The following is a 144,179-nucleotide window of genomic DNA, read 5'->3' on the forward strand; positions in this document are numbered from 1 at the left end:
AGCTCACCGCTGACTTAAGCAGCGCTGGTATTGAAGTGAGATTTGGAGCAAAATTTTGCTCTATGCTCACTTTTTGTCTTATAAGGCCAGGTTTCTGAAAACTCGTAATACCAGCGCTGCATGTAAGTGAACGGTGAGAATAACATGCAAGTTAATACCTCACCCCTGTTACCGCAAAACTCGTAATCTAGCTGTAAGTGTGCTATTACAGTTTCCCATTGAAAGTATAGGGTGTGTTTTATATGTATAGGGTTTCATTAAAAAGGCTTTGATTAAACATTTTAACTAGCAGTTTGTAATATCCAGTTGATTTGTTTTCGCAAAGCCGAGTGCAAAATATCGTATTATGCATTATCAATTGCACTCAACTTGTAATCTAGATCTGTGTATTTAACCTTTACAAAAGTGTTAAACACGTAAGCAAAGCCTCATTTAGAAACTGCAAGCTGCTGATGAGCCAATCAGGAGTTGAGGTTGCACATACTCACCAATGAAAGGCTTAGGAGCTGTATGGTTTGTTGCCATTGTTTTTCAATGACCAAACTCCCCCACCACTTCCCTTATATAGAGTAGACAATCAAGATTTGTAACTGAAGTAGACAAGCCTTTCCACTGTCATTTTGTACAAAAAAAACTATCATTGTTTTGCAGAATCACCTCTGCTGAGGCCAGTTTGAAACAGATATGTGACAGGGTTAGGCTTGTGAACTTCCAGTTCTCAGAGCTGAAAAAAAAACATAGGCCTAGATTTGGAGTTTTGTCGGTAACGACCCGCGTAGCTAACGCCGGCTTTTTTCTGGCCGCACCATAAAAATAACTCTGGTATTGAGAGTCCACATAAAGGCTGCGTTAGGCTCCAAAAAAGGAGCGTACAGCATTTTTAACGCAGCTTCAACTCTCGATACCAGAGTTGCTTACGCAAGCGGCCAGCCTCAAAAACGTGCTCGTGCACGATTCCCCCATAGAAAACAATGGGGCTGTTTGAGCTGAAAAAAAACCTAACACCTGCAAAAAAGCCGCGTTCAGCTCCTAACGCAGCCCCATTGTTTGCTATGCGGAAACACTTCCTACGTCTGCACCTAACACCCTAACATGTACCCCGAGTCTAAACACCCCTAACCTTACACTTATTAACCCTTAATCTGCCGCCCCCGCTATCGCTGACCCCTGCATATTATTATTAACCCCTAATCTGCCGCTCCGTAAACCGCCGCTACTTACATTATCCCTATGTACCCCTAATCTGCTGCCTTAACATCGCCGACCCCTATATTATATTTATTAACCCCTAATCTGCCCCCCACAACGTCGCCAATCAGAATATTCCTACCTTAATTCCGATTGGCTGATAGAATCCTATCAGCCAATCGGAATTCGAGGGACGCCATCTTGGATGACGTCCCTTAAAGGAACCGTCATTCGGCTAGTAGGCGTCGGGAGAAGAGGATGTTCCGCGTCGGATGTAAGATGATGGCTCCCGAAGAAAGAAGATTGAAGATGCCGTTGATAGAAGACTTCATCCGGATCATGGACCTCTTCAGCTCCCGCTTGGATGAAGACTTCATCCGGATCATGGACCTCTTCAGCTCCCGCTTGGATGAAGACTTCAGCCGGATCATGGACCTCTTCAGCCCCTCGCTTGGGCTTGGATCAGGACATCGGAGGAGCTCTTCAGGACGGATCGGTGAACCTGGTATGGTGAAGATAAGGTAGGAAGATCTTCAGGGGCTTAGTGTTAGGTTTATTTAAAGGGGGTTTGGGTTAGATTAGGGGTATGTGGGTGGTGGGTTGTAATGTTGGGGGGCTTGGGTATTGTATGTTTTTTTTTACAGGCAAAAGAGCTGAATTCTTTGGGGCATGCCCCGCAAAGGGCCCTGTTCAGGGCTGGTAAGGTAAAAGAGCTTTGAACTTTAGTAATTTAGAATAGGGTAAGGCATTTTTTTATTTTGGGGGGCTTTGTTATTTTATTAGGGGGCTTAGAGTAGGTGTAATTAGTTTAAAATTGTTGTAATATTTTTCTTATGTTTGTAAATATTTTTTTATTTTTTGTAACTTAGTTCTTTTTTATTTTTTGTACTTTAGCTAGTTTATTTAATTGTATTTATTTGTAGGAATTGTATTTAATGAATTTATTGATAGTGTAGTGTTAGGTTAATTGTAGGTAATTGTAGGTAGTTTATTTAATTAATTAATTTATTGATAGTGTAGTGTTAGGTTTAATTGTAACTTAGGTTAGGATTTATTTTACAGGTAAGTTTGTAATTATTTTAACTATTTTAGCTATTAAATAGTTCTTAACTATTTAATAGCTATTGTACCTGGTTAAAATAAATACAAAGTTACCTGTAAAATAAATATAAATCCTAAAATAGCTATAATATAATTATAATTTATATTGTAGCTATATTAGGATTTATTTTACAGGTAAGTATTTAGCTTTAAATAGGAATAATTTATTTAATAAGAGTTAATTAATTTCGTTAGATTTAAATTATATTTAATTTAGGGGGGTGTTAGTGTTAGGGTTAGACTTAGCTTTAGGGGTTAATACATTTATTAGAATAGCGGTGAGCTCCGGTCAGCAGATTAGGGGTTAATAAGTGTAGGCAGGTGGAGGCGACGTTGTGGGGGGTAGATTAGGGGTTAATACGTGTAGGCAGGTGGAGGCGACGTTGTGGGGGGCAGATTAGTGGTTAATAAATATAATATAGGGGTCAGCGGTGTTAGGGGCAGCAGATTAGGGGTACATAAGGATAACGTAGGTGGCGGCGCTTTGCGGTCGGCAGATTAGGGGTTAATAAGTGTAGGTAGGTGGAGGCGACGTTGTGGGGGGCAGGTTAGGGGTTAATAAATATAATACAGGGGTCGGCGGTGTTAGGGGCAGCAGATTAGGGGTACATAAGTATAACGTAGGTGGCGGTCGGCAGATTAAGGGTTAAAAAAATTTAATCGAGTTGCGGCGATGTGGGGGGACCTCGGTTTAGGGGTACATAGGTAGTTTATGGGTGTTAGTGTACTTTAGAGCACAGTAGTTAAGAGCTTTATAAACCGGCGTTAGCCCAGAAAGCTCTTAACTACTGACTTTTTTCCTGCGGCTGGAGTTTTGTCGTTAGATTTCTAACGCTCACTTCAGACACGACTCTAAATACCGGAGTTAGAAAGATCCCATTGAAAAGATAGGATACGCAATTTACGTAAGGGGATCTGCGGTATGGAAAAGTCACGGCTGAAAAGTGACCGTTAGACCCTATTTTGAGTGACTCCAAATACCGGAGTTAGCCTAAAACCAGCGTTAGGAGCCTCTAACGCTGGTTTTCACGGCTAACGCCAAACTCCAAATCTAGGCCATAATTTGCAGAGTCAATTATTGGTAAAAGGCACAAACTTAATAATAAAAGTAAACTGAAAAGATTTTACTACATATAATTTAAACGTGTTTCATGTTCCCTTAAATATGTACTCTAGTAGACTATGCTTTTCCACTCAGATGTGAATTCATCATAGTAAAGATACAACTCCAGTCATCATATGGCTACGTCACGTAAAGCTTATACAGATTCTTAAATAAGAACTCAAGTACTTATGTCATCCTACTTGACAAGCGCCAGCAAAACTAACAGATGTTCACAGATGATCATAACATGTGCTTGTCTGCTTAAAGGACCAGCAAATACAGTAGATTTGCAGAATTAACAAATGCATGCTAAAAAGGCAATGCATTAGTACTTAATCTGAACTTCAAATGAGTAGTAGATTTTTTTTTCTGACAAATTTCAGTTATGTCTATTTCTACTCCTCCTGTATCATGTGACAGCTATTAGCCAATCACAAATGCATATCCAATACTGTGAAATGTTGCAGATACTCGGTAGGAGATAGTGACTCAAAAAAGTGTAAATATAAAAATATGAAAAAAATGGAGAGCACCACTGATACTATATACAAAAATTGTATCTTAATACATCAATGCCTACTGGCAGTATAGTGATATCTACTATCAATACAGTACAAAGGAACTGTTCATAATGTTATGATGTTACACAATAATAAAAACAAGTGCATGCAAAATAAAAATATATATTGATAAAAATGAGTAAACAGCAAGTCGCAACCTACTGGCCTGGCCAGACTACTCAAACAATATACTCATTACGCGTTTCTGGGTCACGCCCCTTCATCAGGTGTAGAGTGAGTATGGTGCGACTAGCTGTTAAATACTCAAAAGACAACCCATTTCCTGTTTGTTGAACCAATAGATTGTCTCCGGATATACTATCTAGCGGTGTGTACAAAAATGAATCTGTCATTAAAACAATGTATAACTATATTAACCCTTTGAGTGCTAATGACGGCTCTGAGCCATCACAGAGCTTCCCACTCATGTGCTAATGATGGCTCAGAGCCGTCACTAGCACTCTCCCACCTTGAGGGAGATCTGGGAGCTCCCACCTGCTCCTACCCCGGCGATCGTGCCTGTAGAGTGACAGGCATCGCCGGGGCTTCCCGTTTTGCATGGTGACGTCACCGTGCAACTTTTTTTATACTTAACAATGTTAAGTATAGGAGCAGGGAGCGTGCTGCTTAGAAGCCTGTATCTCATCTAAGCAGCTACAGACCCCCAAGACCCACCATTGGAAAGGTAATCGCCTAACCTTTCCAACAGTGTAAGTCTTGGGGGTCTGAAAAAAATAAAAAAAAAAGTTTAAAAAATTGTTAAAAAAAAAAAACATTAAAAAATCTTTGCACCCAGGTGGGAAAGTGCTTAGCACTCAAAGGGTTAAAAACACAAAGTATATAGAAAATATATAGAAAATCACTGCAAATGAATGATTTCAGTATACTTGACACTGTATATTAAATCTGAAAAGATATATATACAACAAGATTGGTACAGTTACTAACAAATAATGAATTAAAAAAAACAAAAATTAATTCATTACACACATTATTATTATTATTATTATACTATATTTATAAAGCACCAACAGATTCCGCAGCGCTGCCCATGGGTACAAGGATAACAGTACAATGGAGAAACAATACAATAAAAGACAAAATTTTACAGACAAATACAGGGGGAATTGAGGGGCCTATTCCCATGGGAACTTACAATCTAGATGAGTAGGAGGATGGGAAACAGGAGGTGGGGACTGCAAAGGTGAGAATCATATTAATGAGGTGATAGATGAGGGCGACTGTTAGTTAAGTGAAGTTAGTTTGTTAATAAGTCGGGGCGATAAGCTTCCCTGAATAGAAAGTTCTTTAAGGAACGTTTGAAGGAGGAGAGGTTAGGGGCAAGTCTGACAGCTTGAGGAAGTGCGTTCCAGAGGGTTGGTGCTGCACGAGAGAAGTCCTGTAGTCTAGCATGAGAGGAGGTGATGGTAGAGGATGCAAGATGCAGGTCATTGTTAGATCTTAGGGGGCGGGCAGGGGTATATTTGTTGATGAGTGAGGACAGGTAGGGTGGGGCAGCATTGGTGAGGGCTTTGTAGGTCAGGGTGAGAATTTTGAATTTAACTCTGCTGTGAATGGGGAGCCAGTGAAGGGACTCACAGAGAGGTGCAGCAGAAACAGAGCGTCGAGAGAGGTGGATTAGCCTGGCAGATGCATTTAGTATGGATTGGAGGGGAGAGAGGCGGGAGAGAGGGAGGCCAGTTAGTAAGTTGTTACAGTAGTCAAGTCGGGAAATTACCAGGGAGTGGATTAACTGTTTGGTAGTTTCAGCACTCAGAAACTTACACATTTTGGGTAGGTGGTTGCGGCAGGATGAAGAGAGCAATTGGATGTGGGGAATGAAGGACAGATTTGAGTCAAGCGTAACTCCGAAGCAGCGGACTTGGGGTGATGGCGAGATAGTGGTGCCGCCAACAGTGATGGAAAAATTAGAAACTGGAGTAGAGTTAGAGGGGGGAATTAGAAGTTGTTCGGTCTTGGACATGTTTATTTTTAGGTGGTGAGAGGCCATCCAGAAGGAAATGCCAGATAAGCAGTCGCTGATGTGAGAATTGACAGAAGGAGAGAGTGCAGGGGTTGAAAGGTAAATCTGGGTATCATCAGCATAGAGGTGATAGCTGAAGCCATAGCTGTTGATAAGTTTACCCAGTGAAGAAGTGTAAATAGAGAAGAGTAGAGGACCCAAGACAGAGCCTTGAGGTACTCCAACAGACAGAGGCAATAGAGAGGAGGAGTCACCAGCAAAAGAGACGGAGAAAGATCTGTTAGATAAGAGTGAATCCAGGAGAGGGTAGTGTCACAGAGCCAAAGAGAGCTGAGAGTCCGTAGGAGAAGGGGATGTCAACAGTGTCAAGGCAGCAGAGAGGTCAAGTAAGATGAGTATAGAGTAGTAGCTTTTTTTTTAGCAGAAAGGAGATCGTTAGTAACCTTGGTGAGGGCAGTCTCAGTTGAGTGTTGGGGACGGAAGCCAGATTGCAGGGGGACAAGCAATGAGTTGGAGGACAGGAATTGGGTTAGGTGATCGAAAACTAGTTTTTCATGGAATTTTGAAGCTAGCGGGAGCAGTGATATGGGGCAGTAGTTTGCAGGAGAGTTTGGGTCAAGAGAGGGTTTTTTTAAGGATGGGGGTGACCTTTGCATGTTTGAAGGAGGCAGGGAATGAGCCGGTAGAAAGGGATAGGTTGAATATGTGAGTAAGAGCCGGAGTGAGGGTGGGAGACAGAGGAGGAATTAGATGTAATGGAATAGGGTTAAGTGGGCAGGTACTGAGGTGTGAGGAAAACAAAAGGGAAGCCACTTCACTCTTCGTGGTTGGGAGGAGGGTGCAGAGAGTGGCAGAGGGGGTGACTGGGTGCAAAGTTGGGAGATTGCAGGTTTGTGTTGGGATGTTTCTTTGGATGGCAAGTGTTTTATTGAAAAAGTAGTCAGCAAGGTTGTGAGCACTGAATGCAGGTGAGGGGGTGGTGCAGGTGGGTAAAGGAGAGAGTTGAAAATGGAGAAGAGTCTTTTAGGGTTTGAAGAGTGAGTGGATATAAAAGAAGAGAAGTAGGTTTGCTTAGGTAAGCAAAGGGCAGAGGTGTAAGAGTAAAGAATGAACTTATAGTGCATGAAATCAGGCTCAGAGTGGAATTTCCTCCAAGCATGTTCAGCAGTGCGGGAGCATTTTTGTAGGTGGCGTGTTTGTTGGGAGTGCCAGTGCTGGAGCTGAAGACATGGGGCTTTGCGAAGTTGGGGTGGAGCGAGAGTGTCAAGTGCGGTGGAGAGAGTATTGTTATAGTGGGCTATAGCAAGGTCAGGACAGGGCATCGTGGAATTTGGGGGAGGCGTATTTGAATAAGATTAGAGAGTTGAGGAGGGTCCACAGTGGGCAGATTTCTACTGGTGTGGGGGCGAGGGGGGGAAGTGGGTTTAGGATCTATATTAGGATTAAAGGTGAGCAGATAGTGGTCTGAGATGGGAAATGGGCGACAGGCAACATGAGAGAGAGAGCGAGCAGAGATAGGAGAATACCAGATCAATCGAGTGTCCATCGCGGTGGGTAGGGAATAGGGTGGATTGTGAGAGGCCGAAGGAGTTAGTGAGTGAGAGAAGTTTAGAGGCAACAGGGGCAGATGGGTTGTCAATAGGGATGTTGAGGTCCCCCAGAATTAGAGTAGGTCTATTTGTAGAGAGAAAGTGAGGAAGCCAGGCAGCAAAGTTGTCAAAGAATTGGGAGGTTGGTCCAGGGGGGCGATAGATTACTGCTACTCTGAGAGAGAGGGGGAGAACAGGCGAATGCAGTGGACTGCAAAGGAAGAAAAGGAGAGAGATGGAAATGAAGATAGGTACTGATAGGAGCAGGAGGTGGAGAGTAAGATGCCAACACTGCCACCATGTCTCTAACCTGTCCTAGGTGTGTGGCTAAAGTAAAGACCACCATGAGTGAGAACAGCAATGGAAGCAGTGTCAGAGGAAGATAGCCAGGTTTCAGAAATTGCTAAAAGGTTGAAAGCGTTGGAAACAAACAGGTCATGAACAGTTGTAAGTTTGTTACAGACAGAGTGAGCATTCCAGAGGGCACAAGAAAAGAGAGGGGATAAGTGCTGTTGTTACCTATAACAAAAAATCAGATAGATTACAAGTTTTGAGCGCTATAGAGAAATTAATGACTGCCACAAAAGTGGCGTTAATTCACCTCCCTATAGTGCTGCTATTACAAGTTTTTAAAAAGCAGGCTTGTGCGGGCGATATGGTGGCATTGAGCAGTAAAACCCACCACCCACCCAACCAAACCCTTCAAATAAAACTCCAACTAAACCTAAGCTAACCATTGCCCTGAAAAGGGCATTTGGATGGGCATTGCCCTTAAAGGGGCATTTAGCTCTTTTACAGTGCCCAAAACCTAAGCTAAAAATAAAACCCACCCAATAAACCCTTAAAAAAAAACACTAAACCCCCTACCATCCACTTACAGTTTTCGAAGATCGGACATCCATCCTCATCCAAGCGGGCAGAAGTCCTCATCGAAACCAGCAGAAGTCTACTCTTCATCCAAGCGGGCAGAAATCCTCATCGAAGCCGGCAGAGGTCTTCATCCAAGCGGGCAGAAGTCCTCATCGAAGCCAGCAGAAGTCTTCATCCAAGCGGGCAGAAGTCTTCATCCAGACGGCATCTTCTATCTTCATCCATCCGACGCGGAGCGGGTCCATCTTCAAGACATCCGGCGCGAAGCATCTTCTTCCTATCGTCTCTGGAAAATGAAGTTCCCTTTAAGTGACGTCATCCAAGATGGCGTCCCTTACATTCTGATTGGCTGATAGAATTAATAGGAATTAAAGGGGAAACAATCCTATTACACCCTATCCAGATTAACATGCTACATATAACAAATATTTTTTTATCAAGGGTGTATGCTGCAGTGTACTTGTGACACTTTAGCAGTGCTATGAATGATTTGTTACGTTGAGTCATTGTTTATAAAGTTAGGTTTGGATTATACTATGTACTAGACAGAATGTAACAATAGATGTGTGTAATGAATTAATTTTTGTTTTTTTGAGTCATTATTTGTTAGTAACTGTACCAATCTTGTTGTATATATATATTTTTAGATTTAATATACAGTGGCAAGTATACTGAAATCATTCATTGGCAGTGATTTTCTATATATTTTCTATATACTTTGTGTTTTTAATATAGTTATACAATGTTTAATAACAGATTCATTTTTGTACACACCGCTAGATAGTATATTGGTTTAATCATATTAAAAATGCAATTTTTCTCGGAACTTCTATATAGAGATCTTAGTATTATCGCCTGAACTATTCCTTTGATGCTCTTTTCCAAGATGGCGATTTTAGAGTAACTTGTCAGTAAATATCCAGAGACAATCTATTGGTTGAACAAACAGGAAATGGGTTGTCTTTTGAGTATTTAACAGCCAGTCGCACCCTACTCACTCTACACCTGATGAAGGGGCATGATCCAGAAACGCGTGGTGAGTATATTGTTCGAGTAGTCTGGCCAGGCCAGTAGGTTGCGACTTGCTGTTTACTCATTTTTATCGATATATATTTTTATTTTGTATGCACTTGTTTTTATTATTGTGTAACATCATAACATTATGAACAGTTCCTTTGTACTGTATTGATAGTAGATTTCACTATACTGCCAATAGGCATTGATGTATTAAGATACAATTATAATTTACTGCCCCTTTAACAGCTGGTGTCCCTATTAAAGGGGCTATAAACTATGAAATCTCTGGGGAGAGCAACTGACTCTTTAGCGCTGTTGCAATCATCTGATAATTTTAAACAACTTTCTAATTTACTTTCATTAACAAAATGTGCACGTTATTTTTATATTTACTAAATAACAAATGGTAACAGTGCTGCAAATAATTGTGCAAAACAACCTTGTAGTGTTGATACTAATGTTTATTTCAAATAAATAAAACACAGTATACAAAGTATGCAAACATAGTTGCAACCTCTATACAGAGTGAACAATCACTGCTTTAGTAGCAATTTAAACACTTGAGAATGTATTACAAGTGAATTCTGAAAAATAGTTTGGGACCAAGGAACACCCTGGAGAGTAAGCAAAATAAGATCCACATCTAGAATATAATTTTTTTGCACTTTACTCACTTTCACTAGGAACAATCTTTGTATATTTTAATTACTGTTTACTGACCTTGAAAGCACTACATTGCAAATAGATTGCATACAAAAATAAATGTATTAAAAGTATTAAAAACTGTCATATTGTTTACAGAATTTGTATTGTTTTGCTTTCCAGGGATACACTTATAGAAAAGACTTGAGTATGTTTATCATATCTCCTTTGTTCTGATCAAATAGAAATAAATGAGCTACTGTGCTGATCTAACAATTGTGGGGTAGCGCGTAGGAGGATTAAAGGGACAGTCTACAATAGAATTTTTATTATTTTAAAAGATAATCACTTTATTACCCATTCCCCAGTTTTGCAAAACCAACAGTTATATTAATATACTTTTTATCTCTGTGATTACCTTGTATCTATGCATCTTCTGACCTCTGATCACATGACTGTGACTATTTATTGTCTATTGACTTGCATTTAGCATTGTGTTGTGCTAACTTTAAATAACTCCCTGGGCTTGAAAACAATGTTATCTATATAGCCCACATGAACTAACAGTCTCCTGTTGTGAAAAGCAAATAAAAAAGCATGTGATAAGAGGCTGTCTGTAGTGGCTTAGAAACAGGCAGACATTTAGAGGTTTACATGTTATAAAGTATATTAATATAATGTTGTTGGTTGTGCAAAGCTGGGGGATGGGTAGTAAAGGTGTTATCAATCTTTTTAAACAATAACAATTTTTGTGTAGACTGTCCCTTTAAGGTTCTAAAATCTTCTGGATGCTCTCCAGCCTCTGAGCTTGTTGAAAAAGTAAAATTTTCGGAGTTAAACTACAAGAAAGGCAGGCAAAGTACTGAACGTATAGCGCAAAGCTTTTTTTTACCACACATAAACATGTAATGGGGAATTACAGTTCAGGTTTAATGTGTCTTTAATTTTCTAAGATAACAATAACATTACATTGTCCATCATCACTACAGTTTGCTAAATCACTTTGCTTATTATTGTTTTTTAGGTAATTCTGGAAGCTAAGAGGTTAAAGGGAATAAAACAGTCTGTTTAATTTTTGTAATAAAAAAGTACTAAGCAGCAGGTTATACTTAATAGATAATTGCAATGTGTATTATTTAAATTATTTAAAACTTAAAGGGACATGAAACCCAAACATTTTCTTTCATGATTCAGTTAGAGAATACAATTTTAAACAACTTTCTAATTTACTTCTATTATCAAATTTGCTTCATTCTCTTGGCATCGTTTGTTGAATGAACAACAATGCACTACTGGTTTCTAACTGAACACATGAGTGAGCCAATGACAATCAGTATATTTCTGCAGCCACCAATCAGCAGCTAGAACCTAGGTTCTTTGCTGCTCCTGAGCTTTCCTAGATAAACCTTTCAGCAAAAGATAACAAAAGAAGGAAGCAAATTAAATAATATAAGTATATTGGAATGTTGTTTAAAATTGTATTCTCTATCTAATCTGAATCATGAAAGAAAGATTTTGGGTTTCGTGTCCCTTTAAAGGGTCATGATACCCAAATGTTGAAACACTTGAAAGTGATGCAGCATAGCTGTAAAAAGCTGACTAGAAAATATCACCTGAACATCTCTATGTAAAAAAGAAAGATATTTTACCTCAAAATGTCCTAAATATTCAAACCCCATTGCAAAGGACTTTAAGCAGCAAATCAGTATGTCTGTCCCGGGACAGCCAAGGGAGTCAGCTTCGTGCACACTCATCTTATTTCCCTATTCAGTTTAAGGAAGTTTACTACGAAATCTCATGAGAGTTAAGTGAAATCTCATGAGATCACAGTAAAAGAGTTCATGACCTCAGCACTGCTGATGCTGATTGGCTGATGTTCATTTCTTCATTATTTTTTACCTGCAGCTAAGCAGCAGCTGAAGTATAACTTTTTACACAGAACTTACTCTGCTGAGCTGAGGAAATTGTGAGGTCAAATATCTTCCTTTTTTACATAGAGATGCTCAGGTGATATTTTCTTGTCATCTTTTTACAGTTATACTGCATCAGCTTCAAGTGATTTAGCATATGAGTATTATGTCCCTTTAAGTTCTATAATGGCAGCTCCCTTATTTCCCTACAGAGAGTGGCTACACTGAGAATTTCTAAGTGCTCATTTTGCAAGAAAACAAATCAGTTGTTATCTATTCTTTAACACAATCTTTTTTTTTTTTTTTTTAAATAAAGGTGCACTGTATCCCTTAAAACACCTTTTTTGCTTTTGTGTATAAAGTGTCCTTTGTGTGACTCCCTAGAGTAACCAAAAAGCTACATCTCTAACCTATTTTTTTTTTTATAATGCTGCAAATTGCCTACACCTGCTATTTCATTAGCAGTGTTTGCAGGTTACAGAATTTGCTTTTTGTCTTCTCTATAGAATGCTGGACATGCACAATTTTACTCAAAATCAAAAGGTGTTTAATCTACTTTGAATATGTAACTTAATTATATTCCTTGTTCCTTTTTTTCCTGGTCTTATTTAATTAAATATCACGGAACTCCCAATATATATTGCATTCATATCATGCTAATGTAACTTTTTTATTTATTTTCTGTATTACATTATGATTTATAAAGACATTATTTTTAGCAGTTATTAGAGCAATTATTTTCTTTCAAAATAAACAATGTGTTGTAATCCATTATAATATCTTGTCAAATGTGGATGGTTACCTAGAAAAAATTTTTATGATGTGTAGCATTTAAATATCCATGTATGCATCATTTATGTTCCATTTAAAAATGTTTCCATATAAAAAAAAGGGCCTGATCACATATGTGGCGTTGCTCGCAAAAGCCTTTGTCACCAATTACTTAGAATCTAGCGTTCATATATATGGCGCCGCATACAAGTGCGGCTCCTATATTTTACCTGTCACCCACTGTTTTCACTCCCATAAACTAACATAGAACCTGTGACATAAGTCAGTATCATATATTCAGCGGAAGGACAAACGCGGCGCAAAAGGAGATATTTTACTCCATTTTCACACCACCACACATAGGCAGATGCAGCAAGCCTTGTGCTGAGTATATAAGCACAGTAATTCCCTAGAAGCCCTAACAAACGCCTAAACACCTATGTACCTCTCAACCGCCATCCCCCCACTGCAGATTATATTAACTTATGATTAGGTTTCACATAGATATCTATACTTTGGAGACATTCAAGAATATATTTTTATATTTTTATTGGTTTTACTGTGTTACATTTTTTAACTTTATGGATTAAATAACCATTATATTTTTTATATATTGTGTCCTCCTTACCTTTAATCCTAGCTTTTATTTTTGTGCTGTCTCATTTCTGTTTTGTGTATCTTATCTAGTTTAACTTGAGGGGTTTTGCCGAGCAACAGCTGGATTGGTTATTTCTTAAGGCTCTCCTATCTCTTTTTCATACCCTCAATTAACTACAATTACATAAAATGAAAAAAGACTATCTCCCTAAAAATTTTATAAAAAAATTACCAAAATAAAAAAAACCTCACTTCCCATTAAAATAAAAAACCTAACATTACAGTAAAATAAAAAACCTAACATTACAGTAAAAAAAAAACAACAACAACTTTGATCCCCAAACACATACGTACATCTTTTAATATCTAAAATTACGTTGTTCTCTCTGCCCTACGCTTCTGGGATAAAGTTTGATCGCTTTCCCAAATTGCCCCCCACCCTTTACCAAGTCAATCATAAGTGGGCTTACTTAAAGCCCTCAGGGACTCACACCTGCAGTCGTGGCTCACTCATGGCATCACCAATGTAGGAGACCTCTTCCCATCAGGCCAGCTTATCTCACTCTCGGACTTCAAGTCCACCTATAACCCCCCCCCCCCCAACTACTTCAATTTGAGTTCTGGAGACTTAGGAGCCTTCTCCAATCCTGGGGATTTACTGCCCTTCCCCTGCGAGCCCCCACTAGTTGGGAAAAACGATGTGACACGGCAAGCAGGATTCCCAGAGCATTGTCCGTCTCATACCAATCTACTACAAATCTGCTCATGTGGTCTCTTGGGAGAGAACCCTAGGGTTCCAAGCTACTCAGGAGGAGTGGTCGGAAGCCACCCTAATAACCAAGCAAGCTCTTCACTGTATCACCTTGTTAGAACTACACCTTAAAGATTGCACGCAGTGGCACTTAACCCCCCTGAGGCTCTTCAAAATTTCTCCCTTAAACTCCCCTCTCTGCTGGAGGGGCTGCGGCATGGTAGCGTCGCCTGCCCATGTGTGGTGGGAGTGCTCGATGTTACAACCCCTTTGGGAACTACTTTCCCGTAAATGTTTTGACCTGGACCCTAATCTGTGGACTAGGCCGCAAACTGTATTGTTCCATCTATCCATTGGGTCTCCTCTCACCCCTAGAAGCCTGAATAGTATTTACTTGTTGATGGCAGTTAAACTATCTCTTACTCGCCTTAGGAAACAAACCGCGCTCCCTACTTGGAGCGACATCACTAAGATTATGAGCTATCTTGAAGTGATGGAATGTCCCATCTTTACCTCCAACAATAAGATGTATCTCCACTGCCAGGCTTGGGAGGCTTGGGAAAAAATTAAATAGTACCTAGCCTCATGAGATCTCCTGGCCTCCTCTCCTTCTCTGCTTCTCCTGGGTCTTCTTCTTCCCCTTTCCTTTTGTCCTTCCCCCCCTCCCCCTTTCCCTTCTTTCTTTTTTTTCTTTTTTTTCCCCTCCTTCCTTCCCCTTTCCCCCCTGTCCCCCTTTCCCCCCCCCCAGCACCTTCAATTACTAGTCTGGCACAACCCTCTGACACCATGTATATTGGACAGTTTCCAAAACCTCGTTACAATCATACTGTTTAAGTGTATCTATTAACCCGTGTTTTTTTATTTAGGTCCTCCTATTGACATTCTCTAGCGCTCTACTTGTAAATGAATGTCCTGATATGTTGTTCACCATTGGATAGATTGTGCCTTATATATTACTAGTTACTTTCTGTCAACATATACCAATGCCATTACTATTTAAATGTCTGTATTTGTTTGTATTTCATCAACTATTGATACCCTGGACCATTTATGTTGTAAGCTTGAGAATTGCTAATAAAAATTACTTTTTTAAAAAAAAAAAATCTAAGATTACATGAAAATAAAAAAAAATCTAATATTACAAAAAATAAAAAATCTAACTTTACAAAAAATAAACGAAATTATACAAAATATTTTTTTAAACCTAATATAATACCCCTATAAAAACAAAAAAGCCACCTCAAAATAAAAACACTCCCTAATCTAAGAATAAACTACCAATAGCCCTTAAAAGGGCCTCTTGTAGGGCATTGCCCTTAAATTTAACATCTCTTTTACTTTAAAATTAACCAATTACCCCTAACAGTAAAAGATCCCCACCCACCAACCCCCCAAAATAAAAAAGACCTAACTAACTAAGGGCATTTTTATGGGCATTGCCCTTAAAAGGGACAATTAGATCTTTTAGTGCCCATAAAAAAAAAGCCCTAATCTTCTTTCTTCATCCTGGTGGTGTGGAGTGGAGGCGGTGCAGAGCAGAGCAGGATCGGCGGCGTGGCTGACATCCTCTTCATGCGATCGTCTGCCGCAGACTGAAGATTGAATGCAAGGTACCCATTTTATATTGGGGTACCTTGCATTCATATTGGCTGAAAATTTCAAATCAGCCAACAGGATCAGAGCTGCTTAGATCCTATTGGCTGATTTGAGGGCTTTTGGTAGTTTATTCTTAGATTAGGTCGTGTTTTTATTTTGGGGTGGCTTTTTTGTTTTTATAGGGGTATTATATTAGGTTTATTTATTTATTTTTGGATAATTTTGTTTATTTTTTTCTGTAATATTAGATTTTTTTATTTTTGTAATCTTAGTTTTTTTTATTTAATCTTAGTTTTTCTTTATTTTGAAAAATGTTGGTAATTGTTTATTATTTTTAAATGTAGATAGTCTTTTTTTATTTTATGTAATTGTAGTTAATTGGGGTTAACTTAAGGGGTGTTATGTTAGGGGCTTAGTGATACTTTGTGTTGTTGGGGGTTGGCTGTTTAGGGGTTTATAGGATAATTAGGTAGTTTGTGTTGGTGGGGTGTTGGCGAAGTCAGGGTTAATACAGCAATTAGATACTTTGCGTTGTGGGGGGTTGGCGGTTTAGGGGTTATTAGGTTAATTAGGTAGTTTGTGTTTTGGGGGTTGGCGGATTAGGGGTTAATAGTGTAATTAGATTCTTTGCGTTGTGGGGGGTTGGCGGATTATGGGTCAATAGTGTAATTAGATACTTTGAGTTGTGGGGGGTTGGTGGATTAGGGGTTAATAGTATAATTAGATACTTTGCAATGTGGGGGGTTGGTGGATTATGTAAATTGCGATGTGGGGGGTTGGCGATTTAGGAGTTAACACCTTTATTAGTAGATTCCTAGCTGGGGGGTGATGGATATAGGGATTTTGATGTGTCGGTTTAATTTTTGGGAGGTGGGTAAGATTTTTATGTGTGTTTTAAACTTTTTTAGTTTTTTACTTTGGCGCCAACAGTTCATGAACTGCCGTAAATCACTGGTGACTCCAAAAATGTGTATTTCCACACATTTCTGAACCTTGCCAGTTTATCCGACTTACAGACGGGCAGTATGTGATCTTCCGATCTTCAAGCGCCATATATGTGATTCACCCGATGTGTTTGGTGAATTAACGGGCGCGTAGGTTTCAGCAGTTATGCTGTAACCTAAGCCGTATTTATGTAATCTCGTCCAAAATGTCTTGATTTTTTGCAAGTAAATTTTTTTTAAATTTTCGCCTGCCCATGTGTGGTGGGAGTGCTCGATGTTACAACCCCTTTGGGAACTACTTTCCCGTAAATGTTTTGACCTGGACCCTAATCTGTGGACTAGGCCACAAACTGTATTGTTCCATCTATCCATTGGGTCTCCTCTCACCCCTAGAAGCCTGAATAGTATTTACTTGTTGATGGCAGTTAAACTATCTCTTACTCGCCTTTGGAAACAAACCGCGCTCCCTACTTGGAGCGACATCACTAAGATTATGAGCTATCTTGAAGTGATGGAATGTCCCATCTTTACCTCCAACAAAAAGATGTATCTCCACTGCCAGGCTTGGGAGGTTTGGGAAAAAATTAAATAATACCTAGCCTCATGAGATCTCCTGGCCTCCTCTTCTTCTCTGCTTCTCCTGGGTCTTCTTCCCCTTTCCTTTTGTCCTTCCCCCCCTCCCCCTTTCCCTTTTTCTTTCTTTTTTCCCCTCCTTCCTTCCCCTTTCCCCCCTGTCCCCCGAATCCCCCGCCCCCCAGCACCTTCAATTACTAGTCTGGCACAACCCTCTGACACTATGTATATTGGACAATTTCCAAAACCTCGATACAAGCATACTGTTTAAGTGTATCTATTAACCCGTGTTTTTTTATTTAGGTCCTCCTATTGACATTCTCTAGAGCTGTACTTGTAAATGAATGTCCTGATATGTTGTTCACCATTGGATAGATTGTGCCTTATATATTACTAGTTACTTTCTGTCAACATATACCAATGCCATTACTATTTAAATGTCTGTATTTGTTTGTATTTCATCAACTATTGATACCCTGGACCATTTATGTTGTAAGCTTGAGAATTGCTAATAAAAATTACTTTTTAAAAAAAAAAAATCTAAGATTACATGAAAATAAAAAAAAATCTAATATTACAAAAAATAAAAAATCTAAGATTACAAAAAATAAACGAAATTATACAAAATATTTTTTTAAACCTAATATAATACCCCTATAAAAACAAAAAAGCCACCTCAAAATAAAAACACTCCCTAATCTAAGAATAAACTACCAATAGCCCTTAAAAGGGCCTCTTGTAGGGCATTGCCCTTAAATTTAACATCTCTTTTACTTTAAAATTAACCAATTACCCCTAACAGTAAAAGATCCCCACCCACCAACCCCCCAAAATAAAAAAGACCTAACTAACTAAGGGCATTTTTATGGGCATTGCCCTTAAAAGGGACAATTAGATCTTTTAGTGCCCATAAAAAAAAAGCCCTAATCTTCTTTCTTCATCCTGGTGGTGTGGAGTGGAGGCGGTGCAGAGCAGAGCAGGATCGGCGGCGTGGCTGACATCCTCTTCATGCGATCGTCTGCCGCAGACTGAAGATTGAATGCAAGGTACCCATTTTATATTGGGGTACCTTGCATTCATATTGGCTGAAAATTTCAAATCAGCCAACAGGATCAGAGCTGCTTAGATCCTATTGGCTGATTTGAGGGCTTTTGGTAGTTTATTCTTAGATTAGGTCGTGTTTTTATTTTGGGGTGGCTTTTTTGTTTTTATAGGGGTATTATATTAGGTTTATTTATTTATTTTTGGATAATTTTGTTTATTTTTTTCTGTAATATTAGATTTTTTTATTTTTGTAATCTTAGTTTTTTTTATTTAATCTTAGTTTTTCTTTATTTTGAAAAATGTTGGTAATTGTTTATTATTTTTAAATGTAGATAGTCTTTTTTTATTTTATGTAATTGTAGTTAATTGGGGTTAACTTAAGGGGTGTTATGTTAGGGGCTTAGTGATACTTTGTGTTGTTGGGGGTTGGCTGTTTAGGGGTTTATAGGATAATTAGGTAGTTTGTGTTGGTGGGGTGTTGGCGAAGTCAGGGTTAATACAGCAATTAGATACTTTGCGTTGTGGGGGGTTGGCGGTTTAGGGGTTATTAGGTTAATTAGGTAGTTTGTGTTTTGGGGGTTGGCGGATTAGGGGTTAATAGTGTAATTAGATTCTTTGCGTTGTGGGGGGTTGGCGGATTATGGGTCAATAGTGTAATTAGATACTTTGAGTTGTGGGGGGTTGGTGGATTAGGGGTTAATAGTATAATTAGATACTTTGCAATGTGGGGGGTTGGTGGATTATGTAAATTGCGATGTGGGGGGTTGGCGATTTAGGAGTTAACACCTTTATTAGTAGATTCCTAGCTGGGGGGTGATGGATATAGGGATTTTGATGTGTCGGTTTAATTTTTGGGAGGTGGGTAAGATTTTTATGTGTGTTTTAAACTTTTTTAGTTTTTTACTTTGGCGCCAACAGTTCATGAACTGCCGTAAATCACTGGTGACTCCAAAAATGTGTATTTCCACACATTTCTGAACCTTGCCAGTTTATCCGACTTACAGACGGGCAGTATGTGATCTTCCGATCTTCAAGCGCCATATATGTGATTCACCCGATGTGTTTGGTGAATTAACGGGCGCGTAGGTTTCAGCAGTTATGCTGTAACCTAAGCCGTATATATGTAATCTCGTCCAAAATGTCTTGATTTTTTGCAAGTAAATTTTTTTAAAATTTTCGCCTGCCCATGTGTGGTGGGAGTGCTCGATGTTACAACCCCTTTGGGAACTACTTTTCCGTAAATGTTCTGACCTGGACCCTAATCTGTGGACTAGGCCACAAACTGTATTGTTCCATCTATCCATTGGGTCTCCTCTCACCCCTAGAAGCCTGAATAGTATTTACTTGTTGATGGCAGTTAAACTATCTCTTACTCGCCTTTGGAAACAAACCGCGCTCCCTACTTGGAGCGACATCACTAAGATTATGAGCTATCTTGAAGTGATGGAATGTCCCATCTTTACCTCCAACAAAAAGATGTATCTCCACTGCCAGGCTTGGGAGGTTTGGGAAAAAATTAAATAATACCTAGCCTCATGAGATCTCCTGGCCTCCTCTTCTTCTCTGCTTCTCCTGGGTCTTCTTCCCCTTTCCTTTTGTCCTTCCCCCCCTCCCCCTTTCCCTTTTTCTTTCTTTTTTCCCCTCCTTCCTTCCCCTTTCCCCCCTGTCCCCCGAATCCCCCGCCCCCCAGCACCTTCAATTACTAGTCTGGCACAACCCTCTGACACTATGTATATTGGACAATTTCCAAAACCTCGATACAAGCATACTGTTTAAGTGTATCTATTAACCCGTGTTTTTTTATTTAGGTCCTCCTATTGACATTCTCTAGAGCTGTACTTGTAAATGAATGTCCTGATATGTTGTTCACCATTGGATAGATTGTGCCTTATATATTACTAGTTACTTTCTGTCAACATATACCAATGCCATTACTATTTAAATGTCTGTATTTGTTTGTATTTCATCAACTATTGATACCCTGGACCATTTATGTTGTAACCTTGAGAATTGCTAATAAAAATTACTTTTAAAAAAACAAAAAACTAAGATTACATGAAAATAAAAAAAAATCTAATATTACAAAAAATAAACGAAATTAAACAAAATATTATTTTTAAACCTGTCAGTATATTTATAAGAATCCTAGCAGTACTTTCCAAGCAATATGAGAGTATAGGGCAGGGTTATAACTTGATATATTTAACAATCTTTCTTTAAACTAAACCCACAATCAAATATGCATATACTAATACAATAAAATGAATATAAATATCTGAATTCTTTATTATTAGTAAATAACTATGAACACATTGATATATATATATATATATATATATATATATATATATAATCTGTAAGAATTAAAATATGAGTCAATATTATATGCATTTAAACAAAACTATTCAAATATGCTATACAGAGTTCATACAACTTTACCTTATTCACAGTAAAAAAAATTACCCAGTTAATACAATGAGATTCCAAGATCTTTAACAGCTAAACACCCAAACAATACAATTCTAATAATGCTTATTTAAACAGTAGGACAGTCTGTATACTCTAATTTAAACACTAGAAGTTATATATATTATTTATGTAAAAACCCAATTCTGAGTTATAACTATATATTTGCACAGATAAACAACTTAAAATTTAGGATTAGCTTAACCATACACAGGCTGAATATAAGCTAAAATACAAACTGCTCTTTAAATCTATTAAATACAATTGACTATGTTCTCACCAGTACCCTTTTGTTTCAAGTTTTGAAAATTAGAACAATTATACTTCACCAATTTTGAATCAATTCGTAGCGGTCTTTAGGTCATCTCGGTCTTTAGGTCATTTAGGACTCGACCGAGGAGATTGAATTTCGCCAGTTTAGAAGTGGCGAACAGCTTAGGGAAGCAGCGGTCTTGTGACCGCTGCTTGATGAATCTCTTGTGAGAACTTGCTGCCGTAGGGCTGCCGTAGGGGCTTGATAAATCTAGCCCTTAGTATAAGTTCACTTAGTACATTAGATACTTTTAAACAATATTTTCTAAAGAATAAAACACATGTGCAATTCACAAGTTTAATGGAAAAATATATCATAAACACAAAACCGAGATCCCCAGCCATGCCAGTAAAAAAGGACAGAAAAAAACGTTAATAAAATGTTGTCAGAAATATCTGCTGAGAATTTAGTAGAACTACCTAGTACTCCAAGTAAGATAATAGAAACACAAACAATGTTTAATCAGCTTGCAGAACTAATTTTACTGAAATTTGAGCTGGTACAAAGGGAACTAGCAGGTCTTACTGCAGAGATAAGACAATTCTCCAATAGGTTAACAGAAGCCGAAGCCTGTATATCTGACCTAGAAGACCTGAGTAATAATCAAGAAACACAGAATAAAATATACACTGATACCATTAAGTCATTACAAGCAAAGATTCAGGACATAGAGAACAGATCCCGACGCAATAATGTTAGGGTGGTGGGCCTACCAGAGAATAGTCAATATAACGATTTAATTGAATTTGCATCCCTAACACTTCCCAATCTATTAGGTATACAGACATCTGAGGGCAAAATACTAGTAGAAAGGGCACACAGAGTGGGCAATAGCAAAGAAGCACTAGATGGAAGTAAGCTCCCTAGAATGATTATGATAAAATATCTCAACTTTTTAGACAAGGTCAACATTATGCGTCACTATCGTAAAATAAACTCCTTCATGATAGAGGAATGGTGAATACTGTTATTTCAGGACTTTTCGTCAGAAACCTCTGCCAAAAGAAAAGAAATGTCCCCATATTGTACAAAGCTGATTTTGGCAGGAGTCAAGGCCAATTTGAGATACCCAGCCAAAATAATAATAGAAGAAGGTGAGGGCCGAACTATCTTGAATACTGTAGCAGAAGCAAAAGCATTTTGTATAAACTTGGATAATAAGACTTAAAAATGTACATAGCTATGTAATTTAACCCTTAATGCATTGAGAATGATTAATAGGGTTGTTGGTAGAGATTTTAGATTTTTTTCCCCCTCCCCCTGCCCCCTGTCCCCTCAGGTGGTTCTCTTGTGGGGTTTAGGCAACAATCAATCAGTATGTGGATATGTGTATGTGTATATATGTGTATATATATATATGCATGTGTATGTATACACATTGACACATATAGATAGGTATGTATATGTCCGTAAATCTATATATAGGTATAGTTATAAATGGCTAAAAGATATGATAACAGTATGAAAATAGTTTCATGGAATGTAGGGGGAATTACCTACCCAATTAAATGGAAACATATATTTAAAAACCTGAGGACACACAATCCAGACATATTTTTCCTACAAGAATTACATTTGAAACCTCCTGAAATTTTGAAGCTAAGAGTAAACTGGATAGAGGAAATAGTAGCTGTGTTCTGGTAAGAGGGCGAGCTTTGGAAAAGAGCGAACCATGTCACTTCCTGTGATGTTACATCAGCTGTTTCAAAACTTTTGGACCTAATGGGCATGCGTGCCAGCATCATCACATACCTGGTTGCATACGTCACTGGTAAAATATTTAGAGCTGTGAAATTCCGGAACCCTTTCTAGAGCGCATGCGTGGGATTTTGTATCATAAATGGTGTGCTCATGGAAAGCTGTTTATTAGGCTCCTCGGCAATATTCAGAACTCCGCCCCCACTGCAACTATTCCCATTACTACTACTACTCTAAAGCTGAGTCTCTGTGCTCGTACATGACAAACAGCTGTTCTCTTTGTTAATCAACCAATAGATTTACTGCTGCAACAAATGTTTGCTCCCTTCAATGTCATTGTGTTTCATGCACGAGCACGGAGACTCAGCTTTAAAGTAGTAGTAGTAATGGGAGTAGTTGCAGTGGGGGGCGGAGTTCTGAATTTTGCAGAGGAGCCAAATAAACAGCTTTCCATAAGCCCACCATTTATGATACAAAATCCCACGCATGCGCTCTAGAAAGGGTTCCAGAATTTCACAGCTCTAAATATTTTACCAGTGACGTATGCGACCAGGTATGTGATGACGCTGGCATGCATGCGCATTAGGTCCAAAATTTGTATAACAGCTGATGTAACGTCACAGGAAATTACATGGTTCACTCTTTTCCAAAGTTCGCCCTCTTACCAGAACAGCTGCACCAGGGGAAAATAGGAAATGCGGAGAAGCTATTATTTTTAATAAAAAGCTTGCGTATAGTATAGTGGCAAAGGAATAAGATCCGTCAGGAGGCTATGTGATTATTCAGGTTGAAATTGAAAAAAAATGTTTTAAACATTTTGTAATATATATGGTCCAAATAAGCTAAACATAGAATTTTGGCAGCATCTTAGGAACAAATTAGCCCAATATGTAGAATGGAACCTAATAGTGGCGGGAGATTTTAACCTCACGATGTATCCTGAAATGGATAGATTCTTACAAAAATTATCCTCTAGATATTTAAAAGAAGCTAAACTGTTAAGAGACTTTTGCAAGGTGTTAAGATTAAAAGATGCTTGGCGCCTTCATCACCCAGACATACGTAGCTATTCATGTGAGTCTAAAGCATATAAAAATTTCTCGAGGATTGACATGTTTTTCATAACAGATAAATTATTGGCGCTTGATATTGAAACACATATAGCAGATATTATCTTATCAGACCACGCTATAATTAGTTTAACAATCAAACATAAGGCGGATATAACCAAAAATCTAAACTCCTTTCGCTTCCCTAGCTATATGAAAAACAATACAAAATTTTGCAATTGGTTAGTAGATAGATGGCGTGTATACTCTAATTTTAATAGTGAATATAAACAAAAGCCAGATATCTTTTGGGAGGCTGGGAAGGCTATATTAAGAGGAGAAATTAAAGCATACATGATTAAAATAAAAAAGAAGGTAAACCACAGGGATATACAACTAGCAAATCAGCTTAAAAATCTGTATAGAAGATACCTACTAAATCCAAATCCAGCTTCATGGAATGAATATCAAGACTAAAAATGAAAGGGAACTTTTTTCTTAAAAGAAAATGGGCCGATGAAGATCTGAGGGTCAGATTTCAATTCCAGGGATTCCAAGGAATAGCGGCTAAACATTTAGCAAATCTAATGAATTTCAGAAAAAGGAAAAAAAATATCTTTAGGATAAAAGAAGGGAATAACATATATAATAAAGCTCCGGAAATCCGTGAAGCTTTTTACAGATACTATCAAAAATTATATGATAAGGTTCCAATAAACGAAACAGAGAAAAATAAATTCTGGCAAAATATAAAACTACCTAAGATATCACAACAAGATTTAAAACAAGTTAATCAAGCTATTTCATTAGAAGAAATTATAAAAGCCATAGATAAAACGAAAGTGGGTAAAGCAGCCGGGCCTGACGGATTTAAAGCAGAATTTTACAAGATAGGTAAAATTGACATTGCAAGATCATTAGAAAGATTATATAATAGGTACTTTGTAGAACATACAATGCAGTCAAATTATTTTACAGACTCAATAATATCCTTTATTCATAAAAAAGGCAAGGATCAAGAAGACATGGGGTCATATAGACCCATATCTTTGCTAAATGTAGACTACAAAATACTCATGTCTATTAAGGCAGATTTAATAAAGTATTGGGCACACTGATAGATGAGGACCAGACTGGATTTATGACTGGAAGAAATTTGGTTAAGAATATGCGGAAGGTTCTCCTCACATTAGACTATTATCATGGTGTGGTAGAGAGAGATAGAAAGCATAAAAACGATTACGCACTGATAACTATTGACGTGGAGAAAGCATTTGATTCCATCATTTGGGATCATATAAATACAGCATTGTTAAACTTTGGTTTCTCCGGAAATATCCTAGGACTGATTAATTTAATATATATATAAACCTAGGTCCCAGCTGCTGGTAAATGAAGAAATATCCCAATACATATTATTACAAAGAGGCACACGGCAGGGATGCCCTTTTTCTCCCCTTTTGTTTAATATTGTGCTAGAACCGATCGTGGTATACCTAAGGAAAGAAATGGAGGGGATTAATATGGGTGGGAAAAAGATAGTTACATCATTATATGCGGATGTTTCATGTTATTTCTTAGTGACACAAGTAGTAGTATACCGAAAGTTCTAAAAATGATTGCCTGTTACAGTAAATTTTCAGGATATAAAATAAATCCAATACAATCAGAGTTCCTATGGATATATAAGACGTCTTATAGTTGCATTGATCACCCATTTCAAGAGAGGATGTACATAAACTATTTAGGCATAAAGCATGGAAGAAACCCAAATGAATGGTATAAGCTCAATTATGTTGAAATATTAAAAAATCTAGATAAGGAATTTAACAAATGGAATATGTATTTTCTATCTCTCTCTGCCAGGGTCATGATTATTAAGATGATCATTTCCCCCTGTATCTTATTCCTTTTACAAAATCTACCCATCTTCATTCCAAATCAAGACATCTGTAGATATAATAGGTTCTGTGCACAATTTATATGGGATAAAAAGAAACCCTGTTTAGCGATTAATAGATTAACCCAATTACGAGAATATGGGGGATTTTTCTTACCAAATATCAGATATGATAATTGGGTAACTATGGTTAAATTTGCCGTGGATTGGTTGACAGAAGGCCAATATACTACCTACAATGAAAATGAATCAAATTTAACTACACCTTTTAATGTAAAAGCATTACTTCACTATCCATATCGGCAACTACCTAGTAATATTAGTAACATGACTACATTTGCAAATATTATTCTGGCCTGGCAGAGATACTGTAAAGCAGTAGGGGTAGATTATAAAAGCTCTTGCTTTTTGCCTATAAGAGGGATACCTGACTTTACTCCCGAATTATATAATCCAATATTTAGCGATTGGAATAGGAGAGGCTTAAATACCCTTGCACAATTAATTAACGAAGACAAGTCGGCCATTTAGACATTTGAAAAACTGGCCATAGAATACCAACTCCCTTCAAAAGCTTTTTTTGCAGATCTACAAAGTAGGAGTTATAGCACGAAAATAGCACAAATAAAAGGATGGGATTGGGGCATGAAGGATATAGAAGCTGGGATAAATATGTATAGAATAGGGAAGGGCTCTATCGCATTCTGGTACAAATTATTATTAACCAAAGAAGGCCGAGAATATGTGAACAAGCTGAAAATTGGACTTGATAAATATTTTCAGAATTTAACTCCTCAAAATGTATTGAAAAGCCTTATGGAGAAGGCTACAATAATAATTAGTTGTAGAGAGTCACAATTGAAAGTGATCAATAAATATTACTATACTCCAGACAGAGTAAATAAATGGAGACAGAATAGCCAAGAAGGTAGATGTTATAAATGTAATGAGACCAAGGCAGACATTATGCACTGTTTGTGGGACTGTCCAAAAATAGTACAGTATTGGAGTAAGGTAAACTTTTGGTTAAAAAATATAACCAAACGTAGCTTTGATCTCACTCTATTCTACATATTCTTTTTCTTTTCCAATCCCACCTGGGATGGAGATCAACAGTTAATTAATATGGCCATCTTGGCAGCACGCAATCTGATATTCAGACAATGGAAATCCACTAAGGCCCCAAGTATTGCAGAGTTTGTTGAGAGAATGAAATTACAAATGACATTAGAGATGCAAGATAACAAACTATTGCAGGAAAAATATCTTAGATTATATTTTCATAAATGGTTAAAATTTATTTTAACTTGGCCCCTTACAACCCAGATCCAATTTATAGCCCCCCTACAGAAGTTGGCAGCATTCTCGCTTCTCTTATTAGGTGATGAATACCCGCAACAGTGGAGGGAGAATGAGCGAGTTAATGGAGGACCACCATAAATAATTATTGTGGTAATATTCAAGAGACCTGCGGGGAGTGAGCAGTCAGGGGAGTGGGGTTTCGTTCTGTTTTCTCTTTTTTGTTGTTGTTGCTGTTGTCTCCAATAAAATGCATTTTAGAGTTGGAGGTATTATGTTATAATTTTGGCTTATAAAGGTTGTTACTCAGGAAATGTAAAATATATATAATAGAACAAGATATTGTTCTGATTATAGTGTTATACACAGAAATTTGTTATCTTTATTTACCTTTTTTGGTATGACTTTTCTGGGGGGGTTTTCTGAATACGGAGATGTGTCTCCATGAATACGACAGAATGAATCGGAGCTGCGCCTCCACAATTTTGCTGTTTATGTTTTGCTTTGATTTTTTCTTTTTATGTGTATGGATTGAAAATTTGAAAAAAATAATAATAAAAAAAAGACTACTTGGGTAATGCCAGCCTCTTAAACTGGGGTGTGGGATGCCTGGTGTCTATGGCTTAGTAATAAAGTCATGAAAAATGATATGCCATCATTTTCCATCATGTAGTTGGCACACTGTATGTTCCAGTGGTGTTTGTCAGTTTGCCAAGGTCAAATATCTCCAAGCCAACAAGAAAAATAGACCAGATAATGTAACTTGAGCAGTTTCCAACTACCCCCTGGGTTGGGTCATGTGACCTGGACTAGGTATAAAGTAGTGTTTGATTGTAACACAAGGGAGAATTCCACTTAAACGGACATTGTACACTAGATTTTTCTTTGCATACATTTTTTATAGATGATCAATCTATATAGCCCATCAGGGAGTGTTTTTGTAAAAATGTATAGTTTTGCTTATTTCTGCTCCTTTTGTTTTCCCAGCCCCTTTCAGTGGGTGTCCCATACTAACTTCATAAACAGTGCTAAACTGGGAGCTTCTAAAATAAGTTTTTAAAAGGTTTTATACTGGACTTTTATATCAGTATCTGTGCATATTATTCTTTATAGCAGAGTCTATTACATGCAGTTTTATGAAATTTGGTGTATACTGTCCCTTTAACAGCAAGAAGGAACACCAGAAGGATTTGGGAATTCCCACAGTCACAATTTTACTTTGTTTAGTTTAGGGTTTCTCTGTATTTAATGCTTTTAATTTTATAATTATTGTTTGCAACTGTGTGTCTCTATTGTCTAATGTTTAATTAACTTTTTTTTTATAAACAATCTAATTTCATGTATTTCTTTTTCATTGCTTATGCACTGTGAACCTTTTTTTCAGATTAAAATATAAAGTTAACCAGATCTGTCTTTATGCTGTAGAAAATAAATTTGAGTTTGGAAATAATGTTACCAAAGTGATATGTTTTATAGATTAGTTTTCTTTACATTTTACCTGCAACTGTAGGTTTAGGGGTAGCCGGGGCCAGACTGGGGATAAAAATCAACCCTGGAAAAATATGAAGACCAGCCCTAGTTTCTGTTGAGTTAGTAGAAGGCACATGTCCCATTTTGCTCAAAGGGTATCACTGGGATTCTGCTTCCCCCTTTTTTCAGAATTAAATTATATTAGTTTGTATTTTAAAAAGTGCCAGATTGTTGTTATATTGTCACCCTACAACCCAATTACATTAATTAATTACCCCTTTAAATTGTAGCTTTCCAGCCCCAGCTGCTGCAGCCCACTGGGAAACCTCCTGCTAGCTTGGTAGGCCATACCAGCCTTGGGGGTAGCCCAAAAAGCCAGAATAATATGTTTTTGTGTGGTGGCAGCGAATGTTATGTCTGGGGAAGGGTAGGTAGGATGTTATGGATTAAAGGGACAGTATACATCAATTTTCATTTAACTGCATGTAATAGATACTACTATAACGAATAATATGCACAGATACTGATATAAAAATCCAGTATAAAACCTTTAAAAAAGTTACTTAGAAGCTCCCAGTTTAGCACTGTTTAAAAGGTTATTGGAACACCCACTGCAAGAAAAAAAATCCCCCCTCCCCCTTCCTTTGCATATGAAAAAAGACCCTTTACACAAACAGAAGCAAGCTGGAGTAGGTATACCTCGGTATTTTCCTAAAACTTTGGGGCTTGGTTAAGACTGAAAATCAGAGCAATGTTATTTAAGAATAAGCAAAACTATCCATTTAAAAAAAAAACTGTATGGGCTATAAATATGGATCATCTACCAAACATTTATGCAAAGAAAAATCTAGTGTATAATGTCCCTTTAATGTTTGTTGGCTCTAATGCCCTGGCACATATTTGAAATAAGGCAGATGGAGACCCTGCATCTTTAATGCCCTCACTGTCCCTGTTGTCACAGCTTAGAAAGTGGCTCTGTGTGAGTGTCAAACTCTTAGCAGAAGTGGCTAGTTGTGAACAATGATTTTTGAGATCGTGTAGAATGGATGTTGGGGTTAATATGGGTCGGACTCGTAAACCCTGGTAATAAATTGGGATACAGAAGCTGGAAACCCTGTGATGTTAACCCCTTTCATGCCATTGCCTGCACTCTCCCCACTGTCACAAGTAGTCCTGTGTGTGGCAAATTGGAGGTAGAGGTTGGCGTTTAGCCCTGTCTGGAGTAAATATACTGTCATGTTTAATTAACCCTGTGTTGTATACTAGTAGTACTGGTTATAGTGATAAGGGTTAGGGGAAAAGTGTGTCTATATTATTTAGATTTCACAGTGCTTTTATTTTCCAGCTTTGAAGACTTTTACATCTGTAACATAATCATTTATATCAAGGATACATTCAGAATCATGTTAAAAAGAATCCCATTTAAAGAATCTAATGTGTATTGTGTGTGTATATTATTTAGATTTCACAGTGCTTTTATTTTCCAGCTTTGAAGACTTTTACAACTGTAACATAATTATTTATATCAAGGATAAACCAGTGAGGTGTATCTGCATATTTTATTCAACAAAAGGATGCTAGTTTTTTCTTCATTGCCAAACAAAATGAATGCTCATGAAGATTTTATACATTTATCAAGACAAATTATACAATGTTGTGATTGTGGGAAGGGCATAGCCTGACCAAGTCCTTTCCCACACTTGAGTCGCTGGCATTGAAGAGGTTAAGAACATCCCTGCACGCTTCATTTGTAGGATACCACACACAATCTGCATCAGTCTGCATTTATTCCGCAATAACAATAGAGATCTGGCAGCTGGTACTCATACCCTGGGGTGTACAGTGGGGGGTGTCGGGCAGCCAGGAGGCGATTTCAGTTACGACGTCCTCCCTTCCCCACACACAGCAACTGGCCAGGGAACAGTGAAATGCTGCTCGCTGCCCGCTACAGAGGCAGAGGGGAGGGTGAATCCCTATAGGGTGGGTGTGTGGTTTGTCCTCCCTTACTGCCACTCCTATCCCCCCCAACGCACACTCTTGTACACAAAACACACAATAGACCAACACAAAGAGGACACAAGCTTCAGAGCTCCTCCTCTCCTACATGGGATGCAGATTTGTTGGGTGGCGTTCGTAATCATGGTCCTATAATCCTCCAGGCCTTTTTTTTTTTTTTTTTTTTTTGTAAAGATGGATCATACACTGGGTTGAGGAGCTCACATTTTGTGAGGATTTATCCTCCGGATTGAGACATCTGTGTATAAGCTCGGGGCATAGCTGGTCACTATGGGCAAATGCACGGGGAAATGCACCTTGGTTGGAATCTGTTGTCTGCAACTGGTGAGTACAAATCCCCATTATAAGAATGGATGGGCAGTCATAGTGATAGTAATATCTTCATTGTTGTGATTTTCAAATCACTTGTGAGTTTTAGCCTAGATTTAGACTGTATCCATGAACCGTATACTTCCTATGACATTAGTAGTCCTTTGTACTGGATCACAACCACTGTGTATAAGAGGAAGCTTTATTTCAGGGGCTATCAATCTGCAAATACAACACACACACACTATATATATATATATATATATATATATATATATATATATATATATATATATATATATATATATATATAGTATATATAGTATATATTGTTTAAAAGCACTATCAGTAAAAGGTATTTTATATATAATGTGTGGGTGTATTTATATATATATATATATATATATATATATATATATATAGAATGTAAGTCTGTAAAAAGCAAGAAAAAAAGTCTTAATGTGTTCAAAAGTTTTATTATAGATTTCTACACAATTATATGTGTGTATAATAGTTTTAATATCTTCTGCTTTTAATGTACTATTTAATGATTGAAGTGTTCCTGAATGAACTTGCTTTTGTGTGTGTTTAGGGAAAAAAGGGAAGTTTCTATGAAAGATGAGATGTTTGTACATATTCATATTCACAGTTCCAGAGATTAATTTAGTATTCATTGTATTTAATTTATTCAGATATAAGACTCAAGAGACTAAATAAAATAAAAAATTAAAGATAGATGTATTTAAATTAGCCAGCTATAATTGGGTGCCTTATACATGGATATTAACAGAACAGTATAATTGCAGACACAGTAAAAAACCTCATAGTACATTTAAGGAAAGAGTTTATTAATGCAAATCATATTAAACAAAGTCTTGACAAGTTTATATGAAATTTAGAAGCCAGACAGAATATTGAGAGGTCAAACACACTATTTTTAGGAGACAATGAATACATTTATACATAATCATATATAGGAGCAGATTTATCACCGTGCAAACAGACAAGGTGCACATGTAGTGAACACAATTGTGTGCCGACATTGCAAATTGTGAGGTGCTCTTGATCCCCATATTTATTGCTCGTGCAATGCTGCTCTCCCCTGTACTTGCGCAAGCAATTGTGTTAGAGCAGGGCTTGTCAATCACCCTGGGCAGATCAGTCCTAGGTGATTTTCATCTGCCAGCTCTAAGTTGGCAGTGAGGGTTTAGGAAGCAGAGGTGTAAACCACTGTTTCATAAATATCAGTTGCAGGCTCATATGAGTGCGCCTTCAACTATTAAGGGCTTTCGTCTCTTGATAAATCTCCCCCATAGTATAACCGAAAAATGGAAACACATAAGTACAGTTTTAGGAGGTGTGTGGCTCCTGAGATTTTTTGAGCCTTGCTTTTAAGGCATATGGTCAAGTTTTATTTTGTTTTTATTTATTTATTTGGTAGAACAGTATAAGAATAAATGCCCGATAATTCACTCGTATATTAAAGGGACACTCAAGTCAAAATTAACTTTTATGATTTAGAAAGAGCATGCAGTTTTAAAGGGACAGTCTATTCCAAAATTGTTATTGTTTAAAATGATAGATAAACCCTTTATTACACATTCTCCAGTTACCTTGTATCTAAGCCTCTTTTGACAGCCCCCTGATCACATGGCTATTTATTTATTATCTATTCACTTGCATTTTAGCTAATTAGTGCAGTGTCAGCCACAACTCCACGAGAGAGAGCACAATGTTATCTATATGGCTCACATTGATAGCAGTCTCTTGTGAAAAGTTAGTAAAGCATGTGATAAGAGGCTGTTTGTAGTGGCTTAGAAACAGGCAGACATTTAGAGGTTTAAATGTTTTAAAGTATATTAAAGGGAATGTAAATTTTGATGCTAAAGTGCCCTTTTTTAAAAATTTGATTAAAAACAGGGGCACTTTAATTCATCAAAATTTACATTTCTCTCGTGTTGTGAAAAAAACTTACCCTTTAAACTTGACAGCAGCTCCAGCTTCCTCCGGTCGTCGCAAGCCATTTCTGATGTCAGAAATGATGGATAGGTCATCCTCCAATCACGGCTTCCCCCTCAGGGGAATCAGTGTCTGACTCAATGCCGTGATTGGAGGAAGCCAGATTCCTAATTTTAGACCCAGGAAGAGGCTTTGCGACGGGTGGAGGAAGCTGGAGCTGCTGTCAAGATTAAAAGGTAAGTTTTTTTTACAGCACGAGTGAAATGTAAATTTTGATGAATTAAAGTGCCCCTGTTTTTAATCGAATTTTTAAAAACCGGGCACTTAAAGGAACAGTATACACTCATTTTCATATAACTGCATGTAATAGACACTACTATAAAGAATAAGATGCACAGATACTTATATAAAAATCCAGTATAAAACTGTTTAAAAACGTACTTAGAAGCTGTTAGTTTGGCTCTGTTGAAAAGGTAGCTGGAAAGCCCACTGCAAGTGGCAAATAAGACACTCCCCCCTCCCCCTTCTTTTGCATATGAAAAGACCCTTTACACAAACAGGAGCAAGCTGGAGAAGGTAGCTGACAGTATTCACATAAAACTTTGGGGCTTGGTTAGGAGTCTGAAAATCAGAGCAATGTTATTTAAAAATAAGCAAAACTATACATTTATTTTTAAAAAAAAACTTTATGGGCTATATAAATAGATCATCTACAAAACATTTATGCAAAGAAAAAATGAGTGTATAATGTCCCTTTAAGCATCAAAATTTACATTCACTTAAAGGGACAGTATACTGTAAAATAGTTTTTCCCTTAATGTGTTTACAATTGCTTATTTTACCAACTGCAGAGTAAAAAATGTATGAAAATTAGCTTTTTAAGGCTTATTTGTGTATATTAAAGCTCTGATTTTGTGTTTTGAAGTCACAACCTAATAAAATAGGTTGAGCTTGTAGGTATAATCAGATCTCATTACTGTATCACATTGTGCACATATACCTGCTTCTTTATCTTATATCTGTCCTTAAAACAATCACCAGTACTTTGAGAGAACAATGAAAATTCAACATTGTATTACCTTATCTCTGTTATATCCGACTGGGAGTGTAATTTCTTCTGCTGGCTGTGTTTACAAAGCTTATCTATAGCTGGTACGCGCGGCCACAAACTTTCAGAATAGGTGGGGATACCACATGCTAAATCAACAATTTCAAATGTCAATATAAGGGTAAAGGAGCTACTTGTAAATAATTTAATACACTCCAGCAGGTAAAGTGGATCATTGGGAACAAATTAAAGGGGAGAAAATATGGGACAGTCTACACAAAAAAGTGTTATTGTTTAAAAAGATAGATAATGCCTTTACTACCCATTCCCCAGCTTTGCACAACCAACATTGTTATATTAATATACTTTATAACATTTAAACCTCAAAAATTTCTGCCTTTTTCAAAGGCTCTATTGACAGCCTCTTAATCACATGCTTTTGTATTTGCTTTTCACAACAGGAGACTGCTAGTTCATGTTGGCCATATAGATAACAATTTGTTCATGCCGGGGAGTTATTTAAGAGTTAGCACAACACAATGCTAAATGTAACTCAATAGATTTTAAATAGTCACAGTCATGTGATCAGGGGCCTGTCAGAAGATGCTTAGATACAAGTTAATAACAGAGGTAAAATTATATTAATATAACTGTGTTAGTTGTGCAAAACTGGGGAATGGGTAATAAAGGGATTATCTATCTTTTAAAACAATAAAAATTCTATTGTATAACTGTCCCTTTAATATAACAATGTTGGTTGGGCAAAATTGGGGAATGGATAGAAAAGGCGTTATCTATCTTTTTAAACAATAACAATTTTGGTGTTGACTGTCTCTTTAAAGGGACAATCTACACCAGAATTTTTATTGTTTTAAAAGATAGATAATCCCTTTATTACCCATTTCCCAGTTTTGCATAACCAACACAGTTATAATAATATACTTTTAACCTCTGTGATTATCTTGTATCTAAGCCTCTGCAAACTGCCCCGTTTTTCAGTTCTTTTGACAGACTTGCAGTCTAGCCAATCAGTGCCTGCTCACAGATAACTTCTCGTGCACGAGCACAGTGTTATCTATATGAAATATGTGAACTAACACCCTCTAGTGGTGAAAAACTGTTAAAATGCAATCTGAAAGAGGTGGGTTTTAAGGTCTAAGAAATTAGCATATGAACCTCCTAGGTTAAGCTTTCAACTAAGAATACCAAGAGAACAAAGCAAAATTGGTGATAAAAGTAAATTGGAAAATTGTTTAAAATTACATGCTCTATCTGAATCATGAAAGTTTATTTTGGCCTAGACTGTCCCTTTAAGACACTTTCCAACATACTTCCATTATTAAATTTTGCACAGTCTTTTTATAAAAACACTTTCTAGTGAACAAGATACTACTGAGCATGTGCACAAGCTCACAGGGTATACGTATACTAGTCTGTGATTGGCTGATGTCTGTCACATGATACAGGGAAATGAGAAAAAAATTCTACTGCTTATTTGAAATTCAGATTGGGTGTGAAATCATTGTGTTTTTATTATGCACTTATTTTGCAATTCTACTGCATTGAGTGGTGTTTGATTTACATACATAGTAGAAATAGTGTGTTAATCTGTGCCGGAGTCCATAAATATCCATTATTCATTTCCTGGGGGGAAGTACTAGTAAGCAAAAAGGGAACCTTTAATGGCTAGAAATATTACTGACCATTCCTAGCAACATGCTGGTCATTTATAGTCTATAGATACGCATCCTATCCATATAATGCAGTTTGTACATTGCCAGTGTATTGATACAAAAGATAAATATATAGAGCTGTGTGTTCATTTTCTAAATATAGATTTTCATCATGAATCTACACAACACAAAACGAATATACAAATTTATACATACAGTAGAATGCAATAAAAAACAGCAACTGAATATGCTAAAAATATTGTTAAGAATAAAAGGACATTAAAGGGACATGACACCCAACATTTTTCTTTCATGATTCAAACAGAGATTGTGATTTTAATCAACTTTCAGTTTACTTCTATTATCTAATTTGCTTTATTCTCTTGGTATCCTTCATTGTAAAGCATACCTAGGTAGGTTCAGGAGCAGCAGTGCATTGCTGGTAGCGAGCTGGTGACTGCACATATATGCCTCTTGTAGTTGGTTCTCCAATTGTGTTCAGCTAGCTCCCAGTAGTGCACTGTTGCTCCTTCAACAAACAATACCAAGAGAATGAAGCAAATTTGATAATAGAAGCAAATTGGAAAGTTGTTTAAAATCACCCTGTCTATCTGAATTATGAAAGAAACATTTTGGGGTTTGTGTCCCTTTAAAGTGATGTCAAATAAGGCAATATTTACTAAGTTATTTTAAAGGGACACTGAACCCAATTTTTTTCTTTCGTGATTCAGATAGAGCATGCAATTTTAAGCAACTTTCTAATTTACTCCTATTATCAAATTTTCTTCATTCTCTTGGTATCTTTATTTGATAAAGCAGGAATGTAAGTTTAGATGCCGGCCCATTTTTGGTGAACAACCTGGGTTGTTCTTGCTGATTGGTGGATAAATTCATCCACCAATAAAAAAGTGCTGTCCACAGTCTGAACCAAAAAAAAGCTTAGATGCCTTCTTTTTCAAATAAAGATAGCAAGAGAATGAATAAAATATGATAAAAGGAGTAAATTAGAAAGTTGCTTAAAACTGCATGCTCTATCTGAATCACAAAAGAAAAAATTGGGTTCAGTGTCCCTTTATTATACTTTCCCTCCTGAAACCATTGACTTGCTCTGTGTGCATTTGTGAGCTCATGCAAATGTGTATGTATTTTACAGGGTGCATGTGGCTTTTCATCATTATGTCTGTGTTTCCTATTAGTTAACTAAATCTTTTACAACTGTGCACCTTGTTTGTTTTGTTTTTTCTCTTTCAAACTTGGCATTTGGTTACTCGTAACTGGTTGTGATTTTGTGTGTGAATGCATTTTAACAGTTTTCCACCACTAGATGGTGTTAGTTCATGTGTTTCATATAGATAACACTGTGCTCATGCACGTGAAGTTATCTGGGAGCAGGCACTGATTGGCTAAACTGCAAGTCTGTCAAAAGAACTGAAATAAAGGGGCAGTTTGCAGAGGCTTAGATACAAGATAATCACAGAGGTTAAAAGTATATTAAAGGACCAGTTAACACATTAGATTTGCATAATCAACAAATGCAAGATAACAAGACAATGCAATAGCACTTAGTCTGAACTTCAAATGAGTAGTAGATTTTTTTATAACAAATTTCAAAGTTATGTATATTTCTTGCACATGCTCAGTAGGATCTGGTGACTCAAAAATTGTAAATATAAAAGACTGTGCACATTTTTTTTAATGGAAGTAAATTGGAAAGTTGTTTAAAATTACATGCTGTATCTGAATCATGAAAATTGAATTTAACCTGAATGTCCCTTTAATATAACTGTGTTGGTTATGCAAAACTGGGGAATGGGTAATAAAGGGATTATCTATCTTTTAAAACAATGAAAATTCTGGTGTAGACTGTCCCTTTAAAGTGGGTATGGAAGTCAAAATTTAACTTTCACAATTGCAATAACTTATGGGCCAGATTACACGTGGAGTGCGAAATATCACTTTTGTGAATTCTCAGCAGCCCTAAGACAGCAATTAGGTTAAACAAATTCAGTGTTAAACTTTTTACTGACCACCCAGCTAATAAATCTAATGTGTATAAGTAAACTAACATTAAAAGTATCTAGCAAAGAATTCTAGTTTTGCCCTAGACCGGCTTAGCACATTTGCATTATACAGTGTGAATTATTTTAGCCTAGAACCTAATAGAAATCTTTTATACATCCATTATATCCCAAGTGATTACTGTAGCGTGCACCAGGCTAATGCTCACGTGATATTAGCCATTGACTTATATACCAGTACAAAAAAAAAAAAAAATTTTTAGCTTCATTTTAAATCTGGCCCAAAGTGTTTAAACACTTAAAGGGACACTCAATCAAAATTAAACTTTCATTATTTAGATAGAGCATGCAATTTTAAACAACTTTACAATTTACTTCCATTAACAAAATGTGCACAGTCTTTTTATATTTAAACTTTTTGAGTCACCAGCTCCTACTGAGCATGTGCAAGAATAAGTGTGTATGCATTTGTGAATGGCTGATTGCTGTCACATGGTACGTGTATGCATTTGTGATTGGCTGATGGCTGTCACATGGTACAGGGGGAGTGGAAAAAGAAATAACTTTTAAAATTGTCAGAAAAAAAATCTACTACTCATTTGAAGTTCAGACTAAGTGCTATTGCATTGTCTTGTTATCTTGCATTTGTTGATTATGGAAATCTACAGTGTTGACTGGTCCTTTAAGCAAGCCACTACAATCTGAAACATAATATGCCGGCCAGTTTTGATCTAAACTTGAACAATAATGTCCTGTCTCTATCTACAAAATTATATCTGTCAAATTATTAAAAAAAATAAGATTTCCATGTAATTTATATACAAAGCGATTTATAAAAACTGTGTTTCATACAGGTCCCTTTATAATTTAATAGCCAATCAGACTAAAGTATGTTGTCTCATTTATGATACCATAAATATAACTGTAATTGAATACTGCTCTGTAAAATGTTTAGTAGAAACTATGCAATGATATATATGCATAGGAAAAAGCCGCTTTTTTAAAATCATTCAGAGTATCTATATACACTGATTATGATCTATCTGCAGCATATAATGGTGCTGAGTGTCTGCAGTAATTGAGGGGAATCTCATGTTCCCATCCCATGCAATACTAAAATTCCCAAGCTCCCTTGGCTTTTGACCTTTCATCTCTGTTTCCCAAGCCCCCCTATCTGTCATGTCTTGACCCTGGATATGAACACAAACCTCTTGTTTAAACATTCCTGCACTTAAAGAGACAGCTGCTTGTATACATGGTTTATGGCTATTAAACACAAGTAACTGTTGTAAGTGTGGTTTATATATATATATATATATATATATATATATATATATATATATATATATATACTGTATATATACACACATACCCCCAGACTAGTAAATATTTCAGAGGACAAGTAAAAAATTGGGCTTTTTGCTATATTTACAGTAATCCTGCATATGCTAGTAACTTTCTGTTTCCTGGGACTAGCACTATTTTGTCACTCATTAATAAAGGAATATTTTTCAAACCCGTGTATAAATTAGTGTGTGTGTATCTTGAAAACTTCTTACAGCCAGGCACATAAATGTAGACATAAATATTAACCACTCCTTCTGTGAGCCTTATACAGAGCAGTGATAATCCTTTGTAGGTATCAGTAATTAACCCTTTCTAGCCAAATAATGATTAACCCCTCCATTGCATATGTATATGTGTGTGTTCTCCACAGAGAATGTTGCCAGCCAGGTGGCACTATGAAGTAGCCGGGTGTGGGCAGTAAAATATTTTGCAATATTATAGCATTTTTTTTAATTTGTAAATTCTTCTTAAACTATCCAAAGCACAGATTAATTGCAAAATGTAATATTCATAATATTCTGTGCAACAAATATAAAAAACGTTTAATAGCCTTTCCGAGCTGCAGCAGAGCGGCCGCCATGAGTATGCTCAGGCTTCAGAAGAGGCTCGACTCCAGCGTTCTGCGCTGTGGCAAGAAAAAAGTATGGTTGGATCCAAATGAAACAAATGAGATCGCTAATGCCAACTCACGTCAGTAGATCCACAAGTTGGTTAAAGATGGTCTGATCATCTGTAAACCAGTGACTGTCCATTCCCGTGCACGCTGCCGCAAGAACACCCTTGCACTTAGAAAGGGCAGACATATGGGCATCGGCAAGAGAATGGGTACAGCAAACGCCCGTATGCCACAAGCTGAAGGCAGACAAAGCTCGCAAGAAGTTGTTGACTGACCAAGCCGAAGCTCGTAGATCCAAGACCAAGGAAGCGATAAAGCGCTGTGAAGAGAGGCTACAAGCCAAGAGAGAGGAAATGATCAAAACTCTTTCAAAGGAAGAGGAGTCTAGCAAGAAATAAACCCCACCATCCAATTGTGTGTGTAAATATAATGCTGGTCAGTTTTCTCAATAAAACTTCCTCATCCTCAACCCATCAAATAAAAAAAAGTTTAATATTGGCTAATTTAAGGTTAACATTGGCCCACCAGCTGGGTGGTGTGCCCATTAGGTCCTGGGGAGAGCATGTATGTAAGTGTGTACATATGTGTATATATGTGTGTGTGTGTGTGTGTATATATATATATATATATATATATATATATATACTGTATATATATATATGTTTGATGTTTAAATATCTCACGCTTTTCAAGTATTGTGTTTAACCACAACAATCCCCATTTATGGATTGGGAGCAGCAAAAAAAGCATTTCTAGACAGCTGTTTCGAGTTTATTAGCTCACATCATCAGAAGAAAGGTTTAATTTGCTGCTTGGAAAAAGCAATATAGATATACCTATATATGCTTGCAAATAGCGTGACATATTGTATATCTAATTTGCATATCTCACCCAGGGTTCCTTGGTGCACATTGGTAACAATGTATACAAAGTAATTCTGGGGATAAGCAAGTGGGATACTTGCATATATTTGCTAATTTTCTATACAATAATTCTATGGCTCTTACTTTATGAAATGGATGATTTTAATTTTGTGCTTTTATCTACATCATAACTCAAATAAGTATTGCTTTTTCTCTGGAAATAAGCTTTAACAATCTGCAAAATAACCATAGCTTCTGCTCATGAGAGTTAAAATTCTTGAAACAGCTGTCCAGAGGTGTTTTTTATTGCACCCACCCCATAAAGGGGAATGTTTTGCATCCAGTGAGAAATGTAGGTGGTGCTTTCAGTTGAAAGTCTTAGTCAAATCAAGCTTTTTTCTGCATTTAAGAATGTACAGTGAAAATAATGTTAAATAAGGCACATAAAGGGTTAATTATTCCTGCTCAGTTCTTTTGCACAGTTCATTTGATTAAAGAAAGTCTGTTTTCTACTTAGTTACACTCAGAAAGGCAGAGAGTGAGAAACACTGTAGTTTCTAAAAAATTAATAATATACTGAATTAGTTCTCAGCTGAAAAACAGATTTGATGTAGGGTGCACGGGTTTAGCAGCTGGTGCAGTAGCAAGAGAAAATCATTTGGTCATTCACATGACTCTCCCTAGCTAACTGTGATTATCCATGTTAAAGTGGACATAAAGTTTCAAATGATTAAATACCTCTTTGTTGGTGTTTGTTAATAGCTCTATTTATGGGTTTTTTTCTTCACATCACACAACTATGTATTTACTTATCTGAATGTAAAGACACATTTGAGATCCTACCCTGTCAAAGGGATGTGGTTGGAAGGGCCAGCGTAAATGAGTTCAGTATTAAAATTATCTTTCATTGATTAGATAAAGCATCAGCAATTTAGACTGCTTTTCAATTGACTTCTGTTATTAAATGTGCTTTGTTCTTTTGGTATCCTTTGTTGAAGAGTACATTTTGTTAGGCTCATAGGGGCTCAAGAGTGTGCACATGTCTTAAAGGGACACTAAACCCAAAAATTTTCTTTCATGATTCTGATAGAGCATGCAATTTTAAGAAACTTTCTAATTTACTCCTACTATCAAATTTTCTTTGTTCTCTTGCTATCTTTATTTAAAAAACAGGAATTTAAAGCTTAGGAGCCAGCCCATTTTAGGTTCAGCACCCTGGATAGCGATTGCTTATTGGTGACTACATTTAGCAAACCAATAAGCAAGCATAACCCAGGTTCTGAAACAAAAATGGGCCAGCTCTTAAGCTTTACATTCCTTCTTTTTAAATAATGATAGCAAGAGAAGGAAGACAAATTGAAAATAGGAGTAAATTAGAGCATGAACTTTTAAGCAACTTTCTATCTGAATTATTAAAGAAAAAAATTGGGTTTAGTGTCCCTTTTAAAGGGACACTAAACCCAATTTTCTCTTTCATGATTCAGATAGAGAATCTAATTTTAAGCAACTTTCTAATTTACTCCTATTATCAATTTTTCTTCGTTCTCTTGCTATCTTTATTTAAATAGCAGAAATGTAATGCATAGGAGTCGGCCCATTTTTGGTTGAGAACCTAGGTTATGCTTGCTTATTGGTGGTTAAATGTAAGCCTCCAATAGGCAAGTGCTATCCATGGTGCTTAACCTAAAATGGACTGGCTACTAAGATTTACATTCCTGCTTTTAAAATAAAGATAGCAAGAGATCAAAGAAAAATTGATAATAGGAGTAAATTAGAAAGTTGCTTAAAATTCCATGCTCTATCTGAATCATGAAAGAAACAAATTGGGTTCAGTGTCCCTTTAAGCATTCTATGACAGAAGCGTTTTGCAACATTCTTTGTAGTAGAGGTACACATTGTTGCAAACATTGCTGTCATACAGCTGCTAAATCTAGATTTACTCTTCAACAAAGGTTGTGAAAAGAAAACAAAGCAAATATAATAACAGAAGTAAATTATAAAGTTGTTTAAATTTACATATTCTATCTAAACCATGACTTTACTGTTCTTTGAAAAAATAAGTTTTAGAAGTTTTGTTGAAAGCCTATTTATCAGCATTTTTATTTTATTTTAAACCATAACAAATGAAGTCCTTTTAATACAATTATAAAACATATATTCATGTGCTGGCTATTTGGCACAATAAATAGACAGAATTGATCTCCCTCTCATAGGATGCAAAGTTGTGTAAACCAGGGCAGGTTCAATCTAAGGCAGCAGGAAGATGAAACAAAACTGTTGCCTGCCCTACTTCTCCTCCATGCCCAGCGCTTCATTTTCATGGCATCATTTTGTCACTGTTCCTACATTACATGCCCACCTCTCACTACTCGCCCTGGGCAAGAAGAAATTAAACCAGGGCGAGTAGGGAAAGATAGTGAGTGAATGTTGAATCACCCTGGTTTTTTTATTTTTCTTGCCCAGGGAGAGTGGAAGTTTTGAGCCATGCATACACACACACATATATATATGTATTTTTTAAATATATATATATATATATATATATATATATATATATATATATATATTTAAATATATATATATATATATATATATATATATATATATATTTAGTTTAGCACCTGGGTAGTGCTTGATGATTAGTGGCTAAATGAAAATGTTTAAACAGTGATGGTCAACTGGTGGCCCTATTCTGCTTGCAGCCTTTTACACTAGTTTTTGCTGCCCTCTGGAAAACACTGAACTAAGAATGTGTGTTAGTTTTTGTGACCACAGTAAAAGTGGAACAAAAATGTGTGCTTTGGAGAATTCTGGTCGGAGGGCAAGCAAGGTGGCAACAACTCAAAAGAGCCCTCTAGAGGGGAGAACAGGAGACAGATGATACCCTGGTCCCATGCCACTGAACATTTTTAGGAGATATAATATAACTTGTGTATTTAAACGTATGTACAGCCTATAAGGCTTCTAAAATATGTGTTAGGAAGTTGGTCTTCACTTGTTTAAAATATGGCAACTATGGGGAATCTGTTGGATTCTTTTCATGATAATGCAACCAAGCTGTTGGCAAGAGACATTCCAACAATACATACTTGATCTTGAATTATAATAGTCAGGTAATATGAAGATGGAGAGTAAAGAATAATATATAAACACTTGAATATGTTTTGTTAAAGCCATGTTTCTGTTGATAGTAGAATATTTGTGCCAGGCTTAAGGCATACTGAGAATACATATCATTTTTTTGTTGATAGACAGTAGCATAAGAAAGAATACATCAGAAAAGACATAAACAAATGCTATTAAAGGCCATATTAGTTTATGAGTTTGCCAATAGAAAAGCACTGAGCCAAGGAATTGGTGTTGTGGGAGCCAGAGAGTTTACACTGCATTATATTGCAAACTCAGTATTTAATACATTATAATGGTATATTCATTTATATTTCTTTGATATTCAGATTTTCTTACAGCTATGAAAACATGCACATGTAGAATATATTTCTCAATTCCCAGTGACATCTAAATGGCTCATAAAGTTTAATTGATCACTTCCAGTCTTAAAGTTGGAGCTACCGTTTCAAAAATTGCATTTGCTATTTTTGCAAAAAATGTAATAAAAATATATTTGTGAAGCCCTAGAGAGACAGCCAATCAATGACTATCAACCAAGCCATTAAAATTCATGGGAGCTGCTTCAGGCTGCTCATCGCCATGGTGAGATAGACGGAAGCATTATTGCGCATGCATTATTACATGCACTATAACGCTTTAGTCTTTTTCAGTTTGAATATAAAAATGTGATAGAGTGGGGATCTGACAGAAACATTGACTAAATGTACATTTATAATAAAAACCGGAATAGACAGGAGAAGCATATGTATAAAAATGTCACTAGACAAGATGTGTTTCATGAAAGGGACAGTAACACTAAATAAATGTTTGATATAATGTGGTATTCAACGCAGAGATTACAATTAGAAAAAATAGCCAATTTTTTCATTTAAACTTCTATAGGCTATTTAAATATTGAAGAAAATCATTTAAAGTTTAAGTCTCAGTAAAGTAATGGAAGCCACCATATTGAAACCTAGGTTTCTTTGACTTTAAAAGTCTGTTATTTCCTTTGCTGAGCCAAGTTAGACAAATTATTAAATTCATCACTAGAGTGTTCAACCGTGTTTAATGTCTCCTTAAATTATGCAACACTACAATGTATCTATAGATGTCCCACATCCCGTACTTGGAAGTACTATTACCTTCATTATGCAAATGGGTATTGTTTCACAAAACTTAGTTTACTACTATAAGCTAAGTTTGTAACATACACGTGTTAATAGCTGCTTTATATTCTGTAGAAGACTCCAAAAGAGTGAGAGGTTTATGCAGAGCAGGTTCTATATTTCCTAATAGTTGTATTACTCTTCAAAACTAAATTCTATTGAACTTTATCAAGGGCTGTCGGATGTCAAACATATCACTTTTAATACAAAAAAAGAAAGATTTAGAGAAGTTTTAAATTGTGTTTGCACAAAACTAATTTTCAACATGTGTACTAAGATAAAATACATGTTTGTAACTATATATCCAATTTGTATATTCATGTTGGGTGAAAGTAAAGAGAAACTCATAAACCTCTATGTATACTAATGAAGGAAGATACAATGGAGATAAACTGGAAATTTAATTAAAAAAAAGTCTAAGAATATTGAAACAATCACTAATTCTTAACATGGGCCCCATGGGTGTTGAGATAAAGAGTTTCAAAGCAGAATGTAGGAGGTTAAAGGGTGGAGTCTGGGTATTAAAGGGACATGATACCCAACATTTTTGTTTTTATTATATTTCATTATTTAAATAGAGCATGTGATTTTAAACTTTCCAATTTGCTTCATTTTCTTAGTATTTTATTTTGGAGGCTCAGCTATGCACTGCTGGGAGCTATCTGAAGACATCTGGTGAACCAATGAAAAGATGCATTTTTGTGCAGCCACCAATCAGCAGCTAGCTCCCAGTAATGCATTGCTGCTCCTAAACATAGCTAGATATGCTTTTCAACTAAGGATATCAAGAGAGTATATTATTATTTAGATAATAGAAGCAAAATGTAAAGTTGTTTAAAATCACATGTTCTGTCTGAATCATGAAAGAAAAATATGGGGTTTCACGTCCCTTTAAGTGGGTAGAGTTAATTATGCAAATGCAGAGGGGGCCAGTTCAAAGCTCTGCTGATAACCCCTTTTTCGCTAGAAATTATGACTATAGTAAAGTGGAGAGGAATAAGAGAAGGGCTTTAGGATTGCAACCAAAACCAAATCAAATGGGCTGTGCTTGCACAAAGAGCAGACCTTTTTATCTTATCAGTGTCTATACACACACATATACTTCATTGTCTGAATGTATACACAAAACCAAATACTAGAGAGAACAATTAAAAATGAACATTTTTGTACCTATATCTCCCACTGGGAGGGTGAGTTGTACTAATGTATTTTGTTTACATAGCTTTTTTTGTATTCATTACTACAATATTTACTTTTTTAGTGTAAGTGACAGTTTCAATAGCTAAATGCATAAAAAATATACATGTATAGAAAATAAAGTTTTGTGGCAGTGTCATACACTCCAGCAGGTAAAACTGATCATTGGGAACACATTAGGGTAGAAACTATTACAGTATACTGTCCCTTTAAACTGAGAGAGGTTCAATCGCTATTGTAGAGTTTAGAAAATTACACTGACATACAATATCATATAAATGTAGTTACCAATTAAATGGCCTAATTATAAGTAATTAATGCAAAAAAATAGATAAGAAAGAAAGATGATAGATAGATAGATAGATAGATAGAATAATATTGAGGAACAGGCCTCTGTTTTTTTCCAGAGTTTTTGTACAAAGATATATGTAAAATTAAATAAATAATAACCAAAAGTAAACATTTTAGTTGCTATGACTCTTGCATTCTAGGATTTGCAAACCTAGGTTTGGATCTCATGCTGTAAACTTAATAACTGATGGTAACAACAAAAATCACCCTTTAAAGGAATATTAAACACTGAATAAATACAAGATAGAATAATGCGTTCAAAGAAAAGATTAGTCTGAGAGTAACATGAAGATATATTTTTTAAAGTTTTATTAGCTGTTTAAATAGTGACAAAATAAGTGTAAAATTTTAGTGTCTATAAAACAATGGGAGCTGCCATGTTGTAATTTAGGTTACCTTTTCTGCTATGGCCAATTAGGAACAGTTATAAATAGGTCACTAGAGTGTGCAGCCAATGGCTGTGTGGAATATAACAGTGTTCTACACTGGAACTGAAAAGCTCACAATTTCAGAATGGAATTACAGAAAACGGGGACAAAAATAATGAAAGTATATTGCAGAGGTTCTTTTTAATGTATTCAATTTATCATTTGTATTACAATTTCAAAGTGTTTAATGTCCCTTTAATGAATATTTGTGTTAAGATTACAACTGACAATATGGTCTGGGCTAGGGTTGTCACCTCGGCCATGTTTTCCTGGACACTTATGAGTTACACATGCTGCAGGGTGTGCAGAGAGGAATATGAATAGTACTGTTTAGTGTCACTATTTGTGTGCTGCTCAGAGTTGGCAACCCTAGTCTGGGCCCTAGTGTATGGTTAGTATTTTTATAGAGGGTACTATCTATCTGTCTGTCTGTCCGTATATCTATCTATTTATCTGTCTATCTATACACACACACATACACACGGATATATAAGAACACCACGCTGTAAATGTTTTTGTTATTATTTATTTAAGTGAAGTCAATTTACATTCAGGATAGCAAGAAGGACATGTATTTTTAAATATACATACAGTATAAAAATATCATTTAACAGGTTAAGAAAGAGAACTTCCTATGGACCTTAGGGGCAAAGACTGGTCTCTGGCTCCTGAGCTGTTCGATAATCCAATTAAAACAAAAATTGCTGCGGTTAAAAGCTTTTTAATTACCCCCTGTCTGATTCTAAAGCATTTACTGACCATTTCACTGCCAGGATACTTGGTCAGACACATTTGCATTTATTTGTTATTAGTGTGGAAATTCTTAGAAGTGCAGTGGGTTTTAATTAAGATGTGTACATTTAAATATATAGACATGCTCTCTGGTAGATTCACATTCTGTGTTGTATTAGTAGAACAAGCTGTGCAGTGGGACAGTATAGTAGGTTACATTATGTCACATTTGATGGGCGTATATTACATTTCATTATATTACAGTTGATGGATATATATCTCAAGGGGGAAGGGAATGACAGAAAGTTACCATTCCAGTCTATTTCTAATTTCAGGGTTTAATGTGGTTCTTGATCTCTGGGTCAACTAAGGGTAGGAAGGTGCACAATATGTTTGTTAAGCCCCGTATACTTGACAGAATGGTCCCACTGGATTATTTTATAGCTGAGGCACACTACTTTGATACTGGGAAAGGTTTATTAATATTTATAATAAATAAACATGGATTATATTACTCAGAAATAATGTAGAAAAATAGAAACCAATTGCTTGTGAATATCAGCTATGTTTGACTGCTGTTTCTTGCAGGTCTTTCCTATGTGGTTATCCTCTTTGCAGGGATTAAGGGGACATTAACTTGAGAGTTTTATATAAAATATTTTGTTATGTATAAAAACAACATTGCAGTATACTTTCATTATCTATGTTGCCCCCTTTTCATGTATTATCTCTGAAAATTGTGACTTTTCTAATTCTCTCAGCTGGGAAAGCACAGTGCAGCCTTCTCAAGGATATCCCTTCTACATAGCTTTCCCTTATTGGCTTTAACAGGTAACAACTGTAAAGCAATTCAATTTGTACTAACAGAATGACAGTGGCTAGTCTTGTCTGCAGCCTCAAGACCAGATTGGCTCTTTCAGATAGGACAAATGGTAGGTACAGTTTGGCTATTGAAAAACAATTGCAGCAAACATGATTTAAATGTTTAAATGTTCACACTTGGCTGATATGTTATTCTATATCAACACAACAGAAATGTCTTGTTATTACAAGTTGTTTTACAAAAGGTAGGGTCAGCAATGCCAACATTACATTCTCCAACAAATTAGAGCATGCAAATTTTGCATTATAATGTTAGAAGCCATTGCTCCAGGGGTGGTCCACCTGGCCTTGCAATTAGTAGCGAAGTTACTAAATGAGTGGGGTTCCACTTGTATCAAATCCAGCCCCTCTGTTTAACCTTTGCAAAAAGGGCTCTCAAATTAAGGGAAGTGTATGAATTTGCCTTTACAATATGGGGTCAGGGTTTCTGGTTACTGTACAGAAAAACCTGCCACTATATTTGTACCGGAGGGGTTGCAATGAGGTCGTGTTACGCCCCTCCACGGCTCCCTACCTCTGGATTTATCAAGCCGTGTCGTGAACACTGGTAAATATGGCTAAATATGTTAAAGTAGATGTTTTTTCCTGGAGTGATTGTATATTGGAGTCATCCCTTGAACAGTATTTATATTAAGTACATAATCATCATATGCAGGTGTTTGACAAAATAATAATAATAATAAATACACCAGTTGAAAACTAAATTTAAATTTGAAGAAAATAAATAATGATTACAATTGAAGCTGCAAAAGCAAGTCATGTTAGGTAGATTACACGTTAGCAGCAGGTGTCCGCTTTAAAATAAGTATGGAGTTTTGTTGTTGTGAATTGTCAAAGAAACATTAAAGGGACAGTAAAGTCCAAATTAAACTTTCATGATTCAGATAGGGCATGCAATTTTAAACAACTTTCCAATTTACTTTTATAATCAAGTTTGCTTTTTTCTCTTGGTATTTTGTGTTAAAGGCTAAAACTAGGTAGGCTCATAGGCTAATTTCTAAGACTGTGCAGTCAACCTCTTATCTCACCATCTGGCTGTGAATAGCTAATAACATGTACTGCTAGTTTGTGTGTGCCATATAGGTAGCATTGTGCTCACTTCAGTGGAGTTATTTAAGAGGCAGCACTAATTGCCTGAAATGCAAATCTATCAAAATATCCGAGATAAGGAGGCAGTCAGCAGAAGCTTAGATACAAGATAATCAATCATAGCGGTGAAAAAACGGGTAATGGTAAATCAATGGATTATCTATCTTTTTAAACAATAACATTTCTGGTGTTGACTGTCCCTTTAACCAACTCACAGACTTCCAAAGAGGCAAATCAGTCAGTGCTCTAATTGTTGATGCATCCGCCACTAAACCTGCAAAGTGGTTTAATGTGTCAAGGAGAACAGTCTTAATAATAATGTTATGCATATCGCCAAACAAGGACATATGGCACCAGCAAAGAGGAGCACTGGTCACCAGTGGAAGCTCACGCACAGGGATAGACTATCAGTCACATAAAATGACAGCTAAAAAATGAAATGACCACAAATGAAATCTGTACATTTGTGTCCCAGTCTCAAGAAAAAAAAAATTGGTTTTGTAAACCTCACACAGCTGTGATGGCTCCATACAGAAACCACTTATATGCAAGACCATTGCACAGAAACACATACCCTCATGTAAGGAGCACACAAGCTGTACTTCTGAGCAACAGAAAAAGTAATACAATATTATGTCATCTTTCATCCAGGCAGGTTTATGTCTGGAAAAATCCAGAGGATTCTTCAACCCTCTATGTCTGTTGCTAAATGTTAAACATAATGGGGAATCCATAATGGATTGAGCTGCTATGTCGTGGGAGTCATTAAGTCAGATGATTGCATTGCGTGATCATAAAGCAGCCATGCAATATTAGTTTATTTTTACAGGACCAGGTCCATATTATGGTGCAGATTCTATTCTCTCATGATGATCAGATACTCCAGGATGATAATATCCCATACACGCGGCTAAACAGGTCAAGAATGGTTTCATGAACACCAGAATGAAGTCAAATGTCTCCATGACCTGACCTCCACAATCACAAGATCTGTTGGACCTTTATGGGAAGTTCTGGAGCACTGCAGTGTGAAGTAGATCTTTTCATTTAAAATAAACAACAAACACACAGCGCCCACCGATTCAAGGTAGCTTTAAAACAATTTATTAGTGCGCATAAAGTTAATAATTTACACTTACAAGATTGTAGTGTTAATAACGCCTTTCATATAAGTGTCAGCAAATGTCCGTTATCCACCAGAAGCTGATTCAAACTTGAAATCCCGTCTTAGATCTCTGTTTGTGAAATTTACCGCCTCAGCTGCTCTCTCACAGCAGCGTTCGTTGTTACCAAATGTCAGCGGCTTGTGAAGTCTTTCATTACAGCTGGTGTTCGGCAATTTAAAAACTGTCACTGTTTTGTCCTCTCATAAACCCAACGCGTTTCCTTTGCAACGAGCAAACTTCTTCAGGGGTATTGTTCTTTTTTACTTCACAGACTTTTTTCATGCATTTTTGGTAACTAACTATTTTATGGTTTTTATTGCTATAATTATTTGAATGGTTTTATGAGGGATGATTTAAAGTTTTTTAAGATTATTAAGTGCCACTGTGTTTCGACTAATTTATTACAGTGGTAAATCATTAATTCATAGTAAGTATTCCCACGAAAGTTTTTACAATAATTTTTTCAAAATTGTTTTTATTTACTGAATACCGGATTTTTTACTTGCATACAGGGAGCGCTGAGATTTATTATTTTGATAACATAGATCTTTTCATTTATCTGGATCATTTTCTCCTTGACGAATGGTGCAATATTTCACTAAATTTAGTTCAGGGCTTGTATGATAATATTCCAAATAGGACTGAATCTGTTCTTAAACGAATATGAAACCCAAAGCATGCAATTTAAAAAACAGAAACATATTTCAATTTACTTTTATTATCAGATTTGTTTCGTTCATATGATATTCTTTGTTGAAGAGATATGTAGGTAGGTATCTGGAACACGTCTAAAGAAAGAGTATGGTAGTCAGCGCCAAATATGCAGGCACACAAGCTCACTAAAAGATAATGATCACCTAACAGGATCGTACTATGAGAAGAGCAAAGAAGGGGGGGGGGTATAGGAGCACGGCACAACGGAGGCTTAAGTGTGCTGAGGAGAAAGTACTAAACAGATAAGGCCAATACAAGTATATACCCAATAAAACCAATGAAGCAGGTGTACATATAGTGTAGATACAGAGTGCCAATGAGCTACAGTGTGTTATCAGGATTGTGAAATTAAGAGCGGCACTACAGCGGGGGCTTAGATGTACTATGCAGTACAGGAATGTGCATGGAATGGCCATACACATGTAACCAATAGAAGAGTGTACATAAAATACAAATTTAATCCAAATAAAAACCTTTTAAAAGCAATGTACATTACAAGTGATATATAAAGAATATATATATCTGGAGAAAAAGGACAATGAAATATGATCTGAGCTCAGATATACATAATAGACCCAAGGGGGGGAATGTCCCAGAGAGAGAACAAATAGTCCCAAACAAATGGGAGCAAATATTCCCAAAAAAGTGTCCATTGATGTGCCAATCTAGAAGACCCCATTGGGTCTATTATGTATATCTGAGCTCAGATCATATTTTATTGTCCTTTCTCTCTCTCTCTCTCTATCTCTCTCTCTCTCTCTCTCTCAATATTTGCATAGGAAATTAGCACATCAAGGCAAGATTCCCCGCTTGCTTTTTCCTAGAAATACTTAATATACAATGTTAACAATGCACAAGAGAATTCTGGGTAAGATATGCAAATTAGATATGCAAATTCTCAGTTTTTTGCTTCAAAATATTGTTTTAACACAGCGATCCTTTTAACAGGATTATTGCAGCAAACCAGAACTCACTCACTAGACAGCCTGTTTCATTCTTTTTGGAACTCATCAGTAGGAGATAGATTTCTGGTTACCCAGAATTCTCTTGTGCATTGGTAACATTGTATATTAAGTATTTCTGGGAAAAAGCAAGCGGGGAATCTTGCCTAGATGTGCTAATTTTCTATGCAAATATTTAAATTGATTTAATTTTAAAACATGGAAGATTTTAATTTCAGTTTTTTATCTCCCCCATAATTTTAATGAATTTTGGTTTAACTATGAAAATAGCTTTACCAATGCAGCAACCAGAAATCTATTTCCTACTGATGAGTTCCAAAAAGAACGAAACAGGCTGTCTAGTGAGTGATTTCTGGTTTGCTGCAATAATCCTGTTAAAAGGATCGCTGTGTTAAAACAGTATTTTGAAGCAAAAAAACTGAGAATTTGCATATCTAATTTGCATATCTTACCCAGAATTCTCTTGTGCATTGGTAACATTGTATATTAAGTATTTCTGGGAAAAAGCAAGCGGGGAATCTTGCCTAGATGTGCTAATTTCCTATGCAAATATTTACATTGATTTAATTTTGAGACATGGATGATTTTAATTTCAGTTTTTTATCTCCCCCCATAATTTTTAATGAATTTTGGTTTAACCATGAAAATAGCTTTACCAATGCAGCAACCAGAAATCTATTTCCTACTGATGAGTTCCAAAAAGAACGAAACAGGCTGTCTAGTGAGTGATTTCTGGTTTGCTGCAATAATCCTGTTAAAAGGATCGCTGTGTTAAAACAGTATTTTGAAGCAAAAAACCTGAGAATTTGCATATCTAATTTGCATATCTTACCCAGAATTCTCTTGTGCATTGGTAACATTGTATATGAAGTATTTCTGGGAAAAAGCAAGCGGGGAATCTTGCCTAGATGTGCTAATTTCCTATGCAAATATTTACATTGATTTAATTTTGAGACATGGATGATTTTAATTTCAGTTTTTTATCTCCCCCCATAATTTTAATGAATTATATATATATATATATATATATATATATATATATATATATATATATATATATATATATATTCTTTATATATCACTTGTAATGAACATTGCTTTTTAAAGGTTTTTATTTGGATTACATTTGTATTTTATGTACACTCTTCTATTGGTTACATTTGTATGGCCATTCCATGCACATTCCATGCACATTCCTGCACTGGTAACATTTGTATAGTCCATCTAAGCCCCCCGCTGTAGTGCCACTCTTATTTTCATGATCTTGATAACACACTGTAGCTTGTTGGCACTCTGTATCTACACTATGAGGCCCATTTATGAAGCTCCGTATGGAGCTTGTGGGCTCATGTTTCTGGCGAGTCTTCAGACTCGCCAGAAACAGCAGTTAGGAAGCAGCGGTCTGCAGGGGCCAGCGTTGCACTAACAGCTCTTGTGAGCTGCTGGTGCAATGCTGAATACAGAGAGCCTATTGCTCTCCGCATTCAGCGATGTCTGTCAGACCTGATCCGCACTGTCGGATCAGGTCCGACAGACATTTGATAGTTCCCAAAAAAGTGTCCATTGATGTGCCAATCTAGAAGACCCCATTGGGTCTATTATGTATATCTGAGCTCAGATCATATTTTATTGTCCTTTCTCTCTCTCTCTCTCTATCTCTCTCTCTCTCTCTCTCAATATTTGCATAGGAAATTAGCACATCAAGGCAAGATTCCCCGCTTGCTTTTTCCTAGAAATACTTAATATACAATGTTAACAATGCACAAGAGAATTCTGGGTAAGATATGCAAATTAGATATGCAAATTCTCAGTTTTTTGCTTCAAAATATTGTTTTAACACAGCGATCCTTTTAACAGGATTATTGCAGCAAACCAGAACTCACTCACTAGACAGCCTGTTTCATTCTTTTTGGAACTCATCAGTAGGAGATAGATTTCTGGTTACCCAGAATTCTCTTGTGCATTGGTAACATTGTATATTAAGTATTTCTGGGAAAAAGCAAGCGGGGAATCTTGCCTAGATGTGCTAATTTTCTATGCAAATATTTAAATTGATTTAATTTTAAAACATGGAAGATTTTAATTTCAGTTTTTTATCTCCCCCATAATTTTAATGAATTTTGGTTTAACTATGAAAATAGCTTTACCAATGCAGCAACCAGAAATCTATTTCCTACTGATGAGTTCCAAAAAGAACGAAACAGGCTGTCTAGTGAGTGATTTCTGGTTTGCTGCAATAATCCTGTTAAAAGGATCGCTGTGTTAAAACAGTATTTTGAAGCAAAAAAACTGAGAATTTGCATATCTAATTTGCATATCTTACCCAGAATTCTCTTGTGCATTGGTAACATTGTATATTAAGTATTTCTGGGAAAAAGCAAGCGGGGAATCTTGCCTAGATGTGCTAATTTCCTATGCAAATATTTACATTGATTTAATTTTGAGACATGGATGATTTTAATTTCAGTTTTTTATCTCCCCCCATAATTTTTAATGAATTTTGGTTTAACCATGAAAATAGCTTTACCAATGCAGCAACCAGAAATCTATTTCCTACTGATGAGTTCCAAAAAGAACGAAACAGGCTGTCTAGTGAGTGATTTCTGGTTTGCTGCAATAATCCTGTTAAAAGGATCGCTGTGTTAAAACAGTATTTTGAAGCAAAAAACCTGAGAATTTGCATATCTAATTTGCATATCTTACCCAGAATTCTCTTGTGCATTGGTAACATTGTATATGAAGTATTTCTGGGAAAAAGCAAGCGGGGAATCTTGCCTAGATGTGCTAATTTCCTATGCAAATATTTACATTGATTTAATTTTGAGACATGGAGGATTTTAATTTCAGTTTTTTATCTCCCCCCATAATTTTAATGAATTATATATATATATATATATATATATATATATATATATATATATATATATATATATATATATATATATATTCTTTATATATCACTTGTAATGAACATTGCTTTTTAAAGGTTTTTATTTGGATTACATTTGTATTTTATGTACACTCTTCTATTGGTTACATTTGTATGGCCATTCCATGCACATTCCATGCACATTCCTGCACTGGTAACATTTGTATAGTCCATCTAAGCCCCCCGCTGTAGTGCCACTCTTATTTTCATGATCTTGATAACACACTGTAGCTTGTTGGCACTCTGTATCTACACTATGAGGCCCATTTATGAAGCTCCGTATGGAGCTTGTGGGCTCATGTTTCTGGCGAGTCTTCAGACTCGCCAGAAACAGCAGTTAGGAAGCAGCGGTCTGCAGGGGCCAGCGTTGCACTAACAGCTCTTGTGAGCTGCTGGTGCAATGCTGAATACAGAGAGCCTATTGCTCTCCGCATTCAGCGATGTCTGTCAGACCTGATCCGCACTGTCGGATCAGGTCCGACAGACATTTGATAGTTCGGCCTCAATATGTACACCTGGTTTTATAGGGTATATACTTGTATTGGCCTTATCTGTTTAGTACTTTCTCCTCAGCACACTTTAGCCTCCGTTGTGCCGCACTCCTATACCCCCCTTCTTTGCTCAGGTATCTGGAACACTAAATGGCAGGAAATAGTGTTGCCATCTAGTGATCTTGCATATGGACAACATTCCTGCAAAACCGCTGTCATATAGTGCTCCAGACACGCTCCTGAGCTTACGTCCGTGCTTTTCAGCAAAACACACAAAAAGAACAGACAATTTGATAATAGAAGTAAATTAGAAAGTTGTTTAAAATTGCATGCTCTATATGAAACACAAAATAATAATTTTGGGTTTCATGTCCCTTTAAGGCAAAGGCTGGTCCTATTTTGTGTTAGGTCCAGAATGTTAATATATTGTTAGATATCTATTGTCTGGCAAAGCCTTTAATACCACAGTTAATGTTTTTACTCAGACAAGAAAAAGAAGGGAAATTCCTGTTTTTTTAATGGAAATTTGAAACTAGTGTAACATTCTTTACAGGAACTGTGCCATAAACGTACTGTAATAGTATCAATGGCAACATGGTTGGTTCTAATGAGAATACAAGATCAATGTTATTTCTGGAAGAGGCATAACCTGTGCACACATAGATTCATTTAAAATGCAGTGTCAGAGAGTAAGAATATTAGTGGTTAGTACATGGATCCTATATGTATAGCATTATGGGGTTATTTTCTACATATTATACATACATTGTTGTATGTGTAACACAAATATATTGAAGCTGTAACATTTTTTGTTTACCACAGTTATTACTAATACATCAATAAAACCCTTTCAGACCCACAATGGCAATCCTATTAATATTTTATGACCATGATATGGCGTTTCATGTGATCTGTGTCTGCTACTACTGAAGCATTACTGCCATTATGGGACAGACCCTTTAACATTGGTTTTATTTTATGACAGGCAGCAGCATTGCAGAGGCAAATCTTTGACTTCCTTGGCTATCAATGGGCTCCCATATTAGCCAACTTCCTGCATATCATGGCAGTCATCCTGGGAATATTTGGAACTCTGCATTATAGATCAAGGTACCTTATAATGGTGAGTAACTAGCATATGGCATGAATGATTGATTTGTTTGTCCATATATTGCGTATTATTTGTGTATAATTTCTTTACTAAGAATGGTAACGTATAAAATTAATTAGTGGCAGTTATGGATGTAGAATGCAAAATAATAATAAAAAAATATATTGGCTAGATGGCCATGTTACTGGTATCAACAGATTGTTTGCACATTTTTGAGAGCAAATGCACACCTCAGGAGCAGCTATGCACTACTGGGAGCTATCTGTGATTGATGGCTACACACATATGCTTCTTGTTATTGGCTCACAAGATATGTTCAGCTAGTTCCCAGAAGTGCATTGCTACTCTGGAATTGAGTTGACTTATACCCATTTGCAGGGAATAAACATAAATATATGCAAGCAGTAGTGCAATAATAATAAAAGAGCATTTTCTTTTTTACTATTTTATGTCCCTTTAATATAGACCAGGGGCATATACCTTTTGAATCTCATGTGCTCACATCCCTATAACCCACACATGGCCTCTGTCTGTTTGTACAGGTGTGGTTTTGTATTCAGTTTTGGTAAATATGAATTGCAGGAACTAAAGCAGGTGTCCTCACACAAAATCTGAAAACCCTCACATATAAAAAGATAATAAGAAAAAAGAAAAGGTGATATCCCAAGTATAACAAAAAAAAAAAACTTTATTAAAATCTCATATTTAAATTCATTTTTTTTTTTTATAACAGCCGGAACTTATTAAACACCACATAAATAACCTGTTCTAACTGATTAATTGTCATGTTGAATTAATTAAAAACACTACTACATATTAACCATTTAGTGGACTCTGGACTGTAATTCTCCACTCTTAGGCCTAGATTTGGAGTTTGGCGGTAGCCGTGAAAACCAGCGTTAGAGGCTCCTAACGCTGGTTTTAGGCTACCTCCGGTATTTGGAGTCACTCAAAATAGGGTCTAACGCTCACTTTTCAGCCGCGACTTTTCCATACCGCAGATCCCCTTACGTAAATTGCGTATCCTATCTTTTCAATGGGATTTTTCTAACTCCGGAATTTAGAATCGTGTCTGAAGTGAGCGTTAGACATCTAACGACAAAACTCCAGCCGCAGGAAAAAAGTCAGTAGTTAAGAGCTTTCTGGGCTAACGCCGGTTTATAAAGCTCTTAACTACTGTGCTCTAAAGTACACTAACACCCATAAACTACCTATGTACCCCTAAACCGAGGTCCCCCCACATCGCCGCCACTCGATTAAATTTTTTTAACCCCTAATCTGCCGACCGCCACCTACGTTATACTTATGTACCCCTAATCTGCTGCCCCTAACACCGCCGACCCCTATATTATATTTATTAACCCCTAATCTGCTACCCACAACGTGCCAGCCAGCTACCTACAATAATTAACCCCTAATCTGCCGACCGCAAAGCGCCGCCACCTACGTTATCCTTATGTACCCCTAATCTGCTGCCCCTAATACCGCCGACCCCTATATTATATTTATTAACCCCTAATCTGCCCCCCTCAACGTCGCCTCCACCTGCCTACACTTATTAACCCCTAATCTGCCGAGCGGACCGCACCGCTACTATAATAAAGTTATTAACCCCTAATCCGCCTCACTAACCCTATAATAAATAGTATTAACCCCTAATCTGCCCTCCCTAACATCGCCAACACCTAACTTCAATTATTAACCCCTAATCTGCCGACCGGATCTCACCGCTATTCTAATAAATGTATTAACCCCTAAAGCTAAGTCTATCGGAACAGCCAATAGAATGCGAGCTCAATCTGATTGGCTGATTGGATCAGCCAATCGGATTGAACTTGATTCTGATTGGCTGATTCCATCAGCCAATCAGAATATTCCTACCTTAATTCCGATTGGCTGATAGAATCCTATCAGCCAATCGGAATTCGAGGGACGCCATCTTGGATGACGTCCCTTAAAGGAACCGTCATTCTTCAGTTGGACGTCGCCGGAAGAAGATGGGTCCGCGGTGGAGGTCTTCAGGATGGAGCCGGTCGTCATCGGATGAAGATAGAAGATGCCGCTTGGATCAAGATGGTTGCCGGTCCGGATCGCCTCTTCTTCCCGGATAGGATGAAGACTTTGGACCCTCTTCTGGACTTCTTCAGTGGATGTCTAGCCCCCGCTTGGGTTGGATGAAGATATCGGAGCCAGGACGGATCGGTGATACCCGGTGAGGTAAAGACAAGGTAGGATGATCTTCAGGGGCTTAGTGTTAGGTTTATTTAAGGGGGGTTTGGGTTAGATTAGGGGTATGTGGGTGGTGGGTTGTAATGTTGGGGGGGGGTATTGTATGTTTTTTTTTACAGGCAAAAGAGCTGAACTTCTTGGGGCATGCCCCGCAAAGGGCCCTGTTCAGGGCTGGTAAGGTAAAAGAACTTTGAACTTTAGTAATTTAGAATAGGGTAGGGCATTTTTTATTTTGGGGGTCTTTGTTATTTTATTAGGGGGCTTAGAGTAGGTGTAATTAGTTTAAAATTGTTGTAATATTTTTCTTATGTTTGTAAATATTTTTTTATTTTTTGTACTTTAGTTAGTTTATTTCATTGTAGTTATTTGTAGGAATTGTATTTAATTTATTTATTGATAGTGTAGTGTTAGGTTTAATTGTAGGTAATTGTAGGTATTTTATTTAATTAATTTAATGATAGTATAGTGTTAGGTTTAATTGTAACTTAGGTTAGGATTTATTTTACAGGTAATTTTGTAATTATTTTAACTATTTTAGCTATTAAATAGTTCTTAACTATTTAATAGCTATTGTACCTGGTTAAAATAATTACAAAGTTGCCTGTCAAATAAATATTAATCCTAAAATAGCTATAATATAATTATAATTTATATTGTAGCTATATTAGGATTTATTTTACAGGTAAGTATTTAGCTTTAAATAGGAATAATTTATTTAATAAGAGATAATTAATTTCGTTAGATGTAAATTATATTTAACTTAGGGGGGTGTTAGTGTTAGGGTTAGACTTAGCTTTAGGGGTTAATACATTTATTAGAATAGCGGTGAGCTCCAGTCGGCAGATTAGTGGTTAATAATTGAAGTTAGGTGTCGGCGATGTTAGGGAGGGCAGATTAGGGGTTAATACTATTTATTATAGGGTTAGTGAGGCGGATTAGGGGTTAATAACTTTATTATAGTAGCGCTCAGGTCCGCTCGGCAGATTAGGGGTTAATAAGTGTAGGCAGGTGGAGGCGACGTTGTGGGGGGCAGATTAGGGGTTAATAAATATAATATAGGGGTCGGCGATGTTAGGGCAGCAGATTAGGGGTACATAGGGATAATGTAAGTAGCGGCGGTTTACGGAGCGGCAGATTAGGGGTTAATAATAATATGCAGGGGTCAGCGATAGCGGGGGCGGCAGATTAGGGGTTAATAAGTGTAAGGTTAGGGGTGTTTAGACTCGGGGTACATGTTAGAGTGTTAGGTGCAGACGTAGGAAGTGTTTCCGCATAGCAAACAATGGGGCTGCGTTAGGAGCTGAACGCGGCTTTTTTGCAGGTGTTAGGTTTTTTTTCAGCTCAAACAGCCCCATTGTTTTCTATGGGAGAATCGTGCACGAGCACGTTTTTGAGGCTGGCCGCTTGCGTAAGCAACTCTGGTATCGAGAGTTGAAGCTGCGTTAAATATGTTCTACGATCCTTTTTTGGAGCCTAACGCAGCCTTTATGTGGACTCTCAATACCAGAGTTATTTTTATGGTGCGGCCAGAAAAAAGCCGGCGTTAGCTACGCGGGTCTTTACCGACAAAACTCCAAATCTAGGCCTTAATGTGTTCCCAATAAATAGGCTGACCATATTGCCGCTTTAAGAAGGAACACATATGAAAAATACATATGTGAGGGTTCTTATACAAAACCATTTCTGAAAACAGCCCTGACATATGTATTTTTCATATGTGTCCCTTTTTAAAGCGGCAATATGGTCAGCCTACCAATAAATGTTTATACCAGCTGCATAATATTAAATGTATTGGAAATGGCTTCTTAGGTTTATTCTTGCCATTTCAATATCTGGTCTTGCTTATTAAAGAGATACATGATTCAGGCAGAGCATACAATTTTAAAAAAGTTAACAATTTATTTCTATCATCAAATTTGCTTTGTTCTCATGTTATTCTTTGTTGAAGAGATACATAGATAGGTAGTGCACACATGTCAGGAAATAGTGCTGCTATCGAGTGCTCTTGCAAATGGATAACATTCTTGCAAAACTGCTGCCATAAAGGGGTAGATTTCTCAAAGCCATTCTTCTGTAATTCCATCCAAAATAGCGTCTACGGACTGATCGTCATATTCATCAAAGCACTCTGCGCCTATAATTGCGCAAATCTGAAAGAAACTTCTTCCCACTCCGCTTGCATTCGCCTAGACGCAAGGGCGCGTTCCCGAGTGCAACAATATACATTAGTAATAGGCATAACTTAACAGCCCGACCTACAAATACGCCCAGTTTCTTATTTATCATTGCTTTGCGCCGATAAGGAACTGAAATTTCGGCTTTAATTGCGTGTTGTATATTTCGCCATACAGACTGAGGCGAACACCATTATAATACATGCTTTTTCATCTTATGATGCAGTACTTTTTTTCTTTTAACTAATGTTTCAAAGGCTCAGCGCCATGAAGAGACTGTTATTGCCAGAAATTAGCGCTTCCACAGGCGCATATGGGTACCAACAGTTATATTATATATATATCGATATATTGATATATTTATTTTTGCGATCTTAAATTATCAACATATGGCAAAAACAGCACAGAAACATTATATAATATAAATATAAGATAAATAGTTACCTAAAAAAACGCTTTTTTAATAATCAAAACATGGCTGCGTAAATATTTATAGGGATGTACTGTGATAAATGGGGAGTAAATGCTTTTTCCGACAGGTGAAATTTATCATTATTACGCTCCAGCTCGCCTGCGCAAAGTTACGTCTATTTTTTTGATAAATTTAGGCGCACATGTGCGCTTCTCTGGAGGCGAGCTGCGGCGCAGTTATAGGCGAAGCACATACATAGTTCGCCTAGCCTTTGATAAATCTAACCCATAGTACTGCAGACACGTGCACAATCCTAAGCTTTTGTCCCTACTTTTCAATGAAAGATACCAAGAGAACAAAGAAAATTTGATAATAGAAATAAATTAGAAAGTTGTTTTAAAAAGTTTGCAATTAAAATGAATGTAGGCCGTAATAGGGTAATGTTTGTTGGTTTGAGTGCTGATAAATTCAGAATTGAAATGAAATATCTTACACTTTCACATCTGTAAAAACCCTTCCTTTTATTAAGCCAATTGCAGTTAACATTAAAGGGATATTAAACCCCCAAAAAATATTTTGTGATTCAGATAGAGGATACAATCAAACAACTTTCCAATTTTCTTCTTTTATCTAATTTGCTTCATTCTTCAGATATCCTTTGTTGAAGGAATAGCAATGCACATGGGAGAGCCAATCAAACAAGGCATCTATGTGCAGCAACCAATCCGCAGCTACTGAGCCTTTCTAGCAAAGGATATCAAGAGTATGAAGCATATTAGATACGGTAATAGAAGTAAATTAGAAAGTTGTTTAAAATGGCATGATCTATATAAATCATGAAAGAAAAAATATGGGTTTCATGTCACTTTAAGAAAGAGTGAAAAAAATTGCTTAATGTTCTACCCTTTTTAGATACAAAATTGTGTTATTTTGATATAATTGGTACCAATTTATTATCAGACTAAAGCATTGAGAACAACCTTACACATTTTATTAAATTCCAAACGTGCTTTTTCTTTCACCAAAGTAGAAATATTCCCAAGTCCTCACCATATCTGGATCTCCCTAAAAAGTATTAAATGGCCGCAACTCATAGGGTATTTATATATACAAAAGTAATATTAATCCCACTCATGAGTGCATCTCCTTCATTCCCTTACACTTTTATCTTGATATTCCACTTCTATATTTCATAAATGCAACCTCTCCACAGCCTATTTTAAACCAGGATTTTAACCCCTATTTTAAATTGCGGATGACAACATGTGGTTGTCATCGTTATAATGCTTTTAGTGGAGATGGCAACTATGTGTTGTAATCCTTGGGGGTTGCTTTGGAAGCTCACCGTGCCCGCTCCTTGCGCTTACGTTGGGCACTACAAGGTGGCAGAGGGTATTGCCAGGCTGCTTTACATAGCTTAGAGTGAATGTAAAGTAGTGCCCGATTTTTGAAAATACTATTAAAAACAGGGGCACCTTCATTGATGATAATTTACATTGCACGATATTTGTAGAAATACTTACCTCTGCGTCTTGAAAGCCGAATCGCTGATGAGGTTGCTTCCCTCGCAAGCCTCTTCCTACGTCAGAAATGAGGATTCCGATTTTCCTCAAATCACAGCGTTGCTTTAGGCAATGCTTCCCCCAGGGGGGAAGCCGTGATTGGAGGATCCTGGAATCATCATTGCTGACGTAGGAAGAGGCTTGCAACGGCTGGCAAAGCGTTGGACTGGCTTTCAAGACGGTAAGTATTTCTACAAATATGGTGCAATGTAAAGTTTCATCAATAAAAGTGCCCTTGTTTTTAATAGTATTTTTAAAAACCGGGCACTACTTGATGAAACTTTACATTCACTTTAAGTGAGCTGGATGGTAAGGCAACTATTAAAACCCCTTGTTCTCAGCTCCCTTAAAAGTAAAGTATACCGAATCGCTATGTGTGTCATGAAAATACTTTTAATAAATAACGTAACTTTCATTCATAATTTGTTTTAAAACGTCTTATAAATCATCCTTTTGTACCTTTCAAGCTGCTAAACTTGTTCCCTGTTCCTCCGCCTGCATTCATTTTTTTTTTGATGTGCGGTGACGAATACCTCTAGAAAGAATTAATTGGTCCCCCAGTGGCGTCTCTAAACAGTCTATCTATGCCCCCGGGTTGAACTGCGCATGCGGCAAAAAGAAAATGCTGTCTGATCAAACAAAGTTATAAGCAGAGAGCGTGCTATTGAGCATGCGCAAAAAAATAGTCTTCACGAGAGCGAGCACAGCTCCATACGTATACAGCGGGTGGAACCGCTCTTACGTATTAGACTACAGAAGCAGGAAGTTAGCAGGGGGCGGAGGAACATGACAAATGGTAGAAAAAATAAAAGATAAATATTTTTCAAATGGAAACGATTATAAAGAAAAGTAAATAAGTGACTATATCATTTTAGATTAGGTGAATGCATAGCAGCATTCATGTTTATTAAAATTTACTTTCACTTTAAGCCCTAGAAACCCCCAAGACCTACCGTTTGCAAACTAAAGAACAAAATAACAAAATAAACAGTTTAAAACACCCTTTGCCATCAAAAAGACCTAGATGACCCCTTATTCTAAAGCTCATGAGTGTGAATGAATGTGCATTTATTTGAGTAGAGGCTCATTAGAGCCCCGACGTGCATTTCATAGTTATATAAGAATACCCAAAGGCCCTAATTTATGAGGATTGCCCCTTCTTCTTTTGACTATAGAAAAAACACACACTCTGTTGTTAATAACCTTGTTTATCAAAATGTTAATACATTTTTATTTTATCAGGGGGCACTTTAGGCACTTACAACGTGCCATCTAAAAGGCCTAGATACTCACAAGACCCCTTGATTTAAAGCCCAGAAGCCCCTCTTAAAAGTAAAACTCCTCTTTTTATGAATGCAATCTACGACCTTTGGGGTTGTCTCCCTAAGGATGATTGCAGGAAACCAGACGTGGACCCATAGCCCAGTGTACCTAGAGGGATGTAGCTGCACCTTCGTTCCCTGGTTTGAGCACTTCTCCCTTTTTGTGAAAGCCCCTATATAAGTTTTAGCGTGGCCACTGTGTGCACATCAAAGTTATAAATCTGTACACAAAGTAACCTTTTTCTTTTGACTATAGAGTTTAGAAAAACATACACATACTACTGTTTACCAGCTTGTTTATTAAACTTTCAATACAAATATACATTTTTTCCCCCTTACATTCTGTTGTAGAGTTTTCACATGTGATGACATATACATAAAATAACAATATATTTTTGGGTCTTTCGAGAAAAAAAACAACTAAAATGTAATTGGTGGGTTTGTCACTGAAAAAATGTCCTACAGTAGACTTAAATGTAAGCAGCATCTAAAAACTGCAAAACAGCTCAGCACAGGGTTGGAAATGGCTCAGCAGTTACAGGGCGTCTAACTGCAGACCCATGGGCATAAATGATACACCCATTAGATCACTAATTTAAAAGAAGAGAATCTCTTCTTTTAAATAATTAGATGCCTTAATACCTAGGGTGACCATATTGCCGCTTTAAAAAGGGACACATGAAAAATACATATGCCAGGGTTCTTATACAAAACATTTCTTTTAACAGCCCTGAAAACAGCCCTGACATATGTATTTTTCATATGTGTTTCTTGTTATTATTATTATTATCAGGTATTTATAGAGCGCTAACAGGTTCCACAGCACTATGAACATATATAAAAACAATTACAGGGATCAAATGGGTAGAGGGTCCTGCCGAGAGTTGCACTGTTGTAGTCGGCTCTTATAAAGGTGGACTGCAAACAGCTGGGCTCATAGGCGGACATGCTATGGTTTAAGGGGATAGCAGTGGAGATAGGAAAGTTAATATAGGTTGTATGCGTCTCTGAATAGTAGAGTCTTCAGGGAGCACTTGAAGCTTTTAAAAGTAGGGAAGAGTCTTGTGGAGCGAGGCAGAGAGTTCCATAAGATGGGAGCCAGTCTGGAGAAATCTTGTAAATGGGAATGTGAGGAGGTAACGAGAGGAGGAGAGTAGGAGATCATGAGCGGAGCGAAGGGGTCGGGAGGGAGAGTATCTGGAGACAAGGTCTGAGATGTATGGGGGAGCAATGCAATTGAGGGCTTTATAAGTCAGAGTGAGAATTTTGTGTTTAATCCTGGAGGCAAGAAGAAGCCAGTGAAGGGATTGGCAGAGAGGTGCGGCAGATGAAGAGCGATGTGTAAGGAAGATGAGCCTGGCAGAGGCATTCAATATGGATTTTATAGGAGCTAGGCGGCAGCTAGGGAGACCAGAGGATGGAGTTGCAGTAGTCGAGGCAGGAAAGGATGAGAGAGTGAATTAAAATCTTAGTTGTGTCTTGTTTAAGGAAATGTCTGATTTTAGCGATGTTTTTAAGGTGGAAGCGGCAGGATTTAGCCAAGGACTAAATGTGAGGAGTGAAATAAAGATCTGAGTCAAGTGTGACCCCAAGACATCGGGCATGTGAGGTTGGGGTAATGATGTTGTTAAAGCGGCAATATGGTCACCCTACTAATACCTCATGTTCTTTACCCCTAATACACTAGGTTCAGAATAGCAAAAAAGAGGCGGTCACTAAAATGTTTTGTTAGCACCATACACACATTAAAAGCCACATTTCAAAGAGAATAGACCGTACTATGGTTGAGAAAAATTGGTGAATGGAAAAAGAAGTAAAAAATTAACTGACATAATTTAAATACTGTACAATGTATTTTTTAAAAACCTTTCAATTTATTGTACCTTTTTCTCTCTGTATCCTTTGTTGTAACTTATTTATTTTCCATTAGAGCATACTGAGGTAGGCTGTATACATATAGGGCTCAAGATGTGTAAACAGAAGTCAATTTGAAAGCTGTTTAAAATGATACACTCTGTTTAAATCAAGAAAGTTCAATGGGACATGAAACGCAATTTTTTTTCTTTCATGCACAATTTTAATATAGTTTACAATTTACTCCTATTATTTGAATGACGTAATCTGTGTATTCTTTGTTGAAGAGCATACCTAGGTAGTCTTAGGAATGTGCATTTGTCTGCAGTTTTGCAACAATGCTTTTAACAATGTTATACATTGTGGAAATACTGGTGACATCTAGTGCTTGAAAGTGGAAAGCATTTTTGCAATATAGTATCCTGTATACTAATTTGATATGTTTTGTTACAATTATATATATTAATTCTCTGAGATAAGCAACCTTTGTACCTGATTTTTTTTCTCAATAAAAAACATTGTTGCAAAACCACTGCTTTATAGTTCTCCAGGCACATGCACACACCTGAGACTACCTATCTCAGAGAATTAATATATATAATTGTAACAAAACATATCATATTAGTATACAGGATACTATATATATATTAATTCTCTGAGATAAGCAACCTTTGTACCTGATTTTTTTTCTCAATAAAAAACATTGTTGCAAAACCACTGCCTTATAGTTCTCCAGGCACATGCACACACCTGAGACTACCTATCTGCTTTTCAAAAGAGGATAATTAAAATTAAAGGGATATGAAACCCATACATTTTCTTTTGTGATTCAGACAGAGCATACAATTTAAAAAAACTTTCCAATTTATTTCTATTATGAAATGTTTTAATACCCGTGATATTCTTTGTTGAAGAGATACATAGGTATGTCTCTGGACCCCTAGATGACAAGAAATAGTACTGCCATCTAGTGCTCTTGCAAATGGAAACCATTCTTGCAAAACTGCTGCCATATAGTGCTCTTAGGCAGGCACCTGAGCTTTTATCCCTGCTTTTCAACAAAAGGTACCAAGAGAACAAAGAACATTTGATAATAGAAGTAAGTTAGAAAGTTGTTTAAAATCCATCTGAATCATGAAAGGAAAATTTGGGGTTTCATGACCCTTTTTAAGTAAATTTGATAAATTTGATATTAAAAGTAAATTGGAAAGTTTTTTTTATTTTAAATTGCACACTCTGTCCGATACAAACCTTATATCCCTTTAAAATATGTATAGTTACTTTATGTTTTACATTGGCATTGTGCAAGATACTAAAATCTATGTAATATAAAGGGATCACAGACTGATAAAGTCAACAGCCTTACAGAGCCTGCATGTAAATGCCTTAAATCACCTACAGCAAACTTGTCACGGATATCCACATATCAGTAAAAATGCCATATCACCCCAAGAGAGTCCTGTAAGGCCGTACATTTCTCCTGCAGGGAATATACATTTTAGATGTAAATCTTATTCCAAGTTGTCAAGGGTTGTCCAGTATCCTGTGGTGCCTCCGACTCTGACAACGCACAGGGACACTGCTTAAAGGGACAGGTTTGTGAAACGTTAAGCTAGGAGAGATGGTATCACAATCCACATTATATTTTTAATTTTACCTAGAAAATTGCAATGAAAAGTAAATATATCAGCAAATATTTATTATTTCACCATTCACTATTTCAGTGTTGAGGAAATTGTAGCAATTTTATTGTACGCATTTAAAGGGACATAAAACCTAACGTTATTATTTTTTTTGATGATTCAGATAGAGCATACCATTTTAAAAGAAATTTCAGGTTTACTTCTATTATTAAATTTGCTTTATTCTCTTGGTATCCTTTGTTTAAAAGCATACCTAGGAAGGCTTAGGAGCAGAAATGTGCTGAAAACATTGATAAGTCAACGACAAGGAACATATGTGTGAAGCCGCTCTGTGCCTTCCTAGGTATGTTCTTCAAGAAAGGACAACAAGAGGACAAAGTCAATTTGATAATAGAAGTAAATTAAACTTTGTTGAAAATTGCATGCTCTTTCTGAATCATGAAGGGTTCATTTGATTTGATTTTCCCTAATAATATAGCAGTGTTTAATTATATCTTATAATTAATGTTATATCGATATTGCTAATTCATTCTCACCTTGATTTGGGTGCAGTATTCCATATGGCTGGCGGTATGGGTGGCCTGGAATGCATTTATCATCTGTTTCTATCTGGAAGTAGGACATCTATCACAGGTAAGGACTTATCTCTCACCAATCCCACAGAACCATTAAACCAGTACCATCATTTGCTTTCTATTATATATATATATATATATATATACACATATATATATATACATACATATATATAATACATATATATATAGTGCCTTTTTCTTGTTGCATGTCTTGCAAGCTTTTATATTCATAAGATACATGAACCGTAGCTGAGATATTGTTTTTATACATTTTAAACATAAATCTGTATTATATAAATTAAAAGCAAAAAGGAGATCATATTATGAGAGTGTTGCTTTAAAAAGAAGTACTGATGAAAACACAAGGGTTAGATCTTAATCAAGTTGCTAAAATGGAGCTGCTATGAAATAACCTATTGACAACATCATTTTCAAATGCTTGAACTGCTATTATTTATTAACAGAATGGTAATAAAAGCAGTCTGCTGGGTCTTCAAACTTCTCAAACATCATTAACATGGTCCTTTGGTCCTTTTTTTTTTTTTTTTTTTTCAAGTTCCTCACCATGGTCTGGTTGTTCTAAGTATTTCTCTCTATTTATAGAATTGTAAACAATCCTGATTGGTTAATAATGGTAAACAATCAGGATTGGGAATAAATGGGCTGTCAGAACTGAACCTGCCAATTTTACTGATTGGTCCAGGTCAGTATGAATTATGTACAGTATATGAGTTAGATGAGCAGCAGTTTGGGTTAAACTGCATCTAATTAACCCTTTGCAGATAATAATTTCTATTGTATCTTCTGCATTAAATTTTATGCATCTACTTAAATGACAGCTTGAGCAATCAAGAACATGCTTTTAGGACTAGCAAAAAGAGAGAGGCACCACAGTGGCAGCAAGGTGGCACCTAATGGCAAAAGTCAAACTGCTGCAGTGGAAATGAATAGCCATCTTTATTTATTTGTGAGTGGCTTTAGCGTGATGGCTTGTGACGTGCTGTTGCTAGTGACAGGGACCAGCCATTTTATTGAGGAACGATTCATACAGATTTTTAGAAAACATTTTTTTTTTATATGTAGAATCCAGATTTTTTTTAGTTAGTAACATACTATTAGCTTTTGCTCCCTGACTATCTGATTTGGTCAAGTCCTACCCTTATTTGTTTGCTCAATAATAGTTATTTAAAGTGATTGTAAATCCTAGCATTTGTCAAATGCTAGGAGTTACAATTGGAACAAATAAAGGAGACTTTTATTCATGAAGTATAAAATACTTCATGCTGAAAGCTCCTTTGTTTGTGGGAAGCGTTCGCGCACTGAGCTGCTCAGGCAGCCCATGGCAGAATGCTATTTTGCTGAGAGGCGACGTTTCCACCTTTTAGCCAATAGCCGTGTGGGCTATCCTGCTTGGCGCCCGTTGGAACGCACGGCTATTTGCTAAGAGATGGAAACGTCACCTCACAGCAAATAGCGTTCTGCAGTGGGTGGCCTTAGTAGCTCAGTGCACTGAACGCTTCCAACAAATAAAGGAGCTTTCAGCATGAAGTATTTTATACTTCATGAATGAAAGTCCCCTTTATTTATTCCAATTGTAAATCCTAGCTTTTCACAACGCTAGGATTTACAATCACTTTAAAGAGACATTAAACAGTTTGAGTAAGTAAACTAAAACAATAAATTATGTACATATGAAAAACGCAGCAATATACTTTCATTATTTATTTTGTCCCCTTTTTCTGTAATTCTATTCTGAAACTATGAGCTTTTCAATTCCTGTTAGAAATGGAAGTGCAGAACACTGTTATATTCCACTCAGGCATTGGCTGCACACTCTAGTGACCTATTTATAACTGTCCCTAATTGTCCACAGCAGAGAAGGTAACCTAAGTTACAACATGGCAGCTCCCATTGTTTTATAGATACTAAAACTTTACACTTATTTTGCCAGTATTTAAACAGCTAATACAACTTTAAAATACATCTACATGTTATTTACAGACTAATCTTTTATTTGAATGCATCATTCTATCTAGTATTTATTTAGTTTTTAATGTCACTTTAAAGCTGTAAATTATATCTTTATACATATTTCCCAGGTTGTGTAGATATCACTTGCAAAATATAGGGTACTAAAAGGATGATAGTTTCACTTTCAGGACAATGCTTCAATATTCGTAGTCTGAGTTATATATTACTATATTAACTGGTCTTAATTTTCCTTATCTGCCTCATAGTACTGCTTGATATACGGCTATTAGGATACATACACTTCATTGTATTTTAGTTTCTACTTCTTGTCTTATAAGCCATCTCCAAATAACAAATATTTATTGTCCTTGGCACATTCACAGCACAGGGACCTAATTATGAACTTTAATACATCATTGCATCGCTCCTGGTGGATGGAAAATGGACCAGGCTGTCTAGTAACACCAGTGCGTGGTCCACCACTGTCACTAGCTGATCACCACGTGGTAACAGTTACTGGATGCCTCCTGGACTATCCATACATAGAAGCACTGAGCAGCGCCTTGCAGATCTTTTTGGCAGTGAGTATGAAAGATGAACTTAAAATTCTCCAAAACATAGAAATAATTGTTAGAGGGAAAAAAGAAGAAGTATGACATGACTATTTGACGCTACAATGTACAGTAAAATGATATAGAAACCAAAAATGACTGAGAGATGGTGCACAAATATTGTTAAGGAATCTACTTTGTATAGTTTTGAAAAACATATATCCAGATGGACATCAATATTTGTACAGCTTTTAGTTATGTTAGTGTTGGTGTATACTCAGTTTAAATTGTCAAAATCTGACTTTTTTTTATTATGATCACGCCTAGTGCATGCACAGATAGATTGGAAAGAAACTTTTTTTTTGAGAAGACATGTTGGGTCTTGCTTAGTAAGCGTTTAAACAAATACTTTGCGGTTGATAATTAAACAATAAAACATGTACAACATGTTTGCTCCTCTATACGACAGATGGAGGCGGCTGCATTCCATGATTTTGGGGAAATTCTCCAATTTCGATAGAAACAACGGTAAATCGGAAGCATGTTTCGGTCCCCACACACAATTTGTTTTTCTTTATTGAGGATTAACACACAATACATATTGAACAGATTAAAATGTGATTCAAAGATATAGGGGTAGATTTATGAAATCGCGGGCGGACATGATTCGCTGTAGATTGGCCGCTAGCAGGGGTGTCAATCATCCTGATCGTATCTGATTGGAATGATTGCAGTCTGCCACCTCAGAGGTGGTGGACTGGTTAAGGAGCCGCAGAATGAGCAGCATACAATGCTCAAAAAAATCAGCCCCATACAGTCATTAGGATACATACTGCTAGATTTGGAGTTTTGTCGGTAACGACCCGAAAAACTAACGCCGGCTTTTTTCTGGCCGCACCATAAAAATAACTCTGGTATTGAGAGTCCACATAAAGGCTGCGTTAGGCTCCAAAAAAGGAGCGTAGAGCATTTTTAACGCAGCTTCAACTCTCAATACCAGAGTTGCTTACGGACGCGGCCAGCCTAAAAAACGTGCTCATGCACGATTCCCCCATAGGAAACAATGGGGCTGTTTGAGCTGAAAAAAACCTAACACCTGCAAAAAAGCCGCGTTCAGCTCTTAACGCAGCCCCATTGTTTGCTATGCGGAAACACCTCCTACGTCTGCACCTAACACCCTAACATGTACCCCGAGTCTAAACACCCCTAACCTTACACTTATTAACCCCTAATCTGCCGCCCCCGCTATCGCTTACACCTGCATTTTAATTTTAACCCCTAATCTGCCGCTCCGTAAACCGCCGCTACTTACATTATCCCTATGTACCCCTAATCTGCTGCCCCTAACACCGCCGACCCCTATATTATATTTATTAACCCCTAATCTGCCCCCCACAACGTCGCAGCCAGCTACCTACAATAATTAACCCCTAATCTGCCGACCGCAAAGCGCCGCCACCTACGTTATCCTTATGTACCCCTAATCTGCTGCCCCTAACACCGCCGACCCCTGTATTATATTTATTAACCCCTAATCTGCCCCCCACAACGTCGCCTCCACCTGCCTACACTTATTAACCCCTAATCTACCGACCGGAGCTCACCGCTATTCTAATAAATGTATTAACCCCTAAAGCTAAGTCTAGCCCTAACACTAACACCCCCCTAAGTTAAATATAATTTACATCTAACGAAATTAATTAACTCTTATTAAATAAATTATTCCTATTTAAAGATAAATACTTACATGTAAAATAAACCCTAATATAGCTACAATATAAATTATAATTATATTGTAGCTATTTTAGGATTAATATTTATTTTACAGGCAACTTTGTAATTATTTTAACCAGGTACAATAGCTATTAAATAGTTAATAACTACGCAACCTACATTATAGCTATGTACCCCTAATCTGCTGCCCCTAACATCGCCGACCCATATATTATATTTATTAACCCCTAATCTGCCGCCCCCAACGTCGCCGCTACCTACCTACACTTATTAACCCCTAATCTGCGCCACTATAATAAATGTATTAACCCCTAAACCACCTCACTCCCGCCTCAAAAACCCTATAATAAATAGTATTAACCCCTAATCTGCCCTCCCTAACATCGCCAACACCTAACTTCAAGTATTAACCCCTAATCTGCCGACCGGACCTCGCAGCTACTCTAATAAACGTATTAACCCCTAAAGCTAAGTCTAACCCTAACACCCCCCTAAATTAAATATAATTTAAATCTAACAAAATAAATCTTATTAAATAAATTAATCCTATTTAAAGCTAAATACTTACCTGTAAAATAAACCCTAATGTAGCTACAATATAATTATTTGTTATATTGTAGCTATATTAGGGTTTATTTTACAGGTAAGTATTTAGCTTTAAATAGGATTAATTTATTTAATAAGATTTATTTTATTTCGTTAGATTTAAATTATATTTAATTTAGGGGGTGTTAGGGTTAGGGTTAGACTTAGCTTTAGGGGTTAATACATTTATTATAGTGGCGGTGAGGTCCGGTCGGCAGATTAGGGGTTAATAAGTGTAGGTAGGTAGCGGCGACATTGGGGGGGGGGCAGATTAGGGGTTAAAAAATATTATGTAGGTGTCGGCGATGTTAGGGGCAGCAGATTAGGGGTACATAGGGATAATGTAGGTTGCGGCGGTGTGCGGTCAGCAGATTAGGGGGTTAAAAAATTTAATTATAGTGGCGGCGATGTGGGCGGACCTCGGTTTAGGGGTGCATAGGTAGTTTATGGGTGTTAGTGTACTTTAGAGCACAGTAGTTAAGAGCTTTATGAACCGGCGTTAGCCCATAAAGCTCTTAACTCCTGACTTTTTTCTGCGGCTGGAGTCTTGTCGTTAGAGTTCTAACGCTCACTTCAGCCAAGACTCTAAATACCAGCGTTAGAAAGATCCCATTGAAAAGATAGGATACGCAATTGACGTAAGGGGATCTGCGGTATGTAAAAGTCGCGGCTGGAAAGTGAGCGTTAGACCCTTTCCTGACTGACTCTAAATACCAGCGGGCGGCCAAAATCAGCGTTAGGACCCCTTAACGCTGGTTTGGACGGCTAACGCAAAACTGTAAATCTAGGTGTATAGTATTTAGTATTGTCTAATCATTATAATAAACAGTTATAAGTATAAGAGAATCCTCTAATTGTTTTAAGGAATTGGATCACGCTGCTCCAGCCGCAAGCAGCGCTTCCTCAAACTTAATTTTTGGTAAAGTGGATGACTATCAAAGTATTAAGCAGCAAATATTCACTGTCACTACCATACAGTATTACTAATACCATCCACAAATAGAATTGTCTTAAAGTGAAGGTCAATTTTCAGTTATTGACTACCGCAATGCATTAAGCAATATTGCATTAATGTAGTCCCTACTTTTTTTTTCTATTTATAAGTTTTGTTTCCGAAAATCAATACAGTTAAATCACGACTCTTCCCCCACACTACTTCCTTGTTCTCCTGTTGTGACATAGCGAGCGGTCCTGCCCGCTCTCTACGTCGGTCCCAAGCGCATTTACAATCGTGTGAATAAAACTGCGCATGCGTATTGTTATTCAAACCGCGCATGAGTATTTACATTTTTAACATTGTAATATAGCGTATACATTTATCCAGTATTATACAAAGAATAGGAAAATTTAGTTGGGTGTTAAAATATTTTAACAAATTAGTGTACATAATAACTTTAATTGGATAATTAAAGATTGTTTGCAGATTTAGTACTTACTTGTAATGCAAGCCGTGTAGTTGTTTTGTATCAAAGTTTTGGACGAGGATGAAGACTACGCATGCGCTTCTCATGAGCAAACATGAGAAATAAATAGGGCTATTCCGGGTTTAACGCATGCGCATAACAATCGTGTGACGTTGCCAGAAAGGGGCTGAACGCCCCAGGGGGGAACGGCCATTGGTGTATTGAAAAGACCTAGCTGTCAATCACTTTGGGAAAATGGCAGGCGGAGGAAAGAAGTGTACTGGAGCCCGTTTATAAGGTAAGAAACAGTTAGTTATATTTAGAAAAATTGATGAATGAAAGTTGCGCTCATTTTTATTAAGTTATCCAACGGCGTGAGCAAGTCAGCTAAACTTGACCTTCTCTTTTAAAATGGAAGTTATGAGCAAATCTTATACAAATGTGCAAATATCTAAACAACTTTTCATGCCATAATCATACTGTAACATGCTCAAAAGCCTTTGAAAATGTTAATTAAAAATACTGTCTCTATTGTGAGCAAAAAAACAGTTTGATACATGGAGCCACAAACTTGTAATGCCCCCAACATCAGGTATAATAACAGTCATAAGGGATTGTATGGTGTAAAGCAATTGAACAGAGAAAGTTTTTAACCTTCAGTACATATTCTAGCTACTTAAAGGGACATAAAACAAGTTGAGATAGAGACAAAATATAATAATATGTACATTAAATACTTTACCTGCAAATTTATACTGCAGTGCCTCGCCATTAACCCTTTCTTTTAAAGGGAGACAACCCAATTTTTTTCTTTCGTGATTCAGATAGAGCATGCAATTTTAAGCAACTTTCTAATTTACTCCTATTATCAATTTTTCATCATTATCTTGCTATCTTTATTTGAAAAAGAAGGCATCTAAGCTATTTTCTTTCATGTAATTGGCAAGAGTCCATGAGCTAGTGACGTATGGGATATACAATCCTACCAGGAGGGGAAAAGTTTCCCAAACCTCAAAATGCCTATAAATACACTTTTCACCACACCCACAATTCAGTTTTACAAACTTTGCCTCCTATGGAGGTGGTGAAGTAAGTTTGTGCTAAGATTTCTACGTTGATATGCGCTTCTCAGCATTGTTGAAGCCCGATTCCTCTCAGAGTACAGCGAATATCAGAGGGACGTGAAGGGAGTATCACTTATTGATTACGATGATTTCCCTAACGGGTGTCTATTTCATAGGTTTTCTGTTATCGGTCGTAGAGATTCATCTCCTACCTCCCTTTTCAGATCGACGATATACTCTCAATTTACCATTACCTCTACTGATAACTGTTTCAGTACTGGTTTGGCTATCTGCTATATGTGGATGGGTGTCTTTTGGTAAGTATGTTTTATATTACTTAAGACACCTCAGCTATGGTTTGGTACTTTATATTAAGTTCTAAATATATGTATTATACTTATATTTGCCATGAGTCAGGTTCATGTATTTCCTTCTGCAGACTGTCAGTTTCATATTTGGGGAAAATAAACATTTTTTAAGAAAATTTTTTCTTACCTGGGGTATTAGTGACGTGAGTATGTCATTTCCGGTTATTATTGGAGCCAAAAAAAGTTTTCAGTTACATTGTGCGTCATACTTGGAGCCAAACTTTTTCATTATTTTAATACCCCATTGATGTTTGCCTCTTGCCTTTTTCTCTATCAGAGGGCTATGCTATTTGCATTTTTTCCCATTCCTGAAACTGTCATATAAGGAAATTGATAATTTTGCTTTATATGTTGTTTTTTCTTTTACATTTTGCAAGATGTCTCAATCTGATCCTGCCTCAGAAGTTTCTGCTGGAACATTGCTGCCTGACATCGGTTCTACCAAAGCTAAGTGCAATTGTTGTAAGATTGTGGAAATTATTTCGCCGAATGTCATTTGTAATAGTTGTCATGATAAACTTTTACATGCTGATAGTGTGTCCATCAGTAATAGTACATTGCCAGTTGCAGTTCCTTCAACTTCTAATGTACATGATATACCTATGAACTTTAAAGAATTTGTTTCTGATTCTATCCAGAAGGCTTTGTCTGCATTTCCACCTTCTAAGAAATGTAAAAGGTCTTTTAAAACTTCTCATTCAGTTGATGAAATTTCAAATAACCAACAACATAATAATTTATCCTCTTCTGATGAGGATCTATCTGATACAGAAGATCCTTCCTCAGACATTGACACTGACAAATCTACTTATTTATTTAAAATAGAGTATGGCCTCTAGTTATGAAGGTCTGTCGGACCTGATCCGACAGTGCGGATCAGGTCCGACCGACCTCGCTGAATACGGCGAGCAATATGCTCGCCATATTCAGCATTGCACCAGCAGCTCACAAGAGCTGCTGGTGCAACGGCGCCCCCTGCTGACTCGAGGCCGCCAGCAGGGGGGTGTCAATCAACCCGATCGTACTTTGTGACTGCTGCTTCATAACCGCTGTTTCATAACTGCCTGCAGGCTCGCCAGAAACACGGGGCATCAAGCTCCATTCGGAGCTTGATACATATGCCCCTATATGCGTTCTTTATTAAAAGAAGTGTTAATTACTTTGGATATTGAAGTAACCAGTCCTCTTGACGTTAAGTCTAATAAACGTTTAAATGCTGTTTTTAAACATCCTGTGGTTTCTCCAGGGGTTTTTCCTATTCCTGAGATGATTTTTAAGAAATGGAATAAGCCAGGTACTTCTTTTATTCCTTCTTCAAGGTTTAAAAAATTGTATCCTTTACCAGCAAATTCTATAGAGTTTTGGGCCACTATTCCTATGGAAGATAGTACTTCCTTTAAAGATCCTTTAGATAGGAAGCTTGAATCTTATCTAAGGAAAGCCCTTTTATATTCAGGTCATCTTCTCAGACCTGCAATTTCTTTGGCTGATGTTGCGGCTGCATCAACTTTCTGGTTGGAGAATTTAGCGCAACAAGAATTGGATTCTGACATATCTAGCATTATTCGCTTACTGCAATATGCTAATCATTTTATTTGTGATGCCATTTTTTATATTATCAAAATTTATGTTAGATCCATGTCTTTAGCTATATTAGCTAGAAGAGCTTTGTGGCTTAAATCTTGGAATACTGATATGACAACTAAATCTAGATTACTATCGCTTTCTTTCCAAGGTAATAATTTATTTGGTTCTCAGTTGGATTCTATTATTTCAACTGTTACTGGGGGAAAGGGAGTTTTTCTGCCTCAGGATAAAAAACCTAAGGGTAAATCTAAAGCTTCTAACCGTTTTCGTTCCTTTCGTCAAAATAAGGAACAAAAACTCAATCCTTCTCCCAAGGAATCTGTTTCCAATTGGAAGCCTTCCTCAAATTGGAATAAATCCAAGCCATTTAAGAAACCAAAGTCAGCCCCTAAGTCCGCATGAAGGTGCGGCCATCATTCCAGCTCAGCTGGTAGGGGGCAGATTAAGGTTTTTCAAGGATATTTGGATAAATTCTGTCCAAAATCAATGGATTCAGAGCATTATCTCTCAAGGGTATCGAATAGGATTCAGAGTAAGACCTCCTGTGAGAAGATTTTTTCTCTCACGTATCCCAGCAAATCCAGTAAAAGTTCAGGCTTTCCTGAAGTGTGTTTCATACCTGGAGTCTTCAGGGGTAATCATGCCAGTTCCTTTTCAGGAAAAAGGTTTGGGGTTTTATTCAAATCTATTCATTGTCCCAAAGAAGGAAAATTTATTCAGACCAGTTCTGGATCTGAAAATTTTGAATCATTATGTAAGAGTACCAACTTTCAAGATGGTGACTATAAGAACTATTCTGCCTTTTGTTCAGCGAGGACATTATATGTCCACAATAGACTTGCAGGATGCATACATTCATATTCTGGTTCATCCAGAACATTATCAGTTCCTGAAATTCTCTTTTCTAGACAAGCATTACCAATTTGTTGCTCTTCCATTTGGCCTAGCAACAGCTCCAATAATCTTTTCAAATGTTCTAGGTGCCCTACTCTCTGTAATCAGAAAACAGGGTATTGCGGTGTTTCCTTATTTGGACAATATCTTGGTACTAGCTCAGTCTTTACGTTCTGCAGAATCTCACACGAATCAACTAGTGTTTCTTCGTAACCATGGTTGGAGGATCAATTTACCAAAAAGTTTCTTGATTCCTCAGACAAGGGTCACCTTTTTAGGCTTCCAGATAGATTCAGTGTCCATGGCTCTGTCTCTAACAGACAAGAGACGTTTAAAATTGGTTGCAGCCTGCCGGCACCTTCAGTCTCAGTCATCCCCTTCAGTGGCTATTTGCATGGAAGTTTTAGGTCTCATGACTGCAGCATCGGATGCGGTCCCCTTTGCTCATTTTCACATGAAACCTCTACAGCTTTGTATGCTGAACCAATGGTGCAGGGATTATACAAAGATATCACAATTAATATCCTTAAATCCCAATGTACGACACTCTCTGACGTGGTGGATAGATCACCATTGTTTAGTTCAAGGGGCTTCTTTTGTTCGGCCAACCTGGACTGTGATCACAACAGATGCGAGTCTTTCAGGTTGGGGGAGCTGTTTGGCGATCTCTGACAGCACAAGGGGTATGGAAATCTCAAGAGACGAGATTACCAATCAATATTTTAGAACTCCGTGCAATTCTCAGAGCTCTTCAGTTTTGTCCTCTGTTAAAGAGAGAACCGTTCATTTGTTTTCAGACAGAGAATATCACAACAGTGGCATATGTCAATCATCAGGGTGGGACTCACAGTCCCCAAGCTATGAAAGAAGTATCTCGGATACTTGCTTGGGCGGAATCCAGCTCCTGTCTAATCTCTGCGGTGCATATCCCAGGTGTAGACAATTGGGAGGCGGATTATCTCAGCCGTCAGACTTTACATCCAAGGGAGTGGTCTCTCCATCCAGATGTGTTTTCTCAGAATGTTCAGATGTGGGGTCTTCCAGAGATAGATCTCATGGCCTCTCATCTAAACAAGAAACTTCCCAGATACCTGTCCAGGTCCAGGAATGTTCAGGCGGAAGCAGTGGATGTGCTGATACTTCCTTGGTGTTATCATCCTGCTTACATTTTCCCGCCTCTAGTTCTCCTTCCAAGAGTGATCTCCAAAATCATCATGAAACAATTGTTTGTGTTGATGTTGTCTCCAGCATGGCCACACAGGTTTTGGTATGCGGATCTGGTTTGGATGTCCAGTTGCCAGCCTTGGCCACTTCAGTTAAGGCCGGACTTACTGTCTCAAGGTCCGTTTTTCCATCAGGATCTCAAATCATTAAATTTGAAGGTATGGAAATTGAACGCTTAGTACTAAGTCATAGAGGTTTCTCTGACTCAGTGATTAATACTATGTTACAAGCTCGTAAATCTGTCTCTAGAAGATTTATTATAGAGTTTGGAAGACTTACATTTCATGGTGTTCTTCTCATAAATTCTCTTGGCATTCTTTTAGAATTCCTAGAATTTTACAGTTTCTTCAGGATGGTTTGCATAAGGGTTTGTCTGCAAGTTCCTTGAAGGGACAAATCTCTGCTCTTTCGGTTTTATTTCACAGAAAGATTGCTATACTTCCTGATATTCACTGTTTTGTACAGGCTTTAGTTTGTATTAAGCCTGTCATTAAATCAATTTCTCCTCCTTGGAGTCTTAATTTGGTTTTGAAGGCTTTACAGGCTCCTCCATTTGAGCCTATGCATTCTTTGGACATTAAACTACTTTCTTGGAAAGTGTTGTTCCTTTTGGCTATCTCTTCTGCTAGAAGAGTTTCTGAGCTATCTGCTCTTTCTTGTGAGTCTCCTTTTCTGATTTTTCATCAGGATAAGGCAGTTTTGAGGACTTCTTTTCAATTTTTACCTAAGGTTGTGAATTCTAACATTAGTAGAGAAATTGTTGTCCCTTCCTTGTGTCCTAATCCTAAGAATTCTTTGGAAAGATCCTTACATTCTTTGGATGTGGTAAGAGCTTTGAAATATTATGTGGAAGCTACTAAAGATTTCAGGCAGATTCCCTGTCTATTTGTTTGATTTTCTGGTCTTAGGAAAGGTCAGAAGGCTTCTGCGATTTCTTTGGCTTTTGGTTGAAACTTTTGATTCATCAAGCTTATTTGGAGTCGTGTCAGTCCCCGCCTCAGAGAATGAAGCTTCAGTTGATAAGATTTGCAAAGCGGCAACTTGGTCCTCTTTGCATACATTTACTAAATTCTACCGTTTTTATGTATTTGCTTCTTCAGAAGCAGTTTTTGGTAGAAAAGTTCTTCAGGCAGCTTTTTCAGTTTGATTCTTCTGCTTTTGATTTAAGTTTTTTTCTTTCATTTATGAGAATAAACTTATTTTTTTGGGTTGTGGATTAATTTTTTCAGCGGAAAATGGTTGATTATATTTTTATCCCTCCCTCTCTAGTGACTCTTGCGTTGAGTTCCACATCTTGGGTATTGCTATCCCATACGTCAATAGCTCATGGACTCTTGCCAATTACATGAAAGAAAACATAATTTATGTAAGAACTTACCTGATAAATTCATTTCTTTCATATTGGCAAGAGTCCATGAGGCCCACCCTTTTATGGTGGTTATGTTTTTTTGTATAAAGCACAATTATTTCTAAATTTCTTTTGTTGATGCTTTCTACTCCTTTCTTTATCACCCCACTGCTTGGCTATTCGTTAAACTGAATTGTGGGTCACATGATTAAGGGGCATGTAGCCCCGATACGTCGTGGCTGTTTGACTTTGCAACTATTTAAATAAAGAAGTAATATTGGCATATTTGGAGAGCCTCCATCCTTCATTCATTTTGTGGATCATTTAAACAACATGCGGTGGAAAGCAGTATTATATCCCACAACGTTTTTAATTCAATGTACATTGTGCAGATAACAACAGCAAAAACGTAGCAGAAAGGCACTTATCATCATCTGCATTTGTATTCCTTAGATGAGCATAGCTGACAGCCACACTGACAGTCATGCTGCGATGTTGCTCTCTTGCTAGACCGCTTTCCAATATCAAAGGGAAATATTACTCATATGCTAAATCACTTTAAATTGATGCAGTATAACTGTAAAAAGAGGACAGGAAAATATCACCTGAGCATCTCTATGTAAAAAAAGGAAGATATTTTACCTCACATTCTCCTCAGCTCAGCAAAGTTCTGTGTAAAAAGTTATTCTTCAGCTGCTGTCCAGCTGAGCTGCAGGTAAAAAAAAAGAAGAAGAAATGAACAGCAGCCAATCAGCATCAGCAGTGCTGAGGTTATGAACTCTTACTGTGATCTCATGAGATTTCACTTAACTCTCATGAGATTTCATTGTAAACTTCCTTAAACTGAATAGGGAAATAATTTGCTGCTTAAATTCCTTTGCAATGTGGTTTGAATACTTAGGACATTTTGAGGTAAAAAAACTTTCTTTTTTACATAGAGATGTTCAGGTGATATTTTCTAGTCAGCTTTTTACAGCTATGCTGCATCACTTGCAAGTGTTTCAACATTTGGGTATCATGGCCCTTTAAGGTCACAGCTTTCTCAGACATCATAGGTACTCTAGCATTTAGTCTTTAGGAGCAATAGACAGAGCATTCTGAGCAGGAGGGACAGGAACAAACTGAGATCTTGCAACTGTGTGATTGATCCCTCTCAGCAAAGACGACTCCTCTGGAGCATTGGGTACAAGTACAGTAGGTTAGACAGCAAGGTAGAGACCGGAGCAAACAGAATGCAGTTTCTGAGATAATGCTTCATGATGAGTGTTCAAAAGTCCACAGATTTCAGATAACAGTGACTCCATATAACCTGGCATATTGTACATCTGCCAGAGAGATTTAGAAGTATATGTAGGGCAGGGAATACAGTGACAAGGAAGAAAGTACTGCTTTTCTCGGTGGTTCCAGGAGCATTACCGCTGAGGGGGGTTAGAGAAAGACCATCTCCACCTTCCACTCAGGCCTTAATAGTTTCGCAACACTGGGGCTGGACTGAAAAAAAAGGGCTGTCCCAATTCTTCAATGCTAGTGTTATTAGCCACTAAAATGTAAGCTAGATGCTTTAAAAATCCAAAGATATTTGATGAATAGGAGTTATTGGAGTTATTTATTTGATGAATAGGAGAATATTGGAACAGCCAATAGAATGCGAGCTCAATCTGATTGGCTGATTGGATCAGCCAATCGGATTGAACTTGATTCTGATTGGCTGATTCCATCAGCCAATCAGAATATTCCTACCTTAATTCCGATTGGCTGATAGAATCCTATCAGCCAATCGGAATTCGAGGGACGCCATCTTGGATGACGTCATTTAAAGGAACCGTCATTCGTCGTTCAGTCGTCGGCCAGGATGGATGTTCCGCGTCGGAGGTCTTCAGGATGCTGCCGCTTCGCTCCGGATGAATGCCGCTTGGATGAAGACTTCAATCGGATGGAAGACCTCTTCTGCCCCGCTTGGATGAAGACTTCAGCTGGATCATGGACCTCTTCAGCCCCCCGCTTGGGCTTGGATCAGGACATCGGAGGAGCTCTTCTGGACGGATCGGTGTGATACCCGGTGAGGTGAAGACAAGGTAGGATGATCTTCAGGGGCTTAGTGTTAGGTTTATTTAAGGGGGGTTTGGGTTAGATTAGGGGTATGTGGGTGGTGGGTTGTAATGTTGGGGGGGTATTGTATGTTTTTTTTTACAGGCAAAAGAGCTGAATTTCTTGGGGCATGCCCCGCCAAGGGCCCTGTTCAGGGCTGGTAAGGTAAAAGAGCTTTGAACTTTAGTAATTTAGAATAGGGTAGGGCATTTTTTTATTTTGGGGGGCTTTGTTATTTTATTAGGGGGCTTAGAGTAGGTGTAATTAGTTTAAAATTGTTGTAATATTTTTCTTATGTTTGTAAATATTTTTTTATTTTTTGTAACTTAGTTCTTTTTTATTTTTTGTACTTTAGCTAGTTTATTTAATTGTATTTATTTGTAGGAATTGTATTTAATTAATTAATTTATTGATAGTGTAGTGTTAGGTTAATTGTAGGTAATTGTAGGTAGTTTATTTAATTAATTTATTGATAGTGTAGTGTTAGGTTTAATTGTAACTTAGGTTAGGATTTATTTTACAGGTAATTTTGTAATTATTTTAACTATTTTAGCTATTAAATAGTTCTTAACTATTTAATAGCTATTGTACCTGGTTAAAATAAATACAAAGTTACCTGTAAAATAAATATAAATCCTAAAATAGCTATAATATAATTATAATTTATATTGTAGCTATATTAGGATTTATTTTACAGGTAAGTATTTAGCTTTAAATAGGAATAATTTATTTAATAAGAGTTAATTAATTTCGTTAGTTTAAAATTATATTTAACTTAGGGGGGTGTTAGTGTTAGGGTTAGACTTAGCTTTAGGGGTTAATACATTTATTAGAATAGCGGTGAGCTCCAGTCGGCAGATTAGGGGTTAATGTTTGAAGTTAGGTGTCGGCGATGTTAGGGAGGGCAGATTATGGGTTAATACTATTTATTATAGGGTTAGTGAGGCGGATTAGGGGTTAATAACTTTATAATAATAGCGGTGCGGTCCGGTCGGCAGATTAGGGGTTAATAAGTGTAGGCAGGTGGGGGCGACGTTGTGGGGGGCAGATTAGGGGTTAATAAATATAATATAGGGGTCGGCGATGTTAGGGCAGCAGATTAGGGGTACATAGGGATAATGTAAGTAGCGGCGGTTTACGGAGCGGCAGATTAGGGGTTAATAATAATATGCAGGGATCAGCGATAGCGGGGGCGGCAGAATAGGGGTTAATAAGTGTAAGGTTAGGGGTGTTTAGACTCGGGGTACATGTTAGAGTGTTAGGTGCAGACCTAGGAAGTGTTTCCGCATAGCAAACAATGGGGCTGCGTTAGGAGCTGAACACAGCTTTTTTGCAGGTGTTAGGTTTTTTTTCAGCTCAAACAGCCCCATTGTTTTCTATGGGAGAATCGTGCACGAGCACGTTTTCTTTCATGTAATTAGCAAGAGTCCATGAGCTAGTGACGTATGGGATATACATTCCTACCAGGAGGGGCAAAGTTTCCCAAACCTTAAAATGCCTATAAATACACCCCTCACCACACCCACAATTCAGTTATACAAACTTTGCCTCCGATGGAGGTGGTGAAGTAAGTTTGTGCTAGATTCTACGTTGATATGCGCTCCGCAGCAAGTTGGAGCCCGGTTTTCCTCTCAGCGTGCAGTGAATGTCAGAGGGATGTGAGGAGAGTATTGCCTATTTGAATGCAGTGATCTCCTTCTACGGGGTCTATTTCATAGGTTCTCTGTTATCGGTCGTAGAGATTCATCTCTTACCTCCCTTTTCAGATCGACGATATACTCTTATATATACCATTACCTCTGCTGATTCTCGTTTCAGTACTGGTTTGGCTTTCTACAATCATGTAGATGAGTGTCCTTGGGTAAGTAAATCTTATTTTCTGTGACACTCTAAGCTATGGTTGGGCACTTTGTTTATAAAGTTCTAAATATATGTATTCAAACATTTATTTGCCTTGACTCAGAATGTTCAACATTCCTTATTTTTCAGACAGTCAGTTTCATATTTGGGATAAATGCATTTGTTTCTATCATTTTTTCTTACCTTGAAAAATTTGACTTTTTCCCTGTGGGCTGTTAGGCTCGCGGGGGCAGAAAATGCTTCATTTTATTGCGTCATTCTTGGCGCAGACTTTTTTGGCGCAAAATTTTTTTTCTGTTTCCGGCGTCATACGTGTCGCCGGAAGTTGCGTCATTTTTTGACGTTTTTTTGCGTCAAAAATGTCGGCGTTCCAGATGTGGCGTCATTTTTGGCGCCAAAAGCATTTAGGCGCCAAATAATGTGGGCGTCTTTTTTGGCGCTAAAAAATATGGGCTTCTTTTTTGTCTCCACATTATTTAAGTCTCATTATTTATTGCTTCTGGTTGCTAGAAGCTTGTTCACTGGCATTTTTTTCCCATTCCTGAAACTGTCATTTAAGGAATTTGATCAATTTTGCTTTATATGTTGTTTTTTTCTTTTACATATTGCAAGATGTTCCACGTTGCAACTGAGTCAGAAGATACTTCAGGAAAATCACTGCCCAGTGCTGGAGCTACCAAGCTAAGTGTATCTGCTATAAACTTTTGGTATCTGTTTCTCCAGCTGTTGTTTGTATTGCATGTCATGTCAAACTTATTAATGCAGATAAAATTTCCTTTAGTACTGTTACATTACCTGTTGCTGTTCCGTCAACATCTAATTTTCAGAGTGTTCCTGATAACATAAGAGATTTTATTTTTTAAATCCATTAAGAAGGCTATGTCTGTTATTTCTCCTTCTAGTATACATAAAAGTCTTTTAAAACTTCTCTTTTTTCAGATGAATTTTTAAATGAACATCATCATTCTGATACTGATAATGGTTCTTCTGGTTCAGAGGTTTCTGTCTCAGAGGTTGATGCTGATAAATCTTTGTATTTGTTCAAGATGGAATTTATTCGTTCTTTACTTAAAGAAGTATTATTTGCATTAGAAATAGAGGATTCTGGTCCTCTTGATACTAAATGTAAACGTTTAAATAAGGTTTTTAAATCTCCTGTAGTTATTCCAGAAGTGTTTTATCTCCCTGATGCTATTTCTGAAGTAATTTCCAGGGAATGGAATAATTTGGGTAATTTATTTACTCCTTCTAGACGTTTAAGCAATTATATCCTGTGCCATCTGACAGATTAGAGTTTTTTGGGACAAAAATCCCTAAGGTTATGGGTCTGTCTCTACTCCTGCTAATGTACTACTATTCCTACAGCAGATAGTACTTCATTTAAGGATCCTTTAGATAGGAAAATTGAATCCTTTCTAAGAAAAGCTTACTTATGTTCAGGTAATCTTCTTAGACCTGCTATATTTTTAGCGGATGTTGCTGCAGTTTCAACTTTTTGGTTAGAAGCTTTAGCGCAACAAGTAACAGATCATAATTTTATAGCATTATTATTATTCTATAACATGCTAATAATTGTATTGGTGATACCATCTTTTGATATCATTAGAGTTGATGTCAGGTATATGTCTCTAGCTATTTTAGCTAGAAAAGCTTTATGGATTAAACTTGGAATGCTGATATGTCTTCTAAGTCAACTTTGCTTTCCCTTTCTTTCCAGGGTAAATAATCATTTTCGTTCCTTTCCTCACAACAAGGAACAAAAGCCTGATCCTTCATCCTCAGGAGCGGTATCAGTTTGGAAACTATTTCCAGTTTGGAATATATCCAAGCCTTATAGAAACCTATAGCCAGCTCCTAAGTACCTATGAAGGTGCGGCCCTTATTCCAGCTCAGCTGGTATGGGGCAGATTACGTTTTTTTCAAAGAAATTTGGATCAATTCCGTTCTCAATCTCTGGTTTCAGAACATTGTTTCAGAAAGGTACAGAATTGGCTTCAAGTTAAGGCCTCCTGCTAAGAGATTTTTTTCTTTCCCGTGTCCCAGTTAACACAGCAAAGGCTCAGCATTTCTGAAATGTGTTTCAGATCTAGAGTTGGCTGGAGTATTTATGCCAGTTCCAGTTCTGGAACAGGGGCTGGGGTTTTATTTTATCTCTTCATTGTACCAAAGAAGGTCAATTCCTTCAGACCAGTTCCGGATCTATCATTATTGAATCGTTATGTTAGGATACCAACATTCAAGATGGTTACTGTAGGACTATCCTGCCTTTTGTTTAGCAAGGGCATTATATGTCTACAATAGATTTACAGGATGTGTATCTGCATATTCCGATTCATCCAGATCACTTTTAGTGTCTGAGATTCTCTTTTTAGACAAGCATTACCAGTTTTGTGGCTCTACCGTTTGGCCTAGCCTCAGTTCCAAGAATTTTTTTCAAAGGTTCTCGGTGCCCTTCTTTCTGTAATCAGAGAACAGGGTTTTGGTATTTCCTTATTTGGTTGATATCTTGGTACTTGCTCAGTCTTCTCATTTTCGAAGAATCTCATACGAATCGACTTGTGTTGTTTCTTCAAGTTCATGGTTGGAGGATCAATTTACCAATCAGTTCATTGATTCCTCAGACAAGGGTAACCTTTTTAGGTTTCTAGATAGATTCAGTGTCTATGACTCTGTCCTTGTCAGACAAGAGAAGTTTAACATTGATATCAGCTTGTCAAAACCTTCAGTCACAATCATTCCCTTTGGTAGCCTTATGCATGGAAATGTTGGGTCTTAGGACTGCCGCATCAGATGCGGTCTCCTTTGCTCGTTTTCACATGCGACCTCTTCAGCTCTGTATGCTGAACCAATGGTGCAGGGATTACTCAAAGATATCTCAATTAATATCTTTAAACCGATTTTACGACACTCTCTGACATGGTGGACAGATCACCATCGTTTAGTTCAGGGGGCTTCTTTGTTCTTCCGACCTGGACTATAATCTCAACAGATGCAAGTCTTACAGGTTGGGGAGCTGTGTGGGGGTATCTGACGGCACAAGGGGTTTGGGAATCTCAGGAGGTGAGATTTCCGATCAATATTTTGGAACTCCGTGCAATTTTCAGAGCTCTTCAGTCTTGGCCTCTTCTGAAGAGAGAGTTGTTCATTTGTTTTCAGATAGACAATGTCACAACTGTGGCATACATCAATCATCAAGGAGGGACTCACAGTCCTCTGGCTATGAAAGAAGTATCTCGAATTTTGGTTTGGGCGGAATCCAGCTCCTGTCTAATCTCTGCGGTTCATATCCCAGGTATGGACAATTGGAAAGCAGATTATCTCAGTCGCCAAACGTTGCAACCGGGCGAATGGTCTCTTCACCCAGAGGTATTTCTTCAGATTGTTCAAATGTGGGAACTTCCAGAAATAGATCTGATGGCTTCTCATCTAAACAAGAAACTTCCCAGGTATCTGTCCAGATCCCGGGATCCTCAGGCGGAGGCAGTGGATGCATTATCACTTCCTTGGAAGTATCATCCTGCCTATATCTTTCCGCCTCTAGTTCTTCTTCCAAGAGTAATCTCCAAGATTCTGAAGGAATGCTCGTTGTTCTGCTGGTAGCTCCGGCATGGCCTCACAGGTTTTGGTATGCGGATCTTGTCCGGATGGCCTCTTGCCAACCGTGGACTCTTCCGTTAAGACCAGACCTTCTGTCTCAAGGTCCTTTTTTCCATCAGGATCTGAAATCCTTAAATTTAAAGGTATGGAGATTGAACGCTTGATTCTTGGTCAAAGAGGTTTCTCTGACTCTGTGATTAATACTATGTTACAGGCTCGTAAATCTGTATCCAGAGAGATATATTATAGAGTCTGGAAGACTTATATTTCTTGGTGTCTTTCTCATCATTTTTCTTGGCATTCTTTTAGAATACCGAGAATATTACAGTTTCTTCAGGATGGTTTAGATAAGGGTTTGTCCGCAAGTTCCTTGAAAGGACAAATCTCTGCTCTTTCTGTTCTTTTTCACAGAAAGATTGCTATTCTTCCTGATATTCATTGTTTTGTACAAGCTTTGGTTCGTATAAAGCCTGTTATTAAGTCAATTTCTCCTCCTTGGAGTTTGAATTTGGTTCTGGGGGCTCTTCAAGCTCCTCCATTTGAACCTATGCATTCATTGGACATTAAATTACTTTCTTGGAAAGTTTTGTTCCTTTTGGCCATCTCTTCTGCCAGAAGAGTTTCTGAATTATCTGCTCTTTCTTGTGAGTCTCCTTTTCTGATTTTTAATCAGGATAAGGCGGTGTTGCGAACTTCTTTTCAATTTTTACCTAAGTTGTGAATTCCAACAACATTAGTAGAGACATTGTGGTTCCTTCATTATGTCCTAATCCTAAGAATTCTAAGGAGAAATCGTTGCATTCTTTGGATGTTGTTAGAGCTTTGAAATATTATGTTGAAGCTACTAAGTCTTTCCGAAAGACTTTTAGTTTATTTGTTATCTTTTCCGGTTCTAGAAAGGCCAGAAAACTTCTGCCATTTCTTTGGCATCTTGGTTGAAATATTTAATTCATCTTGCCTATGTTGAGTCGGGTAAAACTCCGCCTCAGAGGATTACAGCTCATTCTACTAGGTCAGTTTCTACTTCCTGGGCGTTTAGGAATGAAGCTTCGGTTGATCAGATTTGCAAAGCGGCAACTTGGTCCTCTTTGCATACTTTTACCAAATTCTACCATTTTGATGTATTTTCTTCTTCTGAAGCAGTTTTTGGTAGAAAAGTACTTCAGGCAGCGGTTTCAGTTTGAATCTTCTGCTTATGTTTTTCATTAAACTTTATTTTGGGTGTGGATTTTTTTCAGCAGGAATTGGCTGTCTTTATTTTATCCCTCCCTCTCTAGTGACTCTTGTGTGGAAAGATCCACATCTTGGGTAGTCATTATCCCATACGTCACTAGCTCATGGACTCTTGCTAATTACATGAAAGAAAACATAATTTATGTAAGAACTTACCTGATAAATTCATTTCTTTCATATTAGCAAGAGTCCATGAGGCCCGCCCTTTTTTGTGGTGGTTATGATTTTTTTGTATAAAGCACAATTATTCCAATTCCTTATTTTATATGCTTTCGCACTTTTTTCTTATCACCCCACTTCTTGGCTATTCGTTAAACTGAATTGTGGGTGTGGTGAGGGGTGTATTTATAGGCATTTTAAGGTTTGGGAAACTTTGCCCCTCCTGGTAGGAATGTATATCCCATACGTCACTAGCTCATGGACTCTTGCTAATATGAAAGAAATGAATTTATCAGGTAAGTTCTTACATAAATTATGTTTTTGAGGCTGGCCGCTTGCGTAAGCAACTCTGGTATCGAGAGTTGAAGCTGCGTTAAATATGCTCTACGCTCCTTTTTTGGAGCCTAACTCAGCCTTTATGTGGACTCTCAATACCAGAGTTATTTTTATGGTGCGGCCAGAAAAAAGCCGGCATTAGCAACGCGGGTCTTTGCCAACAAAACTCCAAATCTAGGCCTTAGTGACTTACATTTATGTATCAGTTCCTCTGGTAAACCAAATGTGTCTCACTGTATTGTATATTACTGGTTAAAAAAATCACTCAAAATTAAAAATTAAAAAAGTAGATAAACTATATATCCATAAACATTTACAAAATAAGTGAATGTCACATTATGATATGGAATTGGATGATTGTGCATCAGTCAACAATTTTGACACTTTTAGAAATATTTTTCTACTGTCAATCCCTCTTCCTTCTTCCGCCTTTCTAAACTTTATATTTGCCTTCCCATTTCCTTAAAGGGACAGTAAATACATTGAGATTTTAATATAAATTGCTTTGTTGCACATAATAAAATTGCTTTGTAGTAAGAGTTATGCTTTCTGTAAATTACATTTCTAATCGTCATTCAACTAGAATTAACAACTTTTAAGGTCCAAAATTGGCCGATGCAATTCAAATTTTATTTCTCCCAGTGAGCTGGCACTCCAGATGTTTCAGAACTACATTACCCATAATTCTTAGGCACTATGCAGTCCAGTCAAGCATTATGGGAAATATAGTTCTGAAACATCTAGAGTGCCAAGGTTCTCCATCACTGTTCTATCACTGTTCTATACTAAGACACCAAAAACGTTTTGTAATTACAAGGGGGCGTAATTATCAATGTGTAGATGGACATGATCCGCTGTAGCGATCATGTCCGCCGCACATTGATAAATGCCGACAGCATACGCTGTCGCCATTTATCATTGCACAAGCATTTCACAAGAAATGCTTGTGAAATGCCGCCCCCTGCAGATTTGTGGCTGCTAGCATGAGGTGTCAATCAACCCGATCGTATCCGATTGTGCTGATTGCTGTCCGCCGCCTCAGAGGTAGCGGATGAGTTAAGGAGCAGCGGTCTTAAGAACGCTGCTTCTTAACTCCTGTTTCAGGCGAGCCTGAAGGCTCACGCAGAAACAGATGCATTCAATTGATTGCTTGGTAAATCGGCCACAAGGTGTTTACTTATGTTCTGACTTTCCCCATTGACTTACATTCTCTTTTACTAATTTTTTCTTGTTCCCCTTCCTCAGCTCTTTGGTTTTGTCTATGCCTGCTACGTCAGTAAAGTTTTCATGGATGAGGAGGACAGCTGTAAGTACTTATCATGTGTTACTGTAAAAAAATCCAGTTATACCAGAGATGATTAGGCTATATTGAGATGGGATCTACTTTTTACTCATTGTGATATTCTTGTGCATGTGCCTGACTTAACGGGACACTGTTCTCAAAAATGTTTTGTCTTCAATATAAAAAAGCAACATTTAAATATGTAAGTATTTTCTATGGAAAAAAATGAGGTAAAAGCTGTTTAAATATAAACTAATATACCAGTATTAGCTGTGCACTTCCTAATACTACTCATTAGCTTATAGGTCGTTTCTACCAATGCTTAGTGAGCATTAGCAGGAAGTACATATCAGCCAATGAGCATTACTAGGTAGGCTTACCAGAAGTCCCACTTTTACTGGGATTGTCCCGGTTTGGAGGCGCTGTCCCAGTGTCCCACCCAGTTGTACATTCTGTCCCAGTAGGGTTGCCACCTCCAGGTCTCAAATCATATGTCCGGGTTTCAGACCACCTGAAACCCGGACACATTATTCAAAATGACTGGACTGTGGCTCTCCAGCATAGTTGGATGCTGGTACTTTGTTACATACAGCCCTGCTTAGCTTAACGTTCGTGCCCTTCAAAGTTTACATTTAGTCCTACAGGCTGAGTGAGCAGCATAGGGTTTTTATTTTATTTTGTAGTACTACTTGGTTTATTTTTCAAAGAATTTAACACCCCCCGACCCCTGGTGACATCACCGGAAATACACCTTTAGGGGAATCATATGGGTATGACTAGGAAGTACAGATAGGCAGGAATTTTGGCCTGGATCTTGATTTACTTCATGCAGGATAGCATTTTGGTTATAATCTTCCTGCATTATGGTATAGAGTAGCCTCTTAAACAGCTTTAGCAGGTACGTGTTTCTTTTTTACTTTCATTCAATGTTGTATTTATGCCTTATCAGTATTTGGCTCTGTTCCTTAATTAGACACATAAAACACATATTACACTGCAGATATTAAATTGTGAAATTAATAATTCTGAAACATAGAAACATAGAATTTGACGGTAGATAAGAACCAAAAAGGCCCATCAAGTTTACCCATATTACATGTTACTTTTTCCTTAGGATAGCCTTATGCATGTCCCAGGCATTTTTAAATTCCTTTACAGTCTATGTGTTTACCACCTCAAATGGAAGTTCATTCCATGAATCCACCACTCCACTGAAAGTGATAATTATGCTTGATGTTTGGCATTATTTAGAATCTGAGATTTAGATTAATGATTTATTTTCCATGACAACGTAATGGTGCCTTTTTTACTAGGGGGTGGTGTAATGGTCTATTTAAACTGTGTGATTCACTTGTTTCACTGAGGAAGGGTTGAGTATCCACGAAACATTACACACATAAAAGCTACTACTTTAAAAGGACCGGTAATTGCCACACCCCCTTGACCATGCTCCTGACCACACCCCCACTGGCACCACACCAGGTGGTCCCAGTTTCACCTCTAAAAATTATGGTAAGCCTATTACTAGGAAGTGTCTGCCAGCCAATGAGCATAAGTAGGAAGTACACAACTGGTATAGCTGTTTTAGTTTCAGCCTAAATTTATAAACCTTTTACATGTTTATGAAATGTTGCTGTCATTCCAGAGGCCACCATAGAGATGCAGACTATACCCATGTAAGATACATTTATGCATATCTGTATACATGTCCTGTCTTACGTCTGCTGTATATGGGTAAAATAGGAACTCACACAACTATCTTGTGATCTGTTGTTCACTTTTGTTGCTAACTTTTGGGTACACCTGAATTTTAACATGATTAATAATCAAGATTTTTGTATGTGATTATCTATCTTAACTTAGAAAATATTTAATTTACAAAGCCATTCTTCCAAGAATAATGCATTTACTTTACTAGCACAGTACACGCGAGGATGAAAGCTACATTCGTTTCTCTAATATTAAAGAGATATGAACCTCAAAAATTGTCTTTCGTGATTCAGGCAGAGCATACAATTTAAAAAGAAAATCTAATTTACTTCTATAATTTAAATTTGCTTCATTCCCATGGTATTCTTTGTTGAAGAGATACCTAGGTAGGTGTCTGGAGCTCTACATGGCAGTAAATAGTGCTGCCATCTAGTGCTCTTGCAATTGCTTTTCAATAAAAGATAAGAAAAAATAATAATGGATACATTTGTGTTTCATATCCCTTTAACCCTAACAACAGAATTGCACCCAATAGATTTAATTACTTATTGAATAGCATCATCTTCTTTCTTTTTTTTATTTTTGTTTTTCTGCAGTTGATTTTATTGGCTCCTATGATTCCTATGGATATCAGGCCCCCATGAAGACTTCTCACCTCCAGTTGCAGCCACTATATAAGTAAGTAACAATGTCATTTTCACCTTGTTTCTGTCTATTTGTTACCACCGCCAGTGGTGATAGAGTTATTGGTGTGGAAACAAGCTGTAAAAGATCAAGGAATATAAAGAAAATGATATTACGCACAGCTTATGTCTTATATACATTTTCTGTAAAGCATAACATCATTGGGGTTATCACAGCTTATGTATGTAGAATTATACTTGGATACTATTTATATGTATATAGAGTGAGAAAAAGTTACTAGTCCACTCAAAGGAAAGGAAAAGGTCAATTTTTTCACTCGTCTGCTGCAATTTCTTACTCGTTCAGGACTAGTGAAAATTTGAAGCCACATATATATATATATATATATATATATATATATATATACTGTATATATAAATATATATGTAGAACACATTAAAGATGGTACCACAACACGGTGGAGGAGGGTATAAGGAGAAAGGAGCCTCTATGCAGCAGTCAGTGTCTCCGTATTGACACTCGGGAAAATCAAATGTAGAACAGGTACCGCGAACAGGGTACAAACTCCAAGGCTCAAGAAGGTAAAATATCAAATTTTAGTTCCAACGTAGATTAAAAACATGAAATCCACATAGCATTCACAGCGCTCAGGTGAGAGCAGAAGAGACAGGTAAATCACATGCAAAAGCGTTTTGTGCGCATGCACACTTGTATACTGGATAGTTAGTCTCTACAAACTTATATACAGGCTTCTTAAAGTGACATACAAATTAAAAACATAACATTAATACAAACTCTGCTTAATTTACCTATAATAATGCCACATCATGAATAGTAATTTATATGTAAAAAGCTGATATATATATATATATATATACATACAAGATTAGACTAATCTAAGCCACATCAATGCTATTAAAATATTAGAGAATACATTTTTGGATAACAAATATCAGATAAATCCTAACAATAATCAAATTCATCATAGCATATTATAGACATATCTCACCAATTCATCAAAATATATAACTACATATACAATTAATAAGAAATTCATCAGACTATATAATTACATGAAAATTAATTTAAAAAAATTGGACTAAGTAAAGAGATCCAAGTCTCTTTTAATGTTTAGACCTACATGATAGCTTGTTTATAAAGTGAACATCCAGAAAGCCTCTCTTTTATTTAACTTGTTTTCTCGGTCACCTCCTTTCTTCCATCTAGGGCTATGATCTATTCCCTGCAATGTTAAGATTGACGTATTTACATTATGGTTATCTTTAAAGTGCCTGGCCACAGGTGTATCAGAGTCAGTGTCTTCTATAGACCTAAGATGTTGCAGAAATATATCAGAGAACTTTTTATTTTTCCTATATATTGTTTTTTACACAGCTGACAAGTTAGTAAATAAACAACATGAGTAGTTGCACAAGTAATGAAAAATGTGTTGGTATATTACAATCCAGTAACAGATGACTTAAATGAGATACCTTCCTCAACATGATTGCAGGTTTTACATATAGGTCTCCTGCATTGCAAATGAAGCAGCTTTTGTATTAATGTTATGTTAATTTGTATACGTCACTTTAAGAAGCCTATATATAAGTTTGTAGAGACTAACTATCCAGTATGCAGTGAACAAGTGCGCGCACGAAGCACGTTTGAATGTGATTTATCTGTCTCCTCTGTTCACACCTGAGCACTGTGCATGCTATGTGGATTTCATGTTTGTAATCTACTTTGGAATTACAATTAGATATTTTACCTTCTTGAGCCTTGGAGTTTGTACCCTGTTCGCGGTACCTGTTCTACATTTGATTTTCCTGAGTGTCAATACGGAGACACTGACTGCTGCATAGAGGCTCCTTTCTCCTTATACCCTCCTCCACCGTGTTGTGGTACCATCTTTAATGTGAGTAAAGGCTATTTCGCTAGAGCGCTTCTTTCCCCAGAATCTGTATTCTTTCTTTTTTTTAAAATAATTTGGTTTTAGCAGATTTCTTTTATTGCGAGCGTAGTTGAATTTAAGGTTTATTGACAAGCAACGTTTCGGGGGAACCTGCCCCTTTGTCAAGCTAAATACAAAGTACACACTGTGAACATTTAAACCCATCTCCAACGATGGGCTGACACAGCCTATAATCATTCTAAGGTAGAGAGCACAGAATAATCACATCATAGTGGCTATAAAATGCTGACATTTGAATAAAAAAACAGAAAAACAAAAAAGCAAAAACATTTTAAATTAATGGGTTTAGATCAAACTCCCTATTCATACCCTTTGGATACATAGAATCCATTTTCCAGATCCACTTTATAAAGCAAGTCTTTTGTCTGTCACCTCCTCTAGCTTTATGTTTAGCCTGGTCTAAGACCATAAATCTTAATTGACTTACATGGTGGCCCATTTTGTGGAAGTAAGATGGGACAGGTAAATCTCTTAATTTTGGGTTTCTTATAGTTGACTTATGTTGTCCTATGCAGTCCCCCACCCTTTGGGTAGTCTCACCAATGTATAATAGCCCACATAGGCACTTAAGGGGATAGACCATATAGGAGGAGTCACAAGTATAGAAACCTTTAATTTTGTATTTGAAACTTGTGTAGGGTTGGGAAATCTCTCCTCCCTTTATCACACTATTACAGTGTGCACATCCCAAGCATGGGTATGTGCCATGTTTCAGTTTATAAAAGTATGGTATATCTTTTTTCTGTGATGATACCATAGCTCTAACTATTCTCTTGCCACTAGTGTGTCCCCTGCGATATGCTGCTCTAGGCAGTTGTTTAAACTCCTCAATATCTGGGCAGGAATATTTCAAAATATGCCAATTTTGCTAAAGAACTTTGTACATGTTATTAATTAAAGTATTGTAGGTACTTACAAATGTAAACTTCTTTTCTGGAGCTTTTACTTTTCTAACATGCATATTGGATCTGATACCTGTTAATTCTGTTTCACTATAACCATGTTCCTCAAACTTTTGTTGCATTTCATTTAATCTTTATTCCTTTTTTACAGGGTCTGTTACAATCTTATCAACCCTGAGGAACTGTGATTTTGGAACTGACTCAAATACATTGGGGGGGGGGTGAACGCTTTTTCTGTGAAGAAGTGTGCTTCTATCTGTTGTTTTTGTGTAAAGGTCACTTTTGAGCATGCCTTCTTCTTTATATATCAATGTATCTAAAAATTTAATCTTATAGACATCATGTTTTGATGTAAATTTTATAAAGAGTACATCTGGCTCAATTTCCAATCTCAATTTCTCTAATAGCTCTAAGGGACCTGTCCAAATTATAAATAAATCATCTATATAGCGGTACCATGTTAAACAGTATTTTTTTATAGTTTATATTAGTGTATACCATTCTTTCTTCAATACTGTCCATAACCAAACGGGCATATGATGGGGCCACATTGGACCCCATAGCCGTCCCTGTTTTTTGTAAATAAAATGTACCATCAAATAGAAAATAATTTTCCATACTGAGTAATGCTGCAAAATTCTTGGATAAAATTCTTGCCGCTTTGAATAAAGTGGGTAAATCTTATGTAAGGGACACTGACGATTTTTTTTAAAAAATAAAAGAATTTAAAAACTTGGGAGACAATGCTGTACTTTCCACATGGGATGTGTCTTTTTTTACACAGTAATCCCACACAATGAAGTTGTGGAATGCATTGAAAACAAACTGAAAGCATGTGGAAAGTACAACATTCAACAAATTAGCTTTATGGTTGAACTGTTACAATTAATTTTAACACAAATTATTTTCTATTTGATGGTACATTTTATATACAAAAAACAGGGACAGCTATGGGGTCCAATGTGGCCCCATCATATGCCTCTTTGGTTATGGACAGTATTGAAGAAAGGATGGTATACACTAATATAAACTATAAAAAATACTGTTTAACATGGTACCGCTATATAGATGATTTATTTATAATTTGGGCAGGTCCCTTAGAGCTATTAGAGAAATTCAGATTGGAAATTGAGACAGATGTACCCTTTATAAAATTTGCATCAAAACATGATGTGTATCAGATTGAATTTTTAGATACATTGATATATAAAGAAGAAGGCATGCTCAAACGTGACCTTTACACAAAAACAACAGATAGAAACACACTTCTTCACAGAAAAAGCTTTCACCACCCCCGCCAATGTATTTAAGTCAGTTCCAAAATCCCAGTTCCTCAGGGTTGATAAGATTGTAACAGACCCTGTAAAAAAGGAATTAAGATTAAATGAAATGCAATGAAATTTGAGGAACGTGGTTATAGTGAAACAGAATTAACAGGTTTCAGATCCAATATGCATGTTAGAAAAGTAAAAGCCCCAGATAAGAAGTTGACGTTTGTAAGTACCTACAATACTTTAAGCAATAACATTCACAAAGTACTTAAAGGTACATGAAACCCAAAAATGTTCTTTCATGATTCAGATAGAGAATACAATTTTAAACAACTTTCTTATTTACTTCTATTATCTAATCTGTTTCATTCTCTTGGTATCATGTGTTGAAGGAGCAGCAGTGCACTACTGGTTTCTAACTGAACACATGGGTGAGCCAATCACAATCAATATATATATATATATATATATATACAGACACTTCTGTAATAGTGTGATAAAGGGAGGAGAGATTTCACATCCCTACACAGGTTTCAAATACAAAATTAAAGGTTTCTATTAGGGTTGCAACGATACCGATACTAGTATCGGTATCGGTGCTGATACCAAGTATTTGCATGAGTACTTGTACTCATGCCAATGCACCGATACTTAAACCGATACTTAAACCGATATCTCCACTTCCTACCCATACGCTATCTTGTGGAGTTTTTTCAAACTGCATGTTTCCATTTCATTTTAAGCTGTAGTGGAGACTCAACTAAAAATGGTTCACTTCTGTTCTGCCACTACAAATTGCTGTTGTATTGTATTATTGTAAGAGAGATCACTGTACCTCGTTCAGACAAACCCCTGAAATACTGGGCAGTTAATAAACTGAGATTTCCAGCTCTGGCTAAAATGGCCCAAAATTATCTTTCTGCCCAATGCAGTAGTGCTGAAAGTGAAAGACTGTTCAGCTTAGCATCAAACGACATTACTGATAGCAGAAACAGACGTATAGCTGAACATACAGAGATGCTGTTCCTTAAAAGGAACTTGCTACTAACTTTTGAAAAAATATTTTAATTGCTAGATTGCCTGTTATACTGCTAGTTCTTATCTTGCACAATTATGCTCAAAACATACTGTACTCTGAAGAACATCCTTAGCTTATATAATTGCAGGAAGAGTGTTTATAGAAAAAATTAAGTTAATTCATATGAACACACATCTTACAATAGGACTAGATTTAGATTACATTTAATATGTAAGCTTTACCTATGCTCTGTTCACATTTCCAACTCAATAGACTTTAATGGAGTTGGACATGTAATGAGAGCATTGGTAAAGCTTACCAGTCAAATGTAAGCTAGCCCATAGTGTTCCCCATGTTTAAACAGTGCACTGGTATATTTTTTACTGTATTGCACTTTTGGTTGGTTGTGATATTACATTGGTTATTTACTGTTGTTATTATGAATATATTTTAATGTAATATTTGCTTTGTGACAACAAGCAAATAAAACAGTTTTATTATTTCATAATGTCTTTTGAGTTACAGTTCTTCATAATTATAATGAAGCTATCTTAAATCATTAGTCTGTATTGTACTTGGGACACTGTCACATGACATAAAAAAGTATCGGTAATTGGTATCGGCGAGTATTTAAAAAAAAGTATCGGTACTTGTACTCGGTCTTTAAAAAATGGTATTGGTGCAACCATAGTTTCTATACATGTGACTCTTCCAATGTGGTCTATGCCCTTAAATGCCCATGTGGGCTATTATACATTGGTGAGACTACCCAAAGGGTGGGGGACCGCATAGGACAACATACTGAAGGTCAACTATAAGAAACCCAAAATTAAGAGATTTACCTGTACCATCCCACTTCCACAAAATGGGCCACCAGGTAACACAATTTAGATTTATGGTCTTAGACCAGGCTAAACATGAAGCTAGAGGAGGTGACAGACAAACGACTTGCTGTATAAAGAGGCTAAGTGGATCTGGAAAATTGATTCTATGGGGTCAATTTATGTAGGTGCGAGCAGACATGATCCGATATAGCGGATCATGTTCGCTGCACATCAATAAATGCCGACAGCATACGCTTGTGAACTGCTAGTGCAATACCGCCCCCTATTTGATCGGGATGATTGCTGTCTGCCGCCTCAGAGGTGGCAGATGAGTTAAGGACCGCTGCTTCTTAACTTCCGCTTCAGGCGGACCTGAAGCGGAGTGGGTTGGAAGCAGCATTCGCTGCTTTATAAATCGACCCCCATGTATCCAAAAGGTATGAACAGGGAGTTTGATCTTAACCCATTAATTTACCATGTTTTTTGCTTTTTCTGTTTCTTGATTCAAATTTCAGCATTTTATAGCCACTATGATGTGTTTATTTTGTGCTCTCTACCTTAGAATGTTTATAGGCTGTGTATATAGAATTAAGATGTAATTTAACATGTTTTTTGCTTTTGCTTTTTCTGTTTCTTGATTCAAATGTCAGCATTTTATAGCCACTATGATGTGTTTATTTTGTGCTCTCTACCTTAGAATGTTTATAGGCTGTGTATATAGAATTAAGATGTAATGAAAAAAGTAATGTGGTTAAGAAAGGGTTAACAGTGTAACTAGGATGGGTTAAACTGTGATATGTGTATAACCCCTCCCACTTGTCACATGTGAATTTTAATTGGTCAGCCTATCATTGGAGATGGGTTTAAATGTTCACTGCGTGTAGTTTGTATTTAGCTTGACAAAGGGGCAGGTGCCCTCAAAAGGTTGCTTGTTAATAAACCTTTTTCACTTCTGGAACAGAGTGTGCAGCTTTCATATGTTTTACAAGTATATTGGAGCAAGATGGTAAACTCCACAAGCTAGCACCCACTCATATGGTGTTTGAGATATCTACAAGGGAGTGCTGGTCCTAACCTACATACTTTTCTTGTAGTTGAATTTAATACATGCCAGAGCTCTGGTTAACTGTTATGCTCGACTAAAGAGTTGCACAACATACATGAAAAATACATTTAAACGTACAGTTACAATCATAAAAACACTAATAAAATTATAAAAATAATAATTTTGTATAAAAAGTTATAAGGGCTCAAAAATATGAGGTTTCAGGTGTTAGAAAAAAAAGTCTGCAAAGGACTTTAACATAGACATAAATACTGTACATACAGTATATATGTCTAAATATGTATATTTATATGTTTATATGTGTGTACATATGTATTTATGTATTTATATGTGTATATATGTATTCAAAGACATATATACACATATAAACACATAAATATGTATACATATATAGACATCATATTTGTGCAACATTCATATTTAATAGTGTAAGTGTTTAACTGTGTATTTACTGTAAATATTTCACATTCAAATATTATTCATATTGGGGAATATGTTCTAGGTATTTTTAAATAGATATTCCTATATTTATCTGTATATATCTATTCCTATGCATAATTTTATTTATATATATATATATATATATATATATATATATATATATATATATATAGAGAGAGAGAGAGAGAGAGAGAGAGAGAGAGAGAGAGAGAGAGAGGTATAGATATATATTGCATCAAAAAAAATCATATACATACAGTATATAGAAATATGTATTTAAGAATAAATAGAACATAGTCTGCTATGTGAAGGACATTGGAATGTATTCATATTTCATGTTGGGTTAGTGCACTTGATGAAACGCATTCAGGTTTACCCGATTTGTTGGGTTTTCCCCCCACTTTTTACGCTTCATTGCAGTCTGTGGAGGAATACGTTAACACAGTCACAATATTCCAAGTTCAGCCTTTTGCGCGCGTCAGGTTAGTGATCGTGCAAAATATTTCTACTTTCAACTTGTAATACGCTTGCTACCTGACGCCCACTAGTGTAGTTAGCGTGCAAGCGGGAACAATAAATAGCGCTCCACTCTTAAATCTAGCCCGTCTATGGGAGTGACACATCTGCAATATAGCAAGCTGAAAATGTAGGTATGAGGTTTCATAGTATTAAACACTATAATATGTGCTGGTTGCTGCTGGCCTGGGGTAGTAAATGCAAATTGATGCTGTATTATTATATTTTTCATACAGTTGCTCCTGGCTTTTTATTCCTAATTAATGACACAGCTGTCATATAATTTGACAGATGATATGAAACAAATCCAAATGCTCTGGAATATGAAAATATTAGTAGTATTTTGCAAGAATAGATTACTTTCAAAATGAAATAAAGGCGTAATTATAGTATGGGTTCATATAATATTCTTTACTGAACCCAAAATGATGTCCCTATAAGAGAGAGAAAAGCCCACTATTTAAACATGTTTTTCCATTAAAAATTTGATTTTGAAGCTAACAGGAAGTGTTCCCTGGTTGATTAGAATTCAAAGTAGAATCAAAAAATGTTTTGTTTGTTTTAAATTCAGCACATGCACATTTAGTATAAAAATGAATTATAAAATACAATAATTTTAGATGCAACACCTACAGTTTTCATGTATTACCACTAGTGCACCGTACTCATGAACATGAATTCTTTGGCAGAATATACTTTTCACGTGTCACCTTTAGGTTAAAGTTCTAGTTACATACTCTCAAGTATATATTGCTGGTTTAAAGGCGATATAAAATAGTAATATAATTTACAAATAAACTCTACTTATTTGAATTAAAATACCTCAGCAATACTGGTTTCCATGTCAATAAAAAATAAGCACTGGCACAATGTTACTCTACAATTGGGATCTGTTATAAAATACTAGTAACATTACAGTTGCTCATTGAAGAAGAGTGCTGTGCCATAATTCTACTACTTTTCTTTTTACTTCTGAATTTCTTCTATATTCATTACAGTCACCAACCTAATCTCCTCTCTCTATGATTCAGGCAATAACTAGTCAGATGCTACATTTTTGGTTCAGCACCTGGGTACGCCTGCGTATTGGTGTCTAAATGTAGCCACCAATCAGCAAGTGCTACCCAGGTGCTGAACCAAAAATGGTCCGGCTCTTAAGCTTACATTCTTGCTTTTTTTAAATAAAGATACTAAGAGAAGGAATGCAAATTGATAATAAGAGTAAATTAGAAAGTTGCTTACAATTGCATGCTCTATCTGAATCATGCACGTTTAATTTTGACTAGGTTATCCCTTCAAGTCAATATAATAATAGGGTAAATTAATTAGTATCTGGTTTTGGGGATGATCACAATCCATTAGAAAAACTTATAAAATTACTTATCTACAATAATCCACATGGTAATTTTCCATAGAAAGTAATTAGATACGTTTTTTTCTAAAGAATGTGATCTACCCCATTGTAAGTCCGGTGTTTGGAAGCTCCATCCATTTGTGAGTTGTAAAAATACATACTAAGGTCACAGTAAAAACTGCAAGGTATTAATTAGGGCTGCAACTAACGATTATTTTCAAAATCAATTAATCGGCCGATTTTTTTTCCGATTAATCGACTAATCGGATAAAAAGAGAGTCAATAATAGTTTTCTATGTTTTAAATAAAATCCATATACTGAGTGTTACAAATATAAACTTCAGACTAAAACTTTACATTAACACATCTGTTTCTTCAATTTTTATGCAGCAGAGCACAGTTTTATAATTAAACAAAACAAAACCACAAACTGAAAAGAGGTAGAACTAGAAAGAGTTAGACTATCATTGTTAATAACATTCTGTTATTCATTCTTTCAGAAACTTTGCATTGAAATGCAAAAATCTCAACATGTCCACATGCTTCTGGCTAAGGATGGTTCTCTGTTTGCAGCTATATTTCCTGCAGCAGAGAAAAGGCTGTTGAGATGTATAAGTAGGGTTTTGCCAATTTCACCAAAGTGGGATATTTATCTTTGTTAGCTCTTCACCAATGCTAAGCTAAGGGGCCTCTCAATAAAGTAACCCTTGACTTCATTCTAACATAAAAATATCTTGAATATCTATATGCAATGGTAAATAACCAGCTATAAGGTTAGGGGAAATATCTAGTCCGCTCTAAAAATAACGAATATATACTTATAAAGGTTGAATCTGGTACATATTATCACAATTTATTAAAAATATAAAAAAAAACGAATAAAAACAAAATCAAAAAGCGTTAAGGACTGTATATCAATAACAGGGCAAAGCCTTACACATTTATGTATACAGTACATATAATCAGCAATAGCAAGCAATAGGCTAATAATTGTGCAAACAGATAATAGTGTACATCAATTTAAATAACTCCCATCAATCTAGGGGCAAGGTGTAAATAACAAGCTCAGCACTATATCATGAAAAGCATAGTTCCAAATCACATGATTTAATATAAACAATCCAAATGATGACTATTATATCTGGGTTGCGCATAAGCCAGGGGTAGTTGTAAACGTATACTGTCCTGAAAAAGTGAAAAGTAGACGTCTGTAGACGTCCTTTAGGCTAAGGACATAACCATAAAACACAATACCATGTGCAGGAGTTCATTGGAGTGAAGCAGCTGGTGTTGTGCACAGACCAACTAATTGCAAATCAACTAATCGATTAATCGATTATGAGATTCATTGACAACTATTTTCATAATTGATTATTATCGATTATGACGATTAGTTGTTGCAGCTCTAGTATTAATGTTATTACATCATGAAATGTAATTAACAAGCTGTGCTCTATTTATCACAGGCTCTCTGAGATTGGAATGTGTGTTTCTGTAACACCCTACCAGGTATAATATTTCACATAGTAATATGAAGTTTGATATCTAAATCAATATAGTTTGAACACAGATGCAGTAAAACAGTATAATGCTTAGTTAGACTTAAAATGCTTTTGGATTCACCAAATAAATTCGATAATTGATGATTATATTAATTCCTTATAATGTGACATTAGTGTTCTTTAATACCTGTTCTACCCAACTGGGTCAAAATTGGGCATATTATTGCCAGCTGTAACTAGCTTTCTTTTAGTTATAGACCATATTTCTACTATATGCCTCTAGTTATTAGGTTCATTACACGCTACGTTTACAAGTTGAGCGCAATCGATAGAGCAGGGTTGAAAAGTCCATCATTTTTAGAATAAAATTACACAAAAAGGGGACAAAATAAATAATAAAAGTATATTTCAAAGATTTTTAATACATATAATTAAGCATTTCATATTACAATCTCAAATAGTTTACTGTCCCTTTTAAACTTAATTATCCTGTCTGTTCATGATCAAGTCTGCATTACAGATTTTATTAAACCATAGAGAGCCCCTATGTTTGGCTAGAGATGGATGTTATATTTTGTATATCAGTGTTTCTAAACCGCAGTCCTTTAGTGCTCCAACAGGCCAGGTTTTTATTATAGCTGAACTAGAGCACAGGTGAAATAGTCAGCTGATCAGTAACCATGGTTACTAACCTGCTCTCACCCATCAGCTGATTTTTTCACCTGTGCTCTAGTTCAGCTATAATGAAAACCTGCCCTGTTAGGGCTACTTGAGAACCGTGGTTGAGAAACACTGTTGTATATAATAATAAATATGCTGCAGTGAATTCCGGTCTTGTGTAATTACTCATATGTCTTCCTCAGTAACAGCTAGGATCGTGGGCTGACCAATAATAATCTAAATTGTCAGGTTGCTATTAAAAGTGTTACTTAGATATGCTAACCTGTCCTCTCACTTGCTATGGCTTGCCATGTAAAACAAAATATCTAGGTATGTACATGACAGCTGGGTATTTAAAGGGGTGCAGATATATAGGGCTCAAGCTTTAATTACACTAAAAGTAAGCTTCTTGCGCTCATTCAAAGTAAACTGTTTTTGCTCGCTCATTAACCCGATGAGTGCAAAAAGTCGAATTTAGAATATTGTGTGTCATATATTTAAATAAATATTTATACATATATCTGATAGGTTTTTGTACAATATACATATATATATATATATATATATATATATATATTGTGTGTGTATATATATATATATATATATATATAAACATGATTATATATAGGTATAGATATTTACAGATATATATATATATATAGGAATATCTATTTATAAATGTGTGCAGAACATTGGAATGTAAAATATGTACTCTAAATACATACAGTAGTTAAAACCTTTATTAAATATGAATATTTCATAAATATGCTTTTTACATGTTTTCATCTACTTAACTGCAAAGGGCTCCAATGCACTTTTATTATATATATAAATAAAAGTGCATATACATCTATGTTAAAGCCCTTTGCCTGCCTTTTTCTCCAACACCTGAGATCTCATATCTTTGAGCCCTTATAACTTATGTACATTTTATTTAATGTGTATTAGATAGTGTTATTATGAGTGTAACTGTACTCTCTAATGCATTTTTTATGTGTTTTGTGCAACTTTTTTGTTTTGCGAAACAGTTAACCAGAGCTCTGAAGTTGCAGTAATCATTCTAGCATAAATCGCAATTGCGCACAAGCGATCACCTTTACTTTCAACTCGTAATAAGAGCAATAAGCCCAACAAGCGCAAACACCCACAAAAAATGTTTGCACTCCATTCGTAATCTGGCCCATAATTTGCTGCTTAATAAACGTGGACTGATTAACACATTACTGATGTTTTCTTTTGTTTTACAAGTGATGGTAAGAGAGATATTTGCTTTTAATGTGTGCTGAGAAATTGCTCCCACATCTCTTAGGTTAGGATAGTTAGATTTCCCTCAGAGACAAATACACAATAGAAAGACTATGCAATAGCACTTACTTTGAATTTGAAGTGAGGAGTAGAAAATTTTCTGGAAAATGTCAAAGTTAATCCAATTTCCCCTAGCCTTGTGTCACGTTTGCCCCTTTTCCTGTAATTTTACTCTGTAAGTTGTGGGGTTTTCTACTTCTGAGAAATTGAAGTGCAACTCTGCCACATATATGTTCCTAATTGGTATCAGCATTGGTGATAAGCTACAAACAATGCAACCATTGGTAGCATAATGACTGTGCTTTGTCTACTCATATCAAATCCAGATTGCTCCTCCAAATAAGGCAAATGGTGGTGGTGGTGAGGATTTAGCTGCTGTAAAACAATTGCAACATAATGTTAATGTATTCAAAACATTTTACACTCGGCTACTACATTCATTTATTTAAACACTACAGAAAAATTAGTTTTATGTCTTTTTAAAGGGACAGTGGAGTAAAAATTAAACTTTCATGATTCAGATAGAGCATGCCATTTTAAAAAAACTCTCCAGTTCACTTCCATTACTTGAATTGTGCACAGTCATTTTATATGCACACTTTCTGAGGCACCATCTTTTGCTGATTTAATTGCTTATTTAAAATTCAGAGTGTTATTGAATTATCTTTTTATTGCAAATCTACTGTATTTAATGGTCTTCTAAATCCGGAGCATCTATTTAAATTTGTATTACTCTCATAAATTAAACATTATTATTCTTTGATCATGGCACTAACTATGGTAACAGATAACAAAAGAGGTAACAAAAGGTAAAGTTAACCTTTCATGGTTCAGGTAGAACATACAATTTTAAACAACTTAATAATTTACTAATTACATCTAATTTGCTTTGTTCTTTTGTTATACTTTGTTTTAAAGCATACCTAGGTAGGCTCAGGAGCAGCAATGCACTACTGGTTGCTGGCTGCTGATTGGCCTCTTGTCATTGGCTCACCTGATGTAATCAGCTTACTTCCAGTAGTGCATTGTTGCTCCTTGAAGAAAGGATACCAAGAGAATGAAGCAAATTTGATTATAGAAGCAAATGAAAAAGTTGTTTAAAATGTTATGCTCTATCTGAATCGTTAAAGAACAAAATGTGGGTTTCATGTCCCTTTAAGTTATGGGAGTAGGTTGGTAGCTTCTTGATATGCATTCTGTGCTGCAGTTATCTATGTCTGTTTTATTTGTGAAAGTATCTGTCACATTGCATCTCCTCTAATCTCCTGTCACCTGCTTCCTTCCTCAGACCTGGCTAGACCTCTCTGCTGGTTCTGTGTCTGCTGCAGGTGTTCTTCAGATTACACAACCGCCACCTTTGCAACCTCTAAACTTACAGCTCTGTACAAAATTATTTGATCTTGATCGTTGGTGGATATGCCTTAAAGACAAAAGAAAAAAAAAAAAGCAGCAGTAATGATGCTACGATATTCTTCAACTGGCTGTACAATGGACTTTTTATCTTTAGGTGAATAACTGTCATTTTTATTTTCATTAATTCCTATATGGTTGTAGATTTTGCACATTAGGAGAAGAAGATGCACTTCTTATACCCGAAAACAAAAGGACTGGACAACAAAACTGCCCCAGTTAGACCACTGATCACTATATTATGGGATTTCACAAATGTTTGCTTGTACATTACTGAGAGAAGGGGAAGGTTTGAGAAATGATCTTCAAATTTCACTGTAGACTTTAAGTGAACGCCGCAACTCTTAAATGACGCGGAAGAGTGTTACGATAGGATATAATTTAATTATTGTGTTTTTTTTGTTTGTTTCATTGTTTAACCACTGGGCTTCAGACTCAAGTCCACTAGTGCCACAAGATTTCAGAATCTCTGTATGAACTGCTTGTGCAAAGGTTTAATCACTTTGATTGAATCCATCAGTGCTCAAGCGCCCCTCAAGGACTTGAGTATATCCCCAATTTAAATCTTGGTTGCTTACTGGCCGTGAATGTGGCAATCAATAGTTCAAGGTTCTGACCTTCAAGTATACAGGGTCCAGTTGTCTCTTTTGGTTACTATAGTAACATATGACAGTGCAGTGTTTAATGGCTATATGTGTGTGAATGTGTGTGTGTGTATATATATATATATATATATATATATATATATATATATATATATATATATATATATATATATACTGTATGTGTGTGTGTGTGTGTGTTTCTTTCTTCCCTCAGGTAGCTAAAAAGCCACTTATATTCTTCATCATCCATATAGTCTTCATACAATAATTAAAATAGAGGATAAAATAGAGAACTATTTTTCATATTAATTGAAGGGGAATATCACAATGAACTGTTATTACCCAGAAGCTTGTATCATAGGAAAATGCATGAAAAAAACCTGACATTGTGCATTAAAGAACAGTGAACATTTTTCAGCAATTATTATTATTTTCAGTTATTTGTAGAACGCCAACTGATTCCGCAGCACTGTTTGATTCTTCTATCAAATTAATAACTTTCCAAATATTAAAGCTTCAGTAGGACTCTCACCTTTATGGACTTTTGAACATTTAGCATAATGGTTTTGCATTTAACATAAATGATTGTTTTTGCCACCCATTTGAAATAAATTAAAATGATAGCTAGAATCTGGTCGTATAAATCATACACTGAAGCAGAAAAAACAGAATTCCATTCCTGGCTCACAAAAAAATATATAATATTATTAATAATGTGTATTGGATCCTCATTATTCTGGCTTGTCAGTTTCTTAAGAATTTTTGAACCCCTCCATGCATTTCTCTATGTTGCTGCCTGGGTTCAAGAATGCATTTCTCTATTGTGCTGCCTGGGTCCAAGAATAAAGCAATGTCCCACCCCAAACTCTCTTTTACTGCAGTCTAAACCCAACTGTAGGCAGCATGTTAAAGGGACAGTTTATGCTACATTTTTTCCTTTTTAATTTTGTTCCCAATGATTAATTTTACCTGCTGGATTGTATTACATTGTTTGCAAATAGCTTCTTTAACTTTATATCGGCATTTGAAATAGCTTATTTTACCTGTAGTAATCCCAACCTATACTGAAAGTTTCTATACATTAGTATAAGCTATAGAAAAGCTTTGTAAACCTAGCCAGCATGATAAATTACACTCCCAGTGGGAGGTAGGTGATATAGTAGGTGAGATAAGTAATTAAATGTTAATATCCAATCGTTCTCTTTAAGTATTGGGATTTGATATAAAACCATAGCTAAGATAAGGAAGCATTTGTGTGGATAGAAAGTGATAACATAAGATCTGATTTCCGTGCAAGCTCAACCTATTTTGATGGGTTGTGGTGTCAAAGAACAAAACCAGCTATTTCATATACCAAACTAAACCAAAATAAGCAATTTCTCGTACATTTTATACTCTGCTGCTGGTATAACAATTCACCTGAAACACATTAAGGGATAAAAACTTTTACAGTATGCTGCCCATTTAAAGGTCAGGTTTAATTACAGAGCTGGCCCTATTACATAATTATACTTTACTAAAGCAGGGCCCTAAACCCACGCATCTCTGTATATGTTTAGGGATCCTGAACTGCAACATCAAAGGCTATGATGTTATAAGCAAATAATTACCCACTGACAGGGATGGTGCTAGACAACTGGTTTTCAAACCTGTCCCCAGGCCTCCATAACAGGCCACATTATGAAGATATCTGAACTGGAGCACAGGTGAAATAGTCAGCTGATTAGTAACCATGGTTATTTTACCTGCTCTCATCCAAGGTAATATTGAAAATCTGGCCTGCTCGGGAGGCCTGTGGACAGGTTTGAAAACCAGTGTGCTAAACTATACAATTACACTGCTTTTTTTTTTTACAACTGTTCCGGTTTAAACTGAGGGCTACCTGTATTTTATTAATCACCTTCCTTTCAGCTTTACTTGACTCCTTGGTCTGTGTAAAACTCTGACCATGTAGAAAAGACACTTACACAGTACCACGCAAATTCAGAGCAGCAGGCACCTCTGAGGTTTGCTGTGCTGCATAGCACCCCCTGCCCACTAATGGTATTCATGACATCTAACTATAAGAAAAGCAGTGTTTGGGGACCTGAGAAAGACATAAAGAGCGCTTAAGGCATTTTTAGTCCATAACCTTAAGAAATATAAAAAGCCATGATACATGCTATAAACTGAAATCAGGAAGTTGACACTAGTAATATCTCTTTCTAGAAGTTTCATATTTCACAGGTATGAATGTTAGGTCACATAAATCAGAGGGAATAGTGAACTCACTGGGCACATATCACTGCTAGTGTGTGAGGTGAACTCACTGGGTAAATATTACTGCTAGATTGTGAGGTCACATGAATCAGAGTGAATAGGGAACTCACTGGGCACATATCACTGCTAGAGTGTGAGGTGAACTCACTGGGTAAATATCACTGCTAGATTGTGAGGTCACATGAATCAGAGTGAATAGGGAACTCACTGGGCATATATCACTGCTAGAGTGTGAGGTGAACTCACTGGGTAAATATCACTGCTAGATTGTGAGGTCACATGAATCAGAGTGAATAGTGAACATGCTGGGTACATATCACTGCTAGAGTGTTAGGTCACATAAATCAGAGTGAATAGTGAACTCACTGGGAACAAATCACTGCTAGTGTGTTAGGTCACATAAATCAGAGTGAATAGTGAACTTACTGGGTACATATCACTGCTAGAGTGTTAGGTCACATAAATCAGAGTGAATAGGGAACTTGCTGGGTACATATCACTGCTAGAGTGTTAAGTCACATAAAACAGAGTGAATAGTGAACATGCTGGGTACATATCACTGCTAGAGTGTTAGGTCACATAAAACAGAGTGAATAGTGAACTCACTGGGAACATATCAATGCTAGAGTGTTAGGTCACATAAAACAGAGTGAATAGTGAACTCACTGGGTACATATCACTGCTAGAGTGTTAAGTCACATAAATCATAGTGAATAGTGAACTCACTGGGTACATATCACTGCTAGAGTGTTAGGTCACATAAATCAGAGTGAATAGGGAACTCGCTGGGCACATATCACTGCTAGAGTGTTAGGTCACATGAATCAGAGGGAATAGTGAACTTGCTGGGAACATATCACTGCTAGAGTGTTAGGTCACATCAGTGTGAATAGAGAACTCAATGGGCATATATCTCTGCTAGAGTGTTAGGTCACAAAAATCAGAGTGAATACTAAAATCACTGGGAACATATCACTGCTATAGTGTTAGGTCACATAAGTCAAAGTGAATAGTGAATTTACTGGGAACATATCACTGCTAGAGTGTTAGGTCACATAAAACAGAGTGAATAGTGAACCTGCTGGGTACATATCACTGCTTGAGTGTTAGGTCACATAAGTCAAAGTGAATAGTGAATTTACTGGGAACATATCACTGCTAGAGTGTTAGGTCACATAAATCAAAGTGAATAGTGAACTCACTGGGAACATATCACTGATAGAGTGTGAGGTCACATAAATCAAAGTGAATAGTGAACTCACTGGGAACATATCACTGCTAGAATGTGAGGTCACATAAATCAGAGTGAATAGTGAACTCACTGGGAACATATCACTACTAGATTGTGAGGTCACATAAATCAGGGTGAATAGTGAACCTGCTGGGTACATATCACTGCTCGAGGGTTAAGTCACATAAATCAGAGTGAATAGTGAACTCACTGGGTACATATCACTGCTAGAGTGTTAGGTCACATAAAACAGAGTGAATAGTGAACCTGCTGGGTACATATCACTGCTTGAGTGTTAGGTCACATAAAACAGAGTGAATAGTGAACCTGCTGGGTACATATCACTGCTAGAGTGTTAAGTCACATAAAACAGAGTGAATAGTGAACCTGCTGGGTACATATCACTGCTTGAGTGTTAGGTCACATAAATCAGAGTGAATAGTGAACTTGCTGGGTACATATCACTGCTAGAGTGTTAGGTCACATAAATCAGAGTGAATAGTGAACTCACTGGGAACATATCACTGCTAGAGTGTGAGGTCACATAAATCAAAGTGAATAGTGAACTCACTGGGAACATATCACTGCTAGAGTGTGAGGGCACATAAATCAGAGTGAATAGTGAACTCACTGGGAACATATCACTGCTAGATTGTGAGGTCACATAAATCAGGGTGAATAGTGAACCTGCTGGGTACATATCACTGCTAGAGGGTTAAGTCACATAAATCAGAGTGAATAGTGAACTCACTGGGTACATATCACTGCTAGAGTGTTAGGTCACATAAAACAGAGTGAATAGTGAACCTGCTGGGTACATATCACTGCTTGAGTGTTAGGTCACATAAATCAGAGTGAATAGTGAACTTGCTGGGTACATATCACTGCTAGAGTGTTAGGTCACATAAATCAGAGTGAATAGTGAACTCACTGGGAACATATCACTGCTAGAGTGTGAGGTCACATAAATCAAAGTGAATAGTGAACTCACTGGGAACATATCACTGCTAGAGTGTGAGGTCACATAAATCACAGTGAATAGTGAACTCACTGGGAACATATCACTGCTAGATTGTGAGGTCACATAAATCAGGGTGAATAGTGAACTTGTTGGGTACATATCACTGCTAGAGTGTTAGGTCACATAAAACATAGTGAATAGGGAACTCACTGGGCACATATCACTGCTAGAGTGTTATATCAAATAAACCAGAGTGAATAGTGAACTTGCTGAGTACATATCACTGCTAGAGTGTTAGGTCACATAAATCATAGTGAGTAGGGAACTCACTGGGCACATATCACTGCTAGAGTGTTAGGTCACATAAATCAGAGTGAATAGGGAACTTGCTGGGCACTACTAGATATGCCGTATTCTGAAATCTCCTGCTTTTTCAGCTTCTCTCAAGATCCATATCACAAGACACAACTACTAAGCATTCAATTAGTACATCCTGTACGAATGGTTCTGTTCAATTATTTTATGGCTTTTTTAGTTTATGAAACATATTTCTTCATTAAAAGGTTTATTTATTAGCCTTAAAGATTTACAAAGGTTGCTGAAATATGTGCTGTGTTGAAGTTAAGGGCATTTCAAAAAATTAATTCATTTTTCATAAAACAATGAGTGGTTTCTATAGACCAATGGACCAGAGCAATAGAACATGTTCATGTTACTATTTTATTGCGTTTGAGTTTTATTTTACTATGTACAAAATGTCATATTCTGCGTGATAGGGAGATTGTCATTAACTGTATTTGTTCTCCATATACACTTCATAATGTAGTAGTGCGAGTGAGAGAGGTGGGCAGCTAGCGGCACTGTACCTGTGATATATATACATGGTTTAGTAACTGATAAAATGATGGCTTCCTGCTCACTATGGGCTAGATTACAAGTTAACGTTAGCGTGCGCAATATTAAAATATCACGCCCACGTTAACTTGCGGCATATTACAAGTTGAAAGTTAGTTTAGCACAACTGAAGTCCTCGCGTAAAGAGTTAAGGCTAAAATCAAGTTGCATTAAACACTACATAAATACATTTAAATTAAGTTACACTCATATTTACACTATCTAATCAAATTATTTATATAAATATTAAAACATTTATAAAAATTAAAAGCTATATGGTGTATGACAATGTATTTGAATGGAAATAGCTATAATATATAATATTTTACATTCCAATGTTCTCCACATAGGGGGAATCTTCTATGTATTTTTAAAGGAATACTAAACCCAATTTTTTCTTTTATGATTCAGATAGAGCATGCAATTTTAAGCAACTTTCTAATTTACTATTATCAATTTTTCTTAGTTTTCTTGCTATCTTCATTTAAAAAGCAGGATTGTAAAGTGCAGGAGTTGGCCCATTTTTGGTTCAGAACCTGGGTTATTCTTGCTTATTGGCTTGCTAAATGTAGCTAACAATAAGCAAGCGCTATCCAGGGTTCTGAACCTAAAATTTTCCGGCTTCTAAGCTTTACATTCCTGCTTTTTAAATAAAGATAGCAAAAGAGAGAAGAAAAATTGATAATAGGAGTAAATTAGAAAGTTGCTTAAAATTGCATGCTCTATCTGAATCACGGAAAAAAAAATTGGGGTTAGCATCCCTTTAGATATTCCTATATATATATATATATCTGTATATACCTATGCCTATATATATATTTTTATATATATATATATATATATATATATATATATATATATATATATATATATATATTTTATAAAAATACATTATATATATATAGCAATATAAATAAATAGACCATTTTCTTCTATGTGAAGAACATTGGAATGTAAAATATTCATAACTACCTTTGAGTAAGTGCTGTTGGTTTAACTTCAATCGGGTTAGCGTGACCGATAAAAAACAGTTTGTGCTGTCTATTGAAGTCTCTAGGGAGAAGAAGTTAGCGTGGTTGCATTATTCGAAGTCCTCAAATTTGCGCATGTTGGCTTTCACTCGTACGCAAACATTTTACTTTCAACTTGTAATATGCGTGCTAACCAGCACACATTAAAAGTTTACTTCTGGCGCTGTTTGCGCACAAGCACAGAAGCACTAAATAGCGCACCACTTGCAATCTGGCCCTCTGTGTTCTATGTATGTAATCCAGTGTATGAGGTGTGATGGGTCTGGCATTACTTTTATAACTGCTGTGTATATATATATATATATATATATATATATATAATGGCAAAATATTGTATAGCGAGAAAGCTGCAGTTGGCTGATCGTTACTTGTGCGGTTTCTACAAATTCAAGTGTTTAATGGAAAAATAGGTACTACTGCAGTAAGTGATGTGCATATAAAGTGCATCATGCATGCAACAGAGAGCAGTTAAACATGTTAAAAAAATGTTTTCTTGCATGAAAAAGTGTTTTAAATTGTTACTTAAAAAAAACGTGAAATGCATGAGTTGTAAATAAAAAATAATAATGGATTAGTTGCTCATTGGCCAATAATAACAACTCCCACGTCTCGGTTGGTAGATGGGGCATGCCTCTGTAATTATAAAAGAAAAAAATCTTTTGTAAGCATTGGAATATCTATTTTTCAAAGAACTAATATATTTTAAGCTACCCACTTATAGATGAAACAGAAAATTTACTCTTAAGTCCATTAAATAATACCTATTAGATACTTCGTTAACAACGGTATTGCTGAACTGTATCTGCAGCGATAATGCCAATGACCCCTCGTAAGCTGATCGTAAACAAATTAATTACAACTTTCTTGAATGAGTGAAGAGGTATCTAGGACTACTGATGAATACATATTACATTATTAAACTGTATGAGTGGTATAATAGTGTTTCCATCTCCTGTGCCGTGTGTACGTATCATGAAGTGTGTCTGAGGGGTACTGGCATTGTTACTATCATAGCATCCTTAGTAAGAAAATGAATCCATTATCTGCTTGCACCCCCTACTGTTGTATGAAAGGACTTTTTTCAATGTTGTACCTCAGAAAATGTCATTTTTTTGTATATTTGAATTAAACAGTGTTCTTATTCTTTTCCCGTTTGCATTATTGTATCGGTTAGGGTTAAATGGATATATCCGCACCACAAAAGCTGTGTCAAAGTTTCAAAATTATTGTTAACTTCAAAGATAAGCAAGCCAAAAATGTCAGCCACAGATCTATCATCTCTTCAGGTTACACTTCACTTCAAAATTACTAGAAATATGCAAGTTACACTTAAAATTAACTCTACAGCTAAGTTAAAATATATATTTAGCAGTATCAGTCAACATTAAATAAAGCACAACCATTGAGACATTTTGAGACTCTAAAAATACTTGGAACTCACCGTAAGACACAAACATTCACTCTTATACACCTTTTGAGAAATATTTATCACTCTTTTTTGAAAGGCTTTTGTTACTGCTGAAGCACAGATTTGAATGCTAAGATGATCCAGAACTCTTACTGAATAAAAGATACCTTTGTTTATAATCTTGTGATTATCTAGTTTGTTAATGAAGTTAAAAGGGACATTAAACACTAAATACATTTGTTTCATAAGGAGGTTGAGAGTCCACAAGCCATCATGTGTCCAAAGTCGAGTCCTACAGGAGTAGGTAAATCACCCAACATAACAGAGCTTTAATCCCTCCCACTTTCCCATGATTCCTTAGTGATGGTGAAAGTGCCGATCTACACGTCGATTGAAAGGGGTTCCCAAACCAGTATAAAACCTATTATCCCCCTCAAAGAGCTGGGAATAGGACAAAGGCATGTACAGGAGTACAACTGGCAGTGAAAGTAAATCTCCTTCTGAGAGTTTGTCACTAGCCTTCCTCAGATGTCTCTCTGATTCATCCTGCAGCCTCCTCCTGTTGGCGCCTCGGAGTACTCCTGATCCAGATACTGTGTTAGTGCATAATACACAAGATGGAATCTTCTACTTGAAATGGGTCTCCTGCATCTTGGTAAGCACGGTAGAGTGAGTGCTGACAGGTAAGTAGGCACTTGTACTCACATAGCCCACAGGCTATTAGCATGAACATGTACACATGATCCACATACTTACATATGCCAGATAACACTAATTAAAGTTTTAGGTACATTTGGCACATATTTTAAAGAAAAATACCTTAAAAATGGGTTACTGTCATTTTATATTTACCTGTTTAAATCTAACTCCTCTTTAGTGCGGTACCCATCTTCTCAAGCAGCGAAGGAGCTCTCAGGGAGAAAGATCAGTTAGACACTCATATAGCTGGTGCAAATTTCATTATTTTAACCCCCCTTTTTAAAATTCAGCTTAAAATAGCTATTCCAATAAATATTTGTTAGTATTTAAAGTAAAAGTATGCATGCATGTTTACATTTCTTTCTATTGTGGTGTGTTTTTTAATAGTGCGATCTCCCTATTTTAATAAGCCTGCAGTAGGGAGAGAGGGTCTAATAGAGCAGTAGACCCGTGCTATTATAACCAGACAAACCCCTTAACGACCAGTGACGTACAGTGCACATCGTAGTCGTTAAGGGGTTAAAACATATTTTTCCTTTTAAAAGAGACAGTACCTAATTGTTTCTGATTCTCTTCTAGGGACTTCAGTTTTACATTCTACCAATGTTTGTGTGTTCTCCTTAACCCTTTCTGTGCCTCTTATAGTGTATGTCTGTGCTGCTATCTAATTTAAGTTACTTGCCTGTCCTTACTATTCAAAATCATTATGAAGCAAACTGGTGCAGCTAAAGTGTTAGGACAAAATGTTAATCATTTAGAGGGGCGATCTACTGACAATTAAACCCCTTCTCATATGTGTTAGCTATGTAAGGAAGTGTTTGTGTGACTGTCTACTCAGCTTTATAACCTATGTGCTGAGACTGTGTTTATTGCTAGACAGGGTCACTCAGAGCTGCATTTGCAGCAATGTACTCAGGGATTTCTTACCTACCAGGGTTATCCCCTGGACAGTTCTATAGACTTGCCTCCTAACTTAAAGCAGAATATCCACTCATACAACTGATGGCTTTCATGTCTCCACATGCAAAAGAAAGAAGATAACCCTTCACAGGCCCTGGGTTCATCTGGGACATTGCTAAGGAGTGACCTTTCTAGGTACCCTGTACCCTCCAGGAGTACATTTGAATTATAATCCTCCTCCTCAGCTGAGGATGATTATTTAGAAAACCAGGAGCCCCTTTCTGATGAAGTAGCAGCTAGCCGAAGATGTGCCATTTAATTTAGAATTTCAAATTGGAGCACATACACGCTATATTGCAGGATGTTTTTACTTGTCTGGGAGACTGAAAACTCTCCACCTTAGACAAACAATCTGTGAAAAAAATTGATACATTTTTTAGAGCAGACCCTGAAAAAGCCATCTACCTTCCAAGATCCTAATGCGGTTTCTCAGCTAATTAGGAAGGAATGGGACAAACCAGGCATTCCTTTTGTTCCGATCCGGCAAATTTAAGGATCCCATAGTCAGTAAACTGTAAAGTTTTCTCAGTAGATCTTTAAAGTTGGCAGGCTATATCTATGATTTGACCAACTGTGTTTCTACAGCAACAGCAGTATGGTGTGGCAACAACTCTGATCTTATTTCCCTAGAAGCTTCCCTAGATGAAATTTAATATCACTTGAGGTTGGTAAAGACTGTGAGCAGTTTAATTTGTGAGGCAGCTGTTGAAATAACTTGCATTAATACAAACAGTGCTACTATGACTGTTCTGGCTATAAGAACCTTATGGTCATGGTCTGCTGATATAGTATCATGGTCTGCTGATATAGGTGTATAGTATAGGCTTTTAGTCTCAACCTCCTCAAAGAAGGTTGCTCCTGTCTGTTCCAAAAGAGCCTTATGGTAATGGTCTGCTGATATCGTTTTTAAAATCAGCCTTCTTTTGATCCCATTCCAGGGAAAGATCTTGTTTGGACCTGGACTGGATGCTATCATTGCTACAGTCACTAGAGGTAAATGAACTTTTCTGCCCCAAGACAAGAAGCTAAGGGCAGGGTTAACTGTTAGGCTAGACAATTTTACTAATTTCCTCATTCCAGGATGCAAAGACCATTTTCTTCAGTGTCTCAGAAGTCAGACATCTCCAAGTCTATATGGAAGCATGGTCCCTCTTGGTTTAAGGCCAAACAGACCAAAAAAAAAACCTGACCCTTTCTCCAAATCAACATGAAGCTGCAGCCCCCAATCCAAACTCAGTTCTGGTGGGGGCAATCTGTAACTTTATCAGGAGGCTTGCGAAAAATCCATTTAAGATCCTTGGGTAATGAACATCATTTTCCAGGTGTATAGCATAGGCTTTCAGTCTCTCCCTCCTCAAAGAAGATTCCTCCTGTCTGTTCCACAAGATCATTTAAAGGCCAAAGCTTTCTTGGCATGTGTAACACTCCTAGAAGCTATTGAAAGGGATTACTTTGGCCCACTTGGAACAGAGTCAGGGGTTCTATTCAGATATTTTCATGGTTCAAAGAAAGATGAGGCTTTTAGGTGATCTTGGATTTCAAAACTGAACAAATTTCTGAAAGTTCCAACTTTTAAAATGGAGACTTTTTACACTATATTAGCTTTAGTGCAGGAAGGTCTATTTATATCCACCATAGACTTGAAATATGCTTATTTGTATATTCCTATTCAAAGGGATCAAACAAAATTAGTCAGATTTGCCTTTTTAAACAGGCATTATCAATGTGTGCTGCTCCCATTTGGTCTGACAACCGCACCAAGAATCTTCTCAAAAGTTCTCAAAGCTCTTTTGTTTGTAGTGCATTTTCAGAGAGAGCATAGCATCAGCTCATTACCTAGACAACATTCTTGTACAGGCTGTTTATCTGCAGATGGCTCAGGAACATATGAACACAGTTTTCTGTCCCTTTGTTCACATTGTTAGAAATACAACCTCAAAAAGACTCTCTACTACCACAAACCAGAGTTGCCTATATGGGCTTCAACATAGACTCTGTATGTAACAATGACACTCTCTCTCACAGGTGCCCTCAGGCTAAAATTGCAGTAGCCCTGTGGCCTTCTCCAACAAACTTGTCTTCCTACATTGCTTTAATGCATGGAAATAGTTGGTCTCATGGTAGCAGCTTCAGATGGCAAACTTTTTGCCATATTCCACTTCTCCAACAAACCTTTCTTCCTACATTGCTTAAATGCATGGAAATAGTTGGTCTCATGGTAGCAGCTTCAGATGGCAAACTTTTTGCCATATTTCACTTTACAGCTTCAAATGTTGCACCATCATTACATGATTTGAGTAATTCATATTCTGGGTGTAGCCCACATTCTGACTTAAGCAGAACTCCATCATTATATGATTTGAGTAATTCATATTCTGGGTGTTGGCCAGAAGACTTCCTCAGTCATCAGTATTTTCACCCTGGCAATTGTTCCTTGAATCAGGAGGTATTCAACCAGATTGTGCATTGTTGGGAGAGGCTCATGACCGCTTGGTTGAATTACAAGCCACCCCAGTATTGTGCAAGATCTTGATCTTGATCCATAAGCGACTCTAATAGATGCACTTAGTGGTTCCCTAGTCATTCAATCTGATTTACATCTTTCCTTCTTTTGTTTTACTATCCAAGATAATAGCCAGGATAAACAGGAAAGGGCCTCAGTGATTCTAATTGTTGTATTCCATGGGCTCACAGGACTTAGTGAGCATATCTGGTACAAATGTTCTCCATCCAGCCTTGGAGTTTTCCTCTCAGAAAGAACTTTCTTTCACAAGGTCCCTCCTTCCATCAAGATCTTAACTCTCAATCTGATGGCATGGAGATTAAATGCCCGAGTTTGTCTCAGTGATAGGCACTTTGATTTAGGGCAGAGAGCTTTTTACAAGACCCATTTTTTACAAAGTATGGAAAGCTTTCCTTTAGTGGTGTGAGTCTAAGAATTACTATTAGAACTCTTTCAGAATTCCTCAAATTCTTCATTTTTTGCAGGATGGCCTGGATAAGGGTTTATTAGCCAGTTTCTGCTTTTGGTAGGAACGTGCTGCAGGCCGCAGTGCTTGTTAAAGAGGCAGTGTACACTAATATTTTTTTCCCCTTGAATGTGTTTTCAATTATCCATTTACCTACTGGAGTGTATTAAATTGTTTACAAATAGCTCCTTCATCTTTATTTTCTCATTTCAAATTGCTGATTTTGCCTATTGTATCTCCACCTATACTAAATATTTCTGAACTTAAGTTCTGGTTACAAAAACAAACAAACGTAAATAAGAAGGTTTAGAAGAAATAATGCTATCAGTGGGGACTGTAAAATTGAGATACTAAAATGTCAATTTTCCATTGTTTTCTCTAAGGCCCTGGTGATCAAAGCATCATCAGACCCATGATAAATTGCCTTTTTGGTCTCTACAGTCTCAAAATCTGTGGGTCCGATGATATTTTAAAAGAAAGTAGGTTGACCCTGTCTGTTTCGACTAGTTGAGATGTGTCTCCTATAGGAAATAATAGGGATTGCAGCTTCAGCAACATAGACTGTGCGTTGAATAAAACAAAAGTAGTTTCTGTGTAGTAACAGTTCAAATTATTTCTATGTGTCTTTGTTGACCGTATATAATAAATAAATATGTTTTCTACAGTGCAATCGCAATATTATAAGTTAAACACAATCCCCCCATCGCAAGACTGCCTTGCCCCTTTTAACAATTCACTGTCAATCTTGAATCCACAATCAATCCCTTTTTAAAATATTGCCATTACCACAATGCTTTGAGCATCAAGTATTGGCCTTTGAGTAAACAGTAATAAAGAAGATAAGGAGGACTGTGTAAGTAGTTGGACAGATAACGTAAGGTATTTTCTCCCACTGTTTTGATTTCAGTTAGCAGAAACAACTATTTCATGTACAAAAATATACCTAAGAGAGCATTTCCCCATACATTTTAAACTCTGCAGCTGTTATAACAAGTCATTGGAAACAAATTAAGGAGAAACCAATTTTAAAGTACACTTTCCTTTAAGTACCTCTACATGCCTTAAAGGGACATGAAACCCATTTTTTTTCATTCATGATATAGAAAGAGCATGCAATTTTAAACAACTTTCTAATGTAATCCTATTATCTAATTTGTTTTATTCTCTTGATATTCTTTGCTGAAAAGCATATCTAGATAGGCTCAGTAGCTGCTGATTGGTTGCTGCACTTAGAAGCCTTGTGTGATTGGCTCACCCATGTGCATTGCTTTTTCTTCAACTAAGGATATCTTAAATATAAAGCAAAATAAATAATAGAAGTAAATTGGATTGTTGTTTAAATTTGCATTCTCTTTCTGAATCATGAAAGACATTTTTTGGGTTTAGTGTCCCTTTAACTTTTTTTCCCACCCTATTTAATGGTGGTCTTGTGGACTTCACAGCTTGGGTATAGGATCCCACATGTGATGGCTATGAAAGAAAACAAAATGTTTCCTTACTTGATAAATTAATTTCTTTTGTGATGGTGAGAGTCCACAAGACCTGCCCTTGTTTTTCCATAACAGTTGGCAGCAGTATCAATTTGCAGTTCCTTTACCCTGCTTTTCCTTTCCTACTTTCTCCTTTCTCTTGGCCATATATATGATTAAGGAATCATGGAAAAGGGGGAGGGATTAAAGCTCTGTTGTGTGGGGTATTCTGCCTACTCCTGTAGGACTGGACTTTAATCCCACATGTGTTGGCTTGTGGACTCTCACCATAATAAAATTAATTAATTTATCAGGTAAGCATACATTTTGTTTTTATAAGCATAGCATTGAGGTTACCCCCCCCCCCCCCAGTCGTGGGTGTTGAAATCTATCTTTCACTATATTACAGCGCTGAGCTGTTTGGACGTGTACAGCAACTCTCCTTTAGATAGCTGCAGTGTAACATAGGTTCCATAATGGTAGCACCCAGGATTAGAGGAAGGGCCAGGAAATATATGTAGTATTTATTGTCTCTTTAAAACATAATACATTATCAATGTATTTTTTTTTCCTCTTTGAGGAAGTCACATACCCTAAGTATAAATTAGACAAGCTTGGATACCAGAATTAAAATTTAAGTCAATATTGGCGTGTTTTTTTACGCTTTCAGTGGTCCGTTTCTACTTTTTTTAAAAGCTCCAGGGATTTCAATGCCATTAGATTGCGCCTAAGTATAGTATGAATCCTATCACTCTATATCCAAGCTGATATTGATAGCGGTATATATGCAGTGAAGCTGATTGGCTTAAGGACTGTGACAGCTCGCTAGTAATAGTAACAGCTATGACTTTTTATATTAGCTGCTAGAACACAATATTGACAGTCAAAATCAGCCATAGCGTTAAGCCAAATAGGTGGTTGCCTTGCCTAATGCCCTGTTTAACTAGGGGCCCTTCATGTTCTGTCCCAACAATGGTTTGTGACTAAGTCTTTCACTGATAGCTATTCCCAGACCATGCATTGTGGCCATGCATGGTACTTAACCCCTTCATGACCAGACCACTTTTCCATTTGTTGACTGTCTGGGACCAGGGCTATTTTTACATTTCTGCGGTGTTTGTGTTTAGCTGTAATTTTCCTCTTACTCATTTACTGTACCCACACACATTATATACTGTTTTTCTCGCCATTAAATGGACTTTCTAAAGATACCATTATTTTCATCATATCTTATAATTTACTATAAAAAAATTATAAAATATGATGAAAAAATGGAAAAAAACACACTTTTTCTAAGTTTGACCCCCAAAATCTCTTACACATCTACAACCACCAAAAAACACCCATGCTAAATAATTTCAAAATTGTGTCCTGAGAATAGAAATACCTAATGTTTACATGTTCTTTGCTTTTTTTGAAAGTTATAGGGCAATTAGTACAAGAAGCACTTTGCTATTTCCAAACCATTTTTTTTTTCAAAATTAGCGATAGTTACATTGGAACACTGATATCTGTCAGGAATCCCTGAATATCCCTTGACATCAATGTTCCCTATAATTTTTTTTTCTTTGTGTGCAATTTTTTTTTTTTCTGTGTGCGGACTTGATACTGTGTACTCGGTACTGTGTGCAGCACTGAGCGAGTAGAGAAGAATAGCTAATATTTAACCTTAGGGTACATTTTAAACAGTTATCATGATATTAGTAAATTATCAGCCACCACAACCATACCAAAATAAAACATATTTTTGTGAAATAATTTTAATGTAGTATGTTCTATTTTTCTGATCTATAACCTCTGAATGATAGCAACTGGCTCTATCAATACTATAGCAAATTCCTAATATACTTAATAGCAACATATTTTTTTACTCATACATATAAAAAAACATTAGTTTAAAATGTTAAAGATTTTTTTACTGGATTTGTACTATCAGTCTGATAGAAAAGTGCTTGAGTGCGGTGTAGACTTTGTCAGGGTGCCAGGAATCAGACTGAGATGAGAAGTGCAAAAATAATCACACCTTTATTAATAGCAAAAAATAATAAAAAGTCCACAAGTCAAATAACAAGCAAGGAATCAAAACCAGAGCTGGTAGTCAGACGAGCCGAGTCAGGAGCCAAAGCGAGTAGTCAGACGAGCCAGAATCAGGTACTAGGGGAACAGAAGAGGCAGGAACAAGCCAGAGATCAGGAACCAGGAGGGACATCAGACAGCCAGGAAATAAACAGGAGCTCTCACAAACAGGTCTGAGACAACACAAGGGCAAAGCATACTGAACAGAGGCCCTTTAAATAATAAGTGATGACATCACCATTCTGAGACTTCATCCTGTCTCACACGGATGATGTACACCAGTCTGGCCATAAAAGGAAGTGCAGGAAATGAGCAGCATCACACAGTATGCACCAGAGTCAGCAAGAAAGGTGAGTAAAATGGCTGCCAGCAGCACATGGCAAACAAAACAGGGAAAAAACCCTGACAATACCCTCCCCTCAACGACCCCTCCCCGCGGGAGGACAAAAGGCTTATTGGGGAAACGGGCATGGAAGGCACGGAGGAGGGCAGGAGCATGAACATCAGAGGAGGGAACCCATGAACGCTCCTCTGGACCGTAGCCCCCCCAATGAACCAAATACTGTACGCAACCCCTGGACTTATGAGAGTCAATAATGCTGCTGACCTCATACTCCTCATGGTTGTCAACAAAGATAGGACAGGGACGAGGCAACACAGTGGTAAACCGATTACAAACCAATGGTTTCAAGAGGGAGACATGAAAAACATTGGAGATGCGCATTGCAGGAGGAAGGTCAAGAGCGTAGGCCACAGGATTGACCCGTCGGAGTATTCGAAAAGGACCAACATAACGGGGAGCCAGTTTATTGGAAGGCACACAAAGATTCAAGTTGCAGGAGGACAGCCAGGAAATACACAGGAGCTCTCACAAACAGGTCTGAGACAACGCCTAAATAATAAGTGATGACATCACAATTATGAGACTGCATCCTGTCTCACATGGATGATGTACACCAGTCTGGCCATAAAAGGAAGTGCAGGAAATGAGCAGCATCACACAGTATGCACCAGAGTCAGCAAGAGAGGTGAGTAAAATGGCTGCCAGCAGCACATTGCAAACAAAACAGGGAAAAAACCCTGACAGACTCATAAGGAACAGGGCTTGAGTGTGGTATAGTTTCTCTAGAGTCACAGGGAACAAAGCCTAAGTGCCACATAGGTTCTCCAGACTCTGTGTTGATGTCATCCTCATCATCTTCTTCACCTCAACTCATCTTCTGTGCTGTATTCTTCTCTCTTCTTTCTTTGGAACTTCACCAGTACATGTGCACTTTATCAAGGGTAACAGAGTCACACTGAAGAAGATAAGACTTTGTAAACATCAGCATATCGAGATGTTTCTCTTCTAGTCTGTTCCTCAATTTCGTTTTAATATTATTCATAAGGCTGAATCCCCTTTCGCAATCTGCACTTGATGCCTGAAATGTTGCACAGATATCCTCAAGCTGAGATACCATACAGTGATCAGCATGAATTTGAAGTGTGAAATTGACCAGGTCTTGAAATATTTTAAATGTTCCAGATTTTATTTTCTCTATGACTAAATTTTTCAACAAGCCTTTCAACTTGTTCTACTCCAAAGTTGAAACTCAGTGGTTTGGCATCAGGGGACATCACACCAAATTCAAAACATTCCCATTCCTTTAATTCATTTTCAGGAAATCTTTTTCTCATATGATCAGAAACAAGGGAAATAAACTGCCAAACAGGTTGTTGGTTGAATGGTGTTTCTTTTTTTTTTATACAGGGACATTAGATTCCTCACTGTACTCCAATACACAACTTCACTAAGGTACTGATTGTTTATCTTCTGAATCTTGGCCATTGCAAGCTGTATTGTTTCTATGGTAGTCAGACTACTTTTCTGTAAGGACTTGCACAAGTCTGCAAGATCACCAAGAACATCATTTAGCACAGCCAGATAAATGTGGTAGTTGTGGTCAGACATCTTCTTGAAGCAGTATTTTTCAATTGGATCATTCTCCTCTTTTTCATGTTCAAAATACTTAAGAAGTGGATCATAATTGCACATTAGGGCAGCAAGAGCAAAATGCTTTGACAGCCATCGTACTTCGTTGATTGATTTAAATGATACCACATCACACTGGGCAACTGAGGCAATTTCATGTAATTATCCTTTTCTTGTTGAAGATCGGCAGAACCAGCCATAGACAGTTCTCAATGAAGTTTCAATTTCTTTTATTAAAGGCACTTGTTTCCAGGCATCACCTATGCCTAAATCTTCACGGTGGGCAACACAATGTTGTTCAATCAAGTGTGGAACATATTTCTTAAGCCGTGTTGCAACTCCATTATTCTTGCCCAACATTACAGAAGCACCATCAGAGGTAAACATAACCATTTTCTGTAAATCTAACTCATAGGTGCTGTAGAAGTTGGTAATTGCAGAGGTAACAGTTTCTACATTGCCAGCTATCAGTTTCACTATTCCACCAAACACTGTTTTGTAAGTTGTAGTAGATGACACTCTGTATTTAAAGTAAATAATTAGCATCTTGCTCACTGAGATATCAGTGCTTTCATCAACAATCAGTATATGAAATTTTGCATTACGAACTTCCGCCATTATTTCTTCTCTAAATGATAGAGCTGATTGAGTTGAGGAATTCAAAAGCATAATTCTTGCTTCTCCAGCTATCTGGAATCTTGACATAACGAGCCATATGGTCATGAATTTCTTGTACTGATAGCATCGAACTGTTCAGTTTCACAGCCAGAAGTACATCTATTATAAGAATTTTTATTTCGTCAGCATTTGCACGTTGGCGTTCAGCCAAGGCCAATCTATCCGCTTTCTCTATGGCTGTTGCAGTTAACATACCACGTAATCCAAACAGAAATTTGCTAACACAATTATTTTCCCCAAGAGCTTGCACAGCAGACAAATGTATCTTGGTTGCTAGATGACGCTTCATGTAATCAAGTTTCCATCCATCATCCCAGGTCTTACCGGTAGAGAAAGCAGTAGCAACTTTCCCTTCAGTGCATACTGTACAGATTACACCAGCATCAGGTTTATATGTAACTATCTCCCCAAGTCGAATGCGAATCTTCTTTACTAATGCATGTGAATCACTTTTAACCATTTCGGCTAACCAAGCTTACTTGAAACTTAAACGGCTTTTTTTTTTTCTTCAAACGCTGGCACGGGAAGTGGTGGAGCTGGTGCTTTACTTCCTTCCTTAGGGGTAGTAGATCTCTTTTTGAATATATCAAACATTTTTTTCTAGTAATAAAAAATTAACTTAGAATTAATGACCATGAATATATCTATCTATCTATCTATCTATATAAACAATAACATAGCCCTACATACAAGGATAGGCAAGGTGTCCGTACACGGACACTGGTGTCCGTGACTAGCCCTTGCAGTGTCCTCCACAACCTTAGTATATCTTTTCTTTCTGATTAAATAATAGGAATAAAAAAAATATGTAGTGTGAATAAAGTTAGTGGCTGTCAGGAGACTGCTAGCGATATTGGGTGATAAGTTATGGAATAAATAAAACCTGAGTGAAATACTGGATGTGTATCTGCATCAGTATAATAACACCCAGCTCTATACAAAGACACAGTAGTGACACTGGCAAATGTATAGCCAGACAAGGGCTGGTTATTATACTGATGCAGATACCACTGACCCTATAACCAGCACTCCTCTGGCTATACGCATGTGCCAGTGTCACTACTGTGTCATTATATAGTGCTTGGTGTTATTATACTGATGCAGATACCACTGATCCTATAACCAGCCCTCCTCTGGCAATACCCATGTGCTAGCGTCACTACTGTGTCATTATATAGTGCTTGGTGTTATTATACTGATGCAGATACCACTGACCCTATAACCAGCCCTTGTCTGGCTATACATGTGCCAGTGTCACTACTGTGTCATTATATAGTGTTGGGTGTTATTATACTGATGCAGATACCACTGACCCTATAACACCCAACACTATATAATGACACAGTAGTGACACTGGCGCATGTATAGCCAGACAAGGGCTGGTTATAGGGTCAGTGGTATCTGCATCAGTATAATAACACCAAGCACTATATAATGACACAGTAGTGACACTGGCACATGCGTATAGCCAGAGGAGTGCGGGTTATAGGATCAGTGGTATCTGCATCAGTATAATAACATCAAGCACTATATAATGACAGAGTAGTGACACTGGTACATGGGTATAGAAAGAGTAGGGCTGGTTATAGGATCATTGGCATCTGAATCCGTATAATAACACCCAGCACTATATAATGACACAGTAGTGACACTGGCACATGGGTTTAGCAAGAGGAGGGCTGGTTATAGGATCATTGGCATCTGAATCCGTATAATAACACCCAGCATTATATAATGACACAGTAGTGACACTGGCACATGGGTTTAGCAAGAGGAGGGCTGGTTATAGGATCAGTGGTATCTGCATCAGTATAATAACACCCAGCACTATATAATGACACAGTAGTGACACTGGCACATGAGTATAGCCAGAGGAGTGCGGGTTATAGGATCATTGGCATCTGAATCCGTATAATAACACCCAGCACTATATAATGACACAGTAGTGACACTGGCACATGGGTTTAGCAAGAGGAGGGCTGGTTATAGGATCATTGGCATCTGAATCCGTATAATAACACCCAGCATTATATAATGACACAGTAGTGACACTGGCACATGGGTTTAGCAAGAGGAGGGCTGGTTATAGGATCAATGGTATCTGCATCAGTATAACAACACCCAGCGCTATATAATGACACAGTAGTGACACTGGCTCAAGGGTATAGCCAGAGGAGGGCTAGCTATAGGATCAGTGGTATCTGCATCAGTATAATAACACCAAGCCCTATAAAATAATGTTTTTAATTTCAAATGTACCTTGGTGTCCTTCACTAAGGTCTGTACTTTGGAAAATGTCCGCCACAGCCTTTGTCTGTGCCTATCCCTGCCTACATAGTAGACAATTTAGGTTACCTACATTTCTCTCAGTTTATAAATTGAGGATTCATTATATTTTTCACTAAACATACCTAGATTTGGACGTACCTTTTTGCACAATAACCTTAGTTTCATCTTAAAGTGAAGGTAAAGTTTTACAAATTTGTACACTCTAACTATTTTCCCCAAAGGATTATATAAATATATAATTTCTTCCTTTTTCTTCCTTTTCTTAAAGGGACAGTAAACCATAGAATTGTTATTGTTTTAAAAGATAGATAATCCCTTTATTACTCATTTCCCAGTTTTGCATAACCATCACAGTTATATTAATGTACTTTTTACCTTTGTGATTACCTTGTATCTAGGAACCTTCTTCCAGCTCCCTGATCACATGACTGTGACTGTTTATTATCTATTGTCTTAAATTTAGCATTGTGTTATGCTAGATCTTAAATAACTTTCTGTGCCTGAACACAGTGTTATCTATACAGGGAGTGCAGAATTATTAGGCAAGTTGTATTTTTGAGGATTAATTTTATTATTGAACAACAACCATGTTATCAATGAACCCAAAAAACTCATTAATATCAAAGCTGAATAGTTTTGGAAGTAGTTTTTAGTTTGTTTTTAGTTATAGCTATTTTAGGGGGATATCTGTGTGTGCAGGTGACTATAACTGTGCATAATTATTAGGCAACTTAACAAAAACAAATATATACCCATTTCAATTATTTATTTTTACCAGTGAAACCAATATAACATCTCAACATTCACAAATATACATTTCTGACATTCAAAAACAAAACAAAAACAAATCAGTGACCAATATAGCCACCTTTCTTTGCAAGGACACTCAAAAGCCTGCCATCCATGGATTCTGTCAGTGTTTTGATCTGTTCACCATCAACATTGCATGCAGCAGCAACCACAGCCTCCCAGACACTGTTCAGAGAGGTGTACTGTTTTCCCTCCTTGTAAATCTCACATTTGATGATGGACCACAGGTTCTCAATGGGGTTCAGATCAGATGAACAAGGAGGCCATGTCATTAGATTTTCTTCTTTTATACCCTTTCTTGCCAGCCACACTGTGGAGTACTTGGACGCGTGTGATGGAGCATTGTCCTGCATGAAAATCATGTTTTTCTTGAAGGATGCAGACTTCTTCCTGTACCACTGCTTGAAGAAGGTGTCTTCCAGAAACTGTCAGTAGGACTGGGAGTTGAGCTTGACCCCATCCTCAACCCGAAAAGGCCCCACAAGCTCATCTTTGATGATACCTGCCCAAACCAGTACTCCACCTCCACCTTGCTGGCGTCTGAGTCGGACTGGAGCTCTCTGCCCTTTACCAATCCAGCCACGGGCCCATCCATCTGGCCCATCAAGACTCACTCTCATTTCATCATTCCATAAAACCTTAGAAAAATCAGTCTTGAGATATTTCTTGGCCCAGTCTTGACGTTTCAGCTTGTGTGTCTTGTTCAGTGGTGGTCGTCTTTCAGCCTTTCTTACCTTGGCCATGTCTCTGAGTATTGCACACCTTGTGCTTTTGGGCACTCCAGTGATGTTGCAGCTCTGAAATATGGCCAAACTGGTGGCAAGTGGCATCTTGGCAGCTGCACGCTTGACTTTTCTCAGTTCATGGGCAGTTATTTTGCGCCTTGGTTTTTCCACACGCTTCTTGCGACCCTGTTGACTATTTTGAATGAAACGCTTGATTGTTCGATGATCACGCTTCAGAAGCTTTGCAATTTTAAGAGTGCTGCATCCCTCTGCAAGATATCTCACTATTTTTGACTTTTCTGAGCCTGTCAAGTCCTTCTTTTGACCCATTTTGCCAAAGGAAAGGAAGTTGCCTAATAATTATGCACACCTGATATAGGGTGTTGATGTCATTAGACCACACCCCTTCTCATTACAGAGATGCACATCACCTAATATGCTTAATTGGTAGTAGGCTTTCGAGCCTATACAGCTTGGAGTAAGACAACATGCATAAAGAGGATGATGTGGTCAAAATATTCATTTGCCTAATAATTCTGCACTCCCTGTATAGCCCACGTGTACTTTCTGTCTCTTTGTGTTGAAAAGAGATTTAAAAAGCCTGTGATAAGAGGCAGCCCTCAAAGGCTTAGAAATTAGCATATGAGCCTACCTATGTTTAGTTTAAACTAAGAATACCAAGAGAAAAAAAGCAAATTTGATGATAAAAGTAAATTGGAAAGTCGATTAAAATTAAAAGTCCTTTCTGAATAATGAAAGTTTAATTTATACTTGACTGTCCCTTTAAATATATAATAAATAACTTTTATTTTTCCCTACCGTTTGGTCCCTGACTCCTCCCAACAGCCATTTCCTTGTTTTACTGACAATGACATATAGAGCGGTCCCACCCACTCTATACGTCACAACAATGCGCGTTCATGAGGATCCAACGAACTGCGCATGCGCATATGCTTACTGGCATATGGTAACCCTGGTGGCACTACTGTCCCTATGTACCCAATCGACCACTCCCGCCGCACTATACACTGTGACACTTCATGTTGTCCTAATTTATTCTCAAATACTTCACTTTATTCTGTAACCACCCGTCGCCTCCTACATGATGTACCAGAACACCGGCGTCTCAGTATAACCCAACACATTCACAAATCCCCAGCCACTTGTCTCAATATATTCCCAGGGCTGTTAAATGGTCCCATCCGCTTTCACCTTAGCTCACCGCGGCTCCCACTGACTTCTGGGGCATGAAGTCCGACAAAGTTGCACCACGTAAGGATCGCTAACAGGAAGAGAACTACAAAACCCAAAAGGCTGATTAGAATAGCCAATAGAATTACAGTAGCTCTTATTCTATTGGCTATTCAAATCAGCCAATAGAATTAAAGTAGCTCTCATCCGATTGGCTGATTTGAATTTGAAGGCTCAAATCAGCCAATAGGAATTCAAGGGACGCCATTTTTAATCGCGTACCTTGAATTCCTATTCAGTGTACGGCGGAGATCGTATGAAGAGGATCCTCCACGCTCCATGGCTCCGGTCTTCAGTTCTATCGTCGCCGATATTCAGTTCCAGCATCGCCGGTCTTCAGTTCCAGAGTGGACGGTCTTCAGCTCCGCGGTCATCGGTCTTCAACTCCTCCGCTCCACGCCGGCTGGTTCCTGGAAGAAGAAGATGTCGCCGCTTGGAAGAAGACTTCTCCGCCTGGAACAGGACCTTCTCCGCCAGTCTTCAGGACAGGTAAGGACCACTTGGGGGTTAGACTTAGGTTTTTTTAAGGGGGGATCGGGTGGGATTTAGAGTAGGGGTGTGTGGGTGGTGGGTTGTAATGGGGGGGAGTTGTTCTTTTTTTTACAGGTAAAAGAGTTGATTACTTTGGGGCAATGCCCCGCAAAAGGCCCTTTTAAGGGCTGGTAATAGAGCTGATTACTTTTTTAATTTAGTTTAGGGTAGGGATATTTTATTATTTTGGGGGGCTTTTTTATTTTATTAGGGGGCTTAGATTAGGTGTAATTAGCTTAAAATTCTTGTAATCTTTTTTTCTTTTTTGTAATTTAGTGTTTGTTTGTTTTTGTAATATAGTTTAGTGAATTTAATTGTATTTTAGTTGAGATAATTGTAGTTTATTTAATTAATTTATTGATAGGGTAGTGTTAGGTGTAATGGTAACTTAGGTTAGGATTTATTTTACAGGTAATTTTGTAATTATTTTAACTAGGTAGCTATTAAATAGTTATTAACTATTTAATAGCTATTGTACCTAGTTAAAATAAATACAAAGTTACCTGTAAAATAAATATAAACCATAAAATAGCTACAATGTAATTATTAATTATATTGTAGCTATCTTAGGGTTTATTTTATAGGAAAGTATTTAGTTTTAAATAGGAATAATTTAGTTAATAAGATTAATATTATTTAGAATTATTTCAATAATAATTAAGTTAGGGGGTGTTAGGGTTAGACTTAGGTTTAGTGGTTAATATATTTAATATAGGTGGCGGCGGTGTAGGGGGACCAGATTAGGGGTTAATAAATTTAATATAGGTGGCGGCGGTGTAGGGGGATCATATTAGGGGTTAATACATTTAATATAGGTGCCGGCGGTGTAGGGGGATCCTTTTAGGGGTTAATATATTTAAAATAGGTAGCGGCGGTGTAGGGGGATCATATTAGGGGTTACTATATTTAAAATAGGTGGCGGCGGTGTAGGGGGATCATATTAGGGGGTAATATATTTAAAATAGGTGGCGGCGGTGTAGGGGGCTCAGATTAGGGGTTAATATATTTAAAATAGGTGGCGGCGGTGTAGGGGGATCATATTAGGGGTTAATATATTTAAAATAGGTGGCGGCGGTGTAGGGGGATCATATTAGGGGTTAAAATATTTAAAATAGGTGGCGGCGGTGTAGGGGGATCATATTAGGGGTTAATATATTTAAAATAGGTGGTGGCGGTGTAGGGGGCTCACATTAGGGGGTAATACATATAATATAGGTGGCGGCGGTGTAGGGGGATCAGATTAGGGGTTAATATATTTAAAATAGGTGGCAGCGGGGTAGGGGGCTCACATTAGGGGGTAATACATATAATATAGGTGGCGGCGGTGTAGGGGGATCAGATTAGGGGGTAAGAAATTTAATATTGCTGGCGGCGTTGTAGGGGGATCAGATTAGGGGGTAATACATTTAATATAGGTGGCGGCAGTGTAGGGGGGTCAGATTAGGGGGTAATAAATTTAATATAGCTGGCGGCGGTGTAGGGGGGTCAGATTAGGGGTTAATACATATAATGTAGGTGGCGGTGGGGTCCGGGAGCGGCGGTTTAGGGGTTAAACACTTTATTAGGGATTGCGGCGGGGGATTGCGGTTGACAGGTAGATAGACATTGCACATGCGTTAGGTGTTAGATTTTATTTTGCAGGTAGTTTAGGGAGTTACGGGGCTCCAATACTCAGCGTAAGGCTTACTACGCCTGCATTTTGTGGCGAGGTGAAAATGGAGTAAGATTTTCGCCACGTAAATCCTTACGCTGTATATTGGATACCAAACTGCGCGGGTTTGGTATATCACTCTATGGGCCAAAAAACTACGGCCGAAGGGTGAAATATACATGCGTAACTTCTAGGTTACACCGTATATGTGATACCAAACCAGCGCAAAATTTGGCGTCGCCGGCTTCTGCGGGCGACGCTGCAATTCCGGATCGGGCGCGTGATGTTATCAGATATCTCCCAGTAGTGCATTACTGCTCCTTCAACAAAGGTTACCAAGAGAATAAAGCAAATTTGATAAAATAAGTAAATTGGAAGGACATACATGTTGTATATGAATTATGAGATAAATAATTTTCTGTTTTATGTCCTTTTAAATGTATTTATTTCTTGGCCAATGATTCTATTTGCTAAATATGTTTTTTTTTAATTTAAAGATCAATTTTTTTTCATTCACAGTCTTTTATTTTTTTATTTGCCTTTTAAGTTTAAAATATGGTAAATAATTTGAGAAATGTAGACACCCTATTTATAAATGAATATGCAACCCCTCTGCTCTCTCTCTTTCCTAAACACATAAAGTGTGACCGTCTACTCCAGAATTGTTATTGTTTAAAAAAATATATAATCCCTTTATTGCCCAAAAAAACCAACAGGGTTATAATAATATACTTTTTACCTCTGTGATGACCTATATCTAAGCTTCTGCAGACTGCCCCCTTATCTCAGTTCTATTTAAAGATTTTCATCTTAGTCAATCAGTGTCCTCTCATAAGTAACTCCACGGGCGTGAGCACAATCTTATCTATATGGCACACATGAACTAATGTCCTCTAGCTGTGAAAAACGTCAGATGCATTCAGATAAAAGGCAGCCTTTAAGGGTTTAGAAATCAGTTTATCAGAATAGCTTTCAACAAAGAATACCAAGAGAACAAAGCCAATTTGATGATAAAAGTAAATTGGAAAGTTGTTAAAAAATTACATGCCCTATCTGAACCATGAAAGTTTAATTTGGACTAGACTGTCCCTTTAAACCTTGTCCACCTGAGCCAACCTAGGTTTACTCTTTAGCAAAGGATACCGAAAGAACAAAGCACAATTTGATAATAGGAGTAAATTGTAACGGATTGCATTCTCTATCTGAATCACAAAAGTTTATTTCTCTTCCACACACATACTGGCCTAACAAATGGATTTAAAATCTGTTTCTGAAGATCCAATACAAGGGTTAAATTACAAAGACACACACACACACACACACATACATATCATTTATATATATATATATATATATATATATATATATATATATATATATATATATATATATATAGAGAGAGAGAGAGAGAGAGAGAGAGAGAGAGAGAAAGAGAGAGAGAGAGAGAAAAAGAAGGGGAAAAAAGAAGGGGAAAAAAGAAGGGGATTTGTGAATTGGCGCAAAGGAAAATAAAATATATATAGAATAATATTAAATTAAATTAAATAAGTACAAAAAATAAATAAATATTCACAAACACAGTAATAACAAGTTAAAATTGTGAATCAATTACTATTATACTATACTGTATAATATATATATATATATATATATATATAATATACTGTATAATATATAATATTTATATATATTACACTTTGAGGTTTTATTCTTGATGGAATACACAGATTTCTAATTTAGAACTGCTTTACTATTGTTTAATGTACACACTGCATAGTCACTAGATACTTGGCTTTAGTACTGCAGTGGCCACATGCTGACCATTGGCTGCAGCACTTTACACACTGAGCACTTGCTGCAGGACTATACAGTGGTCAATCACAATCTGACCATTGCATATCTTTACAGTGACCACATACTGACCACTATATAATATATATAATATGTAGTATACTATATTATGAGGTGAAACACATTCTTGCCATTATGAAAGGAATTAATTTATCAGGTAAGCTTTTACATAAATTATGTTTTCTTTCATGTAAATGGCAAGAGTCCATGAGCCAGTGACGTATGGGATAAAATACCCAAGATGTGGAAGTCCACTGAAGAGTCACTATAGAGAGGGAGGGATAAAATAAAAACAGCTATTTCCGCTGAGAAATTAAATCCAAAAAATAAGTCCTTCTTAAAAACAGAAGAATCAAAGTGAGACAGCTGCCTGAAGAACTTTTCTACCAAAGACTGCTTCAGAAGAAGCAAATACATTGAAATGGTAAAATTTAGTAAATGTATGCAAAGAAGACCAAGTTGCTGCTTTGAAAATCTGATCAACTAAAGCTTCATTCTTAAAAGCCCAAGAAGTGGCAACCGATCTAGTAGAATGAGCTGTAATTCTCTGAGGCGGAGACTGTCCCACCTCCAAATAAGCCTTGTGAATCAAAAGCTTTAACCAAGATGCCAAAGAAATGGCGGAGGCTTTCTGACCATTCCTAGAACCGGAAAAGACAACAAATAGACTAGAAGTCTTCCTGAAATCCTTAGTAGCCTCAACATAGTATTTCAAAGCTCTTACCACATCCAAAGAGTGTAACGTTTTTTCAAGCGAATTCTTAGGATTCAGACACAAGGAAAGAACAACAATTTCCCTACTAATGTTGTTAGAATTCACAACCTTAGAAAGAAATTTAAAAGAAATCCACAAAACAGCTTTATCCTGATGGAAAATCAAAAAAGGAGACTCACAAGAGAGAGCAGACCATTCAGAAACTTTTCTAGCAGAAGAGATAGCCAAAAGGAACAATACTTTCCAAGAAAGTAGCTTAATATCCAAAGAATGCATAGGCTCAAAAGGAGGAGTCTACAAAACCTTCAAAACCAAATAAATACTCCATGGAGGAGAAATAGACTTAATAACAGGCTTGATACGGACCAAACCCTTAACAAAACAGTGAATATCAGGAAGTTTAGCAATCTTTCTATGAAATAAAACAGAAAGAGCAGAGATTTGTCCCTTCAAAGTACTTGCAAACAAACCTTTATCCAAACCATTCTGAAGAAACTGTAAAATTCTAGGAATTCTAAAAGAATGCCAAGAGAATTTATGAGAAGAACACCATGAAATATAGTTTTTCCAAGCCTGATAATAAATCTTCCTTGAAATGGACTTACAAGCCTGCAACATAGTATTGATCACTGAGTCAGAGAAACCTCTATGACTAAGAACTAAACGTTCAATTTCCATACCTTAAAATAGTGATTTGAGATCCTGATGGAAAAACGGCCCTTGAGACACAAGGTCTGGCCTTAAAAGAAGTGACCAAGGATGGCAACTGGACATCCGGACAAGATCCGCATACCAAATCCTGTGAGGCCATGCTGGTGCTATCAGAAACACATGTGATTGTTCCATTATGATCTTGGCGATCACCCTTGGAAGAAGAACTAGAGGCGGAAAAATGTAAGCAAGTTGGTAAGACAAAGGAACTGCTAACGCATCCACCATCTCCGCATGAGCCACAGTTGTGATATTGTCTGTCTGAAAGCGAATGAAAAGTTCTCTCTTTAATGGAGGCTAAGCCTGAGGAGCCCTAAAAATAGCACAGAGTTCTAAGGTATTGATTGGTAACCTCGCCTCTAGAGGATTCCAAACTCCTTGTGCTGTCAGAGACCCCCAGACAGCTTCCCAACCTGAAAGACTTGCATCTGTTGAGACTACAGTCCAGGAAGGATGAACAAAAGAGGCCCCTTGAATAATACAATGATGGTCTAACCACCAAGTCAGAGAGAGTAGAATGTTGAGATTTAAGAATATCAATTGTGATATCCGAGTATAATCCCTGCATCATTGATTCAGCATGCAAAGCTGCAGAGGTCTCATATGAAAACGAGCAAAGGTGATGGCGTCGATGCTGCAGTCATGAGACCTAAAACTTCCATGCACATAACCACTGAAGGGAATGATCGAGACTGAAGGTTTCGACAGGCTGAAACTAATTTCATTTGTCTCTTGTCTGTTAAAGACAGAGTCATGGACACTGAATCTATCTGGAAACCTAAAAAGGTGACCCTTGTCTGAGGAATCAAGAAACTCTTTGGTAAATTGATCCTCAACCATGTCTTTGAAGATACAACACTAGCTGACTCGTGTGAGATTCTGCTAAATGAAAAGATTGAGTCAGTACCAAGATATCGTCTAAATAAGGAAACACTGCAATACCCTGCTCTCTGATTACAGATAGAAGGGCACCGAGAACCTTTGAAAAGATTCTTGGAGCTGTCGCTAGGTCAAATGAAAGAGCGACAAATTGGTAATGCTTGTCTAGAAAACAGAATCTCTGAAACCGATAGTGATCTGGATTAATCGGAATGTGAAGATACGCATACTGTAAGTCTATTGCGGACATGTAATGACCTTGCTGAACAAAAGGCAGAATAGTCCTTATAGTCACCATCTTGAAAGTTGGGACCCTTACAAAACAATTCAAAAACTTCAGAACCAGAACTGGTCTGAATGAATTTTCTTTCTTTGGGACAATGAATAAATTTGAATAAAAACCCAGACCCTGTTCCTGAAGCGGAACTGGTGTAATCACCCCTGAAAGCTCCAGATCTGAAACACACTTCAGAAAAGCCTGAGCTTTCACAGGATTTGTTGGAACATGAGAGAAAAAGAATCTTCTCACAGGAGGTCTTATTCTGAAACCTATTCGATACCCTTGAGAAACAATGCTCTGAATGCAGTCTTGGGGCTGACTTTGGCTTCTTATAAAGCTTGGATTTATTCCAACCTGAAGATGGCTTCCATTTGAAGCCAGAGTCCTTAGGGGAAGGAGTGATTTTCTGTTCTCTAGTCTGACGAAAGGAACAAAACTGATTAGAAGCTTTAGATTTACCCTTAGACATTATTTTGGGGCAAAAAAACTCCCTTCCCCCAGTGATAGTGGAAATAATAAAGTCCAACTGAGAACCAAATAAATTATTACCCTGGAAAGATAGAGATAGTAATCTAGATTTAGATACCATGTCAGCATTCCATGATTTAAGCCATAAAGCTCTTCTAGCCAAAATAGCTAATGACATAGATTTAACATTAATCTTGATATCAAAAATAGCATCACAGATAAAATGATTAGCATGTTTAAGCAAACAAACAATGCTAGGATCTGTTTCCTGATGTGCTAAGCTATCCAACCAAAAAGTTGATGCAGCCACAACATGAGCCATAGAAATGGCAGGCCTGAGAATATAGCCAGAATGTAAATACGATGTCCTTAGATAAGATTCAATTTTCCTATCTAAAGGATCCTTAAAGGGACACTGAACCCACATTTTTTCTTTCATGATTCAGATTGAGCATGCAATTGAGCAAGCAACTTTCTAATTTACTCTTATTATCAATTTTTCTTCGTTCTCTTGCTATCTTGTTTTTTTTGGTTCAGCCCTCTGGACAGCACTTTTTTATTGGTGGATGAATTTATCCACCAATCAGCAAGGACAACCCAGGTTGTTCACCAAAAATGGGCCGGCATCTAAACTTATATTCTTGCATTTCAAATAAAGATACCAAGAGAATAAAGAAAATTTAATAATAGGAGTAAATTAGAAAGTTGTTTACAATTTCATGGTCTACCTGAATCACGAAAGAAAAAAATGTAGGTTCAGTGTCCCTTTAAAATAAGTACTATCTTCCATAGGAATAGTAGTACGTTTGTCAAGAGTAGAAATAGAAGCAAAACAAGGAGGGGGAAAATAGTTATGGGTGGGTAACTGTGACGGATACCCCCGGCTACCCCGACTGGGTAGCTCCGCCAAACGAGTCCTGCTTCCTTCCTGACGACTGCAGCTATGTAGGTACAAAGAAATTCCAGCAGCACAACAATGGTGAATAATCTTCAAAATTTATTAGGTACCTGGAGGTAAAATAATGACGTTTCGGGCTCAGTAGTCCTTAATCATATGACCTTCATGCAGTGTACAACTTCCTTAAATACCCAACACCACAGGTGTGGTCAATAATAATATTACCTAGCTTATACCTGCAACAATTTTCTAATCTTAGCGCCACCTAGTGGTGTATAACAATTAATACATCAAACAATTTTTTTTTAAAAAAGTCTAACAGTGTTACATACTCGTATTTCAACTACATGTTACATTTCAGAACAATGCAAAATTTAATATTTACAAAGATAGTAGTGAGGGGCAATTCTTCATCTCAACGTTCATATCTAGAATAGGGATTTTTGTAGAATCTGCAAAATCACAAAAAGATATTAAAATCAATTTCACGGTTCATTTCTTTAGGATATAGACAATCTAGCCTATAGATCCACATAGACTCTCTCTTTTTTAAGATCAGTTCTCTGTCCCCACCTCTTTGTGGGACAGGGACATGATCTATAATTTGAAATTTCAACTGTGCAATCGAATGGCCAAAAGTCAGAAAATGATTGGAGACAGGGGCATTAAAATCTTTACATCTAATATTAGACTTATGCTGTATGATTCTATCCCTTACCCTTTGGGTGGTCTCTCCAATATAAATCCACCCACATGGGCATTTAATCAAGTAAATTGCATAATCGGTATTACAAGTGTAAAAGCCATTCATTTTATAAACTTTACCAGTTAAAGGATGTGTAAAATTACGGCCCTTAGCCATGTTATTACAATTAGCACACCCTAGACAGGGATAGCAGCCCAAGCCTTTTCCAGAGATATAACCTTGTTTTAATTTCCTACTCCCTATATCTGCTCTTACAAGTTTGTCTTTGATACTGGTACCTTTTCTATATGCGGGCATAGGTCCATTAACAAAAACCTTATTATCTGGGTGACAATCTCTTAACAAAAAACAGTATTTATTGACAATTTTTTGTATTTTATAACTTTGATTGCTGTACTCTGAAACAAAGATAATTCTACCTTCTCTATTGTCCACTTTATTTTTATTTTTACTGGTTAATGTATCATTCTTGGCTCTTTTCATTTAATTATTTATAAGGTCAACAGGATAGCCCCTATCTCTAAATTTTTCTCCCATCTCTTCTAGTCCTAAACCTAAAAAGGTGACCCTTGTCTGAGGAATCAAGAAACTCTTTGGTAAATTGATCCTCAACCATGTCTTTGAAGATACAACACTAGCTGACTCGTGTGAGATTCTGCTAAATGAAAAGATTGAGTCAGTACCAAGATATCGTCTAAATAAGGAAACACCGCAATACCCTGCTCTCTGATTACAGATAGAAGGGCACCGAGAACCTTTGAAAAGATTCTTGGAGCTGTCGCTAGGTCAAATGAAAGAGCGACAAATTGGTAATGCTTGTCTAGAAAACAGAATCTCTGAAACCGATAGTGATCTGGATTAATCGGATACATCTCTTCTAGTCTTGTTTCAATAAGTTGTTCATCTGACACAATTCTTTTAACTCTAGTCATTTGACTTCTAGGTAAAGATTTAATTAAAGAGAGTGGGTGCACACTTGTATAATGTAATAGACTATTCTTGTCTGTACTCTTCCTGTATAAGTCTGTTTTAAGACTACCACCTTCTTTATAGACCAAAGTGTCTAGAAAATTGGTTGATTGCTCATCCCAAGTAAGGGTAAATTTGATACATCTTGTGGCTCTATTCAGATCCTCCACAAACTCCAATAGGGATCCAATATCGCCCCACCATATTCCAAAGACATCGTCTATATACCGCCACCAGGTGGCGCCATACAGAAGAAACATCTTATTTTGGTAAACAAACTTCTCCTCAAATGTTGACATAAATAAATTTGCATAGGTAGGGGCGACATTGGATCCCATTGCAGTACCCTTAACTTGCATGTAAAAATTGTCCTCAATAAGAAAGTAGTTGCAATATAAGATGATACTCAACAGGTTCAACAAAAAAACTTGCTCTTGGACAGTATATAGACCACTTGTTGCCAGAACATTTCTTACAGCGCCCAATCCGCCCTCATGTTCAATAGAGGTATTTAGACTGACCACATCAAGACTATACAATATACATCTATCTGGTGCCATAAGGTTCTGTATTTTATTTAGAAAATCTCCAGTGTCTTTTATGTAGGAAGTGGATTGCTCAACAAATCCCCTTAGGATTTTGTCCAAATATATAGATATGTTAGAAAAAATGGACTCTGTACTGGCCACTATAGGCCTCCCTGGTGGCTTGTCTAGTTTTTTATGCACTTTTGGTAAAGTATAAAAAACGGGTATTATCCCATTTTCTATAAACAAAAACTTTTTGGTTTCATTATCAATTAACCCATTATTAATAGCATTTTCCAAACAACCAATTATTTCTCTCTGTATTGCCCATGTTGGATTATGGTTTAATAGCTGATATACTTCTGTATCACCTAATTGTGATCTTATTTCATCTACATAATATCGCTTATTAAGTACCACTAAGGCACCACCCTTGTCGGCCTGCTTATAGATTGTATCTTTCTTATCTTTTAATGTTACCAAGGCCTCTCTCTCTGCTTTAGCAAGATTATTTCTATTACTTGACTTAGTGTGTATTACCTTTTAATTATATACATTATCTCTCAGTTTGTTAATGTCTTTACATACTAAGTCTATGTAGGTATCCACACAATTATTATAGCCAGTGGCGGCTCGTGGGTTATTCAAATGGGGGTTCACTATATATATATATATATATATATATATACACACACACACACACACACTATATATGTATGTATATATATATATATATATATATATATATATATATATATATATATATATATATATATATATATATATATATAGCAAGCAGGAAACAGCACTCTCTGGACTTAAGTTTAAACAAATAGTTTATTCGGTAACGTTTCGGGGAATGCTCCCCTTCATCAGACCAACAACATACAAGTGAGTCAAACATTTAAACATACATAAACCCCTCCCCTTAGTGCAAAAACCGCCAAAAATAAGTTGCCTAGGCAACCAATTACACAATACAAGGTAAAACAATGTGAATAAAGCAACAATACACATCAAAAGAGCCCAATTAAATATATAATCAAATGCAATTAACATGTAAATAAGTAACCACAACTGAAAATCATGCATGCATTCCAGAGCATATAGTGTAGAAACTTTGTTGCAACGTTAAATAAAAAATAATACAGAAATAAAAATAAAAAAACCTGTATTCTGTGAAGTAACATTGCAAGCCTTGTGTAAAGGTAGGAGTGCAAGATCCTAATGACCCTCTGAGGCCCTAGCCTCCTAATAGTGCGACCAGCAACATAAATGATCATACAAGGCTATGTAGGAGAGATCCAACGGGCCGTTACTGATTAGTGATGTCCCGAACTGTTCGCCCGCTAACGGTTCCCAGCGAACATAGCTTGTTCGCGTTCGCTGCTGCGGGCGAACACATGGCGATGTGTCATCATTGAGGAAACTTTGACC

The 144,179-nt window shown here is 36.9% G+C and overlaps 1 protein-coding gene and 1 pseudogene across 1 annotated transcript; both read left to right on the forward strand.

Moving 5' to 3' along the window:
* Positions 1–30,059: 30,059 nt before the first annotated feature.
* Positions 30,060–109,019, forward strand: NKAIN1 (sodium/potassium transporting ATPase interacting 1). The gene is made up of 7 exons (XM_053707104.1): positions 30,060–30,777; positions 56,490–56,627; positions 68,364–68,444; positions 70,744–70,941; positions 91,637–91,697; positions 93,980–94,061; positions 108,148–109,019. The coding sequence occupies exons 1-7, from the start codon at positions 30,724–30,726 to the stop codon at positions 108,155–108,157; spliced, it is 624 nt and encodes a 207-aa protein (XP_053563079.1). The 5' UTR covers positions 30,060–30,723; the 3' UTR covers positions 108,158–109,019.
* On the forward strand, positions 39,364–39,888 carry LOC128653682 (60S ribosomal protein L19-like; annotated as a pseudogene).
* Positions 109,020–144,179: the final 35,160 nt, after the last annotated feature.

The sequence above is a fragment of the Bombina bombina genome, chromosome 3, assembly GCF_027579735.1.
Source record: "Bombina bombina isolate aBomBom1 chromosome 3, aBomBom1.pri, whole genome shotgun sequence".
Lineage (NCBI taxonomy): Eukaryota > Metazoa > Chordata > Amphibia > Anura > Bombinatoridae > Bombina > Bombina bombina.

Bases quoted from the DNA above. Each gene is read 5' to 3' on its own strand.
- NKAIN1 (XM_053707104.1), top strand. From the start codon at position 30,724: ATGGGCAAATGCACGGGGAAATGCACCTTGGTTGGAATCTGTTGTCTG. The intron at 56,628-68,363 runs GTGAGTAACTAG...ATTTGGGTGCAG, and splicing joins GATCAAGGTACCTTATAATG to TATTCCATATGGCTGGCGGT. The intron at 70,942-91,636 runs GTGAGTATGAAA...CCCCTTCCTCAG, and splicing joins CCTTGCAGATCTTTTTGGCA to CTCTTTGGTTTTGTCTATGC.